At 36.0% G+C, this 109,828-nt stretch overlaps 2 protein-coding genes across 3 annotated transcripts; one reads left to right on the top strand and one right to left on the bottom strand.

Annotated features, from left to right (window-relative positions):
- Positions 1-23,706: 23,706 nt before the first annotated feature.
- LOC149805422 (WD repeat-containing protein 20-like) lies at positions 23,707-104,281 on the bottom strand. Of its 2 annotated transcripts, none has more exons than XR_016419624.1 (5): positions 104,025-104,281; positions 98,556-98,738; positions 88,882-90,187; positions 56,873-56,961; positions 23,707-37,063 (listed from the first exon to the last, which is right to left on the bottom strand). XR_016419624.1 is itself a non-coding variant. In XM_089949997.1 (5 exons), exons 1-4 carry the CDS (start codon positions 104,271-104,273, stop codon positions 56,899-56,901), a joined length of 1,809 nt encoding a protein of 602 aa, XP_089806123.1. In that variant the 5' UTR covers positions 104,274-104,281; the 3' UTR covers positions 23,707-37,063; positions 56,873-56,898. The 2 variants fall into 2 exon arrangements, 1 of the variants encoding a protein (XP_089806123.1); XM_089949997.1 differs by having other exon boundaries at positions 88,874-90,187.
- LOC149805423 (uncharacterized) lies at positions 73,022-78,273 on the top strand. The gene is made up of 5 exons (XM_089949996.1): positions 73,022-73,273; positions 73,810-75,811; positions 76,330-76,556; positions 76,779-76,956; positions 77,421-78,273. Exons 2-5 carry the CDS (start codon positions 74,260-74,262, stop codon positions 77,654-77,656), a joined length of 2,193 nt encoding a protein of 730 aa, XP_089806122.1. The 5' UTR covers positions 73,022-73,273; positions 73,810-74,259; the 3' UTR covers positions 77,657-78,273.
- Positions 104,282-109,828: the final 5,547 nt, after the last annotated feature.

The following is a 109,828-nucleotide window of genomic DNA, read 5'->3' as shown; positions in this document are numbered from 1 at the left end:
GGATTAATTTATAGTTCATCTTATATTGATATGGGTGGTTTAAATCCAACTTTAAATTATACCTGAAGCATTGCCATAGCAATGGTTTAGGGTTTTGTTTCATTCATTACAACAGCTTAAGCTGGTGTTTCTTTGTGTAAACGCAGCTCTCATCTCTCGATGCAGACGGATTTATATATAAATACGGTAGCTAATGGAAACTCAGTCAACCAATGAAAACGCGTAACGCATCCCTCCTCGTGACGCAATTTCAATACCTCCACACTGGAGAAAAGGTGTTCGGCGCGAGCTTGATGTTGAAGAAGAAGAAAAAACCCCACAATAATCTGATGGAAAGAATTAATAGAGAGTGACAAAAATACCTTAGATTACCCCCATGACCCGTTCTGACATAGGACCCTCTCAATCATAATATATAAGAGAGAAGGTACGTAACTTCCAAATGCTTGGTTCCACCCATGACCCTCGATTTCCTTCTGCTATTTTTTCCGTCTTTAAAGGCACACGACCATACTCTATGGCTTGTTGTAGGACTCACGGTACTAATTCAACTCCAATAGTAAACATATGGAAATACTATCATATTCAAAATTCAATAACTTGAAATTTCTGGGTGCTGATGAGACATATAATCCTCCATGCACAACTAACCTTGGTGCGAGCTTATGTGTGGAGAACACCATATGAGCTGCGGCATTTTGTTTATCTACATGTGCATGAAACATGTTATTGATTCTGCACCAAATGAATCAGGTGCTACTTTCATTATTGAGTACTCCTAGGTCAAGCCTGTAAAAATAATAAAATTGCATCAATAGAATTTTGTCTATATTTTTTTAAAATTGCATATAGGATAAGCTCTCAAAATATATTTTTACTAAAATTTGAATTTTCATTATCAACCAATTATGGACCACCAAACCCGTAAATACTCTACTACTTGTTCACCCATTTCTAGACTGGTTCACAGTTCTTCCGTATAATTAGTAATGTATGTCCTATAGGCACACACGTCAATGGCGAAATATGATTGGCTCAAAAGGTTATACTTAAATAGCATCTGTGCGTCAGATAACCGTTTTACGATGTAGAATATTTGTACCCAGGCAAAAATAGGTAATAGCATGATCGCATCATGTTAGAAAACATCTGAATGTGTTAAATTAACGAGAGTATACATTAAATTATAACCTTTTGAGCCAAACATATTTCGCCATTGACAAATGTGTTTACATGTTTTGAAGATGAGAGTCGCTTGTTTACGACGTGTGCAGTGAAGAAGATAATGTCTTGTTCTTCCTTGGAACAGGATTCCTAAAGTTGAATCGAGTTAATGGTAAGTGAAAACTTACTTTTGCATCTACTACTGTTCTGTAATTAAAGAAGGCGTGTATCGTTGGGTCGCAAACATGGTACATGTAGCTCTTTTCACCGGTTGTCACATGAACTCAGAGTTATCTCAGCAGGCAAAATTCGCGAAAATCGGATCTTTAGGAGCCCGTAACTTCAGTTTGGTACAACGCAGAAAAGTCAATATGGCTTGATCAATAGAAAAATATCTCAGAAGTAAAACAAGCGATAGTGTATGGTCGTGTTCCTTTAAAGACGGAAATAGCAGAAGGAAATCGATGGTCATATATATATATATATATATATATATATATATATATATATATATATATATATATATATATATATATATATATATATATATATATATATAAGAATCACAAACAGGATTCGTTAAAGGCATATAATGTAATGCAAAAGTTCCGAAAAATATAATATTTTTGGTCGATTAATACTTAATGATTTTGACATGCATGTTATTTGATACTGTGTCAGACATTTTTGTTTAAAGTTACAATTATACATTATGCAGACATATTGCCAATTCTGAGATATTAAAGTAATTAATGATAATTATTTTTTTAAAGCAAAGTTACACAGTTTGCAGATGATATTATACTTGACAGTTTCCAGAAGTCTTTCTACCTCGCCATAAATCTGTTAAAATACTTTGCTTCAGTATCAGGTCTGAAAATAAATCATGATAAAACCAAAGTAATATGGATTTGAAGTAATACAGTTAGCAAACATTTATACCATCATGCTCGTTTGAAATTAATTTGCGGGGAATCTCAATTTAGTCCGTAAGGTATAGAGTTTGCGGTGAACCTAAATGAATTGATGAATATGAATTACGAAAAATACATTCCCTAGATATAATCACTAGACATTCAAAGGTCAAAACGAATATGACTCCTATCGGAAGAAAAACAGTACTTAAAACTTAAGCTCTTTATAAACTTAATCATTTATTGTTAAGTTTACCCAATCCACATGATAATATTTTACAACATTTAAATAAATCGTTTCTTAATTTAGTTGGCAAGGGAAAAAAGACAGAAGAAAAAGCGATATAACCTTACAAAACTAAGGCAGTGGTGCACTATCTGTAGTGAATGTACCAAAAATTAATTAAGTACTGACAATCTTGTGGATTAGAAGAATAATGAAATATAAAATATGTTGGGATCCTATCTTTATGAAATTGTTTGAGGGTAATAAACAGTTACCAGATCTTGAAATGCAGTACGCGGGGAAAAAAAAGAGAAATAATAAATCTTTTTTGGACAGATGCGTTTAGTGCTTGGATTAAAGTCTACCAAAGAAAACGATATTGTTCTTTAGATATTGATAAATCAACCCATCTGAGAAAATTAAAATAATAAAGTTACAAATAAAACGGTGTTTTATAAATCTTGGTACAGTAAAGCAGTTAAGTTTACTTTATTTGGAACTTTGTGATAGCATTAAAAAGTAATCAGATCCAAGGGGAAAAAACCCTGTTTGTTCCAATTCAGATACTTCACTCATGTATATCGACCCATATTAGGATATTATTAAAAAAGTACAAATGGGTGTAAAGATATGTATCTAACCCTTTAAAATAATTATATTATATTATATTATATTATATTATATTATATTATATTATATTATATTATATTAAAAGACAGGCAACAGGGATAGTAATTCCAAAATTAGACATCACCTTTGGAAAAAGACTACCAGGCCAGTGTGCATTTTGCACTAGAATTTATGGCAATACTAGTGGCACTAACCTACGTGAAAACATATCCAACAACTAAAACGGTCATTCTAAGCGACTCATACAGTGTACTGCAATCCTTGGAAACGGACCAATCAAAGAAGAGTAGAACTAATATGATTAGCCATTCAAGATCCCTACTCAAAGAAATTGAACAAACAAACAAGTTGAATTCGTATGGATCCCTTCCCACATCAAAATTCCGGGCAATAAAAAGGTAGAAGCAGAAGCAAGGAACTCCGCAAATAAACCCATTTCCAAAAACATCGCATACAGCGTCACTGAAATCAATAGTATTATCCGGAACAAGATTAATGCCATGTGGCAAGAACATTGGCAGAAGTCAGACACTAGTAGCCAATTATACAAAATAGAGAAATAAGTAAATAGGAAAAGGGGAACAACTACAAACTGCCCCCACTGCCCAACTCCAGAAGCAATTGAACATGTGTTAAATATATGCCCCAACTATAACAAGGAGAGATCCGAACTAAAAACGTAACAGAAACTAATAGAAGAACGAAGCAAGTACCCGGAGTTACTAGTAGCAAAAAACAAGAACCTAGGAAGGACCTATAACAACATTTTGGAATTCATTAACAAAATAGGTAAAAGGGGACAACTATAGCATAAGGTACTACTAGAAAAATAGAACTAAAATAATAGCCATTAAAGTGGAAATAAGTCAAAATAGGGCACACCCCGATCCACAATAACAAAATGGTTGGAGTGGTCAATATCTGTCTTCTACAAAGTTGATGCCATTACGCCTAAAAATTGAACCAAAATATACACAGGTTATAACTAAACAACAACAATAGGCTATATATTTATCAAAGAAGTATGGATTGAAACGAAATACTCAGGGTTCATGTTAGATACCACCTTAGAGATGGACGTCTTTCAAACATCGATACCAGACCTAGCTATTCAGCAAAGAAATCCGTCTATTACAAATTAAATAGGGTTTGATATAAGGTTCAACATGCTAGATGAATGTCTTTAAAACGTCATTTTGGGACCTGATTACTCAGCAAAGACATCCGTCTATTACAAATTAAATAGGGTTTGATATAAGGTTCAACATGCTAGATGCATGTCTTTAAAACCTCGCTTTGGGACTTGATTAATCAGCAAAGAAATCCGTCTAGTATAAATTAAATAGGGTTTGATATAAGGTTCAACATGCTAGATGAATGCCTTTAAAACCTCACTTTGGGACTTGATTATTCAGGAAAGAAATCCGTCTATTATAAATTAAATAGGGTTTGATATAAGGTTCAACATGCTAAATGAATGTCTTTAAAACGTCACTTTGGGACTTGATTACTCAGCAAAGATATCTGTCTTTTACGAATCTAACGCCATTTCGATTAAAAAATTAAACCAAAATATACACAAGTTATAACTAAATAACAACAATAAACTATAAAGTTACCAAAGAAATGAAGGGAAAGCCAAAACCAATAAAGGTAAAAATAAGCATAATTTCATCGAAATTAGCTATATGGTCAAGGAGCACAAAACAAACAAACCACCTTCCAGACGCACACATTTTACATCGAGCATGGCAGTGTGTGTGTGTGTGTTGGATTTTTAACGTAGCTTTAACAATTTTGCATTCATATCGCTACGATATCTGAAGTGTGGCAGTTTATAGTGATGTCTAGCACTGGGGGAGCATGGTATTAGTAAAGAAGATCAGGAGACAGGCAAAAGATCGAAAACATCAACGGACACGGGAAAGGAAGAAATCAGCTGAAATAAAGAAGAACAGGAAAAGGACTCAACACGAGACAGAAATACTGAACACTCACAGCAAGAAGAAGGCCCAAAGGAAGAGCAGAAAGAGAAGACCACCTTTCAGAAACCTCCTGAAGACTTGGGGAAAGGAAAATATAACTGAAAGGCAATTGCCACCAAATAATCATTAAAACGCACGCACACACCCAAGTCTGAAAAGTATTGCCATCCCTGAATACAAATAGCCAAGGCCCGTACACACATCCTCACCAAAACAACTCACATATGTATGTAAGAGAGTGTCCGTGAACGTTTGTCAGAACGTATGTGAATATAGCTTACATACTAAAAGAAACACGAACAGAGTAATCTTTAGCTTGCACACAGTATATAGCACACCCCACCTCACCCCACCCCCACACGTTTACCACATAAAGCTTTCATTCCGATCCACGAAAGCCCTCTTTAGACCAACAACTCGCCGGCCCTGTAAAGATTGATCGGTTTATTTTCCCACTTGAGAGAAAGTGTACACCCAAATTAGGATACAAAAAAACCAACACCAAAACAACGAGAAGCATCTTAGGCCTACACGATGTGACGAACTTTCGGAAACTTTAAGTACGCACAGTACACGAAATTAAAGAACTACCACAAGATAGGAAAATTCACAACTCGGGAATATTTGAATCGAATGTAACCATCTCATGTTTTTGGCAAATATCATAGGAACAGCCCGATAAAAATAGGGAAATGGGAATTGATTTGAAACATATGAATTAAAATTTACTGCTGCTTGTGTGCTTGCGGGTGACAGCTCTCGACGAAAGAAGACGGAGATGCAGTCAACCACCGGAAGATGACGCTAGCGGTTGTCGCTGTGATGGGGAGTTTGGCGGGGCCTTCGGGGCTCCTTTCCTTTCGGTTGTTTGCTGTGGTGACATAGTTATAGCGAATTATCTCACAAATTAAGCTGCAAATTAGAGAGTCGTACGTGCCGACAGGCGAAAAGGACTAAAATCCAAAATGGTAGTAGTAGAGATCAAGATAAATCAAGACTTGGACAAAACGTCGTTTGGAAATTTGGAGAAGAATTTTTGTATCAAACGGCAAAATAATAAAGATTTTAATGAGATTCAGAAGAGTGCTAAAGTTGCTAAAACGGATAGCTTGGATGGGACAGTAGCCAAGGGTAAGAAAGAATGTGATGCCTTATTTAGTGTTTGGAATAAAACCATTTTTTGGATTGACAACATGCAGTCTCACCCCGAAGGACAAACAAGAGTTACACCGCTGTCGGGCTATTCTGCGCATCTAGGGTCATCAATACTGGCGCAAAACGCATACCGAATTCGAAATTCTGACGAAAATAAAATTCTGCAAAGCTTACCACTTGAAAAGTGGCAATTGTCACCAGAATATTCTGTTCAAAATAATACTAATTTTGAACAAACGGGATACCACCCTTATGTTTTCATGACTCGCGATATGGCGACCTATTGTCCGCATGGCTTTGAAAAGATGTAATGTTTATGCATCAGGCTATGGAAATGAAATACATTACTTTGGACTCTTTCTGTCAGCATTTCAGCGGATGAACTCGGTAATGTTTATAGCTAGTTTTACAGAATACAACGTAAAACTGCCACTAAATGGCAAGAACAATTAAGCAAACTAAACCGATATTGTACAAAATTAGGAAAAGTTAATTATTTTATTAAAAAATACTAAAGAATTTTGAAACAGACCATACGACCGGGAATTTCTTGAGAATCCGTCAGAGATGCAAGTTGACAAACTGGTTAGCAGACGATAAAGTATGTGTGGGACAAGTTGCAAAATTAGAAACTTGGATTAAGATACAGCATTGTTCTATTAGCGTAAACAATTCTATCACTGAAATAATTTATTTTCTTTGTACGATTCTAAAAGATAAATATTAAATAGGGTTTTCTGGGTTACAAGTTCAAAAAGGTTACGAATTGGGTCTTCATGTTGACATTTTAGAAATCACATTTTCATACTCATTTAGAATAGAACTGTGGGTTATTTTTGTACACGTTATGAATATCACTTTCCTTAATTAAAGGACGGTCGTTCTTTCTTGACACAAATTGTGTTTCAACCAAAATAACACGTGATCCAATGTTTACGAAATTGTCGTTGCGCAGAATTACCTGACGCGTAGAATAGGCCGACACTATTGTACATGTCAGTGTCATATAAAATGTGGAAATTAAACTAAATGACAACCAACAATTCTTCTAATCTGCAAAGTTCAACATTTTCTGGGAGGGGACTGCAACTTTCCTTGGTGGGACTCCTATTTTTCCCAAAATGGGAGTCCTGAACTCCTAGTTTTAAAATCCTAGCGAGATCTCTGACTGATGTAGTAGGGACTTCTTATGATTTAACTGTTTTCCAGTTTTCTAGTGTTGTACATAGACATGTTGAATAGAATCCACATCTTCCAAAACAATACAAGCAGAATCGTTAATTCAGCACACTCACCCCATGACCTTATGGACATTAATCATTTGGTTTAACAGGTCCAGCTCAAAGGTCTATGTAAGTGAGAAAAGGCATTTGTGTTTATGCAAATTAATTAAATGATTATTTACAGGACTTAAAATTAGTTTTAGATTTTGAAAATGCTGATGATATTAGAGACAAGATAGTAAATGAAGTTTCTCTAATTAGGAAGAGTATCTTCTATATATATTTTAAAGAAATTTATATTTTATACTTGAACTCTGACAATCTTTGCAAACCCTTACACATAAACTACTTTTATTTAGCATTTATATTTTGAGTAAGAGTTTGAAAATGATTGTGAGTCTGATCAGATATATTATAACCATTTATGTTTTCAAATCAACTTCTAGACAACTCATTAGTGAGATATCAAATGTTTTAGTTTAATGTAGGAAACACAGATCTATGTACCAGAAACAACCAAGCCATTTATAGAAATATGATATCAGGATGTCTCCTGTGAAGTCCGCTATGCTGATATATCAACAGAGGTAACAAACATTAAAAAAGCAGTTATCATTAGTGACTCTCTTAGCGTCATGAACTCGATCAAATCAAACCACTCTATCACAAGAAGCAACTTTCTGATGGAAACCAATCACTTAATTAAACGACTACTACATAGCAAACGAAAAAAGTTCATGTGGGTTCCCTCCCACATCGGCCTAACAGGGAACGATAAAGCAGATCAAGTAGCTAAACATCTACATGAACCTAACTCAGTAGCATTATACTACAGCGTACTACAGCGTCCAAGAATTGTACAGTATTATCAGAATTAAAAATGACAGTAAATGGCAACAACTGTGGGATAGCAGCAAAAAAGGACGCAAGCTATACTCCATATTAAACAAGGTCACAAGATACAACAAACCACCACAACTCGTTAGAAGTCAGGACCAGAAACTTATCAGTAGGATAATAATAGGCAAAACCAAATTAGCCACCAGCTATGGGAAATATTTGACAACCACCATTAACTCAAATGGCAAATGCACAGTTGAATTAAATAAATACGTAACCTAGTTGTTCGTTTGTTGACTCTACCAGTTAATTCATCAATGTAGTTGCCGCAGTACCCCACACAGCTATAATAGTCTGATGGAGAACCAACGATCCTGTTCTTCTAAATTCACTAGGAAATCTGGATTTAATTGCAGTATGATTGGATTTCATTTGGATTTTACAGCCTAATTCATGGAATCATAACCATTGATGAAAGTCACCTGATAGATAAAAGAGCTCCCTAATTTGAGATTTATCATTTGGACCTATGCAGGAAGAAATTTAAGGCCAGGATTTCACATACATCAGATTACTTCTACAAGGATTTCCAGCTCTTTAAACTTTGATCTGTGAGACGGAAAGAATACCAACATGGCACATAATAATGGAGTTGACTTCAACCTTATTCCAGATTTTACAGGCTATATGTGGCTTACACGCTTTCAACTTCTAGTGCAAGACGTGGAGAGAGAGAGAGAGAGAGAGAGAGAGAGCCCTCCTACGAAGTAGATTCAGTGGGACCCATAAAGGCGCATCACTTGGATCAGACCAGTTAGAACTCTTGAGGGACCCATCCCGAGAGTCAACGCAAGACTGGGGAATAGTTGAAAAACTATAGCTATTAGCATGTGCAGGAAAAAAAGTCTACAAAGTGAAGTGGCAGGACTATTCGAAAACATCATGGGAACCAGCAGAAAATTTACCAGACATTTTTATTCGTGATTTTCACGTCAACAGAACTTTAAAAGGAAAAGTGCGAAAATCTAACAAACGGATACAAAATGCCAAGATTCATATGGAAAATAAGGACTGGTTCAAGACTTCAAATTAACAGTGTAAACTTAACTGTTCCAATGTCATATATTGTTGGACTTTTTCTCTGCAGACTATCTTCTGACTTTCCTAAAATCTTGCTTTTCTGAACACCCCATAATATGACATTGGAAGATTTGTATAACTGTGATTGAAATCTTGACTATTTTAATTCAGTCTCTTCTAAAGGCTGACTCTGCCCAAAGAAATTGTTTCCATTTGTGCAATATGAACTCTAGAAGACACCTGGAACTTTGTTGCAGATGAATGTGCCATTTAAATTGAGCAACATTTATATTAGTTGATTGAAAGCTTCCACTTTTTAATTAAACTTTATTTTGTTGCATAGGTATAGTATACAGTTACTGATGCAAACTGAATTACCACCTCTGACTCGAGTGAGTGCTGGGACTATCCCCATTCTAGTGCAGCCTTACATCCAGGTCGCTAGGGTCTTTGAAGCCAGTCATATTGACCCAAGACCTGACGGCTCAATTAAATAGTGCCTTCTGTGCACAGTAATGACTGCGGAATGTGGCACCATTCCGCTCCACATGACCAATTAAATAGTCCGTTTCGGATATTAAACAGACGTGCATGCCCGTATGGGCAATTACGTCTATAATTTAAATATAATGATGATGATGATGGTTAGAGGGAGCTTTTGGATTTGAATTAAATAAATATGTAACTTAGATGTTTGTTTGTTGGCTCTACCAGTTAATTCCTCAATGTAGCTGCCGCAGTACCCCACACAGCTACAACAGACCTAAATCAACAAAACTATGGGAATTGCTGGGGGGTTTTAAACCCATTATGGGAAGGGATTTAAAAAATTGTATTCAATTACACCAATGACTCTAACATACAATGATTCCAGTAGAGAATATTTCACAGAATATTACTTGTATGAAGCTGAAGCAGTAGAAGAAGCCATTCAACATTTGTTTTTGGACTGTGGTCATATTAATGAGGTTTGGTCCATCCATTCTGAATACTTGATGCAAAATACCGGATTGTAGATAATATTCTCATCTCAGCAAATCATTATCGATGACACATAAAAACATTGCGAAAGTACTGAAGTGTATAATAATATCAAATAGATACAGCCACTAAAACAACATATAAGGTGAATTTGCAAGACTTGGTTAAAATGTTAAAAATATTTTATTTTTATGAGTTCTATATTGTGAAGAAAAATAAATTAGCTTAAAAATTCTACCAGAAATTGGGTGCATTGAGTAAAATATTCCACACAATATAATTAATTATTGGAGCAGCTGCTCTCTCCATTATATAGGATTACAAATTTACACCAAACAGAATGGAAAGTAATATCCCTGGATTCTACTGGAGAATGCTTGATAATACAAACATAATTTTTATAAACACGAATAAATAACATTATCATACAGGTTAGAGAATTTTAATTTGTACTCTACAGAGATTCGAACTAGGGTCCATTGGCAAACCAGTCTGATTAAAATTAGATCTCCACTGTTATACATGAAGATCTGACAGCGACCAGTTAGGGGTCATGTTCTGGTAACATATGTTATTACAATAATCGCTAATGTGTTTCAACCAATCAGTTGAAGTCTTATATCTTCGAGTTCGGAGACTGATCAGTGTGGATGAAGAGCGTGAATATGTACCGAACTATTTGATTCACTTTCCGATTTTAAAAGCTAAGTAGTTGTCGTAAGATCTTCACGCAGGACAGCGAAGATCTGATTTTAATCAGATTGCTGGTAAACGACACCCATCGCCTTGCCCGTAAGCACTGACCGCTATGCCATCTCGACCATGCACACAGCATCCAAAATGCTTAGGAGCAACCGATAACATAGGAGAACACCGGTCGAAATCCCAGAACAGGTTGCTTAAAGACGGCCATAATGCCCATTCAAACAGAGGACTTAAATTTCTGGCAAAAATAAATAAAAAGTCATGGTTTTGCTTTTAGTTTCAACGCCTAAAAGACTGACCGTTTCTGTTTTGTTTTTTTTTTTTAATTGGGGAAGGGGTGCTGCAAGTTTTTCACGCTCATCAGAATTCGTTCACTTGCAGAATATACGAATATATCGCTGACTGAAAGTCCGTTTTTACCAAAACTTTAGTGCATCGTCTTTTTTGAGCATTAATACACGACTAAGTTGATCGAATCTTATATTTCACCCATTATCACATTTCGAAATCCAAAAAATAACGAGGTATACACAACTGGACTAAGTATGGTGTTTCAGATGCGCTTTATTGTGACGTCATCTGTATAGTGTGATGTTTGTGGCATGCTACATTGTAACGTCGTCATTCCTGTGTTCCGTCTCTGCAAGTAAAGAATTCATGATCTTATGTTACATGTTTAGGCTCTAATAAACAGTAACAAAAGAAAGAGTGAAAACTACAAGCTTTGAAAAATTTAACAAATAATTTATTTCCCTAAGAAAAAAAAACAATGTAAAAAATGAAAAAATGAGAACTTACGGTTTTAAAAATCAAATCCGAAAATAATCCACGAATTAAATTTTAGAAGTTGTAGTAATGAAATGTTCTAATGAATTCAAGTTCGAGTCCCGACGAAAAATTCAAGATGGAAGGCGATGATGTATACTGTAACCTTTATATTACGGACGTGTCTACAGTTCCTTGTTGATCCACAAACAATATTCCGGTGTTTGAATTTCCGAATAAAATTTAAAGAAAAGTCTTTGTCCAAGAATTATGTATGAGTACTCAAATATTTCCAGGAAAAAGAATGAATCTTTTAAAATTCAAATAATTTGAATAAAAATTAAAATGTAACTCCAAACTGGTCAGAAACAAATACTTTCCAATGTAAAGGCTCAACTGAGACTATTTCTCTATAGAGAAAGGTTATACAGCGAGAGAATGCGCAAAACAGATACCCGTATGAGGGTCACGTGATCACACTCCAGAACAGTTTAGAAGGTAATAACATGTCTAAGGTCACGTATTCCAGTATAGGCTCGATTTTATGAGTTAAAACAAATAAGTTGTTTACTTGATTATCAACCAAGGCCAGGAACTAGATCAGCAAAAGATACAAAGTTCGGTGTTTACGACTAAACAGTCAGATCAAACTAATTTCTGGAAAATTTCAAATTTCTAGTAAACAAAATTACAGTACTTTGACATGTAATGAAATTAAAAAAAGAAAGATTTTAAAACTTACAAGCAATTAAATTAAATAAAATACAAATTAAATATGCATAACAATGACATTTCCTTCATCATATTATGTAAAATCTTAACATTCTGCAATGATACCAACCATTTCAACTTGCGAAGAAGGGGCTATGATTTTTTTTTTAAAATCCTGTCCTAACCTGGAATAGCTTCAGAAAATATTCTTGCTCTGATTTATGGGGGGGGGGGGACCTTCTATATCCATCATATTAGGCAAATAAAATAAATTATGTTGAGATGCAAGGACAAAAAATATCCACCCCCACACCCCGATATTAAATTGTCGGTCACTAGAACTATTGTGGAGAAAATGTCACAGAAAATGCAGTTTTAATTGAATGCAATGCGGGTATTAAAGTGTACGGTATTTAATAGGTGGCATTTTACCGCCAAATTTACATCACTGTGGCAGTATTGTTCTTCGTACACATCGAATGACCCCCAAAAGTCAGAAGTCTTTGGAGTAAAACAGTCTCTGAGTAGGAGGAAACTGGACAATTGCAGGCAGAAATAACGCAAATTTTAGATGTTATATGAAATCATATGAGCTTATGGCTACTGTAAATTGAGACATAATTCTTGCATATTTTTGTTTTCTATTTCCCGATATAATTTGTATGACGGGTCTAAATTAGCACCTTGATGACCACAATTAAATTTATTTTTTATATACCCAATTGATTTTTGACCTTGTGCAAAAGGATGCGTATCATTTGTATCTACCTTTGGAGAATTATTGATTTCGTCTAATGAGGACATTTGAAGACTCCAAAACTTTGTTCTTCAGCATTACGATTTATCATTGTTGATTGCCAGGATTAAATTAAATTCGAATAAAAACAGAATAAAACTATTTCTCACTTTCAGTATACTTGGCATAGATTTTAAGGACATTTTGATGTACAAATATGTACGTTGTGTTGGTACGTCGATGTGCTCAAATAGAAAGAACATTGAACACGTCCATCGAGATGTTGAACCACATCATTCGAGATGCAGAGGTTTTGGTATTTAAATCCTATGCGGACTCGGTATTCGAATCCAACATTAAGAAAGAAATTAAATTTTAAGTTATGTTGTCTTTTCTTTCAAATTGCAATCCACGTGTGTTTTATGATCACTATGAAAAATAACAATGCAAAGCATCCTAGCGTTAATATTATTGAAAATTCACGAATTACTACTCGTAAATGACTGACAAAATCCGCCTCTTCAGTAAAGCCTGTAGTCATCTGACTAGTTTTCTTTTCCGTAGTTCTAAACATTTAGTAATACACTACAGCTTCCTTTATTTTACTGACTGTGATGATGACGATGCTTATTATTATTATTATTATTATTAACCCAAATGATAAACTTTAGTACAGAATAGACAACTACAGCTGTTTCAAAAGTGGCACACGACATTCTTGTCATACAGTGTAAATATATTGTAATAAACGCAAGGTATGTGCCATTTGAATTTACAGACCTATTTAATAGCTTTGTTAGATTTTAGTGACTATTTGTTAATTATGGGGAGTCGTTTTGGGGGAGATATTTTTCCAGCTGAGTAATTAGCCAGGTTTTATGAGCAGATGTTTTAATGAAGAGCATTTACGAGACTTTATGGTAGCAGGGATTAGTTTCGTAAAATGGATCGTGCCTAATTTCTTTAAAAAAAAGGAATTCTCAGGACATTCTAATGCATACTTGTTCAGTTATTTTAGATAGGAACGACTCTAAGTATTAGGCGTTTGTGTCTTGTTTTGTGGTGCATGGCGTACCATACCAATCGTTGGCTTGGAAAGGCTTACTGCTGGGTCATAAAGCAAGAAATGCCACGCAAGCGCGAAATTAAAGATTCACGATGAGTCGTCATTGGGTGATTAGCAGAGATTATTTTCAGTATTTACGCGTTTAAGAACCTTTCAGCTGACAATGAATGTTGAATTAAGGTCCTTGGAAATAGATGAAACATGGACCTCAAGCAAGACTCGCACAGGAGTTGCTTGATCCGCTTGGCAGTGAGAGCCCTCCTTGCGTGTTACAGGATTAATAGAGGGGGGTGGATGGTAGATAATAAGATGGTGCATACAATTTCTTCCAAACACACACATACACACACACACTATATATATATATATATATATATATATATATATATATATATATCGTTTTCGACTCAAACTGAATCTTTGTTTATGTAAAAAGTCAATTAATAAAATGCTGTTTTAATAATGTAGTATTTTTTCGTTCAAAATATCTTGACCAATTTAGTGGATGTGTCTACTTGACTCCTGTGAAATTGCTATTTTCGTTCTTGTTGTTTGAAATTCAGTAAACAGCACCTGTACTTATCCCATTATGCATTCGAATCTGCACAATGCAATGAATAACACATGTAGGTAACATTTGGTACTTGAAACGTAACTATTAAGTATAGAAATGAATTTACCGATTGTTAAAATAATTGTGAATAATCTGATTATCATTTTTATAATAAATGCTTACTAAATGAATATGAAAATTTAATGAAGACTGCATAATATTTAGTAAAGATAAAAGTAGCCATTATACCAGGGGTGCACAACTACCAGCATGCGAACGTGTTGTCCTTTTCCTCAGGGCAAATTCCAACAACACAGAAATCTGGTTCGTGAACAGTAATTATATTAAAGAAATTAGTGTTTGCGGCCCTCGAGTGGTCTTAGAAAAGGCAATCTGGCCCTTGGCCGAAAAGGTTGTGCACCTCTGCATTATACACATCAATTACCATTCATGATTACACAGCAGACTCACCAAGCAGTTCCTAAAAGATGTCTAGACATTCCATAAGACTGATAACCGCTAAGAGTTGGTTGAACATGTCATTCATTAATACTTACATGTTTTGTCTCAAGCTCTCTCAAAGTTCATTAAGAAGACATCACTACGTTCTTTCTTTGTGAGCCTGACAATATTCTGTTTTTGGCGTCTAAATTTGACACCGAATATCTAGTAGTTTGTTGGAATCGAGGTGCTTGAGGAGTCTGTCGGTTCTCATCTTTTGTATGATTTTGCTAACACAGATTGCTAATGATATGGGAAGATAGCTGGACGAGTCGGGATGGTTTTTTCCAGGCCTGGGTACTAGTATCATTGTTACACGCATAGACTATAGGGAACTCACCAGTTTTCAAAATTTGATTGAAAATGTTGGGCATTGTATTTAGAATCGTGTTAGGTGTTTGTTTAAAGGTTGATAATGGATATTAGCTGGTCCTGCTGGTCGTCATCAAGGCTGGGAACTCCTCGTTGAGCATAGGGCCTGGGCCACGCTTCACCGCCACACTCTATTTTGTGCTACTTACCGTCATCTTTATATCTTCCTCACTGGAACCTTTCCCTGTTTTTGTTAGCCTGCCCACTCACGCTTTAAGGATTCCACTTAAAGGCTTGATAAATGATAGTAGTTAATAGGGACGATTCAGCGTCAATGGGACTTACCATTAAAAACACCCCTGGGACTGTTTAGCGTCAATGGAAATTTAACATTAACCACCCTGGGACTGTTTAGCGTCTATGTAAATTTAACATGGACGAAAAACCCTGGGACTGTTTAGCGTCAAGGGAAATTAACATGGGAGTATGGAAATTTAACATGGACGAAAAATCGTGGGACTGTTGAGCGTCAAGGGGAATTGAACAATGGAAATTGAACATGATGGGACTGTATAGCGTCAAAGGAATTTAAACAGGGTGGGACTGTATAGCCTCAAGGGAAATTGAATATGGTGGGTCTTTATAGCGTCAAGGGGAATTGAACATGGTGGGCCTGTCTAGGGACAATGATGGTAGAGGGCCAAACACAACAGAGACAGAGACAGACATACACTAGTAAAAGCCTGAGATTTATATATAAAGCATTACTAAGACCTGAAATTTTGCTGGGCTGTTCAAAAATTTGCATAATTGTAATGATGCTATAAATAGCTATAATCAAGGAAATGCTCAACGACAAAATGGACGTGACTAAAAGTAACGCTAAAATGACGAAATTGTCCCAGAATTTAAAGGAAAATAAACATCTCCCCGAAAATTAAGTTACAATGGTTTAGACTAAAATGGATAAAATTAGTAACTACTTACAATATCAACTTGTGTGACGATCGTGGATAAACACCCATGTATCTATTTATAGCTATAATCAGCTAAAATTCCTATGAAATCCCACTATCTATTTATACTACAACTTGTGGGTTATTCCTTTGGAAAACCCCACTATCTTTTTATAGCCTCAGCTTGAGTGACGTTCTTGTTTATGAACTCTAGTACATATGTATAGCTACAACCTGTGGAAATCCCCAAGCCCATATTTATAGTCTCGAAATTTCCAGCGTCAGTGACGTCACTGTACTGAACACTAGGGGATAAATGTCAACAGTGTTGCAAGTGGCTGACCTGAATACACGCTACTGCAGGTAGGTAGGTAGAGTGTATCTGATAGGGATAAAGTGAGTTTTATAGGGACAAACAGAGACCAATACACACACACACACACACACACATACACACACACACACACAAACACACACACACACACACACAGAGGGAAGAGGAAAAAACAAACCCCAAATATACTATCAACACAGAAGGGAGATAATACAAACCCCAAATAAACTATCCACACAAACGTACGCGAACGCATACAAACCCCAAATATACTTTCCCTACAAACGTACCCGAACGCATACAATTCCCAATATACTATCCACACAACGTCGCTAACGCGGACAAACCCCAAATATACGATCTACACTCGGGAGGAAGAAGAAAAAAACAACCAAATATACGATCTACGCAACGTACGCGAATACACACACACACACACACACACACACACACACACAGGAAAGAGGAAAAAAAAACAAACCCCAAATATACTATCAACACAGAAGGGAGATAATACAAACCCCAAATAAACTATCCACACAAACGTACGCGAACGCATACAAACCCCAAATATACTATCCACACAAACGTACGCAAACGCATACAAACCCCAAAATATACTATCCATACAAACGTACGCGAACGCATACAAACCCCAAATATACTATCCACACAAACGTACGCGAACGCATACAAACCCCAAATATACTATCCATACAAACGTACGCGAACGCATACAAACCCCAAATATACTATCCACACAACGTCGCTAACTCATACAAACCCTTAATATACTATCGACACAACGTCGCTAACGCATACAAACCCCAAATACTCTATCCACACTCGGGAGGAAGAAAAAAAAACCAACCAAATATACGATCTACACGACGTACGCGAACGCACACACATACACACACACACACACACACACACACACACACCACAAGTTCTTCCTCATCTTCAATGTCTTTTTCTTCTGAATCCCTCTTCTCTTTTTCGTCTTGTTTCTGTTTCTTCTCTTTTCTCGTAGGGCACTCTGAATCCCAGTGTCCTTTCTCCTGACAACGATATTAGGTATCTTGACTTTTGTCTCTCTTTCTTAGACGAAGCAGGTATTCTGGAGACAAATACCCATTTACCTTTGCAGATATAGCAAACTTCATCAGCACTTACACACTTTCGTATGACTCTCATCAAATCAACGACCAAAAGAGTAAGTTTTGTTGCCAATTTCGCCTGTGAATTATGCTTTCGTATGACTTTTAGCATATATTTGACCAGCAGGTCGAGCTGTGCTGACTCTTCCATCTTCTTGATCGTTTGAGAGTGGAATGGATACTCTGACGCTAAGACACTCTCCTTATACACAGGGACCTGCTGCGTATGAAACCTAGTCAAATGTAATTTTGCAATAAGATGAAACGATTTCATTGAGGAAGTAAAAGGCAATGATGTACCGTATCGCCTCACACAAAACCTTAAGTGTTAGTTCAAATCCGTGTCAGCGATTTCGAAGACGACATAACTGAGCTTTCATCAATGTTCTCCATTTATGCCACAAAACCACGAGTCCTGATTCACGCCAAAAGAAATTTCGTTCGGTCCATAAAAAATAGTATCACATCTGAGAAACGCAAAAACGAACTTCCAGAAAACTGAGAACGACGGCTTACACCTACAACGTAAATGTATGAGTTCAAGTAGTGCGTAAAACTTAGTCAAATTAAATTTTTATAGTCAAGACGAAACGATCTCTTTTCGAAGAAGAAAGCAGACACCAAGCGACAATGGCGATCCGTGTCACACAACACTTTTCAAAATGTATATTATCAGAGGTTTGTTCTAGCGATCTGCACGGTAAAATGTATTTTGCAATAAGACGGACACAATTTCCATGGGATCGCCCATGGTACCATTGTTCGTGCATTAGTTTAATTTTTTTAAATATTTTTTTTTATATAAATTGCCTATAGGACAGACTCAGTAAAGCATGGCCATTCTCGTCACTGTCTGAATAGCTACTCAAGTCAATTCGAAGCGAACGTGGTAAGAACATAAGTATAGCCAATGAAATGGCTTCCAACGGGTGATGCATTGTTTTGTTCTAGGACTGTGTGGCATAATAATCCCTATGTTCTTGCGTTGTTACCATTACAGTGCAGACAGACTGAAATGTGAACTTACGCTGAATCGTCCCTATTAACTACTAATGATGTTGTCTGCTGACTTCCACAGTTTGTGTCCAAATCCACTTTTTCTTGGCTGTCTCAGTGATGATAGGTTCCTTGTAGGTCAGTTCCCAGGGTTTTGTGTTGTTCATTGTTTCTTGCCATCAGGTTTTGAGCACATATGAGACATTTGTTGACGAATGACATCTGTTTGATGTGTCTGAGTCTACTCTCCGTGTTTCTGTTCTATATATCAGCACTTACCTGACACTACTAGTGACTATTCTGAGTTTTTTCTTTGTAGAGATCATGGTGGATATCCAGACAAGTTTAAAGGCATGCCTGGCTATTTTTATCCTGCTTTTTGTACACCAGGCTTCCAGAATATATAAATTTAGCCACCTCCTCCATGATGTTTCCGTAGAGTTTGATTGTCTCGTGTTCCTTGCTATTAACTGTCATAGCATGCATTTCTTGCCTGAACTGGACCTTTCTTATCTAAATCCAGCTTGTTCTGGCGGTGGTTTTGGTTACTGCCTTCTTTAGCCTTTCTAAGATAAACTGGTCAAGATTTTGCTTGGTACCGACAGCATAATGATTCCACACCAATTTGTTGCATGTTCCCAGGTATCCTTTCTATCGTATTTTGATTAAGTGGCACATTCTCCATTTGGTGGGGATCTGTCACGTTCCCCAGAGTTTTAAGAGGGTATGAAGCATCTTAGCTAATATGTAGAGGTAAGTCTTTAATACTTCTGGAGGTATTCCATCTGGTCGAACATTTCCATTTTTCAACTATTTTAGTGCTTTTGTAATTTCTGTCTCTGTTGGAGGGTTAGTGTTTACGCTGAATACTTGTCTATGTGGGTGGTATTTCTGGTTTTTCAATTGGCGGCGTTAGCATCTGTAATGTGGAATTTAAAGGAACCTTTCTTTCAATGTTTTTGACAGGGAGGAATTCGTCAGAATAATTCACTTGTGAGCAGTTTTTCGAGAACGTTTCGGTCAATGTATTTCAGACTTTCAGATACCTTCGTGACTATATCATCACGTTTCTTTAAGTGTTTGACACAACTTCTTTTCTATATTGATTTTTTGTACTATATCCCACACTAACTAGTGAAGCGTGAGTTCAACCTAGAAACACAGGCTCTTCATGTTTCCTCTTGCTCTCTCTAAAGCAGAGGTGGGCAAACTTTCCAATGCAAGTGCCGCAAACACAAATTTACACCTTGTCGCGGGCCGCATAGTTCATAAAGTAAAATAATTAATATTTGAAATAGCAAAAACAAAAGGTTTTTCTAAATAACATCTAATTAATTTTCAGTTGTTAATATGTTGTTAATATTTGAAAACTTAAAATTAAACTTCAAAAGAAGCACCTTTATTTGATAAACAGAGAAACATAAACAGAATTAGGTCGCATGAAAGCCCTTGGCGGGCCGCATGCGGCCCGCGGGCGATAGTTTGCCCACCCCTGCTCTAAAGGTACGAGCTTTTAGTTTGGTATATTCAGCTGTTTCCGTTATTGTCCTGACACTGATTTGTTAGCTGACCTTTTTCTGTTCTCTTGTACATGTATCAAACATTCGTCTGTTGACATGGTTAAGAACAGCAAGTTTTTTAATTTATTTTTTGTTGTTATATTGTATCCCCAGTAGCATATTGGATTATCTTGGTATAATAGGGTTACTGGGTCCAGTAGGCTGTAAAAATCCATAAATTGCCATATTTGATTAGTAGAAATTTAAATGTTTCACAATTGAAATTGTTTAACGCAGAAACCTAACATAGGCCAGTAAAATGTGGAATATAAGTCACAGTGACCTTCTTTTGTGGTATACGTGTAGTATTAACAGAGATGCATACAATCATGCTGTTTGTTGATTATCATGAACAAAGCAAGAAACAGCGAACCTACACAGTTTAATCCAAGTCAGTGAAGACTGAAATAAAGGTCAAAGTGGTCTACATTTGTGATGAGAGTGTAGTGCTGATCATGATGCATCCCCTCAGAAAGTGTAATTATTCCAGGTAAAAATATTTATAGTGTACAACTCACCCACCCCCGAGGTGAATGTCAACTCGTAACCAAAAATGCACACCTAAAGTACACGTTTGTACCAATTTTTCCCCCTCCCCTGTTGGGCAAGTGCTATGAAACCCACTCAAACTTTTGCCTTGGACCTAGGAATTCAACGATGTATGTTTTTATTTTTGCATCAAGCAGAGCAAAGTTCGAAGTGATTAACTTTTTTTGTTTTTTTTTTTTAAAAAAAAAAGGGTGGGGATTTGTAATATTTCAGTTTCAGAGAACTGAAAACTATCTTATACCATGACTTTAGTTAATCATCATCTTCTTTCTCACAAAACGGCAAATACGATAGGCAATGTCCAGAAGACGAGCTGGCAATGCCTGCTCATAAACCGCCTATAGTTTTTTTAAAAGTTCTGTGTAATTTTTCTTTTCTTCTAGAAGTAGAAAAAATTTATGACAAGATTAAACCAAGGTTTTGGTTATTTTGGAGCAGTCTGTTATCTTTATATACATGTACTCTGCATTCAACATCAAACATCGTCTTACATACACAGACGACATCAAACATCAGTTTGCATACTCGTTCACTAAAACCCATACCCATTCAAAATCAAACCTCGGATTACATACTAAGTAAAACCCAAACCCAAACAAAAACTAGCCTCAGCTTGCATACTCGCTCACTAAAAACCATACCCATTCACAATTAAACCTCGGCTTACATACCAAGCAAAACCCATACCCATACAAAAACGAACCTCAGCTTGCATATTCGTTCACTAAAATCCATATCCATTCAAAATGGAACCTCAGCTTGCATACTCGTTCAGTAAAACCTATACCCATACAAAATCAAACTTCGGCTTACATACCAAGTAAAATCCATACTCATTCAACATCAAAACTAAGCTTAAATACTCATTCATTAAAATCCATACCCATTCAACAACAAACCAAAGCATACCAGCACAGCATAAAATTGATACGCATTCAACATCAAACCTCCATTTACCAACTCAGCATAAAATCCATACTCATTCAACATCAAGCCCCAGCTCACCTACTCGTTCAGTAAAGACCATGCTCATTCAATATCAAGCCACAACTTACCTACTCATTCAGTAAAGACCACACTCATTCAATATCTAACCTCTGCTTAAAAACTCATTCAGTAAAGGCCATACTCATTCAACATTAAACCTCCACTTACCAACTCGGCATAAAATCCAAACTCATTCAACATCAAACCCCAGCTCACCTACTCATTCAGCAAAGACCATACTCATTCAACATCTAACCTCCACTTAAAAACTCATTCAGTAAAATCCATACTCATTCAACATCAAAACTAAGCTTAAATACTCATTCACTAAAATCCATACCCATTCAACATCAGACCAAAGCATACCAGCACAGCATAAAATCGATATGCATTTAACATCAAACCTCCACACCAACTCAGCATAAAATCCATACTCATTCAACATCAAGCCCCAACTGACCTACTCGTTCAGTAAAGACCATACTCACTGAACATCAAGCATCACCTTACCAACTCATTCAGTAATGACCACACACATTCAATATCAAGCCCCACCTTACCTACTCATTCAGTAAAGACCATACTCATTCAATATCAAGCCTCAACTTACCTACTCATTCAGTAAAGACCATATGGATTGAACATAAAACCTCCACTTACCAACTCATTCAGTAATGACCACACTCATTAAATATCAAGCCCCAGCTTACCTACTCATTCAGTAAAGACCACACTCATTCAATATCAAGCCTCAACTTACCTACTCGTTCAGTAAAGTCCATACTCATTCAACATCAAGAGCCATCTTACATACTCATTCAGTAAAGACCACACTCATTCAATATCAAGCCCCAGCTTACCTACCCATTCAGTAAAGACCACACTCATTCAATATCAAGCCTCAACTTACCTACTCGTTCAGTAAAGACCATACTCATTCAACATCAAGCCCCATCTTACCTACTCATTCAGTAAAGACCACACTCATTCAATATCAAGCCCCAGCTTACCTACTCGTTCAGTAAAGACCACACTCATTCAATATCAAGCCCCAGCTTACCTACTCATTCAGTAAAGACCACACTCATTCAATATCAAGCCTCACCGTACCTACTCATTCAGTAAAGACCACACTCATTCAATATCAAGCCTCAACTTAACCTACTCGTTCAGTAAAGACCATACTCATTCAACATCAAGCCCCAGCTTACCTACTCATTCAGTAAAGACCACACTCATTCAATATCAAGCCTCAACTTACCTACTCATTCAGTAACGACCATATGCATTGAACATAAAACCTCCACTTAACAACTCATTCAGTAATGACCACACTCATTCAATATCAAGCCCCAGCTTACCTACTCATTCAGTAAAGACCACAATCATTCAGTATCAAGCCTCAACTTACCTACTCATTCAGTAAAGACCATACTCATTCAACATCAAGCCCCAGCTTACCTACTCATTCAGTAAAGACTATATACTCATTCTACATCAAACCTCATCTCACCAACTCATTCAGTAAAGATCATACTTATTCAACATCAAACAAAATCCAACATACATACCCATTTGAATCAAACCTCAGCTTCCATTCATATAAAGTAAAATCATCAACCATCAGCATGTTTTATTGAAGTAATTGTATTTCAATGACAATTTGTTTAAACAATGCTAGAAAAATGTTTAATATTTGAAAAAACAGAACTACAGTTTCCTGCCACTGTATGTAAAGAACATTTTCAAACCAAAGTCAGTAACTTGACTCTGAGCTAAATACATTACACATTATGATCTATATTTATAGATCATGAAGAAACATACATTATCAATGATTACATGGGTAGTTAATGTTTGCATGATCTACCGGTACTTATATTTATCACAGTGATTTGAACAACGAATTTTGTAAAACGTTGTGAGCTACAAGGGCTGAATCAATAATAGCATTATACAAAACAGTTCTAGTGTCATAAAGAACAACATGCAACCCACTCTTTCAACCAAGATCAGGTTGAGACCTCGGTATATAACCACTTGTGCCAAAATTTGCACAGCAATGTTACACTGAGTTTATCTAAACCAGGCACATGCAACCTACAACCCTGTTTTATCTGGTTACCTTTATATTTAAAAATTGTTATTCAGCCTGCACCCTGCACATACCAATCTACACCCGATTACTAGGTTGCTCAAATTAATATATTATTCTTGTAACATTCTCCCAGAGACCATGTCATTTTCAATGTTGCGGGTATGAAGTGAATGAAAGTCACTTGTCAGAATGTAAGTCATTTGAAGGTTGACCACTCACTTCTACAGTGCTTATCAAAATGAAGTACCTACATGCAGAACTAACACATAACAGTAAACAATCATGTGACAGTGTCTAAAGAAATGATGCACCAATTTTCAGTGCAAAGAACAAAACAAACCATCTCTCCATAATTTGGAAACAAATGTTTAACTTCCAAAAGTCCATTCTTACCCTTGTTCAAACCAAATGGTAATGTGTACTGTTATTCCATACAATACTATAGAATTCTGAGGATAATGAGAGAGGGAGAGAGAGAGAGAGAGAAAAGAAAAAGGGAGACATAATCAGAGTCAACAAAAGAGGAGTAACTCTAACAACCCAGAAGTTAACTATATTGTACAAAGCATGACTTTTGACCTATTTATCTCAACATTAAAAGATCTCAGCCCATGCAATAAGAATGATTTGCAAGAAGATTTACTCATTAAATCACAGACTTGTAAACAAGTTCCACACATTCTTCAATGACCTTCAAGAGCAACCATTTCAATAATTCAACAATTACAAACTGCTTAACATTTTTACAAAATGTACTCAAAGCGAAAACACTCACAACATTAAAAAACTCACACAGAAAAGTAGCTGTAGTAATAACATCCAACAAAAGGGAAGTATGAAAATGTAAATCATGAAGCACCTCTTGTCATGGCCATCTTTAAGAATTCCCAATAAGTTGTTTCTGACCTAAAAAAACAACATTCTGTAGTGTAGGAACTTATTTCTCAACTGCAGCATGATTTTAAATAATTTTAAACATTTAGCATTAGGAAATGACTGCAAAAGTTTCACAACAATTGTGGAAAACAAATATCAATTGCAGCAACTCTGATTGGCTGGTGAGATGAAAGTAAAACACAGCAAACTTTATGGCTGACCCAAGATGAATGTAAAACATGGCAAACTTTATGGCTGACCCAAGAATCTGCAGTACGGTATTTCATCTACATTCAATACTGTCAATATAACAGCATTAAACTTGCGATGATACTGATACAATGGAATAATAATTAAAACTTAACATAATGTGTTTGAGAAAGATGAAATTGTATCTTTTCTTACAGTTTGGCAGAATATAGCAATATGAATTAAAATTTAACCCCACCATTAATTTCCTAGTGAAATGAATTGATGTCCATTCCATAGTGTATATGACTGCCAATTATGAAAACAGAAGTAACAACAACATACAAAATCTAATCATCAACAAACGTGACCATTATGATATGATATGCTCTGCTTTACTGTATTTAGTAGTGTGCTGCTCATTAACAACATGAATTCTTGTCAACAAACAGCACAACAGTGACTATTATAGTGTAATATTCTCAGTTTTGCTGCGTGCTACTGAATTCTGCTAAATGCCAAGTCTCACCTGCTTCACCAAGGCATACTTCAAATATCCAACAAAATCTCTGAAGCATGAATACTACTAGTTCACTGACCTTGTGCCTGTGATAACTATCCACAATAAATAAAGCCAGAAAGTTTCATAACTGTACATGAAACATGACAAGAGAAACAGAGCTAAACGTAAAAACTTAACATAAAAACTTATACATATGACCAAAAGAACACCATAAAAAGTAATACCTAAGCTCCACAGGCAAGACAAAAAGCATGAAAATTTAAATACATATTTTCAAGCCATGGTAAAAGCATTCCCATAAGAAAAAGAATTCAAGCAAGTTTCTAAGTTGGGTCAAAGTTCTATCAGTAAGTCAAAATTACCAACACTGATCTTCAACAAATAAGAAGTTATCAAGGACAGAAATATCTAATACAGTAAATATGAAACATCTCAAACTATCCTTAGTGAGAAGAAAGAAGGGTTGAGTGCTATATGCACTTTTTTTTTTAAAATGGCACATAAGCCTATATAACAAATATAGAAATTTGAAAGTGTACTTTTTAAAATCAAATACAAATATTAAACTGAGGGTTGTAATATTCACTAGATTTAAAATCACTTTGGATATCTGCTTTCACTATCTTAACTCCTTCTTCAGTTACAAAGCACTGATCACGTGTAATAGAATGGTCCTACCACTCCAGTGGCCTAGTGGATAGAGTTTCCGCCGCAGATGCAGGAGAAATAAAGTTCAAACCCCAACTGAGTCATACCAAAGACTTATAAAAATGGTACTAGAAGCTGCCTTGTTAGACGCTCAGCATTAAGAGGTTAGTGTTAGGACTTGTCCCAGGATAATGTGACTGGGTGGGACATGATGCTACATGTCTGCGGCATGATGCCCCAGTGCTAGACATCACTATAAACTGTCGCAGTACAAACATTGTAGCAATACAATCGTAGCGATACGATTGAAAAATTGTTAAAGCTACGCTAAAAATTCCAAGTCAAACATGTGCATAGAATGGTCTATACACCTGGAATATAATGAAATGTAAAATCTCAACCCAAAAACTTCAACCTTGTCCACTGGGATGTATACAATGTGACTCCACAAGCAAATTCAGGGAAGTAACATCACTCTCTGTCCTCTGGCCTCATTCATATCAAGATGCCTTTAAATTATGATTAAAAAGTAACGGCATTTGGTTGAAAAGAAATAATAAAGGAATTTGATGTGCAGAAACCAAAATGGGTGGGTCTAATGATCAGAGGCTATAACCCCGATAAACAATGACACATTATAAAATTCTGTTCATGATATATACTGATAATCAGACTTACATTAATATAAAGTCACACTGCATATTGGGGTAAAAAAAACAACAATTAAGTAATTTATTGTGCAGGAAAAAAATGGGTATGTATAATAACCAGGTTCTGTAACTCAGCTGAACAAAGACACAGAATGCTGACAACTGAAGTCAGCCAAGGTCTCAAACAGCATAAGTATACCACTTCCAATTTGATTTCAAACCAATATTAATACATGGATTTATTGTACAGAAAAGGGTCTTCTGTAAATTCATTAATTAAATAGTGATGTAAAAGACTGACAAGTTTTGTCAGTATCAAGCAGCACATTAAATCTGGATGAAGTCCAACAGTTATCCCGAGTTATTTATTGTGTGGAAATGAAAAGTAACAGATCTCAACAAGTATACATAATGCTTACAGCGAGAAAGTTTCATCACTTATCAGGCAGCATACTAAATCTAGTTCAAATACAATAATAATTTTGGGAGTTACTGTTTGGAAATTGAAGTGGGATGGGTAGAAGAATGGAAGGATGAATAGAAAACCAGGCACACCTTCTACAAGAAGCATGGGACCAATTTTGTATACATCTTTCAATGATGGTCAAACATGAGGCAATGCCAACTGACAGCCATTTAAGGTCTAAAAGGAAAGCAATTAAAAAGAAATTCTCCAAACCTAAAAGGAGGATTAAAATTGAAAACGAATGTGCAAAAACACTTACGGTTCACAAAGCTTAAACATGACAAATGAAAAACCACACCACTGCCTGGTGACAGAGCATGTCTTAAGAAACATGATACCAACTTTGATCAAATCTAGCTTAGCCGTTCAAGAAAAGAAGTAAAAAGTAAAGTTTCAACAAGATTGCTAAAGAAGTCACAACCATGATAGGGGAGCCATCCAAGATAGAATTTTGATACAGCATGTCCTAACATACATTCAGACCAAATATGATCAAGAGTGGCCCAGTTGTTCTGGAGATCTTCACAACAGGGTTTACATATGGTTGCTATGCAACAGTTGCTAGAGGAGACACTAAAGACGTAAGTTTGAAGTCCTATGAAATATAACTACAAAGTTTGATCAAAACTTGGCTCAGCTGTTCTAGAGAATTAACTGAAAAAAAACGGTTTTCCATATGGCTACTAATGAAGCCACACTATTGCCTTTAGTATCATTCCAAACAAATTTTTTATACAATATGTCCTAAGAAACAGTCATACCAAGTTTCATCAGAACTGGTTAGGATATTCTGGAGACAAAGAAATTACATTTTTCTAAAATGTTGTTATGGAAACCACATCTCTGTTTGACAAGCTACCATGACGCCATTTTTATAAAGCATGTCCTAAGAAACACTCCAAGTGGGATCAAAACTGACTCTGCCATTCCAGCAATGCTGAAAATAGATATTCCACCTATTTAATATGAGAAAATATAAATAACATTTTGATATCATGTCCCAAAAAACATTCATATCATATTTGATAAAAACTGGATAAGTCATTGTAGAGAAGAAATGAAAAATAGGTTTCCCAACTGGTTACTAAAGCCACACTAATACTAAGACAGCCACCCAGGATATACTTTTAATTGAGAATGTGGCAAGTAAAATTGTCTGAGCATTTCTAAGAAACTGAAAATAGGTTCTCCATGTTGGTTGCTATGGAACTCACACTGCTGGTAAAGGAATCTCTTTGAACCAAATTTCTGAAGAGCATGTCCTAAGGAACATTCCTACCAACCCTGATCTCAATTGATCCACATGGGGTGGGTGGGTGCGCAAATAAAAAACAGCAATATTTACAAATGACAAATGATGGATGATGCACACTAGGTGCTAACCATACCATACTCTCACTTGGCCTTATGACCAGGTAACCAAAAAATTAAACACAGACTATACATTCAAAACTACAAATGGTTCTCATTAGTATCATCTGAATCCGGCCAGGGCCGGCGCCAGACCCGGCCAGACTATCTGGCGCCCTAGGCAACGTTAGATTCTGGCGCCCCCCCTCCCCCCGAAAATACAAATTTCAGAATTTATAAACAATAATTTTCAAAAAAATGCGCCCCCTGAAATCAGTGCCCTAGGCGGCTGCCTAGTTTGCCTATATGGTAGTGCCAGCCCTGAATCCGGTATGAATGTAAAGTACAATTAAAAAGCCTAACCTGAATTTTTATGACTCTAACCTTACTTACAAACAAGATTAGAAGTTAATGATTTAAAAAAAATTTTTTTTTTACAGGTTTAATTTTCGTACACATATAATTTAGTCATTATTGAATTATGGAGTCTAGTTGTATTATTTTTGCATAGGTAAATCCTAAACACTGTATACTTTAATAAATGATGCTGTCTCTAATGTCATTTTAAACTCTGGCATGTATTTAGAGGTACAATCAAATAACTATGCCTGAACTTTAAATGATTCTAACTTTACTCCCAGCTAAGATGATAATACTTATTTTAAATTTCAAATTTTCAAACCATGCTGCCATAGCATTAAGAATCTTCTTAAGGCAGCAAAACTTGAACTTTGTACGTATCAAGTTACATATATTATATATTTTATGAAAGCTGCAACTAAATACGGTCATTCTGTCTTTCAAAGACTTTTGCAAAGCACCTTAACATTGCAGACATTAATACCGAAATGTCCGTATTCCCAGATGAGCCAAACACAGAATAAAGTGCTTTACAGTTAATCTTCCTGATAATTTTCAGCAACTGAAATGAAATCTATGCAAAATATGTTTATTATTGTACATCCATAGAGCATCATGGTAGATGTACTAGTGATGTCATCCAATGATAAATATTTGTAGTGGAAAAAAGTATTTTAGAATTTTAAAAGAAAGTGACATGTATATGAAAAATTATTATGTGTCAAAATTGAACAGTTAAAGAAATAAAAATTCCAAAACATGCACAAAAGACTTGTTTGATATTTAAGCCAGGATTAATCAGAATCATTTATTAGTTGTTTTGTTTATAAATGCTTTCACATTAGTAATGACGTGTAGATAGTTAACATTGATAAACACACATTGTGCAAGACAACACACAAAGGAATATAAAATAAAATAAAAAAACATGTCTGATTGTGTAAATGAAGTTTTTCATACAAGGTCACAGGCTTCAATAATTATCTCCTTTGAAAACCCTTGTCTCTGAACATTAAGGTCATTTGGATGGTTAGATGGACATCACAGCATAATATGTACTTCCTTATAACAGGGATATGAAAACTTTAACCAAAACATTATTGCAAATTTTCTATAACTGTGCCCTTGACCCCAAGAGCAATGGTGGAAATAAGTAAGCATATTGTACCCAAACTGCCCCAGCTTAATAAAGGTTCATTCAATAAGAAGAAAATTCATGAAGCAGTTTGGGAAATAAAAATAAACCAAAACCTTAACACAAATTTGTATGACTGCAAAGGTTAAAGGGCCAAATGTGCATGCTGCATAATGAATTATCTTAGCTTCATACTGATTGATCCAAATCACGAATAAAATCAATTAAGAGGTTAAAGAACCATAAGACAGTGAATGAACTTAAAACATTAGTGCAGAATTTCTTTGTGCTTTTTATCCTAAGGTGACAGGGGCAAGCACATGTGTCACATAATGAACTGCCTTTGCTTCATAATGCTTCATGCTAAATATGAAGTGAATCCATCAATGGGTTATCATAGGTATGAAAATGACAAACTTTGGTCAAAACCATAACAAACTGTTCATGCTGCCAGCACCAACAGTTGCTGTTATGTCATATTTTCCCCCAAAAGTGGACTCGACTGAAAATGACAGGTGAATCTAAAATATGGCATGTCATGAACAATGCCCATGACCTAAACTTAGCAGTCTAATGAGAACCTGTAAGGCACAGGTGCAAAAATAAGGCAGGCTTTCAACTAAATGGCACTGTTATAGCTATTGTATACGGTTTGTACTTTGATTTCTGTTACACCTTGTAGTCCAATGAGATGCATTGTATTTCTGATGTAAATTCTTGTACTAATATGTATGTTAACATAATTCTAATCCTATCAACAATGATGGTTGACTCAAAAGATGACTACACCTTTACCAGTAGAAGTCAGTCTAACTGGAATTGAAAAACACCTATTCAAATCCACTTACAACTCAATATTAGTGACCCAACTGAGCCTGAGATAATGCTTAACTGCTGACATTTGACCAACTGACTAGAGCAACTGGCCAAAAATCCTGTATCAGTACAATGCTTTCAGTAGAAATTGATTCCAATGCTGATGATTGGATATACTCTGAAACTAGCAGTAAAAACACTTCTCCCCTATTTAACAATGATCCATATTTTATGCCAAATCGACATCATTTATCAAATCCTGAATGACCTCTATTCCATAACACTTTCTACAGAGCTGGCAAAGTTATGCTGAACATTTAAAAAAATATAATTAAAGTTCTGCAAATGTTCTCTATATTTTGGATCAACCACTAAGGGTGGATCAGGCCAAGCCGAGGTGGGGTGGGGTGGGGGGCCTTGGCTCAAAAGGGTACAGAACCAAAACCATGTTTGTGTCTAAAAGTGCGCAAAATAAACAATAAACATGTGCAAGAATAAAACATGGTCAAATTTTAAGTGCCTATGATTGTGTGAGTACTTGGGAGAGGGGTGAGGGGCCACATACCCTGGACCTTCTCCCCATATCTGGCCCTGGCCACAATATTCGATGGGGGATGGGCATTATTTCTATAATTGTGAAAGACCTTCAGCAACCTGGACACCTGCTCTCAAATGTGGCTGTTATTTAAAAACAATTTTTTTTTTCTTATTTCAGTATCAGACATTTTATTGTGGATTAACAAACTGTTACAAAATTGAAAACTATGCCAGGAATGTCTGCTATTAAATTTGGTCACATTCTAACAAATGGTATTGGACAATTTAAATAGGAATTGTGAACAGCTGATGGACGATGCACAATCATACTATAAGCTCACATAACCATATAGCCCCACTGAGCTAAAAAGGAAAGAACTCACAAACAATAAAACTTAGCACAAAAATATACATCTTAAATTTACAAGCAAAGCATACCCGAGCAGAACTGAGTTCTGAACACAAAATAAATTATGAAACAGCATTTATAACATCCTTACTCTGGTTATACTACACATGCAACTAAAAAAACAATGAATACCCATAACATATAACTTTCAGACTCCAAAGACATTTGGAAGGGGTAGTTTGGAATAGCTTACTCAGTGGGAAACAGTCAAAGAAAGCCTGTGATGGCTAACTGGTACAACTCAGAAGCATCTTATTACAAAAATACTGTAGTCAAGTTTGAAGGCTGGAGAAATAATGCTAAAGATAAGGCCACAAGTTCATTTCCACTTCTGAAAATCCACATGACATCAAAAGTATATAACTTCTGCAATCATTATAAACTAGCATGTGAGATATTTCAATAAATTGTATGCTTGCAAATAAAGTTACCAATTAAAAATCTGGTGGAATGGTAAGCAATCTGCTTATGTAAATATGCCCTACCACTCCTTCATCCACACCTATTGCCATGGAGATGAATCTAAAGTAAAAAAAATAATTAAAAAAATAAAAATAAAAATAAAAAGGAAAAACAAAGAAAAAGACAACAAACACTTCAGTCAAGTGTTGTGCACACAGACTTGTCATCATGGATATCTTATAAGAGCAACTAATGAAAAATACCAATAATATATAACTGCACCATTTTCTCAAGCTTTTCATTAAGAGTAATGCAGACATGGCATATCCTCTGGGTCCTCCACTTAAGTCAAGTCCCCTACTATAAGTATACTATGGTCTGACGCTCAGTTCAGATACTACTTATGCCAATACCCTATGGTCTAATACTGTCAATTCATATTCAACTTATACCAGTACCGTAGGGTTCAATACTCTCAAAACACACTAATTCTGCCAGTACCCTATGTTCAAGTATTTAAAAAAAAAATGCTGAAAATTTTATTTATCAAATGACACCTCTACACAATCTTTTTGACATGTACTAAGTTTGATTGAAATAACATATACAGAGTTACACTCCTGAGAAAATGAAAACATTTATGGACAGATATAGCTAAATTCCCCCCCCCCCATATTAAACAGCCAGGGGGAGCTATAATTGCCTGCATTACATAGTCTGGGGGATAAACTTCAACTGACAGGTACCAAAGCAGTCTGCAGGAATGTCTGGGAGAGGGGAAATACTAATGGCCACATAATGCACTCTAACAAGGCTCTGTAAGACAGCATAATCTTCAGAACGGAATTGTAAAGAAGAGTCTAATTCTGGCATACACAAGCATACCAGTGCAAAGAATGTTTCCTGTCAAAAAAACACAAAATGGTCAGTCCAATCTAATACCTCAACACAACAATTCAGCAGATAAACTTTTTGGCTATAAGAATACAAGAGACTGATGATTAAAAATCTAACTCACCTTATTACTTACCATATTTGCTGGCCTATAAGTCTATGCAGAGTATAAATCAAATCAGTGAATTTGGCCAATTTTCCATCCTTCTTCCATATGTAAGTCGATGCTGAGCATAAAGCGAGGCCAGATAAATACCTTGGATTGTAATTTTCACTCCGCTCCACACAGTGTCGTGAATTTGATCATATCTGTAACTCAGTAACCTTTCCAGTCAGGATCATTAAATTTGTTTCATACAAAGTATTTTAAATGTATTATGTACTTTTAGCTACATATACTAACAATGACCTGAACATATATTGAGTTACAGCAAGGATAAAACTCTCGATGCTGTGTAAAATTAAATTATGATAACTTCCGATTTTATAAATATTAAAAGTATCAATGTATGCTATTTCAGATTACGAGCAATCAGGAAATTGCATCATTAATACTAAAATGCTTTTTCTGTTTTTTTGGGGGGGAGGGGAGAGATACAGAGGGAAGAATCATGTGTATTCTATTACATTTTTCTTCTTGCACCTTGTGATCAAAATAAAATATGGTCCAATATGAGAGAGTTCAGTTCTTCATGTTTTTGTTTTTTTACTTTATTGCCCCGGTGTTGCTTAAGCTTTTGTCAGAGAGAAAACATTAATAAATGAAACAGTAAATGTTAACTATGAAAATACATACCATACTCCTTCAGCGTATAAATATTCACAATATCCATATAGACTCCATTAAGTTAAATCCCAAGAAGGACCATTTTACATGCTAATTTTCTTTGCAAGTATAAGGACCTCTCCATTCCCAACCAATAAGATATTGTTAAAAGTGCAAGTACTCTTCCTGTACTGAGGTGGCAATTGTTTCTGATCTTTACTCATGCTAGATGTACTTTAAATTGCTATCAGTTCAGTCTACAAGTTCAAAAATGTCACTGGCTGAGAAATTTACATGAGTAACCACCTGGCATTTCCTTTCATTATATGGTATGGTATTCATAATACCCACATATAGCCTATTTCTCTATTGGTAGCTTCACTACCCTGATTTGGTCTGCTGAATCTGGACCTCAAACAGGTGTTAGCTTGGAATGACTGAATACAAATGCAGCATATTAATTAGCATGTAAATACCACTACAAAGCCATCTGATTCTTTTAATAATGGAAAAGGCAACAAAAACTGCTTACCTAGTGGTAATAATTGATAATGGAATATGGTACTGCACTTGTACACAAGTAAGATCAGTCATCAGGTAAGTGAACAAAACAGATTTACAATCGTGAAGACATCTGTCATCTGTCTGTCTCTCTCTCTCAATGGGGCATACAGATTATTTGATCATTAGGTGCAAGAAGAAAATTATGATGGAATATGAAGATGTCATGGTTATTCATCTTCTAACTTGTAAATTCTAACACACATATATGTACCCAGTAATCAAATTTCAAAAACATATATTACAAACAATGGACATTACTAGTGCATGCTGCTTTAGCGCAATTACATCTATGTTAATTTTTAATATTGAAGATTATGTAATTGTTTAAAATGCACAATGTGGGCTCCTATATTATTTCAAACAAAATCTCTTCCTCAAAATGAAATATTTTTTACACATTATTTTTCATACTCTTTGAGAATTATTTTCCATACGAAAAATATGATAAAGTGATTTGGATGACATAATCCATATATAAGTCAATTCGGCATGTAAGATGAAGCTAAGATTTTCTGGTAAAAAAAGTATTGTCTTATAGGCTGGCAAATATGGTAACTTGACAGCTGACCAAGAACAGGATTCTTGTTATGTTTTGAAGCAGCAATCTCAAAATTAATAGTACAATGCCAAGTCAATACAACAATATAAGAAGAAATGTTAGTTACCACTTCGTAACTCAACCAATCAGATGCAAGATCACCTCATAGTATGCATGCATCTTGCTCATGACCTAACCTGACTATGGGTTTCATAATACAAGCATATATATTCTAAATCACATCGGAAATGCAAGCCTTCAGAGTTATGACAAGTTCAGCCAAATCTGCTGCAAGATCACTGCATAAATGAGCTGATCCCATTTTTAATGGAACTCGTCCAAAATCTTGATAAAATAAGCATGTCCACCAGACTGGTAACAATCAATTGCTGACGACAGACGTAGGGTCTTATTCTACAAGGTCACTTAGGCTCACAGCAAAAAATGTAACAATGAATACAATATGCAAACTTTTAAGTACACACACACACACACAACATAAATAAACACATGCTTGCGAAAAAAATCTCAAGTTCTTCTTGTGTACAATTTAATCAGAAACCAAGTTCAATGAATGTTTTAAAAGGAAAAATGATTTTTTTTCTCACTTGTTGCATACATATTCTAAGCATCTGAAAACAAGTCATTTTAAGAGTTTCAAATAATAAATCTATGTTAGGGCTGGCAAAATCCAAAATGCACCACATTGACACAAGTTAACATTTTGCTTTGCAAGTAAACAGATTTTTGTCACTTGCCAAGAATTCTGAACAAATAAGAAAAAAGAATAAGTGCCTTTTTGAAATCTTGATATCAAAACTCTGATGTAAAGGGAATTTTTTTAATTTTTCCAGCCCAGTATACTCATATCTTAAGCATTCTGCAATGACAATTTTAGTATGTTTAAAATCTACAGTGGATAAAACTGTATGCAAAAGTTTGAACACTTTCATACTGCAAGAAAACTCAAGTCTAATGGCAGTGAAATCAAAACAGAAATCAGAATCTACACTATGCAAGCATCCAAAGGTGATGACCTAGCCTTATCTTCCAAAAAATAACTGCAAATTCACGAATCCTTAAAAAATTTAAATAACAACAAGACCAGGGCTTGTATGCCCAACTCATAATCAAATCAATGCTGTGAGATCTGTGACCTTGACCCCAAGGTCAATAAGTTAACTAAGCATGGCATAAAAATTCTCTTTGATTCATAATGATTCATCCAAAGTATTAAGAAAAGCCATCAAAGAATTTAGGAATTGTAAGTGAATGAAAAAAAATGTGAAATTAAACTAAATGCCAATCCTCTACGACTGTAACCTACACCCCAAGGTCCAAGGGTCAAGCACATATCCTTGCAGAATGAATGTGATTCATTCTTGCATGAAGAAAATCTGCAATGTCCAGGATTGCAATTTAGGAATTTTTCAACCATTTAATAGACTCATTTATTTGCTTTCCATCTATTACTGTTTTTGGTCCTCCTTCCTCCTGACTGCAATTTCACTTCTTTCTTTCCATATTTCCAAACACAAGACAGAAAAGTCAGTAGCATACGGGAGATGAGACTGTCATCTTGATAATGAAAAAATGCTAAATCCATCAAGTTGCTGATAGTTGCAAATGAAGATTGTGGGAATTTGTCAGTAAAATTATACTGGATATCACCAAAAATATAGTTTATCACAAGAAATAATCTGATGCAGGGGATAAAATCAGATTTTTTGATCCACAGGCACAAACCAGTAAATCTGAAATTAAAAAAAAGAACACAAAGTAATGTCATTGATACACATGTCCTGATCTTAAGGCAATAATCAAAATGAACTTTCATTGCTGGTTAAGCAAGTAGATGTAACTGGAACTACCAGTAAACATGCTCTCAGAAGATAATTATAAAAAAAAACATACACCAGGCTAGAAAAACTGTAACGATATGTCTTGAGATCATAATACACAAAATTTGAGTATAAACTTCAGAGAATCAAAAGTGGCTTCTCACAAGGTCCTTTTGATTCACTGACATCCTGACCTCAAAAATAATTTTTAAAACTATTTTTCAGGCCAGATTCCAACCCTCTTACCCTTTGATTTACTTTATATACTCGCATCTAAGACAAGCCCCATTTCAAACTACACCCTTGTTCTGCCATCACACATTGCACAGCTAGAACAGGGTCTATGTTGTTTATTCCACTGGCTATTTCTCACAAACTGCATAGACCTTGATTAGGCAGCACATTATTTGTTAGTAGAACTGGGTCTGTGCAGTTTGTAGTTGAACTTTATCAGAAAGTATACACGTTAAGTATCTTGTTTCTCTTTCCATAGGTAAAGACTCCAACCTTTTTACCTATTCCCAATTTGAACACAACCTTCTTACCTATTCCTAATTCGAACACAAACTTCATACCTATTCCCAACTTGAACACAACCTTCATACCTATTCTCAATTTGAACACAACCTTTGTACATATTCCCAATTTGTACATAACCTTTTTACCTATTCCCAATTCAAACACAATCTACTTACCTATTCCCAACTTGAATGCAACCTTCTTACCAATTCCCAATTTGAATGCAACCTTCTTACCTATTCCCAATTTGAATGCAACCTTCATACCTATTCCCAATTTGAACACAACCATCTTACCTGTTCAAAATTTTAACACAACCTTCTTACCTATTCCCAATTTGAACACAACTTTCTTACCTTTCCCCAAGTTGAACAAGAGGTTTTAAACCATCCAAGCAAGGATTGAACATCCCAGGCATAACAATGCAAGGTGTTAAACTAAAGGAAAAGGCAATTTTACAAAGAAAAAACTGGTGTAAACTACATACAATCATATTAATGAGTGGAATACATCACAAATAAATTGACAAATTACATTATGTCCATCTCTTTGTAATAAAATCTATAGAAAACCATAATGCTTGACATCTAGAGTTTCCAATATTTTCCTTAAGATTTATCAAATTTTGTTAAGTCATGCTTACAAGACGACCCTTACTTCCCATGAATTGAATTTTCATTAAAAAACAAAAACACTGACTTGTAAACAAGTCGACAACAGTTTGAATCCTACAATCAGATCAGTTCAGGTTGATTACCAGTGTTGCCCTCAGCAAGACCTGATTTTGTGTTAATATGCCATAAAATATAAAAGCGATCCATTGTTAGCATGCTGGATTCTACAAACAAATGGATGCAGATTCAAATCCTTCTGATGCATCAGTCAAAATCAGTAACAGTGATATGTCCTTGGAAAAGGTACTTTACTTCAACTGCTGTGACACTGGATTCCACGTGCATTACTGTACTATGAAGCACCGAACAAAACAAAACTGTCGATTGAACTCCAAAAATTCAATAAAATTGTTTGGGCAGGACTCCTAGCTCTTGTGGAAAACTGATGATCTTGGTAACAAATTCAATATTTTGTGGTCTAGAAGAGCTACCATAACCAAGTGGTAGACACCCGATACCTGGTATCTATGACAGTGTTTTCTAGACACATTCTGATCAAACTGAATATTCTCATTTGTATATTTTTCGTGCTAATTAGTACTGAAATTGCAAGTAAATGTTATTTAAATATAGAAAATCAATATTTTTTTAAAAAACTGGTGATTCTTGCTCATATCTTTTATGCTGACATTATGGAAACAGTAATTCATTTTTAGCATATAGCATTGTTTCTACTACTGTTTGAAGTTTTAGCATATAGCATTGTTTCTACTAATGTCTGAAGTTTTAGCATATAGCATTGTTTCTACTAATGTTTGAAGTTTGTTCTAATAATCCTCCTTCTTTGTGAAACCTTGATAACAATAAACTGAGCCAGTTCAAAAATGGCATTTTCTTGTGAATTTTATCAAAATCTTTAAACTGTACTATTCAAAATTTCAAATGACTTCATGTTGCAACCATGGGATGCAGAACACGTTTACAATGGCAGACACACTGTTACATACAACTGTCGAGTATAGGTTTAACTGTGCAGCTGCTTTAATCCTGCAAATAGAGTAATGATTTGCTTCATATTTATTTGCTAGATTCATTCTCTCAGCTACATAAGTGATAGTTATATGTACACAATCTTGACTTTGGCAGTACTAGGTATCTTAATTGGATTTGTCATGAAATATATCAAAAGGCATCATTATACAGTAAAAGGGTTGGTGTAATTGGTGTCAGTATGCAGTAAAGGGGTTGGTGTCATAAGGCATCATTCTGCAGCAAAGGGGTTGGTGTCAAAAGCCATCATTCTGCAGCAAAGGGGTTGGTGTCAAAAGACATCATGCAGTAAAGGGGATGGTGTCAAATGGTATCATTATGCAGTAAAGGGGTTGGTGTCAAAAGGCATCATCATGCAGTAAAGGGGATGGTGTCAAATGGTATCATTATGCAGTAACGGGGTTGGTGTCAAAAGGCATCATCATGTAGTGTGTGTGTGATTTGGATTTTTAATGTAGCTTTAACAAGTTTTCAGTCATATTGCTATGATGTCTGCAGTGTGGCAGTTTATAGTGATGTCTAGCACTGTTGTTGTTGTTGTTTGTTGTAGGGTTTAACGCCATTTTTCAGCACACGATAGGCTATACATGGCAGCCAGTATTAATGGTGGAGGAAGAACCCGGGAAATGCCCGGAAAGAGAACCACCAATCCTCGAGAAGCTACTGGCAAGCTTTCTCACACTGGCCGAATCCAAGATTCGAATCCATGCAGACTGAGGTGAGATGGCAGTGACCCGTAACAGAGAGCACTTTAGACCACTTGGGGCCCCGATGTCTAGCACTGAGGCATCATACCACAGACATGTACCATAATACCCCACCCATTCACATTATCCTGACACCAGGCTGATCAGTCCTAACACTAACCTCTTAATGCTGAGCACAAAGCGAGGCAGCTGTTAGTACCATTTTTGTAAGTCTTCAGGATGACTTGGCCAGGGATTGAACCCAGGACTTCCTGCATCCAAGGTGGACACTCTAACCACTAGGCCACTGGAGCGGTCATCATCATGTAGTAAAGGGGTTGGTGTCAAAAGGTGTCATTATGCATCAAAGGGTTATGGAACTGACTCTTTAACTGGCACATAAGCACATAAAAGAATAAACAAAGCTGAAGAAAAGGGAGTCAAGTGAAACTTCTGAGACACACACCATGACAGCCAATCTAAGCTGGTCTTGATGCAATTCAAACATGAAGCCTCCTTAATTAGAAACTGGTGCTGTAACCACTAAGCCACAACAAGCAAAATGCCTGACATTTGTTATTTCAGTCAACCGATCTATCAAAGAGCATTGGAATGTGCTGGAGTTGTAGGGGTAATCAGAACCATGTTGTGTGGTCATGTGACTGGTTATTTTGATGTCACTTCATGCCCACCCGTAAATGTACCTCATACCTACTCAACACAGCTGGCAAACTCTGAACATGAAACAATCTACCTATAGTATTTAAAAATCTTTTTATATCTGTCAGGAGTCAGATATACTCTGCATAAATGTACAAGAAATGTATTTGGCTACATGAAAAAATTACTCCATGGTCTTCCTCTAAGCCAAGTACTGTTAAACAGCACTGATTTATGGTGCCTGAAACTCTGATCTATTAAAGATAATGCAGAATTTGTTAATCAGGAAGGAATTCGGCTTTTTCTGTATCATAAAGGTCTAAGACACGCAACAACTCTGTTTTCTTTCAACAGAGGAAAGTCCTGATAATATTCACAAGTGTTTATGCAAAATATGTTGGTTGGCTTCTAATGGCATTTTCAACACATTAACTGGTATATCATGACACACAAATGAGATATACAGTATGTACCTTTCCCAAAGATACACTGAGCCAGCCATTCTTGGCTTAACTGGACAAACCACAACCCCTGCTTTACAAGCTGTGCACTCTAGCAAACAAAACTAATGTAATTATCTTTATTACACATCCAAACTGCTTCATTCAATATTGTACATTGGATATTAAGTACATAAATGTATAATGAAATTGCTTTAAACTAAAAACTATCAAAACCCCAAAACGTGCCTGGAATACGGATGATTGAGTAGTATTTGACAACTATGGTGGGACCCAAAAATATGTGTCCAATCGGCAGAGGAAGTGGATTACAGAAAGGCCAGTTTAGGGAAATTTCACTAAAAGTCCCATAATTCTTTTACCTCTAGACTTCTTTATTACAATTACAAAGAACTTATTTCCATTTGTTAACACTTGCATATATTTCCAAATGCCATAAAGCCATCAAAATTCAGTGTTATCTACATATGCAGGCAATCATGCCTACCAAATCTTATTTGTAGCCTCTAGGTTTTTGCTTTACTGTTGTTGTTGTTGTGGGGTTTAACGCCATTTTTCAGCACATGATAGGCTATGCATGACGGCCAGTATTAATGGTGGAGGAAGAACCCAGGAAAACCCCAGGAAGAACATCCGACTCACAAGAAGCTACTGGCAAGCTTTCTCACATACCCACATTAGCCAAATCCTAGACTCAAACCGACGCAGACAGAGGTGAGATGGCAGTGATCTGTAATGGAGAGCGCTTTAGTCCACTCGGCCACTTGGGGCCCCGCTTTGCTTTACTGAAATGGCTTTGTAAAAAAAATAATTGTGAAAATGTTGAAGTCGAAGAGAAAAGTAAACAAAACAACAATACTGTCCAAAGGAGACTGATACCCCAAACTTTGTTGAATCTCAAGCAAAACAAAATGATATAGTATATTATTTTACAGCACTGCAACCAGTACTATTTACAATACTTCAGTTGAAATAAACAAAATAAACATAATTTGAAGGAGAATTTTCTGAAATTCAAGATGAGACCATTACCTTCTTTTTAACTGCCGAGTGTTGAATCTATCTAGGCTGTTCTTACCAGTAAGTGACAAGATTTTCACTCTGGTAGTCATATTGGATATACATACAAGACTGGCACAATTTTCATCTATGGCAAACAAGATACCATTAAAAGATTTTCGATGAAAAACCCATGCTGATAAGGCCATCCATTCATGTGAGTTAGTGATAAAATTTTCAACATGTTCATTGTGGTCATCCATATGTCAATATGACTTTATATTTAAGAAACATCATTTTTCATTGGCTATTTGACTCACGCATGAGCAGAAGGGTAAAAGTTGGAGTCCTTTTTTTTCTTTTGTTTTTTTTGTTGCTAAACAGACCCATTATTTTTGTATCAAGACCACTCTTTATTCCAAATGCCCATCTTATCCTACTTTTTCCAAAGGTTCATCTGTCTGTTTGCAGTTCATACCAGTTTGCCTTAGATCTAAGACCAAAAAGTCTAAAATCCGGACACAAAATCCGACCACAGGCAAATTTTGGGTAGAAAAAAATCGGGTCCAAAAAATGAGGTTTTTCCCTCTGTATTTTGTAGTGCAAATAGAAATTCCAGATTATTTGGTATCATTGTAGAGCTACATCTATCTACCTTTCTATAATATCACCCACTTTAGTGTATCATGCATGACCATGATGCTACAGAGCTCAGCAGTAGGCTACTACATCCTGCCACATTAACTCGTTGCTAGGGGTTAATGTGTTAAGAGGTGTAGCAATAACATGATTTTCAAAATGGCTGCCGATTCGGCCATACTGGCTATCAGTTTGGAATCATTTTCATTTAAGAGCAACCAGACACAAGATGACTTCTGGTGATAATCTGAAGCTGATATGTGCAGAGTGTAAAGATTCTGAAGATGACACCTGTTGCAGCCATATTTAATATTTACAACTATCTAGATACCATAAGAAGTCTTCTGATGAAAACTGCATGCTGATATAACTTTCCATTCAGGAAGACTAGCAATAACAACATTTTAAAGTTGGCAGCTGTGGAAGTTAGATATGCACCTTTCTCATTTATTAGATACCAAACATATATGACAAAAGGGATTCTTAGTACATATGACAAAATGGATTTTATTGTGGGATAAAGTAAATATATAGCAGTACCAATATCAGGTTTCTAACTAGTAATCTGTTGGGGGTGTGAATAATGTTAATTTCAGAGACAGAGGTGAGGGAAGCAATGATAGATCTGGGTAACTAGCTCAGCTTCATAGAAACTAATGTAAGTCTGGTGTGAGAACATGTCAAGTTTTTGGGTTTCAGGAAGGCTTGGACAAATTTGGGTAAACAGGTCAGCATCATGACATATCTGGGTAAACAGGTCAGCATCATGACATATCCGGATAACTGGGTCATATTCCTGCTGTTTCAGCACAATTTAGTTATGGTATGATCTGGGGGGAGGGAGCTGTCATTCATCCAGTAATGGTTTGCCAATCATATTTTGTATGTGGGGTGTGATTACATTATGTGTATTTCGATAGATACAAAATATAGCATGCAAAAAAAGGGACAGCAGAGATAAGATGTAGTTGAAAATAAGAATCAGAGATAAACAAGATGGGGAGTTAAGAGAAAGGATACCTAATAGACATAATGGAGTGATAGATATTCGGAGTAGACAAACAAAGTGAGAAACAAGGTAGATAGTCATTAGTGCAGAATTTGGAGGTGGACGGAACTAGTGTATTTTGAATATGTACAGTAGATTACAATATGACTTAGTGCTTTAATTAGTAAACCCCATGTCAATATGTCCATCCAAGTATGAGTAGCAACAATAGATTTTTAAGGTCACCAAGTGGCCTGTTGACAATCAGATCCGCACCATATGAAGTCTTCAAGTAAAGACCCATGCCAATAAAATCATCCATTCAGGAGGAGTAGCAAAAACAATATTTTCAAAATGGCCTCTGTGACATCCAAATAGTAACAGTTTCATTCGTACTAACCAGAACTAGGAATGAACATGTTAGTTTCATGACATCAAACCTGTTTTAATGAACTAAAAAAGATGGATAACAATAAGGCTATCCTTTAAGTTCCTTTGGTCAATGACCTAAGTGCTAGCAAGCTGTCTGAACTAAACAGGCCCCATATTTAGTGGCACAAGTTCAATATTCAAATCTAGGCATAAGATACTTGAACAAAGAAATGTCAATCAGAGAGTGTGTTCAAGACTTGAGCCCAAACATAAAATTCTGTTAGTGATATCAAAGCAAGGAGAGTATGTAATTAAACAATTGTTTTTTTATACATTTGCTGAGAATCTTCTACATGAAAAAGTATGTGATGTAATTGTACAAGAAATTTTGAAACATAATTTGATTGACAACACTATTGTTCATGAACTCTTCTGTCATATTAGCCATATCAAATTCCAGAGAAGATTTTGATTACCAATGAGGTACAGGAGAGTGTTTATCTTAACATGCACCGCATTCCATGAAAGATTCCCACAGTGACTTGATGATTTAATAACATGACCATGCTCTATTCCAGCTTGTCAGTGGGAATATGGAGTTGTAATCTGTCACTTAGGGGTTAGGGGAGTATGTATTAGAAAACCATATTCAAATTTCAATATCAAGATTTATCCTGATTTAACTTCAGTTATTTAATGCAACCACTGTGGAAATCAATGACTTGCTTGAACACTTGCTACTACTTTATGAAGAAATTCAATGCTAAACCAGTCTAGCTAAAATGTTTTATAACAAGGATGAAATCTACATTTTTCATGCAAATATTCTCATAATGGATGCCATAAATCTGTCAAGTTTAAAAGTTGTTAACAAGATCATCAATATAGATAGTCACTGAGACGAAGTTAATTGATCCTTTCAAAGTGAATGTGTTATGGTCCTTCCTATCACAAATCTGAATGATGTTATAACCATACCGCTCATTTATTTTAGGATGCCCAGATAACTTGAGAATCCACATACATTTTTTATTTATCTCTTACAAAAAAGGTCCAAATCATGCTCTTATTTTATTTAACAGGAAAAATATTCCAATTAAAATGTATAAATGAAAGCTCAATGTATTTAGACCAAAATAAAAATATGTGTTACCTATTGTACAGGTAGGTAGTGTTATTTTTTTCTTAATTGTCTTAAACACTATGTATATTATAATGATTAGCAGATATGATGTGCTCAGCACTTTGAGTAATGGGCTAAACTAGATGAATTAGAGTCACAAAGCAATTTCAGGAATTATTTTGAAATGTTTTTTATAAACCCTGAGGTGGGAAATGTTTGGGTTGGCAACAAAAATCAGGGATGGTTGGATGATTCATACAGAAACACACATATTATCATTTTGTCCTTATCATGTTATCATTGAAATTGACTGAGCAGAGATTAGGAATGAAAATCATGAAAAAATGAAGAATTTTAAAAAGAAAATATTTTGCACAATTTTAAATTATTTTCTCAAAATAAAATATAATATACAACAAAAATTCCAATCAGTGAAAACTAATGTTGGTACATGCCTACTGGGGAAAACACTAAGAACTAAATAACTATTAACACATTAACCCCTGGTGACAAGTTTACGTGGCAGGAGGTAGTAGCCTACTGCCAAACTCTGTAGCATCAAGATCATGTAAGGTACACTAAAGTGGGTGGTATTATAGAAAGGTAGACCGATGTAGCTCTACAATGATACCAAATAATCTGGAAGTTCTAGTTGCACTACAAAATACAGAGGAAAAAACTTCATAGTTTGGACCCAGTTTTTTCCACCCAAAATTCTCCAGTGGTCAAAATCTGATTTTGTGTCTGGGTTTTAGACCTTTTTTGGTCTCAGATCTAAGGCAGACTGGTATGAACTGCAAACAGACAGATAAACCTTTGCAAAGGCAGGATAAGATGAGCATTTGGAACAGTGGTCTTGATACAAACACAATGGGTCCGTTAAGCCACAACAAAAAAATATATAAGAACTCCAACTTTACCCTTCTGCTCATGCGCGAGCCATATAGCCAATGAAAAATGATGTTTCTAACATAACTAGGCATTAGGTTATTGGAAAATCACCTGGAAGTTGATGCATTATGATGTATTCAGAAATAGCTTTCAAAATGTGTTTCCTACTCAAATTTCTGGCCAAAATGACAAAATCCTCCATGGGTTAATGTGTTAATGGGTGCATTTTGATGACGTCACCAAATTTGAATATTCCTTGCGTAATTATTTATTTGTGCATCGACATTGCACATAAATTACAAATTTAGCCAATCCTTGACAATTTGTAAAAATTTCAAACATCCTTGTTAACACATTAACCACTAAAGGTTTACATAGCAGGAGGTAGTAGCCTACTGCCGAGCTCTGCAGCATCAGGTCATGTATGATACGCTAAAGTGGGTGGTATTATAGAAAGGTAATAATCTGGAATTTCTAGTTGCACTACAAAATACATAGGGAAAAACCTCATTTTTTTTTTATACCCGATATAATTTTTCCACTCAAAATTTGCCCGTGGTCAGAATCTAATTTTGTGTCTGGATTTTAGACTTTTTGGTCTCAGATCTAAGGCAGACAGGTATGAACTGCAAACAATGAAAAACAATGTTTCTAACACAACTAGGCATTATAGGTTATTGGAAAATCACCTGGAAGTTGATGTATTATGATGTATTCAGAAATAGCTTTCAAATTGTGTTTCCTACTCAAATTTCTGGCGAAAATGACACAAACCTCCAGGGGTTAATGTGTTACAGAAGTATTGACAAGTTAATTTAATTTTATCTTCTAATTAATTTTCAATATAGTCATCATAAATGCTAAATGCCTTTTTTAAATCAAAACTTTCAATGTGTCAAATGACTGCCACAGGGATGGATCCTCACAAAAACTTCCACAAGAACCTAAATACTTTAGTTTTTAATGGCTAAACAGGATTCAATTTGCCAAATGTTCTGAACCTAATCGTTCTGACATGATGACTCAAACTAATCACCTAATTATCTTCAACAAATTACAACTGTTAAAATCACTGTTACGTCTGGGTGCAGCCTAATTTCTTCTTAAAATAACACAGCAAACAAAAGAGATATGCTATATAACTAGTATCTCAGTATAATGTAGTACAGATCATGCTAATACATCTACCTGACCTGTGGTACATTGCCAATTAACTGGGTTTTGTGGTACAATTATTTCTATAAATAGTATACAACTAGAATGAACCTTAATTTGTTTCATTTAAATTTTTTCATCTCTTTTAATCTGTGTTTGATTTGGACTTTTAACATAGCTTTAAAAAGATTTCAGTCATATCGCTATGATGTCTGCAGTGTGACAGCTTATAGTGATGTCTAGCACTGGGGCATCATGCCTACCCAGTCACATTATCCTGACACCAGGCCAATCAGTCCTATACTAAGCTCTTAATGCTGAGTGTCAAGCAAGCAGCCGCTAGTACCATTTTATAAGTCTTTGGTATGACTCAGTTTTGGTTCAAACCCATGGCCTCCCATATTTGAAGCAGAAGCTCTAACCACTTAGGCCACCGGAGTGGTCTGGTATTAGATGCCAATATGGCCCGAGTTAAGAAGATGCAAAATAAACAAATATCCAATTTATGTATTCCAGATTTGTGAAGGGATATTTCCCACCCAATTTTCACATAAAGAGATTAAAAAAAAATTAAAGTTATCTGAAACTCTGATGATTTATTGCTCACTCTTTAAATGTTTCTGCACTTATGACATACTGTGTATACTATACTGTTATGTATCACAATATAACAATTCTAGCGATACTGATCTCTAGTAGACTCTAAAGTTTATGCCTTTGGATAATCTGTGAATTGTTCTTAAAAATATGCAATGACACATTTGAAAATAGCTTTAAGTTCTAATTAAAAACAAGAGACCCTACAAGGGACTGATGCTCTACTTTAATGGAATAAGACTATTTCTTCCTTTCAACTCCGGAGTGTTGAAACTATTTTTGACATTCTCCAGCTATAAAAAGATTTTCAAATTTGGTGCTGTAATGGGCATATTGTAAGTCAACTTTGCACCATTTTTACTTTGGACCAGCAAGGCGTCATAAGAGCCGCTTAGGAGAAGTAGTGATAGCGATATGTTCAAACTGTCAATTTTGGCAGTCCTATAAGTTGGACTGGCACTATCAACTACCGTATTTACCGTATGTTTTCGGACACCGTTTGTTTTCGGGGGGGGGGGGGGGAATATAATATTTAAATGCCTTGTAGGTTTTCGGACGTTGCTCCGCTATAATTTTTCTACAATTTATGTTTTCGGACACAATCTAGGGAGATCTGCTGCATCATTTTAATGTAAAATTCAGAGCATGCTAGCCATTAATTTAACTGATACAAAGTTTGCTTTATTTGGTCACCAATTATTTAATGTGATCAAGAATTTCCATTAACTAATATAATTTAAAATTCTTAATCATATGTATGTATATGTGTGTGTGTGTGTGTGTGTGTGTGTGTGTATGTATGCAGACAAATTGATAGATTGATAGATAGATAAACATTTTTATATTAAGCCATAGACAATAAATATCAATATCAAAGAATGAAAAGAAATATAATTTAATGCTGTAATATATTTAAATATATTATTCAATACCAAGTAGCTTGTCCATAGCCTTTTTTAGGTCCTTGGGTGAAAAGCCGTCAAATTCTGTATCATTATCATCATCCATATTGTTTAATTGTTTGTCATTTCTGATCAGCACGTTTTCACTTTGGCTCAGATTGACACTAATGCCGCACACCTTGAAAGATTTCATTATCATTGTGCGCTTTTCCTTCAATGTGTCCATGGCATTTAGAACCCAGTCCAATACAGTCTGTTTGCTGGCTGTCTTGATCCATCCGTTGCTGCTTTCATCAGATCATTATAATGCATTCGAAGCATCCCTGATGTATTCCATCCAGCTGCGGCGGATGTAGCTCTTGACAGGTTTATTGATGCTCATATCAAGAGGTTGCAACTTGGATGTGCAGCCTCCTGGTATTATTGCTGGCACAACATTTCCACGCCGAAACTGTTTCTTCACGTCATGAGGGATGTGAGCCCAGAACAAGTCCATTTCTAATAGTGATTGCTCTCTTCTGGTGAATGGCAAATAAATTTCTTCAATCCATCGCAGCATTTCGTCCATCCATGCTTTCTCTTGAACTGCGATAATACACCCTTTTGGTGCCATCAGAACTTGATGTCTCTTACCCTTGAAAATAATCATTGGGGGTAATACGTTGCTAGAACCTGCAATAGCTAAAACGACAGCAATGTGCCTCTTCTCAGCTCCAGTTGTATGAATCAGATAGCTTTTTGTTCCTTCTTTCTCCACCATTTTCCCTGACACAAGATCAAAGTACATCAGTGTCTCATCCATGTTACAGTGTGACCCCTCCATAACACGGCAGATGAGAGAAATAGAACCCGACCGCGTTATAGACCGAACCATGTTATAAGCAACCAGGTCAGTTAGCTGAAGAAAATTATGTATGTACCCAAAAAAAAATTGTGGGAAGGGGATGTAGGTAATAAATGCAGGCAGTAAAATATGTGCTTCATTGGCATGGTTACCATCTTAAATTGATGAATATTAAATGAGAAATACACCTGTAGTGAAAACAGAAAAGACATATATAATAGTTTACTTTATTTAGAGAACCACGAATTGGTTGTTGTTGTTGCTATTGTTGTGGGGTTTAACGCCATTTTTCAACACATGATAGGCTATACATGGCAGCCATTATTAATGGTGGAGGAAGAACCCAGGAAAACCCGGGAAAACCACCAACCCACAAGAAGCTACTGGCAAGCTTTCTCACACACCCACATTGGCTGAATCTGAGACTCGAACTGGCGCAGACAAAGGTGAGATGGCAGTGATCTGTAATGGACAGCGCTTTAGACCACTCGGGGGCCCCACAAATTGATACATATACCTGAATACTATTTATATATACATGTCTAATGTATAGCATGAATAGTATCAACACCGTGTACTCACGCGTGAACCTCATCATATACAATGAATCCACAATACAAGTGATTCCATCACAGATATGCACACACACACAGAGCTTTAAAATTTTCAATAATTTTGTCACAGGTCATATTGGTCTGAATTCAGTGGAATAATATAGCACAATCACGTAACAAATGACAAAGCACATTTACTTTTTAGTACGTACCAAGTTGGTAAAAGTTTGCATTTTAAGCCGCCGATGGTAGCGTTCGTAAGCATAAACTTTTTCCCTACAAAAAGAAACTTTCATGGCACAGTTATCGTGTTCCAGTCACGTTGGAAAATGCAAAAATCCATCAGATTCACAGGTCATATTGGTCTGAATTCAGTGGAATAATATAGCACAATCATGTGACAAATGACAAAGCACATTTACTTTTCAGTACGTCCCAAGCTGGTAAAAGTTTGCATTTTAAGCCGCCGATGGTAGCGTTCGTAAGCATAAACTTTTTCCCTACAAAAAGAAACTTTCATGGCACAGTTAACGTGTTCCAGTCATGTTGGAAAATGCAAAAATCCATCAGATTCACAGGTCATATTGGTCTGAATTCAGTGGAATAATATAGCACAATCACGTAACAAATGACAAAGCACATTTACTTTTCAGTACGTCCCAAGTTGGTAAAAGTCTGCATTTTAAGCTGCCGATGGTAGCGTTCATAAGCATAAACTTTTTCCCTACAAAAAGAAACTTTCATGGCACAGTTAATGTGCTCCAGTCATGTTGGAAAATGCAAAAATCCATCAGATTCACTTTTATTTAAGTTTGGTACTGACTTCCTTTGATGAAAAGTTCTTTGTTTTTATTGAAAGATTGTAGTCGGCTTTCTTTGATGAAGGGTGCATGCAATATTGAAGTCACCGCTAAAGGACAGCTTTGGAGAACCAAACAAATGCCCATTTCTTATTGCGGCAGCAACATCAAATATTTGTATTGCATGATTGAGATAGATTTTTTTTTCTCCATTTACCGAGTACGTTTTCATAACAAGCGGTGCTTCAAAGGTAATGTTTCCTATGAAATTTCAGCAAACTATTTTATCTGGGTGCATTTTTAAAAAGGAATTGACTGTAGTTTGGACTATTCTAGTTACTGTCCCTCCATGCCTATTGAATAAACCAATAAGTAAGATGTAGTTTTTATTTATTATTTTTTTATTTTTTTACATTTGTGGTAGCAGCGTGATGCAGCCTTCCACGCATGGTCTGAAAATTAACAAAAGGTCAACAAACAATAAAGATGCAGGTGTTCTGGTTTGATGACAGGGATTATTACAGAAAATGTGAGTGTTCTGAAGGATTTAATTCTGACTGAAAAGAAGAGGTATTTTACTTACCATCCACATACAAATGTCAGTCTTTGTAAATATATTAATTACTAGTGAGCGGCCGAAAATCCAATGAAAGATTGATTACGAGATAATACCTCGTCCAGTTGGTCTCCATTATTTCACAACATACAGTACTCATGCTAGATGTCATGGTAAGCGGATTATAACATAACAATGCACTGTTTAGATGGTTTGTCAATATGGACAAAGAATTTGTTTATGTAACAATAGATAAATTTCAGTGCATTTTATATCCAGTTTACATCTTCCTTTCATGGGGCCTCTGAATTTCTGCACTCCAAACCAATGGTTTTATATTAAAGTTTAAACAGCCAACAACGTCGACAATAAAAAAAAAATCGCCACATGGTATGTTTTGCCACCAATAAAGAAAAAGGATCCAAGTTTGTGACATTGGCAAAGATCTATGCGATCCCAGGAAAAACTTTTTTAGTGTTACTTTTTGTACTTTTGAGAAGAAAAAACTACTTTTTCGTGTACGAGAAAAAATATACTAAATTTCAGGAGCCACACCATGATCGTCTTGTATTATTCATATGCGATCTCTTCCCCAAAATGATAATAAAGTTTTTACATTTTTTTTGTACTTTTAAGAAAGATTTTTTTTTGTGTACAAGAAAAATACATGTATACGAAATTTTGGGAGCCAAACCACGACCGTGTTATATCCGAATTGTGTTATAACGGAGTGCGCAATAGTGGGGTCACACTGTAATAATAAACTTATCATCAAACTTTTCCTCCTCATGTCTGTCCATCACAAACTTGTGTAACGAAGCAATCTTTTCTTCCAAATCCTTGGGTAAACGTTGGGCAAGAGAGGTCCTGCTTCTGAGCACAAACCCAGGTCTTTTCATGAAACTCTCCCCAAGAAAGACTGGCATGGAATTTGCTCTCCGGAAATTCTGTTGAGACAAGCTCCTTGGCATATATACATATTCCCTCAACAATGACTGGAATTAGTCATGCTGAGTGAGCACCAATGAGCTCTTATCATCCATAGCTAATCCATATGAAATGGGTCGTCCACACTTAGGCAAATGTCCGTTCAAGTTCAGATCTGCAGAAAAGTAAATTTTCATCCAGGTACTCACTGTGGACTTCAGAATCTTGAATTTTTCTGTTGTAGGTCTAATTCCCAGACATTTTGCATTGTTTTAATGTATAATCTTTTTATTTAATTTGTATTAATATCCTAATTACACAGAAATAAAGCTTGTGTGCCTTTGTAATGTAGATTTCATTGATCACTGATTAGCAGAGGGTTAAACTGTGGATTGCAAGATTACTAATATGGCAACTCTTGTGGAAAATACGCACACAATCGTGGCTCTAATACATGTATGGCTGTTTTTTCTGGTGGATGGACATGTATCAAATAGACAAAATAGGCAAGTAATGCCTGTTTTTCATTCATTATCCTTTCCGTGGTGCAAACAAAATACTTGTTTTACTTCATGGCAGCACATCATCATGTGAGTTAACAGTAACTTCATTACAGACGTGGGGTGGGAAATAAATCTATCTTCATCTATGAAGACCCTATGCTGAAATGACCATTAATTCAGGTGAAATAATGATAACAAGATTTTCAATATGGCCACTGTGGCCGTCATATTAAACATTTCAATGGCACCACTAGGACTGACTATACATCATAAGAAGTTTAATAAAAAACCCACATTGATATGATCACCTACTGAGAAGGAGTCATGATTACAAAATATTCAAGATTGCCACTATCACATCATCTTGGACATCAAATTGATACCATTTTCAATTTGGACCAACTATACATCATAAAAGTTCTTTTAACAGCATCCCATGTTGGTATGACCATCCATTCAGAAGGAATAGCAATAATACGATTTTCAAGATGGCTGGTCTGATGCCCATATTGGTGATCAAATTTGCACCATTTTTTTTTTTTACTTAAGACCAACTAGACATCATAAGAAGTCTTCTGGTGAAAATACCATGTCAATAGTATTAATAACAAGATTTTCATGATGGCTGCTATGGCAGAAAGATTGGACATCAGATTAGACCCATTTTCATTTCAAACCAACTATACATCATAACTAGTCTTTCAGTGATTACCACATGTTGATATTACCAGGAGAAGAGTTGTAGCTGTTGCACTAGTCCCTGAAAAGCCATTACAAAATGTAAACCTTCAAAGTGGAGGGCATTCTTGCACATGGGGAGGGGATCAGTGTCCCTACTTTACTAGTCAAGTATGATGTCTGTCTCTGGTCTCAAGTCCTTATTACAGTACAGTGGTCCCCCCCCCCCAATACAGCCACCACTTCTGAACCGGTAAAGTAAGATGGGTGGCCTTTCCAGAGGGGGACTAAATTTTTGGTGAGAAGTACATGTATATGTAATGTACACAGTAAGAAAGTTACATACTTCAAAGCATTTAATATCTACACTTAAAAGTAACATTAATTATTAAAAGGTCTTTTCAACATCAAATTTTTTATTCCACATAAAAAATTTCAGCAAGTCCCCCTCCCTACCCCCCGATGTCATTGAGTAGAATAACTGACTTTTTTCTAAAGTAGCATATCTCCATTTATGTGATAACATGTTAAAGTCTGATAATGATTTTTTTGGATGTTGCTAATTGTTCAGTACTGCAAAAAAATTTAAGAGTGGACAAAAATGCCTTTTTCATAAAGGAAGTGATAGATGTACTGTCACGTGATTTTCGGTCTTTGTCTAGTAGCCTGTTTTGTTCAAGGTTAATTCCTGTGTGTGTTAATCCACAAAATCTAGAGTTAACCTAGGCTGACCATGTTATGATCTTGTTTACGTGTGTGATTTGGATTTTTAACGAAGCTGTACAAATTTTTCAGTCATATTGCTACAATGTCGGCAGTGTGGCAGTTTATAGTGATGTCTAGAACTGGAGCATCATGCCGCAGACATGTAGCATGATGTCCCACCCAGTCACATTATCCTGACACGAGGCCGACCAGTCCTAACACTAACCTCTTAATGCTGAGCGCCAAGTGAGGCACCTGTAAGAACCATTTTTGTAAGTCTTTGGTATGACTCGGCCGGGGATCGAACCCACAACCTTCTGCATCCGAGGCGGATGCTCTAACCACTAAGCCACTGGAGCAGTGTGTTATGATCTTGACAATTGCGTCTGGTTGTAATCATCAAAGAGAAGAACTAGACTGCTGTGTGAAGCCCAAAACTCTACCATAACAATGTTGAGCCCATTTCCTGTAAATGTCAGCTTTTATAGATGATATAATATTAGTTTTAGTGTTACATGTACTTTAGCTAACGCTTCTTTCAGTAACGGAAACCTGACAATGGGGGACAGGTATCAACAGCAGTGATAATCTGATTGAATACCTTACCATATGAATTAATTATTCGTACTGGACATATCTGAAATAAAAAGTGGCCATATGTGAGGGGAACCTTTTACATTTTTGTACTAATATGCTGGCCTCTGGTTGCATTAGAGGGGTGGTCATTCTTGAAGGGTACTTTTGAACACAAACTCACTGGTGCTAAGGGATTCTGGCTGTAAGAAGCAGGTGGCCGCTGGTCAGGGGAGCCATTTAAGAGGGGGACCCCTACTGTGGAATATTCAATTCTAATCATGATGCACAAACACTGACAGACATTTCATACATGCAAGGCTGGTCCCATGCATGTCTTCAACTTCCTTAAATAGAATTTATGCACTATGTTGGCAAGGTCTACCAATTCTGTTACAGTGAAGACTGTCGACAAACTTTCAGGAAATAAACAAGCAAAATTTGTTCACTTGAACAAATAATCAATACTTGTTACTTAATATGCCAATAAATATCAGCAATGTGAGCAAAACCGACCAACAATACTGTGCTGGACAATACAATCAGAATAAACAAAAGTCCACAATTCAAGAAATTCATATAAATATAAAAAAATTCATAAAATAGTAATTGTAACATCTAGTAATACTGTTACATTCAATACTATAATGACTGTCCATGGATGGCCAATAATCCACATGATGTAACTTACATTTTGTGATATATACAGGATATTTGTTGTATCGAGCAAAGAAATAAAAAACCAGGTAAATAACTATAGCCATCTCAAGTATATGTCAATGTGGTCATGTACATAAATTTACTGGATACTCACCTCAAATTAAATACTAATTGTTGTACTGAAGTTTAATACTAATATAGTTTAACCAAAGCCTATTTAATCCTGATTGATTAATGCTCTGCATATTAAATGTCACCACAAATTTCCAGACCAAAATAATTATTGATTATGATGGACTTCTACATTGTTAACCATGTAAAGGTACGTGTAATGAAATTAAAAAATAATATAACCATTACTAAAAAAGTAAGCAGAAGGATTGGGAAGAGTTTCTTCCCTTTGTCTAAATGGTAAGTAGTCAGGAAAGATATTTTCACAATTGCTGGATTCAGGAGATATCTATCATCTTACTCATGTTGATGAAATTGGGAAATGTATTCATAGGAGAAATCACACATCTTTTCTGATAGTGACCGTAACATTTGACCCCAAACTCAATACACTTCTTCACCCCAAGTGTAAGACATCGACAAATGTTTGTCCAGGTCTGTTAGACAGAACTAATGTTATTGTGCAAAATCATTATTCTTCTTTCAGTCACAAAGGCCTTAAACATTCAGCTGACCTCTAAATCAATCAAAGTTTCTTCCTTACCCCAATTGCAAGTCATCTATGGGGTCTGTTAACTGTAGACAATAATGTGCATATTGTGCAGAAGAAAGCGAGTTATTTTGCAGAAAGTATTTGTTTTTACAATACAGTGACCTCAACCTTTTAACTCCAAAACTGACAGGTTTCTACCTTAAGTGCAAGTCATCCAAAAAATTGGGTCAATCTACTTGGTTGAGAATTCTAGTTTCTGTCCAGAAACCATTTTGTTTCTCTGGGTCACAGTGACCATGATCCTTGAGCTTTTGACTCTGAAACTGATGCGTGTTTTCCCTGAACCATGTGCAAGCCAAAGTCAGGTAATTATTGATGGTGGACAACATGAGTTATTCTGCAGAAACAAAACTGTCAACAGACAGATGAGCAAACATCATACATTATGTTCTCTACCTTATGACTGTGATGTATAAACTGAGGGATCCAAGTTTATGTTTCAGGATCTGGAAGCAGTGGAAGCACTCACTGTGATTTATTGTTTAAGGATTGATAGACAGGTTAAAACAATAAGAGATATCATAGGACTGAAAGAAACTCACCAGTTAAAAGTGGTTAAAAGCAAATTCTATACAATAGTTCCATTGTCTGATGTCTGCTGATTATTCATTGTATGTTGCTGGGTCAACCCCTGAAAAATTTTAAAGTTTACATTATTTTCAAACCTTTTCAATGCTACTGAGAACAATAAATTAGCTCCAAAAAAGCAACAACAGAATATTTCAAATATATATGTTAATACATTAAGGAAATATTTTACTCTGAATTAAAAAAAAGGCTGTCGAATACAGTAAATCCTATCTCGTGAGCCCACTCATTCTGCAAATGTAAAGCAATGTATAGAGACAGGTGCTCTCTCAAAGCAGATTTGTACAAGATAACCCATTTTCATGGCTGAAATTCAACAGGGCTTAAAATGGAAAAATAACCACAATTACTGTACATGTATTTTATTTAGTCATAGTTCTTGTTAAAATATTGTACTGATTTCACCCCCAAATAATTCTTTATAGAAATCAAGTTATACAACTATCGTAAAACATCATATATACATGTATATATTTGAAGATCAAGTGTGCATATATTAGCATGTTGACTGCAAAATAAATAATTATTCTGTCAATAAGTTCACTTCACATGTGCATAAATTTCTGAGTTAATTTAAATGTACTACGAAAATATCACAATTGACTATGACAACACTCATTCTGTATATGAATTTCATTGTTCAGGTTTTGGGCAGAATTTGAATATACATGTAAATTCACCAATTAATGAGATCAAGACAACTTAACCTGTCCAGATTAAAAAATAAATTTATTTCAAGATAAAAGCCAAAGGTCTAATTCACTGATGAATTGATGAGATTAACCCAATAAGAAGAGGGCATAACTAGCTGCTCTACAGTGAACAGATAATGGCTTCGAGTGTGGGTTTTAATAACCATAATGGTTTCATGGGTGGGTTTTAATAACAACAACATAAAAGAGCAAATAACACCACAAACCTTTTGACAATGATAATCAACTCCAGAAAATGATAATCACTTATTAAAGACAAAGACAAAGACATAATTCATCCCTGGCATAATGGATCAACTGCAGAGAGAAACAATGTACTCAACTGCAACAGTGAAGCCCTTTACAAAGTTTTCTTCTCATGATATTATTGGCATTGTCGTTTTTCCCAAAAAATAAAGAATACAAAGAAGGAATGATTATTCATAATGGGGATTTACATAAATTTGGCACTATAGTGGTGGTTGTTACATGTACACTGTACCCTGATCTGGTTTAAGGACTGTAGCATATGACTACTTAAAAAACCAATAAGCAGTCCTGTTTACAAAGGACTAAATAAAGGTCAGTGGTATTTATTTCTTCTTGTGATGTAGTCATTCATAGCAATGTCAAAATGCAGTTACCCCAAAACAGTGGTCGCTGGTTGTGTTCAGTGGTAGTTGCTTATGACAGTGCATTTATATACTAAAATGTATCCATGCATGATGGTTGTAGTTATAAATGATAAGTAGTCATTCAGAGCAGAAGTTGCTTAAACCAGGATTTATTTTAATATTAAAGTGAAGAGATTAAAATCATACCTGTATACAACACTCAGAAGTATATCCAGGTGTACATGTATTAATGTTGCACCCTAAGCTTAACCGGGGACATTTCCCCACCCCTAATGGCTTGACCCTCCCTTTTTTCCCCTCCCAAATCCTGATTGTTATAAGGGTACAAAGGTACATACAAGGTCCCCCTGATAGTTCAAACAAGGTGGAACACTGCATAAAGTGTATTTATTCAAGTATAAAAAGCACCTGCAGCATATTGCACAGACCCACATTTGTGGTCACAAAATGGGTCATCAGATCAGATTCTACCTTCATAATGATGATTTCAAGTCAAAACAGTAGACTCTTACCTGTTGGTGCAAAACAGTAGACTCTTACCTGTTGGCGCATGATGCAAATGGCAAATCTGTCTCCCATGTTCAAAGTTTATTGTAGTTTATGAAGTTTTACATGATGAAGTCAGTACATCCTTGAAATTTTTGTGAGCAAGGGGTAAAAAAAGAAGCCAAAGTGAGTATGACAACTCACCTCCTGATATGTAAATAATAACCAAATTTGCAAAATCAGTTGGCCAAGAAATCTTCATCAACATCACTGAAATAAATTTCAAATGAAAGCATAGCATCCTACTTTCTGTTGAAATATTTTCCAATGTTGATGATAATACATGTACAGCATGACCCCACTATAGCACGCTCCATTATAACACAAATTTAGATATAACGCAGTTACTGTTGTAGGATTTAGCACCATTTTTCAGCACAAGATAGGTTATACATGACAGCCAGTATAAATGGTGTAGGAAGAACAAGGGAAAACCCCAGAAAGAACCACCGACCCACGAAAACCTTCTGGCAAGCTTTCTCACATACCCACACTGGCCAAGCCCGAGACTTGAACAAATGCAGACAGAGGTGAGATAGCAGTGATCGGCAATGGTGAGCGTTTTAGACAATCTGCCCCTTGGGGAAGAGATCATGTACGAATAATACAAGATGATTGTTGTGTGGCTCCTGAAATTTTAGATGTTTTTTTCTTGTACATGAAAAAATAGTTTTTCCTTCTGAAAAGTACGAAAAATAACAAGTAAAAAGTTTATTCAGGGATCATGCAGGGCTTCGCCAATGTCGCAAATTGTGATTTCATTTTATTGGCAACAGTGTTGGCTGTTTAAACTTGTATACACAACCATTGGTTTTGAGTGGAGAAATTCAGAAGCAACAGGAAAGGAAGCTGCAAACGTGCTATAAAATGCACTGAAATTTATCTATTGTTACATAAACAAATTCTTTGTCAACGTTGACAAACTATCTTAACAGTGCACTGTTATATCATAATCCACTTAAGTTGACATCTTGCATGAGTACTTATGTTGTGAGATATCCGTTGTTTATTTTTACATTTCTGGTAGCAGAAATCAACCGGACGAGGCATTATCTCATAATCTATCTTTTGTGGGATTTTTGGTCACTTGCTAGTAATAATATATTTACATAGACTGACATTTGTATGTGGATGGTAAGTAAAATTCCTCTTCTTTTCGCTCAGAATTAAATCATTCAGAACACTCACATTTTCTGTAGTAAACCCTGTCATCACAGGGGCTCATTACAAAGAAAACTAGGAATTTCCGTTAATGAATCAAGGGCTGGGGGTCTAACCTGTTATAGTGTTACAGGTTAGACCCCCAGCCCTTAATTTACTGATGGAAACTCCTAATTTTCTTTGCATTAAGCTCCTGTGCCTGTCATCAGACCAGAACACACAAGTCTCTATTGTCCATTGACCCTTTTTTAAAATTTCTGACACATACATGGAAGGCTGCATCACTCCACTACTACAAATATCGAAAAAAAGATAAAAAATAAAACAAGATCTTACTTGTTGGTCTATTCAATAAAATGTGCCCAGACAAAATAGTCTGCTGAAATTTCAAAGAAAACAGATTACCTTTGAGCACAAATTGTTATGAAAGCGTACAAAGCAAATGGAAAAAAATCCAGTCTCAATCATGCAATACAATTATTTGATGTTGCTGTCACAATAAGAAATGGGCATTTGTTTAGTTCTCCAAAGCTGTCCTTTAGCAGTAACTTCAATAACGAATGCACCCTTCATAAAAGAAAGCAAACAAGCTTCAATAAAAACAAAGAACCATATCAAATTTAAATTAAAGCAATGGACTGTTTCGTTTTCCAATGTGACATGAACAAGTTTACTGTGCTGTGAAAGTTTCCTTTTTGCAGGAAAAAAGTGTATGCTTATGATTGCTACCAACAGCGGACTAAAATGCAAACTAACTTTTACCAACTTGGGATGTACTGAAAAGTAAATTTGCTTCATCATTCGTTACGTGATTGTGCTATTTTTATCCACTGAATAACCTATATGACCTGTGACAAGATTACTAAATATTTTAAATGTGTGTGTGTGTGTGTGCATGAGGTGAGTACATGGTGTTGATACTCTATTCATGCTATACATTAGACACGTATATATAAACAGTATACACGTACCAATGTGTGGTTCTCTGAATGAAGTAAAATATATATGCATTCTCTGTGTTCACTACAGGTGTATTTCTCATTTAATATGCATCGATTTAAAGTAACTGTGCCACTGAAGCACGTATTTCTGTGCCACATTTATTACCTACCCCCTTGCAAATTTTTTGGGTGCATGCATCATTTTCTTCAGCTAACTGACCTGACTGCTTATAACACAGTTCAGTATATAACACGGTCAGGTTCTATGGCTCCCAACTACCATGCTATAGTGGGGTCACTCTGTATAAGAAAGCGATTGCTTACAGTTTTTATATTGTTATGTGTTTAGGCCCTTACAAAACCTAACAAGAGTGAAGACAACAAGCTTTGTAAAATTTAACAAATAATTTATTTCCCTAGAAAAACAAGGTAAAAATGAGAAAAAGAACTTCAGTTTTACTAATCAAATGCAAAAATAATCCAGGAATTAAAAAATAGAAGTCCTTTAGTAATAAAAAGTTCTAATGAAACTGAGTTTGAATTCCAATGAAATCCAAAATGGAAGGCAATAACATATGCTGTTGCCAGTGTCATACTATGTGTCAACAGTTCTTTGTTGATTCTGTTGAATCACAGAAAATAATATTCCAGTGCTTAAATTCTGTATAAATTTTCAATAACTGTCTTTGTCCAAGAATAAATTAAAAGCACTAGTATTTACAGGGAAAAGAATCACTTTTCTTTAAAAAATAAAATAAAATAATTAGCCCCAAAACTGGTCACAACATAAAACACTTTAACTTCTCAAGTGTTAAGGCACTAATCACTATTCTTTCTCAAAACATCAATAATAAATCTAGCTACAATGCAAAACAGATGCCCAGATGTGGGTCAATCCTCTGGAAAAAAACAGAGTTTGTAACAATTGTTACATGTTTTCTGTCACATACTCAATGTATGGCCTTGATTCTACTTTATAAATCTTACTTTGAGAAATAAAAATAAAGTTAAAAAAACGTTTACTACAACTCTTACTGGTTCTGAATCAAGGTCAGGAACTAAGTAAGCATTTGATATAATGTTTCTATTATCAAATGTTTATTAAAAAAACCCAGGTCAAACAGAACTTAACTGAATTTTTGGACAATGTCAAATCCAGTAAATAAAATTACATTACAATAATATGTATAGGATTTAAAAAAATTTAAAACTTACAAACAAGCAATTAAGTTAAATCAAATATGAGTTAAATATACATAACAATATCTTCATCAAATTTAATGGCACATCAGCGACACTTTTCCCATGCTGAAAGGCTATAACTGCCCAGATAGTTTTTGTCAAAGCTGGTCAAATCATGTACTGTGGATGTTAGCTGGTGTGTTTTGTTTAAATGTTTTTTTCTTTCTATAAATGTTTTTCTGCTTTTAGTAATGGAAGCCAGTGTTCATGGTGGAGCACCATCATTAGTGAATTCCTGAAAGGCATTTAAGCAAAAACAATTTCTGTCATATTTGATCCAATTCTGTTATGCGATAAATTTGAAGGAGTCATGAAATGTTTTCTATTTTTAGTAACAGCAATCATATCTGATGGTAGGTTCTGCTGACAGGTATTTAACACATTAATCCCTGGAGGTTTATGTCAAATTCGAGTAAGAAACACATTTTGAAAGCAATTTCTGAATACATCCTAAACACCAACTTCCAGGCGATCTTCCAATAACATACTGCCTAGTTGTGTTAGAAACATTGCTTTTCGTTGGTTATTTGGCTCGCGCATGAGCAGACAGGAAAAGTTGGATTATTTTTTTTTTGCTTAACAGACCCATTATTTTCGTATCGAGATCACTCTTTATTCCAAATGCCCATCTTAGCCTACTTTTTGCAAAGGTTCATCTGTCTGTTTGCAGTTCATACCAGTCTGCCTTAGATCTGAGACCAAAAAGTCTAAAATCCAAACACAAAATTGGATTCCAACCATGGGCAAATTTTGGGTAGAAACAAAAATCAGGTTTAAAAAAAATGAGGTTTTTCCATCTGTATTTTGTAGTACAACAAATTCCAGATTATTTGGTATCATTGTAGAGCTACATCTGTCTACCTTTCTATAATACCACCCACTTTAGTGTATCATGCATGACCATGATGCTACAGAGCTCGGCAGTAGGCTACTACCTACTTGTCACCAGGGGTTAATGTTAAGAAGAAATTTGTTAGTAATGGCGAATCCGCATCATCTGAAAGCTTTAATTACCACAATGCATTCTTTAAAATTTCAATTTATGAGAAGTTATACAAAGTATCTTATGTTTTTGTAACAGCAGCCCTATCTGATGTTGGATTGGCATCATCTGCAAGACAAACTGAAAGCCCTTTATGTCCGTGTGTTTCCTAAAAGTTTGGTCAAATTCTGGTGGGCAAGTCTTCTCAAGTGTTTCAATTTCTAGCCATATCTGATGGTGGATCAGAAACATTTGTATCAAATTATAAGCCATGCATGCTATAAATGGCTTCTGTAAAAATTATGCTTAATATTTGGTTTATACTTCTATGACAGCAATAATTCATGGCAGATTAGACCAGCAGTACTTACTTGAGATCCCTCATCCCTTACTTGAAACAAAATCACCTGCCCTGGCTCAAATTCCTCTTGCCCAAAAGGGTCATATATATTTCTTGCTATTATTCTGATGCAACACTGAAATTACTATACTTAAATAAAAAAATAATTATAAAATTGCTTAAGATTTAACCAGTTTCTGTTATTAGCTTCTCAAAACACTGTACTTCAAAATATTTGTGGGTCCCTTTCTAAAATTTAAGCTGATTTGATTTGACTTAACTTAAAAGAAATGTTTTCTTTAGATCCTTATGTCTCTATTAATGTCTTCTTTGCTAAATGGATCAGAAGAACTGGCTAGAAAGAAAAGGTCTTTCTAAGAAGGCTAGGATGTACAGTATATACAGGTTTAGCATGCATACATCAATGGATCATACCACATAAAGCATTAAAAGTAGGCCAGTGGCCTCCATTAGTTTTAAAAGGTGTGGTAGCAACAGTGGTGCATCCAATTACACGTCAAGTTTCATGATAGGAGCATAAACAGCACCGAAACAAGGAACTTTTCATACAAATTCTGACAATAGTGACGTAGCATGAAAATATTGGTCAAAGTGGTAAACGGATGTAGAACTTTTCAAGATGCATCCTTTGTGTTTCTACATGTATGTACATACCGTTAGCACAGTATGGATATATAATAATGTAACATGCCAAAAACTCATGTGGTAAGGAGTTAATGTAAACACTTTAACAAAACCAGTAAAAGATGAAATATAAGTTATGATGTGCCAGCATTTATACAGTATACAAAAAACTTGAGCTAAACATGAAAACCTTAGCCACGAATGGACAACTAATATACACGTACAAACTCAGCCCAAAGGGGAAGGTGCTAAGAAACCTATTACAAACTGTTGCCTAGAACCTAGTAGGAAAAAATAGTTCACATTCACTGGCGATGTACATACATTATGTTTGTGTATACTTTTATCTTTGCAGATGCCGACACAAATGCCAAGAGTTGGGGGGAAGGTGTAGTACCACAGCTTACCTCTCTTCATACATGTGAGCTAAAATTCATATAATCAACATACAGTGGAACCCCCACTATAATGCATGCCAATTTAACGTGAATTCTGATATAACTCGGTCGTGGCGTGGCTCCCGACATTTCGTATATTCGCACATGAAAAATTATTTTTTTGTTCAAAGTACATGAAATAGTGGATAAATAAATTAGTATCATTATGGAGAGGAGATCGGGTATAGATTCCAATTTAATATGATCGTAGCATGGTTCCTGAAATAGGGTGTAAAATGTTTATTATCATTTTGGGGGAAGAGTTTGCATATAAATTTTAATATAATACAATCGTGGCATAGCTTCTGAAATTTAACAATATCACCAGGTTCTTAAAGTGTTATGCCAAACATAAACATTATCGGAAATGTTACTTATTACTGATCCAGCAAAAAAAGCCGCCAGCATGTTTGCTGGGCTTGGTGGTATTGTTAGACGCAATCAGTTGACCAGTAAATAATGTCCGCTTTATTAGCTGGAAATTGAAAGGGTATGAAATTGTACATGCGTTCAGCTTTAAAAAAAAATACATATAAGTAACTCGTGATGTTTGCAGGCCTATTACACTTAGTTCTCGGGTTTTACATGTGCATGGGGTTGGCTTATGAACGCGTTGTTAATTTCCTATTTTCTTTTAATAAAAATATTTTACCGTTATGGAAAAGCAAGTTCACAAATGCAATTCGTTCTCTGCACTTTGCGCAAAAAAATGATTATCATTTTGGGGAAGAGATCATGTATGAAATTGAACACAATACGATATATAATACGATTGTGGTATGGTTCCTGAAATTTTAAATACATGTACGTGTATTTTTCTTGTACCAGGAAAAATTACTTCTTTTAAACTAAGAGGTGTGTAAAACGTTTATTATCATTTTGGGGAAGAATTCGCTTATGAATTCGAATATAATATAATCGTGGCTTGGCTTCTGAAATGTAACAATTTCACCAGGTTCTTGAAGTCTTATGCCAAAATAAACATTATCGGAAATGTTACTTATTACTGGTCCATGAGTAAAGCCAGTGAGTCGTCTTTGTGATTGTCTTCAATTAATTCTGTATACCATCGTTGCTCAAACAATAGCCAACATGTGTTTCTTCAACTGCATACACAACCAATCAGCAGACAATGCAGTGGTTGATAAAAGATTCTCACAATTTAATAAACATCAAAAAACGAAAGCTGCCAACATGTTTGATGGGCTTGTCGGTGTTATTTGACGCAATCAGTTGACCAGTAAATAATGCCCGCTTTATTGGCTGGAAATTGAAAGGGTATGAAATTGTACAGGCGTTCAGCTTTACATTTTTCTTTAAAAAGTGACTTGTGACCAATGCAGGCCTACTGCACTTTGTTCTTGGGTTTTACATGGGTATGGTGTTTGTTTATGAACTCGTTATTAATATCCTATTTTTTATTAAAATATTTTACCGTTATGGAAAAGCAAGTTCACAAATGCAAATCGTTCTCTGCACATCTGAAGCAAAAGTTACATGAACGCTGAAAGCATGTGTTGATTTGTAATTATTCTGTTGTAGTCGTTCAAACAAATAAGCATACAAGCGTTAATTATTGGAAATTTGCAACGGATAAATGTAGACGGAAACACACGAGAAAATTTTAGCAGAATGAAATTTGTACAGACACCATTCACATATCCTGTAACGTAATGAACCGTACACGTGCTTCGTCTTTCTTAACCTAATTTTGCTGTTAATTTTTTCCATTGAATTCAGACACATAATGATGTGTGACAAAATTAGTGAATAGTTTAAATATGTATGCAATTTTTGCAATGGAATTACATATTTTATGGATAAATTTCAAGCCTTGACGGTACGATATCAGACGGCAAGTAAACGGTGTTGATACTAAGTTTATTCTATATATTAGACATTGAATTAAGATACAATGATTAGGGGAAAAAATACTGAATATTATAAATCTGTGTGCAATTTTTCAGTGGAATTCCATGCATTATAGATGAACTGAATGCCACGACGGCACAATAGTAAACGGTGTTGATACCCTATTCATCATATACCATAGACATGAATACATTTATATGTGCCAATGAGTTGTTCTCTCAAAAAAGTAAAATACTGCAAAACCCCACATTAACGTGATCCAATTTTGTAGACCCCAAGTATCGCGCAATAGTGGGGTTCCACTGTATCTGTAAAATATGAAATTATCAGTTTTGTTTAGCGATATATATATATATATATATATATATATATATATATATATATATATATATATATATATATATATATATATATAATTCTTTTTTGTTCAACATATTAACGTATCTCTTTACATGAGTGTGAACAAGTAATATGCACTATTCCAAAAGCAGCATATATTAATTGTACATGTAGCAAATAAATCACTTGTTAGAATACAGAAAAGTACCATATATACTTGTGTATAAGCCCGTTCACATATAAGCCAACCCCCCAAACTGAACAGGTATAAACACTAAAAAGTGCATGACCCACATATAAGCCAACCTACAACTCAGAGACATCTCAAGATGCACAAGTTCTAAATGCATTTACTTAAGCAAAGTTATATTTTAAAAAATTACATGTATACTTATCTCGAGGTTGGTGTGCATGATTAAAAAGAAATGGTATATACTTGTCTGAAAAGTAATTTATTTAATTTGCTGTTTTCTTGTTTCTGCCTAATTTAGATTTGTGTATAATTTGATCAAACAATGACAAGAATTTAGCATTTGCGAGTTGCTGTAACACCACCTCTCCCTTTTGACTCGATTACTGTTTGTTTATGCATCATTGCATTGGGCATTCTGTATCAGTGCACCTGTAATTACGTTTTTACATTGCTTTGAAATTGTAAACACCTAACTCATTAAAATGGAATCCCAGTATGACAACATAATGAACAAACAATACGATTTGATGCTAATACCCTAAAAGCTGAGTCGTAGTTTGCTTTGATGTAAGCGACCTTACACCATACCTGCCAACTTCCACGCCAGGAGGAAAAAACACTCCAGATTTTTGGGGTTGCTCCTTGCTTACCTCCAGATTTTTGCAGAGAACTCCCGATTATTACATTATGTCTTTGATTTTCATTTCTTCTAAACAAGAAAAGTCCTGTTCTGTTCTGTTGTATCACCTGTGAATTACTGTTGTGACAAAATAATTACTTTACTATAAAGAATTAACTTCTTCACTAAATAGAATGTTAAGTTTAAACATTATTCATGTAAATTAATGTTTTTTTACCTCTAAAATAATACAAAATAAAAAAATAAACCAGAACAAGAAAGTAAAGCACAACAATAAAATCGTCCACAATTAATTTCAATCCAAAGAATGATCACTACAAATGCTATAACTCCATCTGTTATAGCGCAATTCCCACGAAAGAAACTTACATGAGTGGACACCTAGCATTTTCATACCGTATATACCAATGATGATTACCATCGTTAACTTAAAAGCACAAATGAAATACATGCCATGCAGCAAATGTGTCCTCAAAAAACTAATTCAGAATACATGTTTTATAATAAACAATACTAAATACTTTATGAGTTGACAATAAGGAAGTAAGGTCAGATATACAAAGAGGGAAAATAGTTGTCACATGTACGGTACCATGAGGCTGGCTATTTTGGTACCTTTAGTTTCAACAAAATTGGGAATCCTTTATTTGCCAATCAATTGCTGGTGCTTGCGTAACACAATAGTGTAGAACGTGGTTTCTTTGAATCATGGTGGAGGGCTAAAAGTTTCACAAAATAGTTGCATGGATAAGGATTAGCTTTTAATTAGTCGTGCTGGCTTTCTTGCTTGTTTATTTAGACTAATCTCTAGCTATTGTGCAGTTTGACCACAGCTGACCAGAATATGAAAATAGGGCATGTCACAGAGAGAAGAGACAAGTCTTTTTTGCGAATTTCACACATGCTGGACCAGGAAGATCGAGCAATATTTAGTGAAAACAAGGCTTTAAAAATGCCACATAAAACCTCCTGATTTTAGGTCCCAGTATCTATTTTTTTATCCAGTCTCCCTACTTGGCTTTTGAAAAGTTAATAGGTATGCATCTGACCCCGTTTTACAAAACTACAGTAATCGTGCTAATATTAAGGAATAAAAGGCAATTACACATCAATGCACTTGTATAGTTACCAGTCAAAATTCCCTCTTATCACAAGCCAGTTTCAGGGTTTTAATGATTAACTGGCCTGTACTTCTGTTGCAAAACGAAAGAAATTTGCCGACTATCAACATATGAGATGCCGAAATATCAAGCTATCCATTGTGTGGAAAGTTATGATGTTTGTTCAGCTAAAACACAAAACTAAAACTGATTGATGTTGATCTAAGTTGAACTATATGAGAATTTTAGCCTTTATTATTACCACTCTTCATGAACATGTAAATTATGATGGTTATGTGCCGTGTACAATTAAATGTGCATACTTTTCTAAAAATATTACTTCAATTTGTAGGATCGCTTATATCATTGAAAATGAGTAACTTGTGACTGCGTGATTCAACGTAAATGAAACAGCTATTAAGGACTATAGTTGCAATAATATCTGGAAGAATGCAACTTGGTCGAAACAATGAATAAAGCAAAATCTGCATCTAATATGTTTGGGAATCAGTAAGAATTTAAGTGACGCTATGCACGCATTGCACTGTGTAAGTACTGTACATTATAGTTCAGCATGGTCTCCCTGGTAAACTCAACCAGCCCGCGAATTATGAAGTCTGTATTTACCTTTATTTAACTTCGTGTTGGAAAAATCAGAAAATATGCACATGCAAAATAATAACAAAATTAATCATAGTACTGAATAACAGTCTAATAATTGTCGGGTCAGCGAAAGTAACACTTTTGACATACCTATGTCTTAGGACATGGAAAAAAGTATTGTGATTTACAGCCATTAAAGTAGTCAACAAAAAGACCTAAAAATAGAAAAGTTTTGACATTGGCCCGCAGATAACCCGACCCCCCCCTTCCTCCAGGCCTTTATTTTTTCCTAAATTATTCAGCTTATATGCGAGTATATACAGGAACCCACACAGAGAAAAGGTATTTACCCCTCTTTCAAATCGACAAATAAATCAGACACTCACTCTAAGGCTGGAGGCTTAAGCGAGATCTGAAAAAATCCACCATTTACTTGCCAAGAAATAAAGAACTTTTAATTGAAATGGACAAAACTTATTTTGTTCATACATAATTTATTTGCCTAACAAAACATTTTACTTGCCCTGGGCAGATGGATGGGGAATTTTTCCAGACATTCTGCTTCAAACTTAAAAACTTTTATACCTTGCAGTTTTATTGCAGTATTCTTTCTAGTACATGTAGTACATATCACAGTACTTTTCACTGTATCAGTATGTCGGTAGTTTCTGTCAATAAGGAATGTACAGAAATTATAGAAGAATCTTATGACTTTATTGATATTAACAATCTGTTTCAATTATAAAGTTTAAAAATTATCTTATTTTTCTTTTTTACAAAAAAGAAAAATGTTGCACGTCACAATTACAGGTGAATGTTACAAATATAATTAAATTTATGATCTTTTAATCACATGACTGACACATGTAACATATGCCAATGCAGTGACCAAATGGAATACTGCAAAACTTATTAAAGCCAAATCCAACTTTCTGAAAAAATTTCAGATTAAAAACAAGAACACCTACATCACATTTTAGTCATTTATGCACATTATTTTTTTTTTTATAAGACTGCAAATCATCCCACAATTTTAATCATCTGACTTATTTTCTGCATGCACTGTAATTTCTCAAGCCACTAAACCTGCTGTCATTTGCTGAGTAAGTGTGTTTTATTTTTACAGGCCCTTTTTGATAAATATCTTGCCCGGGCATTGGCATCCAACTGAAAGTTTTTCTATTATATCAATAGTATAATTGTAGATTTCAGTATGAACACATCCTATTTTTATCAACAGGTTGTCTAATGTCAGCAAAACATCTTTCACAATATCATCTACAGTGTAAATTCAATCATCCCACTACAAGTTACTGGCCTTTTAATTGGCGGTGGAGGAAGAAAGGGTTGTGATTTCCTTCGAAGTTGAAATATTTTCTCTTCTTTAATCTCAATTCATATTTTTTCAAATATTATCATGGATAGAATATGGCATTATTTTGCTATAAATCAGAGCAAAATAGTTTTTCCAGCTATTGACAGACAGAGATTAAACAAAAACGTGTCAGGCCCCAGCCCCAGAAGATTACATTGCTGGTCTCTAATTATGATGTACCATGGTACATATCCTAGTACATTCTAAAATACAAAGGTACACAGTTTTTTAAGGTACCCAGCTCTAATTCTTTGGAAAATGAGGGGGAAAAAATCCTACTCATCTTGCCAGTGTTGATCATTAAACACAAGACCATGGGTTGCTCACAATTTTTTCTGTTCCATGTCCCAAAATTTGAGACCCTTGTGCATGTCCATTTATGTGCTTTTTTGTCTTGGAGAGACTGAAAAAAATCTGCCTATTCTTTTTAATACACACCTGTCTACACCTATGTTGGCTGTAGCTATGTCTTTTGAAATATTCAAACATTAAAGGTTTGCAGCGGTATGCTGAGTTGCAATGTAAAGTCAATGACAGCCATTAGTGTAACATATTTTCAAGGCTGAATTCATAATAATTTAGACTGAATTTCTGTGGTGCAAAATCTTGCAAAAATGCAGTCATGATTTAATGATTCATTATCATGCTCAGAAAAATAACTCTCAAAGCATGAAATTCATACACTAAATGCTGGTAGATAATGAGTGAACACTAAGGTGAATGAGGGCAAGATCTGGAACAGAAAATAGTGCACAAGAGGTGAAACAGACACATCTATTCAAACGTGACTTTCCTTAATTGGTTACTTTAAAAACGTTTATTAAGATGCTTATAACAATAATATAATTGTCAAATGAAAAGAAAAATTGCTCTTGCAATGAAAAAAGTTACAGTGACAAAACTGTCAAAGCAAATAGGATTACCATTACTCATTTTACTATGGCATTAAGTACTATCTGGTGTTTTGAAAACTGATTGTCAGCCAACTTTGAGGACCGCAGGAGACAATGTTCCCCACGCTCTTTATTTTTAAGGTGGAATAATGGCAGGGTAAAATAGAGACTGACTGTACATCATGGAACCTGCTATACTGACTGTACATCATGGAACAAAGTTTGAGTGGTCAATAATTAGGCCAAAATTAAAATTAAGTTTGTTTCCCCTTACCCGACCGACCCTCTTAAAATCCGCCGACTGAAAAAAAATTTTTGAAAAATTTGCGATAGTATTTTTTTTTTTTTTCGTTTTGTTCAAAAGTTCGTTTTTTCGTTTCGTTTCGTTGTGCGATCCGTATTTTCATGCAGTCAACAAAATCGATGTCACTAGCGCGCGAAAAACGTTTGTTGCAAGGTGTTTAAATTAGATAGGAAAAGCATCATGACCGGCATGGCCGGCAAAAGAAAATACGAAGAAGATTTCATTATATGTGTAAGCGTAATCGCGAAATGCGGGAAATCAAACAAAAAAATTTGTAACAACAGAATACTAGAATACTCAACGGAGTGTACATGGGATGATGTATATCACGACATTACCAATGATACAGACTTTCGCCCTCATAAAGCAGATGTACTGAACGTCAGTTTATCAGACAAACTGGATGGAACGTTGACTTTTCATCCAGACCTTCACGAAGGTCTGCATGTGGTGAAAGAGTTTAATCAGAGACTGAAATATGTTACATTTACGGTGACCCGTGATGAAAGTGTTGGGTTGGATGATGTTTCCTCAACTACTACTAGTACAGAAAATCAACAAGCACCACCTGCACGGACTGCCTTTTCTGTTTTAATGTCTACTTCCGTGGCAACAAAGCTACCACAACTTAAGGACACAATGCTGAGCGTTTCACTGGTATAAACAATTTTTTTTATATGAAATAATGTTATTTTCAAACATCTGTCTGACAGTTATTAGAAATGAATTCATGCACCCTCTGACAACTGCAATCTTTCTAGAATTTTTACTGCCTTCCTAATAATATATTTAAAGTCTGTTTGTCAAGTACAAATGTTTAAACTTTGACCGACAATAAACACAGAGCATACACAATATAGCAAAAACTATACATATATAACATACAAAACAAAAGCAGACAATAAAAACATTAAAGACATACATAAACATGATTAAAACATTATTTTGATACCTGCAGTGCATAATGAATATGGCAGTGTTAAAGTCTATTAATTATGAAATCCGTTTGTTGATATTAGATTCAAGGTTTTGAATTTTATCTGCCATGGGGCACGATTGCAAGACAGCCAACAGTAACTGGTGTCACATTGAAGACTGCTGTCTGTTTTTTGTGTGCCATGTACACTTATTCCACATCTCGTATCTCATTTAATATTATCTATCAGTAAAGCTGGCCATTCCATCTCAGTGAAAGTTTTTTTTTATTCCATTTTTTCAGCTAAAGATGAGTTGTTTAACGGCATAGTCAAAGATATGATAGAATGTGGAGACAAATTTCCTGGAAGCATGTCCCACCAGAGTATATCTGAACAAGTCCTGGTGCTAGTAAATGCTTTGTGGTACATAAGTGGCAACATGTCCACAATAGAAGAGAGAGCGGCCCACCTGACAAGAATCAAGCACATCCCGGAGAGGTGTTTATCTTTGATAATATTAAATTGAAGTAAAAGATTAATCTTTATTCAATGTATATTTATTACAAACATTCCTGCAACACATAATTCTAGAGAAATTTAATATAGTAAGTGTCTTAATATCCATAGTTTTTTTTTTTTTGATTTTCAATGATAAAACTGAGCAAGCAATACTATCTCACGTTAAAGGAAAATATGACATAGACTTTTTAATATTTGGTAAGCTGATTAAAATAAAGGTTCAATGTCATAAGATTTATAAAATTGGTTGAACACTTGACTTTTTTATTTCTTTTGTGTTGCTACCCAACCCTAATATTGCGATGGAAGAGGGTGGTTTTATAGCACCATAAAATCTGGTTCAACCTTCCACGGTTTCATTTAAGCCTGTACAAAGTCAGGACCATTGCGGTTGTCAATTTCTCCATTATGTACATGTAGTAACCTCCATTTTGCTTACTTTACTTTTCCGTGACATTTGTCAGAGATTGATTATCCTTGTTCAGTAATTTTGTTGTAACTTACCTTTTTTACAGGTTTTTAAAGTTTGATGGTGCTAATGATTATAAAAGAAAGAAGCAAAAACATCCACAGCTTACTGCAAAAGATCTGAAGTTACAAGTCCAGTGTTTATTCAGGCTAATCTCAAGACCTTTTACACAGCATTGGACCATAAGAGGTGACATTGAAACCTTAACTGGATGTTTACAGTCTTATGCAGATTATTTAGAAAAAGCAAATGAAAAACAGATATCACGACAATTACAAATGAATCCAGTTCGTCAGATTGATTCCAATCTCTCCATTGCACATCGTCCTAGACAAGATGAAATCCTACCATGTTACAGTCGATTGGATGGTCAGGTATCTCAGATGGCAATGTTTCAACCTCTCTTCTTTGATGAAGATTTGCATTTAAATGAACCATTTAAAGGGCCAGAACAACGATTTAGATATTTTGAGAAACTTTGACCATACCAGTACATATGTTAAGGTACGACCCTGGTGGAGGGATTGGGGCGATTTCTTTTATCTGGAGAATTCCTGAAGATGGGATGTCTTCTTCGGAAATGTTTATGAGAGACAACCAAGTTTTGCACAGCTTACGCAGTAAACTGCCTGAATATCACACAAGACAAATGAGACAGGAGTTCTTCAATGCGTACGGAAATATTGCTGGAACCATTATACCTCCACACATTTTGCGGACTATCTACACAACCTTTACAAATGATGCTTCAGCAGATCAAAATAAGGAAATAGATAACCGAGTACGTCTTTCTGTTTTGGGGATTGATCCTGATCTTGTGGTAGATTTACGTCACTTAAATAAGGGTAGACCTAATGACACTTTCGATGTATTTTTTCAGACCCTTGAAAAGGAGATTCAGGACATGGTTGCTGCAGATGAGAGGAGACACAATACAGAGCATATTTCACGTTTTTTGTCTGTTAGGGATATGATAGAGCAGGTGAAAAGTAAAGTACCAGAAGGAACCAATATTCCCAGTGAGTCATCAGTCCTACTAGCATTTGTTCCAAAAAATGCACATCAAAATGTAGCCAAGTTATACAAAGGTAGAGTACCTATTAGATTGAAAGTACAGACCAGGCAACTTCGTGCACAACACCAAGATGATCACTACTGTTCAGCTCTTTTTAAATATTGTAGAGCATATGCAACACAATTTAGAGACATTAGTAATTTTGTGTGTATGGACGACAAGTCTAAGCTGGACTTTGGAGAACCTGATCTCTTCACCTCAACAGGGGTAAGAGGGAAGAAATCCATAGTTCCGATGAATTCGGTACTTTCCTGTCTTGATCATGATGTGCAGAGCAAAGGCTCACTTACTCCTTCTGTCGTACTTGATGTAGATATTCCAGGTGATGCAACAGAAACATTCTACAGGGGACAAGTCTCGGTTACATTCAAAGATAGTATCTTCCAGGCAAGCACCCCCTTCCGTCACATAGTAGAGCTTGAAACTATTCTGAAAGCTAAAAATGAGAACAAACCAGCTTTATTTATGTACACAGATGGTGGTCCTGACCATCGGGTCACATATGGAGCAGTAAAGTTGTCATTGATTGTTTTATTCAGAAGACTCCGGTTAGAATTCTTAGTTGCCTGCAGAACTGCACCAGGTCACTCTTGGACTAATCCGGCTGAGCGGATTATGTCACTTCTCAACATTGCCTTCCAAAACACTGCACTTGCACGAGAGCTTGCCTCATCTGATGTAGAAACAATTCTGAAAACATGCGGAAGTATGAATGAAATCAGAACAAAAGCTGGAAAAAACAATCAAATTAAAACAGAATGGCTACAGTCAGTTCAACCTATGATCAAAACCCTGTCCTCAAGAACAGAGAGAGTCCAACTTAAGGAAAAGTCTTTCAAAGTATTTAAAGCAGCAGAGGATGCTGATGTTGAAATGGCTGAAGCTGAAGTGACCCTTATAGACCCTGCCATCAAAGTTGGAAAGTATCAGCAGCAGCAACTTAGCCATGCAACACAGCTGAAAAAATTTATTGGTAAGTACAGAGATCTACAGAACATTTTTATTGCTTGCGACACTCAGAAAGTGCCAGGGTTGAAGTTGCAATATCTTGTCAGTCTGTCCGTAATTTCAAGGGTGAGTGTCAGAGCATTTTATAATTCCAAACTGAAAGTGGACATGCAGCTCTCCCGATTTGTTAGACTTCTACATTATAAAAACTCAACATTGACAGATAAATCATGATTTATTTACAGATATACACAAATTTTAAAAATAGAATAACATTGCATACAAATTGTCTTTGTAAGTCGACAGGAATTATTTTGAAATATTAATTTAATGGCCCAGGGCACTACTCTTAAACATTATGCCAGGAACCCGTTCATTGTGCATTTTCTCATTTTTTCTTCATATGAAACATAACTCAAACATAATTTAGTCCTTAGTTTAAACTTATTGGCTCATTTTCAAAAGTGATGTGTTAAATGTCCCTGCATGTCAGCCCTTTCTATTAAATAAAAGATTTTCATGTCTCTTGGTATTTTATTACAGCTGATCACTGCCGTGAACGCCATTACTCCTTTCAGATCAGAAGATGTCATGATGAGGGTTGCTGTCCTACTCCAGAGAGGGAATGGGCGTGGTTACCAGACCCCATATTAGACATAACTGGACAGCATTACAAGCCATTTGATGAACTGCTTGGTAAAGAAACTACAGATAAGGACAGGCCGTCTAGTTTAAAGCAAACTGTAGCTGCTGTGGCACAAGAACAACAGGTAAGGATGTTCATAAATCTTATTAAAATATAGAAGTTTTATAAAGTATTGATTTAACAGTTATAAATTGTGCAATAATAACAACACATGTATATAAAAAAGTTATTTAAGAAACTGCAACTTTAATAGAACCCCTTGTAACATAATAAGTTACAAAATAGAGGGCATGTCACTACACAACACTTAAAACACAAGTGATGATATTTATGTTTCTTTTTACAGGGTTGTAAAAACAGTATTCTTGTGGGACAGAATGTTAGACAAACTGTTAACTGCTGTGAGTGTCTAAAACCACGATGCATATACGCTAAGACGAAACTAACAGCAAGAGACCAGAGAGCTTTGACACATACTTTGGAGAAATACGACTATACTTGTGGTTCTGTTATCACACCTGATGGTAAGTTCTAATGATTTAATATTTTATACTTTTATCCAAGTCCTTAATACTTTATTCAAAAATATACCTATACACTCTTCACATACTGAATGTGGTTTGACTCTTACCTTGATTTAGAATCATGTCTGACACTGTCAGAGAGCCCAGATAGTTTTTAATGCTCTTTCATGTCAGATATTGCTTTTTTTAACTGTGATTTTCTCTTAGTACTAGCCATTGCACTAAAATTTTAATGTGAATATTATTTTACAAGTATTCCTGTTTCCTGGTCCATGCTCCCAATTTTTAGTGAAGTCCAAGTTGCTCATTTATCTTTTTATACTAGTTTCTCTGTGTTTATAAAGATAATTATTTACAGATTTAGTTTCAGGTTCTATATGCTATTTGTTGTGTATCATGTCTAGTCACCTTCGGACATTAAAGTTCAATTTTGGATAATTGGTGTTCTATTTAATATATTTTAGGAGACATCCTACAGGGAAAAGTGTTTGTAAGACTACAATTGTCTTGTGCTGTACACATTGAATTCCCATACTATGCCAGCAACATTGGCAGACCAGATATTTGTGCTCATTGTGGAGCCATAGGAGCAGAAAAATCCCAGGAAATGACTGGAAGATTCCGTACTGTTCTACCAGTGTGCCAGCAATGTTTAGCATCTGGAAAGGACATTCCAAAACGAAACCCAGTTAAAAACTAACCAGCAGCTCTTAGTGACATTTAAAATGATGTTTTGCATTGTTTGTTTCTTTTTTGTTAGTTAGATTTCTACATGTATTTAGTGTTCTGACATTACTTTTATTGACATGTTTCTGCATATTTGAGACACTATTCAATGTCTAACTTTATATTTGTGCATTTTGACAGGTCTTGCAAATATGTTAAGTCTCATTATATATTGAACCCAATGATACTAGTCAGAAAGAATACTCAAGACTTTTAAAATACTTTTATTAATTATTTTAAAACATTTTTATACATTTGACCTAGTCAGAAAAAATACTAAGGGTTATTCCAGCAAATATCTACCTTAACCCAACACTCCTCAAAAACTCGGAAAAAAACACTTCTTGCACCTTTACATGTGTATCTTTATATTTCATTGAAATTACTCTCATTTAATATATGTTTCAAAATTTGAGTAAATCTGTTAAATTGGTACCCTGGCCAATGCCTGCAGGGAGTATTTTTATTGGAATAGCCCTTATCAAAAACTAATCTAGTCTATAAAACATTTTAAACTTGTTCACAAGTTACTGTATTTCAGTTCATGAGTTACTGTATTTCAGTATTATTATTAAAGTTGAATTTATCGTTTTTCTGTTTCCTATGTGTCAGTTTATAGTGTCATGAATTTCATGAGAAAAAAAAATTATTAGCCTACCTACCTACCCAACTTCAAATTGTTGGGTAGGGTAAGGGGAAACAAAGATATTTTTAAATGCGGCCTTATATATCAGTTGTCGTAAGATGTATCTTGGTACTGTATATTTGCTTTCTTATGACTTGAGTGTAATATTCAACAGTGACAAACTGTGCTATGTACATGATGCATGATGATGAAATATTTGGTCATGTAAATAAATATGATTCTGAGTAATGTGTACATGTTGTTGTTGTTTTTGTAGGGTTTAACGCCATTTTTCAGCACATGATAGGCTATACATAGCGGCCAGTATTAATGGTGGAGGAAGAACCCGGAAAAACCCGGAAAGAACCACCGACCCACGAGAAGCTACTGGCAAGCTTTCTCACATATCCACATTAGCCGAATCCGAGACTCAAACTCACGCAGACAGAGGTGAGATGGCAGTGATCTGTAACGGAGAGTGCTTTAGACCACTTGGCCACTCATGGCCCCAATGTGTACATGTACTATTGAACATGGCTGAACTGTATCATTGTTGCCCACTGGGAACTGCTCTTTCATCACCATCATACTGACCAGATAGGTCTAAAAATGTAATGTTAAAGAAATAGAGAAAACAAAATATTAGGAAGATAAATCCTCACAAATACATGTCACCCTGTACAAATCTGGAAAAATGTGGACATGGAAACAAATGCTGAAAAATTAGACGCGAATACTATTACTGTCAGTCAAACTACAATAAATGCAGATATGACTCAGGCCTTCTTAATATAAACTATTATCAGAAGAAAAAGAAAGAGATCTAAATAATCTGAACTGCTATTGTAGTTTACATTGCTCAAATGCACCATCGTACACCACTATATCATGATTCATATTGTTTAAATGCACCATCATACACCACTATATCATGATTCATATTGTTTAAATGCAACATCATACAACACTATATCATGATTCATATTGTTTAAATGCACCATCATACAACACTATATCATGATTCATAGTTTAAATGCAACATCATACAACACTATATCATGATTCATATTGTTTAAATGCAACATCATACAACACTATATCATGATTCATATTGTTTAAATGCAACATCATATAACACTATATCATGATTCATATTGTTTAAATGCACCATCATACAACACTATCACGATTTATACTGATCAGCTGTGACATCATGCAGTTACAATACCATACTGTAGTTTATATTGACTGAATGTGACATCACACAACACTGTATCATGGTATATCATGGTTTACAGTGATTAAATGCCCCATCATACAACACTTCATTGTAGTTTATAATATGTGCCATCAGACAACACTATTATCATGGTTTAGATTAAATGCATCACCAGATGACACTATATCATGGTTTACACTGATCAAATGCACCATTATATATCACGGTTTATACTGATCAAATGCAGCATTACAAAACATTATATAATGATTTTCATGGTTTATATTGATCAAATGCACCATCAAATAATAGTATACTGTGGTTTATACTGATCAAATGCACCATCATATGACACTATATGCCTAATTATATTAATCAAATGTACCATGATATACAACACTACTGTCATGGTTTATTCTGATCAAATGCACCATGATACAAAACTATATCATGGTTTATATTGATAGAATGCACTTTAATACAACATATCATGGTTTATACTGATTAAATGCACCATCATGCAACACTACATCCTGGTTTATATTGATCAAATGCACCATCAAGTAACACTACATCCTGGTTTATATTGAACAAATGCACCATCATATAACACTATATCCTGATTTATATTGATTGAATGCACCATTACAAAACACTATATCATGGTTTATATTGATCAAATGCACCATCATACAATACTATCATGGTTTATATTGATCAAATACACCATCATACAAAACTGTATCATGGTTTATATTGATAAAATACACCATCATACAACACTGAATGTATCATGGTTTATACTGATCAAATGGACCATCATACAACACTGTATCATGGTTTATACTGATCAAATGCACCATCATATAACACTGTATCATGGTTTATATTGATCAAATACACCATCATACAACACTATCATGGTTTATATTGATCAAAAACACCATCATACAACATGGTACTTAGAACAGGAACAATGCTGCCAAATCTGGACCTGAATGTTAAAGATTGTTTTGCACAATTCGAATGCATTAAGAAAATTCTTATGCATTTTTAATATATATGTGTAATATAAGCAAATATGCAGCTTTTCTAAAGATTTGAACTTAAGGCCATTTAAGTGAATTTGAGGCCAGGCAAGATGCAGATAAACGATGACAGTTCAAACAAACAGCTACAGGGAAGATATACAACAAGGTTTTTCCTGGGTTTTGGCATATACTTACTGTCGGGTTCAAGTAAAAGTTCCAATACTATTTATATAGCACTGTTGAAAAATGTATCCCAGTCTGATTGTTTGCAAATTTCAGGTAATCTCACCATGATGTCAAAGAAAAACCATGTGTTGTGCACACTCTGTATAACACTATTCATGGGAGCCAAAATAGGTGAGGTAACCTACATCGTAAGTGAGGGAGCTTTTTACTGAGGGATGTTCCAACATAGCTGCATCATAAATAGTGCATACAAAATAAAATCGAGTACACTGTACAGTAATTATGTGAAATAACAATTATTCATTCTCATTATCTTATGTTACGTGCTTAGGCTAGAATAAACAGTAACACAAGATAGAGCGATAACAACAAGCTTTGAAAAATATGTTGTTGTTGTTGGGTTTAACGCCATTTTTCAGCACATGATAGGCTATACATGGCGGCCAGTATTAATGGTGGAGGAAGAACCTGGGAAAACCCCGGAAAGAACCACTGACCCACGAGAAGCTACTGGCATGCTTTCTCACATATCTACATTGGCTGAATCCGAGACTCGAACCCACGCAAACAGAGGTGCGATGGCAGTGATCCGTAATGGTGAGCGCTTTAGACCACTCGGCCACTCGCTTTGAAAAATATAACAAATAATTTATTTCCCTGGAAAAATACTGTAAAAATGAAAAAAATTAGAACTTATGGTTTTAAGAATCAAATCCAAAAATAATCCAAGAATAATCCACAAATTAAATTTTAAAAGTCCTAAAAATGATGTGTTCTAATGAATCCAAGTTCGATTCCCAGTGAAGAATCCAAGATGGAAGACAACGACATATACTGTACTGTTTGTGGTGTTGTGAAGTCTACAGTTCTGTGTTATTCACAAACAATAATCTGTTGTTTGAATTTCCCAATAAAATTTAATGAAATGTCTTTGTTCAAGAATTCTGTATGAGTTCACATATATTTCCAGGAAAAAGAATTAATCCTTTTGATTCAAATAATCTGAATAAACATTAAAGTGTAATTCTCCAATCACAACAGCCAACCAGCCACTGAGGCCTCATGTTGCCGTTGAACTTCCAGCATACACATTACAGGGATGGTCCTTGCTTTTAAAATGTCGTCGCCAAAAAAAATTGACAATCTCAATATTTTGTTGCCAATTTTCAAAACATATTGCCAGAGTAAGTAGTTAATATTTTTCCAAGACTATTAATGTAATAAGCAATGAAAATTGAAAAAGATGGGATAGCTATTACTTTAGTGACAACAAGCAATACAGCCATAATATTACAAAATAAATCATTACATGACTATTTTGCACTACTTCCATGGTCTCTGCATAGCGCATCACCATTAGTGCATAGGTCTAACTGTCACCTGAAATAAATGCATTATCAAATGTAAAATATTTACTTTCCTAGTTTCTCTTTTTTAAATATTAACATCAGGTATTAAGCCAATCTATATTATGTACATTATTTTCCAAATAATAGTTTTGTAAGAAACTTTATTTAGGTAATGACATTTTATTACTAAAACCCTACAATCGTAATTTGCAATGTAAGATAAGTGAAGTATAATGCGACCGTCGATTTCACGCATTCAGGAATTAAATGCCCCCCCCCCCTTTATGGCTAGCTTCACAAAGTACATCTCCATCAACAAGCAGTTCAGAAATTTATTTTTGCTGTGCTTTACATGCTTTGCTTGTTAGTGAACTGCTCCCTAAATCCGAGGAATGATCACTGAATGCTGTAGATTTTTTCTCTACAAGCAAATTATGATCTCCATTCCCACCAATGAAATTTACACGAGTCAACTTGACCTGGCATAAGTGTACTGTATACATAAGCATTGATTACCATCATTAAATTAAAAGAAGGAATGAAGAAACATATCACAGAGCATATGTGCCCCCAAAAAACAAATTCGGAATAAATATGTTATTCAGTAAAGAGTTTTATTTGCATATATGAATTAACAATAAGAAATAAGGTGGGATATAAAATGTGGGAAATAGTTATCACATGTATGGTAGCTTGAGACCACATTTGAACTGTTAACATAATCCACATCCACTTTAGGCATTGTTAGTTATAACAAAAATAGGACATGGTTTACTTGTCAAATGCTAGTGCTTTCACTAACTGTAGAACAGGCAGTTTATTGAAATAATCGGTCTCATACGTGGTATTGGCATAATCGGAAAAAAGTGACATCTGTACAGCTTTCCAGAACACTGTATTTAGAACAAAGGTCACAAAACAATTACTTGCAAAAGTTGTCAAAACAAACACTTGCTTGTCATGGGTATAACCTGAATGCATAAAGACAGAAGCCTCATGAAAGTATAGCTAACTGTACAAGAAATAACTTGTTAAGGAATGTAATCATTGCACAAAAGAGAGAAAGTGTGTGTGTTTGAGTAAGGATGCAATGTTTACCAAAATTTCTAATATGTACATGGTTTACAACAACTGAAACAAAATGATTTAATCAAAATGATTAGAAACTCAACCTTTACCCATCTGTACCAGCTAGACTTACTGAATAGCTGACAGCAATTATGATGTGCATGCTACACCCTGCTCAATTTACAAATGTTTCATTGCAGTGTGCTTTTTACCTTTTATTACCACGAGGTTCAGATTTCAAAACAAATTTTAACTGAGTATATCTGAAAATTTACATAAAATATTCCTATGATTGTCATGATGTTTCCAACTGAAAAAAACAAAATGACAATGCAACTAGATCCACATGCACAGGCAGGATTGTTTCACAGGTAAATAATGTAGATAAATGAAATGTTTTGTCAGCATTAACAGTAAATCAACCTGATATGTAATGTGCACTACAACCAATTCATCATTTTTCGACTATAAGAAAGGAATTAACAGAAAAATCTGACTAAACTGTCTTCTTTTACAGAGACATGGAAATGTATCACTTGACTCAGTAACTCAAGCCACTCCAATAACGTGTCATACTTCACCTACAGATCTCCCACGTGCCATTATAACACGACAGTTCATCTTGTTTGCATACTAGGTGCCACTTTTCAGTGGTAGTATCAGTCTAGTGCTGCATCCTGCTTGATAAGTTAATGCGCCACAAGCCATGTTTGATTTTCAATCATTTGCTAATCATGCATGAAGTCTAATTAATCAATTTTAGCTTACACGGAGGACACATTGCAATACAAACGAAAGAAAAATTTCACTTTAATAGTTCCTGTGTAACTAAAAACTACATGCAGGTTCATTTAAACGTTTACTGATTTCGTAAACAAAACAGGAAGCAAACTAATAAAAGCTGTAAACTTTGAAGCAGTTGAGTGGTTGCCTAAACTGTGCCAAAGGGCACAAAGTTACTGCTAAGTGCATCTTCATTATTTTTAATTAACCACTATTGGAAAATAAATTAAACCAGGAGAAAAACAGAAAAGACAAGAATACATAGCATATATACTCATTTATAAATCAAGTCAAACTGCAAACAAAGATCCTGATTTGCTGTAACATAATATGCCTGCAGATCAGGATCTATTTTGTTTGTTCTACTGATTACTTGGAACAAACTGCACATACCCATCTGCCGGCACATTATGCGACAGCAGATCTGGGTTTGTGCAGTTTGCAGTTGGATTAATCTTATAATTGAGTACGTAAGGTAACTAATGAGAATTATTAAATGTCTGCACTGTCTCAACATCACAAAAAAGAATTCCATCAAGTTTTGATTTAAACTATCAGCTAAAAGTCAAATAAAAACCATCATTTTCTTTTGCAAGGCAAAGAGAGACGAGTTGATGTTGTATTAAGTCGTAAATCCATGCTCTTATTTTCACTATACATGTACATGCAATTTGCCTCCCCCCCTAAAAATACATATATTTGATGAAGTTTCAAATGCAGTCACTATTGTAAGAAACAAAAGCATGACCAAATTCCTAGTAAAATATGGTTCATTTCATAAACATGTCCTTTGTATCAACGGAATATATTTATGCCATTCACTTGAAACCAAAAGATTTGCCTTTTGTCAAGTCAGTGGGTTAATTCAGAGTTCTTTGAATAAAGTAAAACAGTTAAACTTCCTAAAAGTGTCAGTGTCTGCTGAAACTGTAAAACTACGTTGTTTAAAACTGAGTTAGGAATGCACCTAAATGTTTGATATTGGCAATAACTGCAAACAGACCTACAAGACTATTTTTCAAACTTAATCAACAAAAAGCTCATTGGGGAGTGGGGGTAGGGGGTACACATGCATTCGTTATCCCAAGGTCATTCATTAGCAATGTTGATGTCTACCAGACCCCTCTATGGTGGTAGTGAACAACAACTGGCTGCCAAGTCACAATGGTGATTTTTAATGTGACTTGCTCCTCCATATCAGAACTTCAAGAGTGTGGAGGGGATTAACGGCTCTACTGCAGTGGGTTATGAAGTGAAAAGTGAAAAACAACCTGATCTGTTCTGTAACATGTGTGATGAAGATTAGATATTGAGTCTGTTAATTGCATTCAAAAACTGTGTACCATCAATTCATTAGAATTAGTTGCAATATTTGTTGTTGTTGTTGTTGTTGTTGGGTTTAACGCCATTTTTCAGCACAAGATAGGCTATACATGGCGGCGAGTATAATTGGTGGAGGAAGAACCCTGGAAAACCCCAGGAAGAACCATCCACCCACGAGAAGCTACTGGCAGGCTTTCTCACGTACCAACGTTAGCCGAGGCTGAGACTCGAACTCATGCAGACAGAGGTGAGATGGCAGTGATCCGTAACAGTGAGCGCTTTAGACCACTCGGCCACTCGGGGCCCCAGTTGCAATATTTGTAATATATTCATTGTGACAGTTATGTGAGGTCAGAGTAGCAACAACTTCATTCAGGTCAAACTAGGTATTATAAGTAGTCATCCAATGAAAACCATGTCTTAATATTACTTTCCATTTAGGAGGAGTAGCAATAAAAAGATTTTCATGGTGGTGGTAATTCTGGATGTAAGATTGGAACCATTTTCATTTAGTACCAACTAGACAGCACAAGAGGTCTTCTGGTCAAAACCATTTGTTATTAGAACTTTCCATCTAGGACAAGTAGTGATAACATTTTAATAAACTGCCATTGTGATGGCCATCCTTGATGTATGATTGGCACAATTATTGTTATCTGAAACCAACGATGTGTCTAAGAGGTCTTCTGGTGAAAACTCCATCCTGACATGACTTTCCATGCAAGAGAAGTAATAACAAGATTTTCTAGATGGCTGTCATACTTGTTGCCAGATTGGCACTATTTTCATTTTGGACCAACTAGATACATTTATCATAAGATGTATTTCAGTGAAAATTATATGATGATATTACCATCAATTCTGGTGGAGTAGCACTATCAAGATTTCCATGACGGCCACTTTGATGACCATACAGAATGTCCATACAGACGTTTTCATCAAGGAACAACTATCGTAAGAAGCCTTCTGGTGAAAGCTCCATGTCGATATGACTTTCCATTCAGGATGAGTAACTGTAAGAGTCTCATGATGGCTGTGGCTATAGTAGATGTCATTTAGGACCAACATCACAAACAATCTTTTCAGAGAAGACCCATGCTGATATAACCTTTCATCTAGACGGAGTAGTGATAACAAGATTTTCAAGATAGCATCTGTGGTGGCCATATTGAAAGTTTAAGTAGCACTATTTTTCGTTTATGACTGACTAGATTTTGGGATGAATGTAGGTTAAGTTTCATGGCAATCTTCCAAGTAGTTTAGGAGGAATGACCATAACAAATTTGTGCTACTGAATAAAAGGTCCAGCCATAAACTCTTCTGATCTATCAACAACAAAGGGAATGTATCTCTATGACATATAGAGCTAAAAATAGCCCTCACTAAAACCTATATTTCTGAACACAATACTCAACATTACCCATCAGAACACCTAGCCACATTATTCTGTATCCAACAGCACCTAAGAAACTGAACTTAATGCAAAACAAACTAGGCATGTGGTCAACAGTAATACCATATGCCCCTACCATATTCATGACAGGAGATAAAACTTGAAAATTATGAACATAATGGTAAAGCAAAACAAAGTTTGACATGATGCTGATGAGACCAACAATGTGATCCTACGAATGGATGTAGAAAAAAATTGTATCTCTTCTCATTCTGGATAGATCTAATTTGCCTGTTGACAAGCAACTGATATGCAATAATGACCAGTAATGAGTAAAATTTTCTTGTAAAATTTCATAAAACTGAACCTCTTGGTCTAATTACAGGTTGTTTATTTCAGCTACAATTTCATCCATAGAAAAACTCAAAAAAGCTAATTCTGTGTTTTCATGAATATCAGTGACATGGAAATGGCTGGGTAAGGCTGACTGATGTAAATACTGTACTAGAATGTGTGTGTGTGTGTGTGTGTGTGTGTGTGTGTGTGTGATTTGGATTTTTAAAGTAGCTTTGAAAAAATTTCAGTCATATCACTACATGTCTGCAGTATGGCAGTTTATAGTTATGTCTTGCACTTGGGCATCAAGCCAGACATGTAGCATCATGTCACCCTCAGTCACATTATCCTGACACAAGGCCTAACTGACCTTTTAATGCTGAGTGCCTAGCAAGGCAGCTGTTAGTATGATTTTATAAGTCTTTAGTATGACTCAGCCGGAGTTCAAACCTGCGACTTCCTGCATCTGAGGCAGATGCTCTAACCACTAGATCACTGGAGAGGTACTGTACTAGAATAGAGCAACACTGTAACAAGCCAGATCACTGTAGTTCCTTGACTAGCAAAAAATGTCACAATAGTTTCATCTAAATATATTTTTAGAATGTTTGAACTAAACTGTATTTTTCTATTATTTCAACAGGAAGCACTTAATTACAGTTACAGTACACAGATGAATCCTAGTTTGAACGCCATGATTTGGAACCATTAGTACATCCAGGTAACTAAGAAAAAGAAAAACCAAGATCATATCAACAGTAGTATACCATTATTGCATCATGGAATGGATGGATTAGTCAATTCTGTGATGGGATGATGGGGTGGTTTCCTTACTGCATTCATCCCAAGGGCTGAGCAAATTCTAAGACAAAATCTCATTTTGCTAAATTTCACTTGCTTCTGATAGAGGAACACAATAAAAATTTAAATATATCTAGACAACACTGATGCTCCATCTAATATGGTAGTAGCAAAGGTCTCAACAGGTCTTGGACACTGGAAAGTTCTGGAACCCCAGTCTCAAGGTACTGGGGAGGAGGGGGTCCCTGATAAGGCCCAAAAATATGCATGTTTCCTATTGCACTGGTTTTAAAACGATGGTAGGCAGGTTGTTTTTGTTTTAAACATTACCTATATTTAATACATTGGGGGGGGGGATTTTTTTTTAACCACGGGGGGGACAAAGGTCCTAGAGTTGGCAATGGAAAACAGGGTCAGTCAGCCAACCAGAAACACATCTTTTGCCTATGAAAACTATAGAAGTGAGAAAAAAGGGAATACATCAGCTATGTTTCTCTCAAGTCCTACTGAACAGAAACAAAATGCATGATGTCATAATAAACTTAAATTGAAGCAGAGCTAATAACTCAGTCAAATTTTGACAGAAAAATAATGTGACGTCTTTTTAATATTATGTTCACAGCAAATGCTGTATAACTTTATCTGATCAATGATTTTGGTCATTAAACAGTGGAAGAAGTTTTTGATGTACTGGCAATCTAAAAAAGTAAAATGGGGGCAATAACTCAAAAGTTTCTCAAATTAATTTGACCTAGTCTTCTTGATATTAAGGTTGGTACAATTCATTGCAGTCTTTTCAAAAAGTTACTGAACAAAAACAAAAATTGTGAAGCATGGTAAACCCAAAATTTGGGGGTGGGGGAATCCAAATTTCACTCAATTCCTCTTCTCACTAATTCATCCATAATCCATTAAAATGTTACCAAGTGAATACTAATTTTTTTATAAACTGGATGGGTATCTGAATATGAGTAACAATATTATGTGCACAATACACTGAATATGGATGAAATACAAACTTTAACTTATAAGCTAAGAGTTCCACCTGTTCAGTACTGTTGAACTGTGGCAACTTACCACTTTACCTGGCCTGGCCCATGTGCAAACGATCCCCTCTTGACAGGTAGTCACTAAACATTCCTCTTGGAACTTAAGATCTGTTAGTCTTTCAGCTGCAATTTTCTTACACACTAAAGGCTCCAAAATTGGTACATCTTTTAATCTGGGACATATTTGCGTACCTAGAAGTTTTATTGCATCATCTGGCGGACGTATATGATTTGATTTCAAATTGTTTGTTTTCTCACTACTGCGTCCTGCAAGGCTGAAATTTCTTTTATGCTCCTTTTTTTCTTGGTGCTCTTTCCTGTCCACAAGAGAAAGAGTAGCAAATTTTGTGGTAGTGTTCATTGTTGAATTTCCTATTGCATAGGCGTGTCCATCCATTGCAGAAACATCATTAGATATAGAGTTTGACTTGTTTGAGTTAGAATGGGGCACACTATTGCACTTTAACGATGAAATCCCATGTGCACTATTCGTCATGACAACACTAGTCCTTAATCGTCCAAGAGGCTGTTTTATCACATCTTCTGTTAGGTCCCATAAGCATAGCACAGTATCTTGGCCAATAGAACCAAACCGGTATGACGTGATATATACATTAGCACTATTGTTATTATGTAAAGAATTAGGATTTGCTTTATTGTAGGAGTAGCTATCGTTATTAGAGTTCACCTGGTGAAGCCCATTAGGGAACGAAAGTGATCCTTCAGAAATGTTACAGTCCATTTTCTCATTAAGCCCCCCATTGTTTTGCAATCTATCCTCCTCATTAGCACCCGTATCACAGCTATCTTTTTCACACACAATTGTTGTGTATGGATCAAACGACACTGCAGTCACCCAGGATTTGTGACCCTGACCTCTACACACAACCCTTTTTTCATGAAAGGAATAGACTGTCACTAAATCATCCTCTCCTCCTGTAACAATGTATTTACCATCAGGGGACCAACAAACACAAAGAAGTCCTCCAAAGTAGCTTTTCATAGATCCCACAAGTTCCATAGAGTCATAGTTAAATACTCTCAAGAAGCCATCTTGGCTGATTACGGCTAAATAACGAGAACAAGGAGAGAAAGCAAACTCATTGATAGCACCTTGTCCTATCACCCATCTATACAGTGGGTTTCGTGTGCTTCTAGCTTTACATGTGTAAACTGCAAAACACTCTCCTTGTTTAAATAGTTGATAGTGTGGTGGGGTAGGACCACACTGAAGGTCTTCATTGTAAACGTACATTTGCCCACTGGCATGTGACACCAAGAATTGATTTGTAGAGCCAGGGATCCACTCAATGCAGGTCACTTTGGTTTTGTCGATTAAGCGCTAAAAAAACAAAAATACAAAGAGGCTGAACATGGATTCAAAGCATTAAACATTCTTCAGAGCTGTAAACAATTTTGCAAGAACATGACAGATCATTTCAAAAATAGCATTTCCAGTACGTTATTTGGCTCAAATTCTGCCAGTGGTTAGACTGCCAGTGAGTGTCATTTTTGGGTTCAATCCCAAGATTCTTTTTTATTTATTTTGGAAATGACACATCAGAGATATATTTTTTGCCTGCTCAATTAAAAAAAAAAAATAATTTATGATTACAATGCTTTTCTTTCTGCTACAGGAGCCTGTACATGAAGATTCTACATGAAAGATGCAGCAATGACTCACAATGTACACCTGCACGTGAACTTATTTTTCCCAATCAGCGTATGCTTCATATAAAATGATTCTCGAGACTGAAAGTCGCTTAATACCGGATGACCTCCATAACCTTCATTTGAATTTTTTCAAAGTCAAATGTACTGAGATCCTGCAAAACTGAGTTGACTTGTGTGAGGGAATGTACATCTTTTCTCCTCTGCACAGATAACCTTGACCAAAATTATGACCAGCCAATTAGATGGGATGTTTTATGTCATCTGACTTTAACTTCAATCTCATGCTTCAAGTCTGGACTCAGCTCTACATAAGAACCCAGAAATCAGACTGGCTGATCATATAAATGTTTCTAGTCTTAACTAATGACATGCTGATGAATTTGTGTCAGATAAACATGGATTTTTTGTCTGATGTTGAATAATGGGAAACACTTGTAACACAGCTTGTATTTTGTACAAATGGTACAGTATGTTGTACAAAATACAAGCTGCGTTACAGATATGGCCATCACTGAAGGCCTGCACAAGTTCACTTTCTAATTACGAACATGAATATTTGTGTATGTTTGAATATTAAAGAGAAAAAGGATTATTTTATATTTTATTATATTTTTTAACTTCTCAACTTACTAGTATTCTATTTTTAACTCATCAAATATATTTGTCAATCTGCTATGCTAAAATCTGTTTTTTCTTTGCCATTTAAGCTTCAACAACAATTGGGTGATCACAGATTTTGATGATGACTGAAGGCACGTTTTTGAAGATGACTGAGGGCATGTTTTTAAAGATTGGAACTGGATTTGATTGTCTAGTATCTATACACCAGTCATATGTCATAAACTGTATATCCATTTTTCTCAACATTTTTAACCCATAGAAATTTACTTTTCCACTCTTCCTTAAATTTTCTAATAACATTAAGAGATTTATTCTCTTTCTCAGAACTGTTACTAAGTTAGCTTGTTTACAGCTTGAGGGAAGGATGATCACCACTGGAAGGTCATTGCTGAGACTGAGACAGTATGAACTCATTTTTGATTTAACAGTTCACAAATATATCTAACACAATTATTCCAGGGCTTCGAATGGCTGAGTGGTCTAGAGCGCTCACCATTATGGATCACTGCCATCTCACCTCTGTTGTTATTGTTGTAAGTTTGAATGACATTTTTCAGTACACGATAGGCTATACATGGCGAGCAGTATTAAAGGTGGAGGAAGAACCCAGGAAAACCCCGGAAAGAACCACTGACCCATGAGAAGCTACTGGCAAGCTTTCTCACATACCCACATTAGCCGAATCTGAGACTCAAACCCACGCAGAGGTAAGATGGCAGTGATCCGTAATGGAGAGCGCTTTAGACCACTCAGTCACTCAGGGACCTGCACCCAAAATCTGTCTGCGTGGGGTTTGAGTCACAGGCTCGGCTAACGTGGGTACGTGAGAAAGCTTGCCAGTAGCTTCTCGTGGGTTGGTGGTTCTTCCTGGGGTTTTCCAGGGTTCTTCCTCCACCAGTTATACTCGCTGCCATGTATAGCCTACCTCATGCTGAAAAATGGCATTAAATCCTATAACAACAACAAATTTACTCCACCTCAAAAATCCATCAAGAGTAATTCCAAAGCATGAAATAAATCTCATCAATTCAATCCTGGGGGACACTCTTCTTTGAAAGCTGAAGAAAATGCTGCATATTTTCAACCCCTCTGCATTATATTATATTTATAATATTATATTTCTGTTTACATTTGGAATCATGTCCCTCCTATCCTCCAAAGATGATCAGGTTTCTGGTTCTGAATGAATGCTATGAGACAATGAGGGTACACTGTGTTTACTTTACACAACCAACCCTCAAGTTAACAATAAGCATGGACATGTAGCTTTTTGGTGGGGTAAAACTAATTTTAATTATGCAATACTTACCTGTCGCTATTGCTTAGCTATCTATTTTCCTGTCGAAAATATACCGTCCGTATAATGTGATAACATCCTCCCAAAGTGGAGAAAATGTTAGTATGACCCTTTGACCTTTTGCACACCACTTGCCGCAGAAGGTAGATGTACCTATATGTCATCTTTTCACAGACAACAATTACTCAAAATTTATGATTGGGTGGGAGGAGGGTATTCGGCAATAGCGACATTTAAGTACTGCATAGTTAAAATTAGTTTTTATTAGCAGCAGTTACTTATCCTGTCACTATTGCTTAGTTGAATTTGTCAGTAAGGTGGGTAGGCTGATGTCAACCTGACATAAAACAGAGAAATTAAATGACCAAAGAACACAGGAAAGATTCCATTTAGGCATAAGGGAGAGAGAGACCTGTCAGTGAAGCTCAAATAACTTTAAAAGATCGACAAAATGCGCATGTGAACCGATGTCTGTGCCCTGTGAGAATTTAAGTGTTGGAGATGTCAGCTTGATAGCCTTTGATAGTGGATACTGAACATCTTTTGGTCTCAAAGAGGAACAAAAGGAAATCAGCTATGGAAGTTACAGAAGGGCAGATAGGATCAACGTTTCCTACAGCACCAATGACAGAAGATTCTCCACCTGGCATCATAAACTTTGGCTGTAGAAGCTCTCCTGCAACTGGTGACTATGTCTGAAAACTTGTTCTGACAGAGAGATCATTTGAGACAAGCCAGGCATGAATGTGGAGAATGTCTGGACTGTTGTGGAGAAGGAATCCCCAGTACTATGACAGGACATCCCTCTTGTGTGGTACCTGGGTCGATCTATCAAGAGGTCAAGAAGATCACTGAGCCCTGGACATTGGGGCCACAATGGGGTAATGAGAATGATCACAGCAGTAGAAGTTCTGACTCTTCGCAGAATTTATGGTAGCAGTTGGAAAGGTGGGAAGGCATATGCGAATAGGCAATCCCACTGGAAGCTGAATGCATCGAATACCCATGCTTTCTGATCTTGGACAGGAGATACGTAAAAGGGAAGTTTGTTGTTGAGCTTGGTCGCAAAAAGATCCACTAGAGGTCTTCCCCAAAGAGAAAATAGGGACTTTGTTACAGAATGGTGAAGAGACCATTCTGTGAGGACAGCTCAGTCTGTTCTGGCCAGGCTGTCCACTACTACATTCACCTTGCCCAGAATGTGGCAAACTCGGATTGTAACATTCTCCATGGCTGACCAGAGGAAAAGATTCCAGACCTCCACACAAAGAGAAGGGGCTTGTGTGCCTCCTTGACGTCGTAGGTAGGCTATGACAGATGTGTTGTCTGAGTAGACCATGACACACCAGTCCATTATTAGGTTGACACACCTTTGCAATGTTAGAAATACTACTTTTATTTCTAGGCTGATGTTGAGAGACAATTCGGCCAGAGTCCAGGCACCATGGAGAATTATGCCCTCCGGCTCTAAATGGGCTTCCAAGCCTGAATCTGACACATCTGCTAACAGATAGGGATGGGGATCGGGTGCATGCATAGGAACCCACATCAGGAATCTGTCTCGATTCATCCACCAAAGCAAATGCTAGTTAAAAAAACTGGTTCTAGAGGGATCGGATTGATAGAGAATCTCTGTGTGGTTTCCACCTGGCCAGAAGGAGGAACAGTAGAGGACGCATGTGAGGATGTCCTAAAGGAACCAATTCTGCAGAGGTGTTCAATGTTCCAAGCAGGAACAGATAATAGTGAGTGGATACAATAGCTTTCGCTCATAGTGTCTCTAGGAGAGCCAGGATTTGATCTACTGATCCAGGGGAACCAGGACCATGTTTTGATTCATGAGGAAGCTCATCTCCATGTAAACAAAGTCCATTGATGGAGCAAGTTCCAACTTCTTGAGGTTGGGTAGGAGACCCAGTTGAGTTATGATTGACCAAGAGCGGAACAGATCTTGATGAAGGTTCTGAACATGGACATGGTGAATCAGCCAGTCATCAAATTACTGGAGAATTGATGTTCCCTGTATTCAAAGATAGGGCGCAATTACTCTCATAACCCAGTCAAGACTATGGCATCCATTGTTTTGACGGGAAGGCATGCCCAGGATCCCAAAGGAATACCGACTTTGGCTGCATCAGCATCTAATGGAAGAGGTTTAATAGGCCGCTTCAGGGAATGTACCCGATAGCTTGAAGAAGAGATAAGTGGTCTCATCGTAGAGGGAGGAACAGACCAACCTCTATGTTGTCGAGCAATATATTCACATTGAGAAAACCTCCCTGATATTTCCTCAATTGTAGATGAATGTGGGAGAAGAAAGAGGTCTGGTTGAGGTGGTACCCCGGAGATCTATTCCAAATCGGAAAGGATCTTTCTGGACTGAGTACCCGATGGTTTGTGGCAAAATTCAGGGGTTAACAAATGGTAAACCTCATTTACCGCCTTATCAAAGGACCAGACCTCTTCTTCCTCACCCACCTGAGATAAGGGAGTGGGCCTGAGAGGTGTCATTGCCACATCTTCTGTCTCAAACTCATTGCAGTCAACAAGGATGGAGAAAGCATCAGCATTCTCATAGTCAAGGGTACTCTGAGTTGGAGAGTGGCTGGGCATCACTATTTCCCTTGGACGGAGCATAGGAGTAATATGTCACGGTCCCTGGTTGATCATGAGGTGCAGAAGGGAGATGAGAATGTCTATCTACCCTCGATGATGTAACACCTGTAGCCTTCCGAAAAGAAACCACTTGGTGAGGTGATTTGGGACATAAGCCACAGCATCACTTCGATTGGTATGGCAAGGTCCAGTAGTCCATGGGAGCATAACGGACCAAGGTCCCTGTGGTGGAAGGAACCACATCCCATAAGGGTTCATAGGTATAATAAGGTAGGAGGGACACCAAAACAGCCCCCTTCCCAGGCCTCAATCCTGTGTGTGGATTGTAAATCCTGCAGAGGATGGGATGGTGGAGGTGGGAGAGGGGGAAACTCAGTACTGGCCCTTTCCCAGAGGTCTCCCTAATGAAAGGGGCCAACAGGCTGCCAGAGGCACAATATGTATTACAGTGCTCAACTGCCCTGATGGAAAGGAGAAACCCACTAACATGGTGCTCAACCTCCCTAAAGGGAGGGTGCAACCCACATCTACGGTGCCCAACCTCCTTCAAGGGAGGCCGTACAACCCACTATCGCAGTACTCTACCTACCCAATGGGAGGATACAACCCTCCATCACGGTGCTCTACCTCCCTAACAGGAGGGCGCAACTCATGGTTGCAGTGCTCCACCTCCCGAACAGGAAGGAGCAACCTGTTACATGAAGCGTGAACGCTGTTAGGGATATGAGAACAGTCATCTCCCAACCCGTGAAAGTTTAACAGCTTCTCCAACATCCAGACCCTCTCACTGAAGGGGCTTCAACAACCACTGAAGATGTTTGTCCTAAATTGTCAGATCTGGAAGAAAAACCTGAAAATTCAGATGAAGAAGAGGGAAAGTTCTTCTGTCTTTGATAGGTATGCCTAGAATCTACTAGATTCCAGGTGCTGGAAGACACAAATAACAAAATGTGCAACGTTTTTTCAAGTGCACATAGAGTACTTGATACAGTCTGTGTGTGCGTATCCCATGAGGCCTTCTTGTGGCTATACTGCCCCGCAGACTGTTTTGCTGAATTTTTATTTTAAAAAATAGTGGTGTGGTCCCTTGCTGCGAAACTTGACTTACCACGAATAACCAAAAGATGAAAATCATCATTTAAGTATTTCCTTATTTATTGAAAGAAACAAGATATTCCAGTTCTGATTATCTGTTTATTGAGGTAACATGCAAATACATGAATGTCAATGTGAGCGTGGTACAAAGTTATAACTTATTTTATTGAGCTGAACATACAAAATTGAGGAAACGATATCCTCAACATTTGAGCGGGGCCTGTTATTATTCCTAGAATATTGGGACTTACCCGTACCATTCAGTTAATATTTAAAGAAGGTAGAACACATAGCTTCTGAATTCCTGCAAAGAACAAAGTTCTAAGGGGGAAAAAAACAACAAGCTACAATACGGATTTTGGAAATAAATGGACAGTAGCAACACTGAGAATTATAAACACTGTAGAGAAGGAGAGCGCGCTAACTGTGGTATATTAGTTTTCCACTGGCATTAATTTCTGTCACAATGGCTTCAGACATCTATACAGCATGGCATCAATGAAAATAACGACAAAGGTTCATCTACCTTCTGCGCATAGCCTGTGACAGACTGGTGTGCAAAATGTCAAAGGGCCAAAATAACTTTTTCTCCACTATGTGAGGATGTATTCACATCATACGGACGGTATATTTTTGGCATGAAAATAGATAGCCAAGCAATAGCGACAGAATAAGTAATTGCTGCTATTAAACTGACATTTACAAAATCAAGACACTGTCATGCTGATGCAGACACGTCTTTAGGATACCATTATACTTGCATGTAAGCCGAGTCTAATTCCAAAGAACACTGACTTCAATCTGCCATCACATAACGCACCAGCAGATTGAAGTATGTGTTGTTTGTACCAGACATGATTTTGGTCTTCCATAAAAAAAGCTGATAGAATTGTAAGGCAGGTTTGGGGGTCCTCCCCCAACAAGCTCTTGAGGGGCAGCACCCCCAATCAGAGAGTCCAGAACACATTTTACACTCGTAAAAAAACTGCTCCTGGTGCAATTTATAATCATAAAATATACCAAAATAATCATCTGAAAAACTAATAAACTTGCCAAAAATGTTCAACTTGACTTCAATAATTTCACAATATTTATAGTCACATGAATTTGTTCTCGAATACTATTGATGCTGAAGTTATTTCATGTGCATGTAAGTGTTCACATCATAATTAAGTCACAATAATTGGTCAATTTTTGCAGCAAATATATTATACTTTTCTCTTTTTATAACAAATCTGTAAAATAAACACCCAAGTACATCAACTATATACAAATAATCCCAGACATTCACTAGTCTTTTTCTCCAATGGACACAACCTGTTGATAAGCCAATCGAGCCCTTTCTGCGGCTTTGGCAAATATTTCTTTAGCCTTCCTTCTTGTCACCACCGACTTTTTTGGCTCAATTTGCAATCATTTCTTTTCCTTCTCAATGAGAGCATTTTTCCTTTCAAGCTGGTGCTTGTACTGGTATTCCTAGAGTAATTTTCTGCACTTTTTCCAGATGCCTTCTGAGCATAAATTTTTCTGTATGCAGCTTCTTTTGTAGGTGCTGTTCCAAACTCTTCCAATGATGATTACCATAATTCAGACCTTTATTGCATAGGTCACAAAATGCCAATCCTCTAGCATTCAGTTTTCTTATAAACTGACCAACAAATTTCCATCAACTTTTCGCTCCAGCCATTCACTTTTCCATATGTTTTTTTAAACCTTTATCTAAACATTTCATGTCATGGTCTCTCTCAACAACTCGGGACACCATGTTTTGCAAGCATGCTTCTTCTTTCCATTGCCATCAGTTTCCATTACACGAAAGATTCACTGGATGAATTTAAACCTCTGACCAATCAGAATACTCTTTACAAGAGTGGTGTGCTAATTAATATATCGAACGAATAATTTACAAGGGTTGTTGTGGAATGGGACTGGACAGATTTTATTTTAAAACCAGATCAGAGATGATATAAAATTAGAGACCATATCAAGAAAAATTGGATTACAGTCTGGAGAAAAGCAGAATTCCACTTTAAAACGGAGAAAAATCATGTCTGGTTCTACCGATTACTCTCAACAAACTGTATAGACCTAGATCTGCCAGCACATTATGTAACAGCAAATATACATCTGCATAATTTGCTGCTGATGCAACTAATATTCAAGTATATATGGTAACTGTCATAACATACCGTATATACTTGCTTACAAGTCAAACTGCAAGCAAAATGCATAACACGTCTGCAAATTAGGGTCTATTTTTTGTTCTACTCATTACTCCTAACAAACTGCACAGACCCAGATCTGCCAGTGCATTATGCAATGGCAGATCTGGATCTGTGCAGTTTGCAGTTGGTCTCATCTTATAAGCGAGTATATATGGTAAGTGTTTATAGCTCTATGACAATACCTCTTCATTATACAATTTGCTCAACTCCTTCTTGATTGGGTCAATCAGCTGAATCTGACCTGCTGTGAAACCCACAAGCAACTGCACACTATCACTGCTAACCAGCATTTTGTTGAAGCTGTGACAGGTAGGAAAAGTGCCCTTGTAGGTCCTTTTATCTATGGGCTTGGTAAGGTCAGCAGCCTGAAATACATGATTTTGGAAAATCTAAAATTATCTTACAAACAAAAAATACATCATACAAGTTTTCCCATCTTTAAATTGCTTTCAATTGTTTATTATAAAAAGAAAATCTCTGTATATTCGCAATCTTTCAAAATACTGCATGCATTTGCTTATAAGCTGAGTCCAACTTCAAACTGCACAGATTCAGATCTGCTGTTGCATAATGAAATAGCAGATATGGGTCTGTGAAATTTATTAGGAGTAATCAGTGGAACAAACAACACAGGCCCTATCTACAGGCACATTATACTATGACAGATCAGGATCTATGTTGTTTGCAGTTTGACTCTACTTATAAGCAAGTATATACAGTAATATATTACACTGCATCTGAAACACATTTACAACAAGAGCAATTGCAACAGCTCAAAATTGACAATATCCACCCGTTTCACTGCATACTGGAGTCACAATGCAAACTATAAATAAAACTGCATGAATAAAGTCTGATCAGTAAATATTTAAGCATGTGACAGTAACTTTTTTTTTTTTAAATATGTGACATGGCCCCATTTTTGGGACCACAAAAATTAAAAAATTACCTAAAGCTGTTATCATGCTTTTTATAAACTTTTATGTCAATTTAGTGATTTGTTTGTGCTTGCAATTAAAATTTTAAGCGATGAGATTCCTGCGAAATCTGTGTGCATAAAGCTTGAAGAGGTGAGCAAAATTCCATGCATTTGTTGCCCAACCAATAAGACAATGATTACTCTGCAGAGGTTTGAAGACCAACTGACAATGAAGAGAAACAAGTTTATTTCATATTTCATTCTGTAAAAGTAAAGTGAAAGGACTGCCAGTAGTACCTCAGTATCTGACACTCAATGAATAAAACAGAGAAAAAAAATCTTAAAGCTGAATGATTACTTCTGTTCTTTCATATTACCTGTCCTGAATCTAGGGTAAAACACCTTTATCAAATAACCCTTTTGAACATTTTAAATATTGACCTCTATTCACAACTTATTTTCATACAACTTGACCTTATGCTGTAGATTAGTCACTTTGTCCTAAAATTTAAGCTAGGCATAGTGTATATATTTTTTAAGCTGTATGAATGATGCAACAATTTCTCTTCAAGGGAACATGCAGAAATACATAATTCAGGAATAAATTCAAATTTTATTAATTTGAAAATAAGACTTTATGAGAAAAAGAGAATTATGAATTAAAATGCAAGTTAATAATGGCTAATTACTAACGTTAAGAAAGAATCAGATTCCATAGTGCAGATCTTGTCTGGTAGAGACATCTAAGCATACATGTCAGGTTTTTTTCTCCATAATTTTGGTTACTTCTTGGAAAATTGTAGCACAAAGTAAAGATAATGAAAGCATACAAGACTTGCATTGTTTTCCTTCTGATTTTTTTATGCAAAATTTTCCTTCCTCCATGGTCATGGATACCCACAACAAAGAGCTAGGAAATTATTAGCTGTAAAACCTAAATTTCCAATGAGTTATACTTTCTAAAATGCACACCAGTGCAAAACATCATCTTTTAACATTTTCTGTTCTGCATTTCAATTTCCAACATTTAATTTTATTATGATATAGGTCTCATTATATTGAATCTAAACACATCCACACAATAACATAAACAATGTTTTGGAATTTACAGTCTTACAGAAAAGGACTATGGTACTTCTTTTTTTTTATAACACAAGTTCTCTCAGCTTCCAGCACTGGATGTTGCAATATATATCTCATGCCAGAGATATCAGCATCCACTAGGGCTATCACGTTGACAAAAATGTAAATGAAGGCATATTTTTGACAAAACAACAATTCGGTTTACATGTGATCATACAGTGTTACACTACACCATACTTGTCCACTGTAACTAAATCTTGATATTCAATAGTACGAACTTGGTGATACAAATAGTGAAATACTTATTCATTGTATTAGTATAACACAATATTGCCTAATGAAATTACAGGATGCCTTAAATGTGGACAATTTTTATATTTTTTAAAAACTGAATCAGATTATAAATGTAATTATTTATGTATAATCTGATTCATTTTATAATGCAGTTCAGTTATTTAACAAAACTACAAACAACTCAGATCATGTTAGTCTGAACTGCCTTAAACTGAATCAGATTATACATATAATTGTGTATAATCTGAACTGAATCCAATTATACATAGAATTGTGTACGATCTGAACTGCCTTAAACTGAATCCGATTATACATAGAATTTTGTACAATCTGAACTGCCTTAAACTGAATTAGATTATACATATAATTGTGTATACTCTAACTGCCTTAAACTGAATTACATTATACATATAATTGTGTATAATCTGAATTGCCTTAAACTGAATCAGATTATACATAAAGTATATAGTCTGAAATGCCTTAAACTGAATCCGATTATACATAAAATTGTGTATAATCTGAACTGCCTTAAACTGAATCCTATTATACATAGAACTGTGTATACTCTGGACTGCTTTGTTGTTGTTCTAGGGTTTAGTGCCATTTTGCAGCACAAGATAGGCTATACATGGTGGCCAGTATAACTTGTGGAGGAAGAACCCTGGAAAACCCAGGGAAGACCACCAACCACCAACCCACAAGAAGCTACTGGCAGGCTTTCCCACGTACCCATGCTAGCCGAGCCTTGGACTCGAACCCACGCAGACAGAGGTGAGATGGCAGTGATCCAGAACGGTGAGTGCTTTAGACCACTTGGTGCCCCAATCTGTACTGCCTTAAACTGAATCAGATTATACATATAATTGTTTATACTCTAACTGCCTTAAACTGAATTAGATTATACATGTAATTGTGTATTACCTAACTGCCTTAAATTGAATCAGATTATACATGTAATTGTGTATCCTCTAACTGCCTTAAACTGAATCAGATTATACATAAAATTGTGTATACTCTAACTGCCTTAAACTGAATTGGATTATACATGTAATTGTGTATACTCTAACTGCCTTAAACTGAATCAGATTATACATATGATTGTGTATACTCTAACTGCCTTAAACTGAATCAGATTATACATAAAATTGTGTATACTCTAACTGCCTTAAACTGAATCAGATTATACATAAAACTGTGTATACTCTAACTGCCTTAAACTGAATCAGATTATACATATAATTGTGTATAATCTAAACTATCCCAAAATGAATCAGATTATACATATAATTGTACATGTATAGTTTGATTCAGATTAAGTCAGTTCAGTTATCTGAAAAAACTACAGACAACTCAGACAATATTAGTCTGGTTCATCTAGAGCATGACCAACAAGGACACATAACTTCTTGTTAGCAATCATGTTCATTATTTTTTAGTGGCTGGCAATTAATTAACTTTAACCAAAAACAAACAATCAGCAGTTTCTTCATAAAGCATTATACTGGAATAATACTGCAATAATTTATTCAACACCAGAATATATTTTAATTTGATTTCCAATTCAGAACCCTTCCTTAGAAGATCATAATGAAGGTGTCTTTCTCCACAAGCAAACATATTCATCAGTGTCTTTATCAGTGATGTCGGGGCCCCGAGTGGCCGAGAGGTCTAAAGCGCTCTCCGTTACGGATCACTGCCATCTCACCTCTGCGTGGGTTTGAGTCTCGGATTCGGCTAATGTGGGTATGTGAGAAAGCTTGCCAGTAGCTTCTCGTGGGTCGGTGGTTCTTTCCGGGGTTTTTCCGGGTTCTTCCTCCACCATTAATATTGACCGCCATGTATAGCCTATCATGTGCTGCAAAATGGCGTTAAACCCTACAACAACAACATTATCAGTGATGTCAGTGAATGACTGCATATGCTGCATCTTGTGTTACATTTTTAAATAAGTCTTTTTCATTTAACTTTCGACAGATTTCACCGACATAAAGATCCATCCCAATGAGATCAGCTGAAACAAAGACATCTACTGGACAGACTGACATGTTTAATGTACATTATACTGCTAATTTTCACTTGGTTCCTACGTAACTTGGTAATTTATCAATGCAATTATTTCTGTTCCAAGGCTAAATTTCTATAACATCCTTAAATAAGTGCTTCTGTACATTTTCAATTTACTAATCCAATTTCTCTTTTGACTTGTAGATACACAACACGTGGAACAAGTACACTTGATGTAAGTTAATAAGAGAAAAGCAGGAACAGATTTACTGATTTGTAGTTAAGACTGGCTAATCATAAATAGTAAAAACCTTTCCCCTCAATTTTCTGAGAGGTTTCAAGCTATATGTAAACATCACAAGTAGATGTTTGGTGAACTTTCCCATTTGGTTGTTCAGCAAGGATCTCATTTAAACCAGTTTTGATAGCAATCAGCTTCATCCAAAGGGATTCATACCAGTGGTTTAGAAAATCTGACTTTGTGAAAGAAATGAGTATGCCAACTCCACTGTACAAAGGTTGCAATTCACTTTCTTTTATGGACTATTTTATGTATCGCTTCTGAACAAGTTTTAAGTCATGTGTCCAGTCTGAAGGGATTCATTCTTTAACTTTTAGATTTATCAACTTTACGCAAAAAGTGACTAAGTCAACTCCACTGCAAACAAAATGCAATTCACCTCCTTTTTCAATTTTCTTCCCTCTCTCTGAAATAATTCCAAACTTGTGATTGCTTGATTGCTGTCAGCAGTTTTGATTTTGCCAGGATTCTATACTTTTCTCCAAGTTTTTAGTTACATTTCATTCTTTTAAATGGAATATTGATTTTGCACAGGTTTACATGACAAACATGAAATTATGCCAATGGTCTTCGGTTTAATACCTGACAAGACAAGCGCAGGTTAGCTGCCTCAGTGTGTCTTTGGGAACGGCACCTGTTTCCATTTCCTTGGCATGATATAGCCAAAAATGAGCTAAAAGTGACTTTAAAAAACAACCAACATTAGTACTGAAAAATCAAAGTGGAACATAATGGGAAGAGCTGGAATAGCATCACTGCGAAAGTTTTCGTTCGTATGTAATGTGATACAATGTATTTTCAATTTAATCAAGTTCTTCTGAGTCAATATACTATAACTATATCACTTTATGAGAGACCGACCAAGATACCGACTGATCGATTAGTTGCTACAGCCTGTAACTTCATCAAGTTGGCGTGAAAAACATTTTGAAATTCTCCTAAAATTTGTATTATTTATGAATAATGTCACGCATCGCATAAAGAAAATAGTACATTCATTTAATTCCAGCTACAAGCGACGTATATGGAAATGTGTTTACAAGTACGCACCTTTCGAACCCCTTTGTAAACATAGAAATATAGCTCCCTGCCAACATTGAAGCAAATCCTTTCCGGGGAACCTGTCCCGTCGTTAACATCAATGAAAGATACTTTGGACGGAGTATTTGTTTGTCCATTGTAAGTCAACCTCGTAGGCTTAGAATATTCTGATAATGGCATGAGTCTATAGGTCCCTTCTCGTGTCATAAAATGCGTTTTAATGTCATCCTTTCCTCCACCCTCACCCTGAACCGCCATGTTGGGCTTTGGAGTGATGACAGGTGCCCGGATATCTGGGTTATTGCGCAGGCGATTCTTGTATTTCCGTTGTAGGAATCAAAACAAAGTACACGTGGTATATCTAACGCAAGCACAACCTGTGAAATCGGTTGAACACGAAAAGCGTGAACGTGGTTAAGAGAACGAACGTAATATCGCACGCGTACAGCCAGGAAACACTGAGGCAATCGTAACCTGGAAACGCTGAGGCAGTCGTAAACATGAAAGTAGAGTACCAAGTCGTAAGGAAAACCTATATTATAATTTAGGTGAAATTAAATATATTTCGTCAGGTAAAAAGTGAAAATGTTATTTTCACACACACACACACACACACACACCACACACACATACATACATACATACATACATACATATATATATATATATATATATATATATATATATATATATATATATATATATATATATATATATATATATATATATATATATATATATATATATATATATATATATATATATATGTATGTGTGTGTGTGTGTGTGTGTGTATATATATATATATATATATATATATATATATATATGAGGAGCTAGCAGAGGGCGCAGGACCGACTGGACTTCCACGTCTGTTGTCTGCAAGAAGGACATGAAGACGCCAACATTACCGTCAACGACTGGGACAGATGTGGTTACGACCACTCCACCTGGCGCCTAGCATTCAGACAGGGCGTTCAACGAGCCGAGGAAGACAAGAACAGAAAGCACGCTGAAAAGAGAACCAGGAAGTAGGCGAAACAACAACTAACTCTGTTTATATCTGTTGCAGCCCCTTGGGTATTACTCTCTCTCTCTCTCTCTCTCTCTCTCTCTCTCTCTCTCTCTCTCTCTCTATATATATATATATATATATATATATATATATATATATATATATATATATATATATATATATATATATATATATATATATTCTTATGTTACGTGTTTAGGCTCGAATAAACAGTACTCGAATAAACAGTAACACAAGAAAGAATGAAAACAACATAATAATTTATTTTCCTGGAAAAAATCTGTAAAAATTTAAAATTATGAACTTACGGTTTGAAGAATCAAATCCAAAAATGGAAATCTGAATATATTTTATTAAAAACTGCCCTTGTTCAACAATTTCACATGAGCACACATATTTTCCAGCGGAAAAAATTAATCCCTTTGAATCCAAGTAATTTGAAATAACTCCAATCCAAGTAATTTGAAGAAAAAAAAAAACTCCAAACAGCACAACATTCAACTTCCAGTGTAAGAAAAAGTCCAGCTTCTACTGAGAATATCTCTCCAAAGCAAAGGTTATATCGTATTCTAAAACGCAGAAAGGGGGTTATGTGATCATTTTCCAGAACCTCGTAGAAATTTGGTACTTGTTAGATAACGTACACCCAGTGTGGCCATGACGAAAACAAATCATTTTGCTCTAAGAAATAAAAAATTAAAAAAAATGTTTACATCTTGAACACTTAGTCCCATCATAACCTCAACATCAACGAATCATTTTAAAATAATAAAAAAAAACTTATTTACGTGGTTGCTACTAATTTTGAATCAAGGTCAGGATCTAAATCAGCACCTAGTTGTTTACAAAACGAACAGTCAAGGTCAAATTATACATACATACATACATACATACATACATACATACATACATACATACATACATACATACATGTATGATGATGTAGCTTGAATCGAAGAGAACGACCATGAACAGGACCATTGACAGTCCTGATAATTATGTCTTAAGAGGCCCATTTTAAGACTCCCATGGAAAGTTATTTAAAGGATATATTCTCCCAGAGACCAAGTCCTATGAAGCCGCTTAAAAATGATGCGCCGAGGCAGATATCGTGAGGTACTGGCAGAACCAAGTCAACTTTATCGTGTGGTGCGCCAAGACGGGTTGCGGTGTCAGCGCTTGCTATTATTTGCTATCAACCAGTGTGTCTACCATAGATCGAAGCATTAACCGCTTTCACGTTCTCTACCAGACATAAAAATCATCTCTAAGAAAAGTCAGCTGACAAATCATATCGATGTTGATATCAGTAGATAGGAGTTCGTCCGCCTTTGTAAGGAATTTAACGTCATTAACGTCAACATGTCTACGCAGACTGGTGCAATAAGACCATTCTCTACTGCGGGCTAGGCATGAGGTATTTCTCTGTTCACAAGCCCGTATAAAAGGGATACACTCAGATTCATCTGTTTGAGATGCCGATGGCCCACTAGATGCAGAGAAGTTGGAGAGCCGGTAATGGCTGAGTCGTATTCATCTTGCGGTACTCAGAGGCTTTATTCAATCCGTCGTAGAGCTATGACAGCTGTTGTCCCTCTCCTGTCACGGCGAGAAGAATAGTGAAATTAATAAAACGCATAGCAGTCAATATAGAGGCAACGGTAATGTCCCGCTCCCGAAGTTAAATTCCAATCCGTTCTGTCACTGTTTGGCCTTCAGCCTTAATCCGAGCAAACATTTTCTTGATCAAGTCAACTGACCCCCAAGTCGAAAATTCAACACATTTAGAGCTTCCCTCTGTAAATCTTGTTCATCAGTTTAAGCCTATATTGTAGTACGTTGCCATCGTCGTTAATCTTTATCTCGCGTTCTGTCATAAAGCTGGTTATACGAGGTCTCCTCAGACTCAAGCTCAGAGATATTTGTTTGAGTATTTTCTCATTCACAATGAAGTTTCTGAAGCATATCATTCGAGCCCATGATCTCACGGAATGGAAGACCCCTTTGTTGAACGTCAGTTTCTGCGTCTCTTGTTTTAGCTTCGTGAGTCTTGTTTAGCACCAAAGCGGTCAGACCATCCATATTGTTAGAGAGCTTGTCCAAGTCCAACTCAGGAATAGAAGCTCCTGTCTCAGAAGGACTAGTCCAACTATGCCTTTTCCCCAGATAGATAAATAGTCAGCAGCTGAGAAGTATATACGCCACAATAAAATTCTGGAGGCGCTACAGAAGCGCATGCAGACTACCAATACCAACGAGCCGACCACTATGAATACCTTTCTGCGCGAAAACAGGAGGGTCAGATGGCCGAATAGTGTCCGCGAGGGAGTATGCGCAGACTATGGCCGAGGCCACTCTCGAAAAGACCACACACGACGTAATACTGGCTAGACTGAGGCGAGAGCTCCGACCAGAGCCAAAGCGTTCTGACTTTTATACTCTGTCTTCTGCGCAGCATAGATATAAGTACATGTTTATTTTTGGTAAAATAGTTGTTGTTAGCCAATGTGTTCAGGACGGGGGAGGCGGCCGGTATAAAGCTGGCAGCCGTATGTTCGGTGTTGCAGGGCAAAGCAAGTGAATAGTTACAAAAGCAAGCGTATGGCAAATATTTTTTTACAGCTCACAATAATATCACCAGGCCTCTGTTTGGTGTATCTGACCACAACAAGGTACATCAGGCTGATCTCTTATATTTACCTAACGATAAGGCTGGAAAAAGACGTATAAAAGCACCGTGATCATAGGATTGGTGAGAGTTGCTATAAGCAGGCAGCCCCCTCCATATCAAAGAATCGCCTGGGGCCGTTATATGCGATTTATGAGAGGGGTCCGCTCGTGTGTCCTCATTTTCTGCAGGCTGACCTCAGTGTCTCAGGTGTCGGCTAAAGACGGTGTCAGGGTAAGGCGTGGTTGTGTGGCTCTCCACCTTGCGCAAGCTCTTGTAGATCGGTTTTCATGAGTGGCATAAATCTCTCAGCATCTAATGGGTAGATCAGCTGTCCTCTGTGGTAAAGACCGTAACAGCGAGATAACGTGAGCTACGGGTAATGTTCCTGCAGATACTATTAATGATCTCTTTGTAGCCCCGATCCTGGCAGAGAATGAACGTGCGCAGAAATGCCTCCCACTCCGTTGGCCTGGAAAAGCCTTAATCTCAGCATAGATAACATACGGTACGACCAGCTGACGAAAGAGGTATGTAAAGTAAAGCTTGTTTTCCCTAGCTCTGGGAGAAAGGTCAGCTGCGGCTTCGAACCTATATCACAACTTTCCTTAACGTGGCTTTCCAGAAATCCAGGTCAAGAGAAGGCATTCAGTTTCGGCAGCAGGTGTAGTGTTTGTTTTCACTTTTGTTGCTACTACATGAGTTCCAAAAATGTCTTTAATCTATATTTAGTGCTATTTGCCATCGTCCGACCGTCAGACGTTGACGGTGATTGTATGGTTAGGGGTCTCAAACTTGGTAATGACATAGACCTACAAAGGAAACTTAAGCATCGTAGTGTTCCCTGGGATTTACTATACATGCTGGTCCGCTAGGGTGATGGTCATCAGGAGGATAGATTGCAGAAATGATACCCCATTGAAAACTTTGGGCGTCGTGTTTTTCTACTTTAATAACTGCCCTTTAATGTATCCACTTTGGTGTTGGTAAATGTCCCTTGCTTTGAAACGTTTGGTACTTTTAAATGTAGAGCTTAACCTCATCGCATCTGACAAGCCTGCAGCCTGAACCATTGTTCGTAAACTTTTCATGGTGGTATTCGATCTCAGATATGTCCTTAGCCCCCAGTTCCTCGAAGCCATCGGACGACAGCGCCACTATTTCTCTGCTGTCTGAAACTTTGGCCGGTTATGATTAAACTTAACCACTTACTTTCCAATATCCTGTGTTAGAATGTTGATCACGACACTGCATAATTTAGAAACGTCATCTTCTAGGGGGTTATATCTTAGTATCATGACTTGAAGGTCGACGAAAATTTTATCCTTTCCGGAACGACCATCTTTTTGTAAGAGAGTGGCAGATGACAACGTCTAGCTGGGACTGGGGAAAGTGCCTTCCGCCTGGCCTCGTCGTTTGTGTGCTTTTGTCGCTTGGCGGCTGGCTTGGGTGGCACGGTGACTGGGGTTGGCTTCCCTTTGCCTGTTGCCAGTACTGCCTACAACATACCATCACAATCGTTCTCGGTACCCGCCTATCCCACAGGATGATGTTCATAAGCTATTGACTATGCAGAGCGTACACTAGGGTATACACTGACTCAATGGCAATTACTAAATGGAAAATTGTTGCAGACTGTTAGGGTACAATCCCAAAGTGTGTATGATTTTTTTCTAGTAGCACCTGTGACTGGAGAGATTAGGCACCCTGCCATAACCCTTATGGTTTATATCCTTCGTGTTTCTAATAGAGCCAAATGTCATTGCTCGTGATATATAAGCATGGGTTAGCAGCTTACTAATGATCATTCTAAATTTCTGCATAGCTTTTTTTCTATACAATTAAGCTCGTCGGCCTGATGAATTGTTTTTGTTCGTGGACTTGGACATTCTTGCAGCTCTTTCTCGTTTCTGGACATTTCGGATACGTTTAAAGCCTCCAAATTTCACAGATGATAGACCTACGTTTCTTATAACATAAAAGTGAGAGAATTTGCTTGACAACGACTTATTACTATAAATTAGCTAAAGTTACTGACGTGAAATCTGGACGGAAATGTTGACGTCGCGAGCGATTCTATCAACTTCGGTGAACAGCGATTATTTTAATG

Source organism: Sinohyriopsis cumingii, chromosome 2 (assembly GCF_028554795.1).
Source record: "Sinohyriopsis cumingii isolate HCF-2022 chromosome 2, ASM2855479v2, whole genome shotgun sequence".
Taxonomy (NCBI): Eukaryota; Metazoa; Mollusca; class Bivalvia; order Unionida; family Unionidae; genus Sinohyriopsis; species Sinohyriopsis cumingii.
This window is presented reverse-complemented; position numbering and strand designations above follow the sequence as displayed.

Bases quoted from the DNA above. Each gene is read 5' to 3' on its own strand.
- LOC149805422 (XM_089949997.1), bottom strand. From the start codon at position 104,273: ATGGCGGTTCAGGGTGAGGGTGGAGGAAAGGATGACATTAAAACGCAT. The intron at 98,739-104,024 runs GTGCGTACTTGT...CATGTATTTCAG, and splicing joins TTTACAAAGGGGTTCGAAAG to GCTGCTGACCTTACCAAGCC. The intron at 56,962-88,873 runs GTAAGTTGCCAC...AAAATTTTTCAG, and splicing joins GGGCCAGGCCAGGTAAAGTG to GGGTTGACCCAGCAACATAC.
- LOC149805423 (XM_089949996.1), top strand. From the start codon at position 74,260: ATGTTAAGGTACGACCCTGGTGGAGGGATTGGGGCGATTTCTTTTATC. The intron at 75,812-76,329 runs GTAAGTACAGAG...ATTTTATTACAG, and splicing joins ACAGCTGAAAAAATTTATTG to CTGATCACTGCCGTGAACGC. The intron at 76,557-76,778 runs GTAAGGATGTTC...TTCTTTTTACAG, and splicing joins CTGTGGCACAAGAACAACAG to GGTTGTAAAAACAGTATTCT.